The following is a 144,179-nucleotide window of genomic DNA, read 5'->3' as shown; positions in this document are numbered from 1 at the left end:
ATAAATAAACATTACCTGAGAATGGCCAAGATAACATTGTCATTAACCTCTTTTAAAGGATTGGAGAGGATTGAAACCTCCTCTCTACCAAAGCTTAAATACTGAGGTTCTCGTTTCAAAACGATCTTAACTTGAAATGAGCTCTCCATTTTATCTAATGCAGCTAAATTTGATTTTTCAATCAAATTTAGAGGTGGTTGCATTGTTGAAGTAGAAGGGAGTGCCTCCGTATTGACTTCATCCATTTCTTCTCCCTCTATTGCCTGTAAACAAATATGAGAGATTAGATTCATTATCTTTAAATTTAAATCTTATTTAAAAAATTATATTTAGTTGAGAAATAGAGAGTTCATACCGCTAAGTATTGTCGTAGTGGCCTTTTTTCATAACCCTGCGAGCCATAATTATCAAAGAGGGCATCATCATATTTGTCTTCATCCACCAACCTCTCTGTGAATGGGTCATGTAAGTCCATCTTTTTATCATCAACAACTGGGACATTATGATCTTCAAGGTAATCATCCATGTCATCGGTGTCCTTGTGGTCTATCTCTTTTTCATAGCCTGTGGTTAGATCTGCTTGAAGCTGGAAATAGGCCATGAAATGCTTATTTTCAATAATATTGGTGGAGTTGCCTTTTCTTAGGAGATCCTCAAATAAATATCCCATCCTGCACAAGGTGACCTCCCAACCTGCCGGCAGCAAATTCTCCATCATGGTAAGCAAGAGACTCCCACTTTTTGCAGGACTTCCATAGTTGTTTTTTTGATAATGTATGGGCCTGGGAATATCTTGCTCTTCTAGCATCAATCTCAAATTATTTGAATTCCCTCTTATGTTCTTTTGTAAAGAGTGATCAGGGTTGGGACTCCGCATACACAGAAAGAATGATTCAAGAGTTTGAATCGCTATGCCACATTCTCTCTTGCCTCTCTTTGCTGCATAAACACCACTATAGATCTTCAAATCTGATGAATATGCTCGCTCTAGAGTAACCTGCATGGCTTCTTTGTCTTTTTTATCAACAAATATGACAATGTTACAAATCGCCATTTTGCTAATGATGGTATATACTATTCTATCAATGAAGTTATGGATATCATCGCTAGAAACTTCATTGATAAAGAATAGTTGTGGCTTATCCCATGCTGACTCATTCTTAAAGAAGTCATCTTCTGAGACTCCCCTGAAGTTGACAAGCTTTCCAGACTTTGCCGTAACCTCTACATTGAATTGAAAGCTTTGGTGCATATTTGTCGGCATTCTTATCTCGCTGATTAATCTTTCCACATATGCAACCACCTGTTGTGGGATCTCTTTTCTCATATAAGAGGTTACTATTTCCGACCCATCTTCATCCTTTTTAATCCACCTGTTTGCCCATAGCTTTACCTTGGGTGTTGACAAAGAAGCTATATGCTTCACCACATTATAGTCAATGTTACAATGAGTAAGTGGAATTTGTTTCTCTGACAGCAAATACTTGATGGCACTATGCACTGCATCACGCCTCACCTATACATTGATGCATTCTTCCATGCAGTGGTCTTTGTCTTTTTTTCCAAAAAACCATTCTTTCTTTAAAATTTTTTGTGCTGCCATGGATGCATACTTATCAGGTAAGTACTTTACAGGCCTCCACATCCTTGCCGTCAACTCCTTCTTATCCATTACCTTTGACTTGCCGGAGATAAACAAAGGAGCTTCATAGGTCAGCTGTCCACGCTCACAAGCAATGCACGTTTCAAGCATCTCATTGAACACTTCAACAGGACGAAATATGATAGAAGTATAGTCGGCATATCTGTCCCTCACCACCTTGAGGCTTGTCATACTTTCTTCCCGCTCTTGGGTTCCCCTAGGCACAACTGCACTCAAAGAAGTATAAAAGTTTGTGAGTGTGTCGGCGTCTGCTTTTGTGACCTTTCGCTTCAAATCAGGATTTGGGGAACCAAACGTTGTCCATATCACCCTTGCCTTCTGTAAGACCTCTGATGTTGAGGATATCTTACGCTTTCCATGGACATAATGATTAAGTCTTTCGGACTCAATCAAATACTTAATCTCATGCTTGAATATACAGATCGTTGCAGGATAATAATGGAATGAGCTTATCTTTACAAATTGTTCTGGAGTGAGTCTTTTGCCCTCCTTTGCTTCCCTTGCGATCTGATTACAAGCATAAGCCCAATGTTGACCATCAATGGGCTGGAATCTGCAATGAAGGAGAAATTCCTTCTTGACTTCCTTTAGCATATTCTCTCCTTGTGCCTCTTCGCCTTGTTCATGTGGAATATTTTTTAGAGTGTTTTTAAAGAATTGACTGAAGATCTCCTCGAAATGTGTAGGCCCTGTAAATGTTATTTGATCCAGAAAACTATTTTTGGTTGGACAAAACATTATTGGGCGCAAGACCACATTACTTGCCACAGGTTTCTTACCATCTCTCAAAGCCTCGTATATTTGCATTGCATAGGATATATCAAGGCTTCGGCTATTAGTGAACAGAGCTGCAGCTTCCACATCTTTGGCATTCACAAACCACGTCCTTTGACCCCAGATATATCCCACATCATCATCTGTAACTGCTTCATTAAGACGCAGATTAAGATTTTTAATTGATGTGAGTTCATCTTGATCATCTTCAGCCTCGGATTCTGAGTCTTCTTCATCTTTCTCTTTTTTTGACCGTTTTTCATCCACATTATCTTTCTCTACAGTGGGACGATGTCTTTTCTTACTGCTTGGAACCGTGGCTCTTGCAGTACTAGCCTTTTGCATTTCACGTCGTGGTTTGCTAGCAAGAGCTTCTAGCATAACTGCAGTGGATCGACCTTGATCTTCTTCAATTTTTGCTAATTCCCGTGCACTCAAGGCTTGTTTTTCATCATCCTTAGTTACATTCACCATTTCTGGCTCTAGAAGTTTGCGCTCATGTTCTACAGGTTTGTGACAGTGTGCCTGTTCTTCTTGTCCCTGCATTGAAGTCTGAGCTTTTTGATCTCCTTCATGTGATGATTCTTGCATATGGAGAGCATATTCTGCATCCTGAAAGTATTCAAACATTATCTTTGCATGCATCCTTTTTGCCACCACACTAGGAAATTGCTCCCAAGTATATGAAAGAGTCTCCAATGCCCTTTGCAGCTCTGGAAACTTTGATGGTTGAGGAGGAGGCATCACAAAGGTCTTTGCGTCTCTCCTTGACACAATAAAATGCATACCGCCAACTTCAGGATCTGAACTCTTTGTAAAAATATCCACAAAGGTGTCTTTTCGCTGAATTATTATGCCTACTACAAGACTTGAAGTCATATCTTTTTTGAAGAAAGTAGCATCCCATGGATCTTCAACACCATTGAACTCCCTTTTTGACATAAGTAGAAAGAGTCTCTTTTCCTTTTGATGAAGAAACCAAGCTCTTCTACCCATGTGATATCGAGTCCACCTACCAAAGCCATTGGGGCTATATTCCTTTCCTTTGAAATTCAAAGTGACATCAGAAACCCATTCTCTGATCTCAGAGTCATCTAGCATAGCCATCACATTAGCTGATTGCTCCATAATCCTACAAGAAAAGATAATGAAGAATTTAGATACATACAAGTAAAGTACAATATACAACCCTTGATACAATAAATGTGGAAAATAGCCCAAAAGGCTTTACAAGGCTTCATATGGCAATAAATGTGGGAAATAGCCTAAAAGGCTTTACAAGGCTTAAATATTTGTACAAATGTAAAAGAATTAGCCAATAAAGCTTTACAAGTAATATAAAATGTCGTCTAGTGATAAAGCTTCAATCTTCGTGAAGATTCATGTAATCTGTCCATCCATTGATATTTGAGCACTGATACCCAACTGGTGCAATCTATCCACTAAAAACTGTTCCAATGATATCCACTTATGCAGCCCACATGATATCCACTTATGCAGCCCACTGATACTTGTTAATTAGTGAATGGTCGGGATGGTCGGGTTTATTACAAGGCGCTTCATATGACAATAAATGTAAAAAATAGCATAAAAGGCTTTACAAGGATTTTTATGACAATAAATGAGCTTAAATATTTATACAAATGCAATAAAAATAACCAATAATCATCAAGCTCCAATATGTCCCATGACATGTAATCTATCCACTGATATATGGAATCTGTCCACTGATATCTGCTCATGCAATCTGTCCACTAATATCTGCTCATGCAATCTGCCCACTGATAAACTTCTTGGTAAATGGTAAAAGGTCTTATTTAATAGCATGTTATGAGTGTTAAACCGCATGTGAGCGAAGGGACTGACAACGATTAGGAACTAGTTAGAAAAATTTGAGCATGGCTTCGATTGGCAACTTGGAGAATTGTCTCTCCTCTAAGGCAATCTAATCTATGCTAAACTATGCTAAACCAACCGTCGAAGCGAAGAAAAGCAATAAATAATTTCTTTTTCTGTGTTCATTTTAATGTGCTGGGGTTTAAGAGGCTTAAATATGCAAAAGAAGGGGTTGTGATGTAGAGGCTAAACCTGCATGTGATATAAATAAAGAACAAGTATCTAAAGAAAAGTTAACATTTTTCAATTTAAAAGATGAATATATATAAAAACATTATCTCACCTTCAAAACAAACCATAAATTCACTCTTTTATAATTTTTTAAAAGTATAATATAAAAGATGTAAATATATAAAACTCTCTTTACTTTCTCTCTCTCTCTCTCTCTCTCTCTCTCTCTACTCCTAAATCTCTTTGTAGCCATAGTCAAGACACCTCATTCTCTCTCTTAATCTCTCTCTCTCTCTCTATAACTCTTAAGTATTTTTCATTCCTCTCTCTCTCTCTCTCCCTCTCTCTCCCTCCCTCAAGGAGCCACGGTCCCCAAGAGACCCGCTTCTCTCTCTTAATCTCTCTCCCTCTCTCTCCTCTCTCTTTCTTTCCCTCCCTACTCTTCTCTCTCATTTAAAAATATAATATAAAAGATGTAAATATATAAAACTCTCTTTACTTTCTCTCTCTCTCTCTCTCCTCCTAAATCTCCTTGTAGCCATAGTCAAGACACCTCATTCTCTCTCTTAATCTCTCTCTCTCTCTCTTTGACAACTCTTAAGTATTTTTCTCTCTATCCTCATCCCACTTATTCTCTCTCTCCCTCTCCCTCCCTCTAGCACAGAAGTTTCATTCCTCTCTCTCTCTCTCTCTCTCTCTCTCTCTCTCTCTCTCCCTCTCTCTCCCTCTCTCTCTCTCCCTCTCTCTCCCTAAGTCTCCCTCTTCTCTTCTCTCTCTCTCTCTCTTTTCCTCTCTCCTCTCGCCACGTTTCATTCCCATAAACATATCTCTCTCTCTCTCCCTCTCTCTCTCCCTCTCTCTCCCTCTCTCTCTTTCTCTCTCCCTCTCTCTCCCTACTCTCTCCCTCCCTCAAGTAGCCACGGCCCCCAAGAGACCCGCTTCTCTCTCTTAATCTCTCTCCCCCTCTCTCCTCTCTCTTTACCCGCTTCTCTCTCTTAATCTCTCTCCGCCTCTCTCCTCTCTCTTTCTTTCCCTCCCTACTCTTCTCTCTCATTTAAGGAGCCCCTCTTCTCTGTATGAATCTCTCTCTCTCTCTCCCTCTCTCCCTCTCCTCTCTCATTTAAGGAGCCCCTCTTCTCTCTCTTAATTTCTCTCTTTCCCTCCCTCCCTATTCTCCCATTTCTCAAATTTACAAACTCAAATATAAATAAAAAACTAATTAAAATAGAACTCAAAAACTCAAATAAGAAACTAATTTAAAAAGAATTGTAATGCCTTCTAAAAGACCACCCTCCTCAAAAACTTTAAGAATAAACTAATTGAAAAAGAATTATAAGTAAAGAAAAAGAATTACAATACGAATTTTAAGAAATAGAACTCAAAAACCTTAATTGAAAAGAATTGTAAGTAAAGAAATAGAATTACAAGACGAATAAAAAAGAATGCAAGTACCTGGAAAAAGTGAAAAAAGTAAGGCTCGGCTTATCCTCTCTCTTCCGCTCTTGGTTGCTTCAATGAAATGAGGAGAGAGTTAAAACTAGTCCACTCCTACGCATAAATTTGAATTTTCAAAAAAGAGAGGGAAATTTGAATTCAAATTTGTGTTTAACATTCTTCTTATACTTTCTTCTCATACGTTCCTTTTGAATTCAAATTTATGTTCAACATTCTTCTTGATACTTTCTTCAACATTCTTCTCGATTGTCCTTTTCATGTAAGTCCTTTTCATTCTTCTCGTAAGTCCTTTTCATTCTTCTCGATTGTCCTTTTCATGTAAGTCCTTTTCATTCTTCTCGTAAGTCAAATCTTATTTTTCGTTCTTGCTCGTGATAGTAAGTCAAATCCTCATCTCCCATCTCTCTCCTCTCCTCTCCCTCTCTCTCTCTCCTCTCTCTCCTCTCCTTCCCTCCATCCATCCCTCGACCCAATCCTCTCCTCCAACCTCCTTCCCTCCCCTCCCTCCGCCGCCAAAACTCCTCCCTTGACCCCTCCCTTCCCCTCGCCCCCCCTCCTTCCCCAAAATCCCCCTCCCCCCTCCCTCCTCCCCTCCCGCTACCCTTCCCCCTCTCCTGTCGCCTAACCTCTTCCTCCCCTACCCCTTTTTCCCCCTACCCCCTTTTAACCTTCCCCCCTTTTTCCCACCCCCCTTGGCGACCCCCCCAACCCTTCCACCCTCTTCCCCACTCTCCCTTTGGCCCCCTCTCAACCCTCCCTCCCTCCTTGGCGACACCCCCCTCCTCTTCACCCTCCCCCCCCTCTTCACCCAGCCCCCCCTTCGCAACCCACCCATGCCCCCTCCCTCCTCTCACCCAGCCCCGCCCCTCTTCACCCTCCCCCCCCCCTTCTCAACCCACCCATCCCCCCCCCCCTTCACCCTCCCTGGCTGGCGGCCGCGGCCGCCAGCCCCCCCCCTCCTCTCACCCATCCCCCCCCCCCTCTTCACCCTCCCCCCCCCTTCGCAACCCACCCATCCCCCCCTTCACCCTCCCTGGCTGGCGGCCGCGGCCGCCAGCCCCCCCCCCTCCTCTCACCCAGCCCCCCCCCCTCTTCACCGTCCCCCCCCCCTTTCGCAACCCACCCTCCCCCCTCCCCTTCACCCTCCCTGGCTGGCGGCCGCGGCCGCCAGCCCCCCCCCCTCTCCTCTCACCCAGCCCCCCCCTCTTCACCCTCCCCCCCCCTTCGCAACCCCCTCTCCTCTCTCCCTGGGCTGGCGGCCGCGGCCGCCAGCCCCCCCCCCCTCCTCTCACCCAGCCCCCCCTCTGCATCCTCCCCCCCCCCTTCGCAACCCACCCTCCCCCCTCCCCTTCACCCTCCTTGGCTGGCGGCCGCGGCCGCCAGCCCCCCCGCCCCCCCTCTCACCCAGCCCCCCCTCTTCATCCTCCCCCCCCCCTTCGCAACCCACCCTCCCCCCTCCCCCCTCCCTTTCACCCTCCTTGGCTGGCGGCCGTGGCCGCCAGCCCCCCCCCCTCTCCTCTCACCCAGCCCCCCCCCCCCTTCGCAACCCATCCCCCTCCCTGGGCTAGCGGCTGCGGCCGCCAACCCCCCCTCTTCACCCTCCCCCCCTCCCCCTCTCAGCCACTCCCCCCCTCCCCCCCCTCCTCTTCACCCTCCCCCCCCCCTTCGCAACCCACCCTCCCCCCTCCCCTTCACCGTCCCTGGCTGGCGGCCGCGGCCGCCAGCCCCCCCCCTCTCCTCTTCACCCTCCCCCCCCCCCTTCGCAACCCCCTCTCCTCTCTCCCTGGGCTGGCGGCTGCGGCCGCCAGCCCCCCCCCCCTCTTCACCCTCCCCCCCCCCTCTCAGCCGCTCCCCCCCTCCCCCCTCTCAGCCGCTCCCGGGCTGGCGGCCGTGGCCGCCAGCCCCCCCTCTTCACCCTCCCTCCCCTCCCCCTCTCAGCCGCGCCCCCCTCCCTCCCCCTCTCACCCCCCCTTCGCAACCCCCTCTCCTCTCTCCCTGGGCTGGCGGCCGCGACCGCCAGCCCCCCCCCCTCTCCTCTTCACCCTCCCCCCCCCCCTTTCGCAACCCCCTCTCCTCTCTCCCTGGGCTGGCGGCCGCGGCCGCCAGCCCCCCCCCCCTCCTCTTCACCCTCCCCCCCCCCCTTCGCAACCCACCCTCCCCCCTCCCCTTCACCCTCCCTGGCTGGCGGCCGCGGCCGCTAGCCCCCCCCCCCTCTCCTCTCACCCAGCTCCCCCCCTTCACCCTCCGCCCCCGCCCCTTCGCAACCCCTCCCCCTCCCTGGGCTGGCGGCCGCGGCCGCCAGCCCCCCCTCTTCACCCTCCCTCCCTCCCCCTCTCAACCGCTCCCCCCCCTCAGCCGCTCAGCCGCGCCCCCCTCTCTCGCCCTCTCAGCCGCTCCCCCCTCCTCTCAGCCGCCCTCCCCACCCCCCTCTCAGCCGCCAGCCCCCCTCCCACCCGCTTCCCTCCCACCCGCCGCGCCAGCCTCCCCTCCCACCCCCTTCCCTCCCACCCACCTCCCTCTTCGCCCCTTCTTCCCCTCCCTTCCTCCTCCCTCCCCTCGCACCCTCTTCCTCCCCTTCCTTCCTCCTCCCTCCCCCCCTTCCCCTCCCCTGAACCTCTCTCTCTCTAGTTTCTCTCTCTTCAAATTTTAAAAAAGAAACTAGAAAAAAAAGTTTACAAGTACCTGGAAACAATTTGTAAGTTTGCTCTTTCTTGATTTCTTGCTCTTCCTTCCTTGCTCTCTTGATCGTCCTTGCTCTCTTGCTTGAATGAAATGAGGGGAGAATGAATGAATGAAGGAAGACTTTATATAAGAAAAATTAGGTTTTCCTCCTCCTCTCCTATTGGCTTTCCATTTCTCCCCTCTCTCCTATTGGCTTTTCATTTATCTCCTCTCCCATTGGCTCCCATTACTCCCCCTCTCCTATTGAACCCCCATCCCTCATCCATTAGCCCTCCTCCCATCCATCCATTTCTTCTTCCTCCCCATTGCCACCACTCCCATCCCACATTTCCACCACGTCCCATACTCCTCCCATTTTCCAAAATCCCATATTTCCCCATCTCACCCTCCTCTTTTTTATCCCCTATTAACTTCCTCACTCATTTCACTCCCTTATTAGCCTACTCCCCTATTACCTTCCCCTCTCCCATTCCATTCTTCCCTCCCCACTCTCACTTCCACTTCCCATTACTCACTTGCCATTTAAAAACTATTAATATATTATTATACTATTTTTTATACTTATTATCATACACCCTTATTACTTCCCTATCCTATTCCACTCCTCCCTCCTCATTCCCACTTCCACTTCCCATTACTCACTTGCTATACACATTTGCAAACTATTAATATATTATTACATGATTTTTTATACTATTTGTAAACTTACATATGGGCAAAGTCATACAACAACTGTGCTTTTATTCAAGGGCATATTTATCCTCATCAACAAGCTTATTTACTCAAGGTATGAAGTGCATAATTTGTGCACTAGGTGTTTACTTTGTGCCAAAATTGTTTGCCACACACACACACATATACATATACCGAGAATTTTCTAATATTATCGCATCTACATTTCTCCAATGGGCACAAAACTTTGTACACTCCTCAACCTAGGTCTTATTGACTTGCATACAAAGTGGTGCACCCATCTCATAAGTACTTGTTTGGATAACACACCTCCTATGTATTTTATGACGATTGTGCATAACACTAGCAACAAAATGGTGTATCATGTGAGACAGACTATGCAAAGCATATCCAATGGACACAAGACTTTACACGTTCCTCAACCTAGGCAGTATTGACTTGTGTGCAAAGTGGCATCCCCATCCGATAAGTACTTGTTTGAAAAATACACCTACGATCGTGTTTTTTGACGATTGTGCATGACACTAAGGCAACAATGGTGTTTTATGCTTGATCGACAATGCAAAGCATATCCGATGGGCACAATACTTTGCACACACCTTCAACTAGGTAGAATCGACTTACATGCAAAGTGGCATGCCCATCCCATAAGTGCTTGATCCTATAACATACCTAGAAACGTGTTTTTTGATGGATGTGCATGACACTAGAGTAAAAATAGTATTTAATGCTCGATCGACCATGCAAAGGATATCCGATGGGCACAAAACTTTTCGTACGCCTCAACCTAGGTGGTATTGAAATGTTCTCAATGAGGCACACCCATCCGATAAGTACTTGGTCAGATAACACCTAATGGCGTGTTTTTTTGCGAATGTGCATGTCATTAGGAAAAAAATGATGTATAATGCGTGATCGACCATGTAAATCATATCCGATGGTGACAATACTTTGCACGCACCTCAACGTAGTGAAAACGAACTTGCGTGCAAAGTGGAGGCCCCATCTGATAAGTATTTATTTGAATAACACACCTATGGCCGTGTTTTTATATGGTTGTGCATGACACTAAGGCAAAAACAGTGTGTTATGCTTGATCGACAATGCAAAGCATATCCGATGGGCACGATACTTTGCACACACCTTCAACTAGGTGGAATTGACTTACATGCAAAGTGTCACGCCCATCGCATAAGTGCTTGATCAGATAACACACCTAGCAGCGTGTTTTTTTACGGATGTGCATGGCACTAAGGCAAAAATGAAATTTAATGCTCGATCGACCATGCAAAGCATATCCGATGGGCACGATACTTTGCACACACCTTCAAATAAGTGTAATTGACTTACATGCAAAGTGGCATTCCCATCGCATAAGTGCTTGATCGGATAACACACCTAGCAGCGTGTTTTTTTACGGATGTGCATGGCACTAAGGCAAAAATTGTATTTAATGCTCGATCGACCATGCAAAGCATATCCGATGGGCATAATACTTTACCTATACCTCAACTTAGGTTGTATTAAAATGTTGTCAAAGAGGCACACCCATCCGATAAGTACTTGATCAGATAACATACCTAAGGGCGTGTTTTTTTGCGAATGTGCATACCACTAGGGAAAAAACGGTGTATAATGCGTGATCGACCATGTAAATCATATCCGATGGTGACAATACTTTGCACGCACCTCAACGTAGTTAAAACGGACTTGCGTGCAAAGTGGAGGCCCCATCTGATAAGTATTTATTTGAATAACACACCTATGGCCGTGTTTTTAACTAGGTGGAATTAACTTACACACCTTCAACTAGGTGGAATTAACTTACATGCAAAGTGGCACGCCCATCGCATAAGTGCTTGATCAGATAACACACCTAGCAGCGTGTTTTTTTACGGATGTGCATGGCTCTAAGGCAAAAATGGTATTTAATGCTCGATCAACCATGCAAAGCATATCCGATGGGCACAATACTTTGCACACACCTTTAACTAGGTGGAATTGAATTACATGCAAAGTGGCACGCCCATCCCATAAGTGCTTGATTGGATAACATACCTATCAGCGTGTTTTTTTACGGATGTGCATGAAACTAGAGCAAAAATAGTATTTAATGGTCGATCGACCATGCAAAGCATATCCGATGGGCACAATACTTTGCACACACCTTCAACTAGGTGGAATTGACTTACATGAAAAGTGGCACGCTCATCGCATAAGTGCTTGATCAGATAACACACGTAGAAGTGTGTTTTTTACGGATGTGCATGGCACTAAGGCAAAAATGGTACATGCAAAGTGGCATTCCCATCGCATAAGTGCTTGATTGGATAACACACCTAGCAGCGTGTTTTTTTACGGATGTGCATGGCACTAAGGCAAAAATGGTATTTAATGCTCGATCGACCATGCAAAGCATATCCAATGGGTATAATACTTTTCCTATACCTCAACTTAGGTCGTATTAAAATGTTGTCAAAGAGGCACACCCATCCGATAAGTACTTGGTCAGATAACATACCTAAGGGCGTGTTTTTTTGCGGATGTGCATACCACTAGGGAAAAAACGGTGTATAATGCGTGATCAACCATGCAAATCATATCCGATGGTGACAATACTTTGCACACACCTCAACCTAGTGGAAACGGACTTGCGTGCAAACTGGAGCCCCCATCCGATAAGTACTAGTTTGAATAATACACCTAGGACCGTGTTTTTTCATGGTTGTGCATGACACCAAGGCAAAAACGGTATTTTATGCTTGATCGACAATGCAAAGCATATCCGATGGGCACAATACTTTGCACACACCTTCAACTAGGTAGAATCAACTTACATGCAAAGTGGCACGCCCATCCCATAAGTGCTTGATTGGATAACATACCTAGCAGCGTGTTTTTTGACGGAAGTGCATGACACTAGAGTAAAAATAGTATTTAATACTCGATTGACCATGCAAAGGATATGTGATGGGCACAATACTTTGCACACACTTTCAAATAGGTGGAATTGACTTACATGCAAAGTGGCATTCCCATCGCATAAGTGCTTGATCGGATAACACACCTACGAGCGTGTTTTTTTACGGATGTGCATGGCACTAAGGCAAAAATGGTATTTACTACTCGATCGACCATGCAAAGCATATCCGATGGGCATAATACTTTTCTCATACCTCAACCTAGATAGTATTAAAATGTTGTCAAAGAGGCACACCCATCCGATAAGTACTTGGTCAGATAACATACCTAAGGGCGTGTTTTTTTGCGGATGTGCATACCACTAGGAAAAAAACGGTGTATAATGCGTGATCAACCATGCAAATCATATCCGATGGTGACAATACTTTGCACACACCTCAACCTAGTGGAAACAGACTTGCGTGCAAATTGGAGCCCTTATCCGATAAGTACTAGTTTGAATAATACACCTAGGACCGTGGTTTTTCATGGTTGTGCATGACACCAAGGCAAAAACGGTGTTTTATGCTTGATCGACAATGCAAAGCATATCCGATGGGCACAATACTTTGCACACACCTTCAACTAGGTGGAATCGACTTACATGCAAAGTGGCACGCCCATCCCATAAGTTCTTGATCGGATAACATACCTAGAAGCGTGTTTTGTGACGGATGTGCATGTGACACTAGAGCAAAAATAGTATTTAAATCTCGATCGACCATGCAAAGCATATCCGATGGGCACAAAACTTTTCGTACGCCTCAACCTAGGTGGTATTGAAATGTTCGCAATGAGGTACACCCATCCGATAAGTAATTGGTCAGATAACACACCTAGCAGCGTGTTTTTTTACGGATGTGCATGGCACTAAGGCAAAAATGGTATTTAATGCTCGATCCACCATGCAAAGCATATCCGATGGGCACGATACTTTGCACACACCTTCAACTAGGTGGAATAGACTTATATGCAAAGCGGCACGCGCATCCCATAAGTGCTTGATTGGATTACATACCTAGCAACGTGTTTTTTGACGGATGTGCATGACACTAGAGCAAAAATAGTATTTAATGCTCGATCGACCATGCAAAGCATATCCGATGGGCACAAAACTTTTCTTACGCCTTAACCTAGGTGGTATTGAAATGTTCTCAATGAGGCACACCCATTCGATAAGTACTTGGTCAGATAACACACCTAATGGCGTGTTTTTTTGCGGATGTGCATATCATTAGGAAAAAAATGGTGTATAATGCATGATCGACCATGCAAATCATATCCGATGGTGACAATACTTTGCACGCACCTCAATGTAGTTAAAACGGACTTGCGTGCAAAGTGGAGCCCCCATCTGATAAGTACTTATTTGAATAACACACCTATGGCCGTGTTTTTATATGGTTGTGCATGACACTAAGGCAAAAACGGTGTGTTATGCTTGATCGACAATGCAAAGCATACCCGATGAACACAATACTTTGCACACACCTTCAACTAGGTGTAATTGACTTACATGCAAAGTGGCACGCCCATCGCATAAGTGCTTGATCAGATAACACACCTGGTAGCGTGTTTTTTTATGGATGTGCATGGCACTAAGGCAAAAATGGTATTTAATGCTCGATCGACCATGCAAAGCATATCCGATGGGCATGATACTTTGCACACACCTTCAAACTTGTGGAATAGACTTACATGCAAAGTGGCACGCCCATCCCATAAGTGCTTGATCGGATAACATACCTAGCAGCGTGTTTTTTGACGGATGTGCATGACACTAGAGTAAAAAAAGTATTTAATGCTCGATCGACCATGCAAATGATATCCGATGGGCACAAAACTTTTTGTATGCCTCAACCTAGGTGGTATTGAAATGTTCTCAATGAGGCACACCCATCCGATAAGTACTTGGTCAAATAACACACCTAATGGCGTGTTTTTTTACGGATGTGCATATCATTAGGAAAAAAATGGTGTATAATGCGTGATCGACCATGCAAATCATATCCGATGGTGACAATATGTTGCATGCACCTCAATGTAGTTGAAACAAACTTGCGTGCAAAGTGGATCCCCCATCTGATAAGTGCTTATTTGAATATCACACCTATGGCCGTATTTTTATATGGTTGTGCATGACACTAAGGCAGAAATAGTGTGTTATGCTTGATCGACAATACAAAGCATATCCGATGAACACAATACTTTGCACACACCTTCAACTAGGTGTAATTGACTTACATGCAAAGTGGCACGCCCATCGCATAAGTGCTTGATCAATAACACACCTAGCAGCGTGTTTTTTTACGGATGTGCATGGCACTAAGGCAAAAATGGTATTTAATGCTCGATCAACCATGCAAAGCATATCGGATGGGCACGATACTCTGCACACATCTTCAACTAGGTGTAATTGACTCACATGCAAAGTGGCATTCCCATCGCATAAGTTCTTGATCGGATAACACACCTAGCAGCGTGTTTTTTTACGGATGTGCATGGCACTAAGGCAAAAATGGTATTTAATGCTCGATCGACCATGCAAAGCATATCCGATGGGCATAATACTTTTCTTATACCTCAACCTAGGTGGTATTAAAATGTTGTCAAAGAGGTACACCCATCCGATAAGTACTTGGTCAGATAACATACCTAAGGGCGTGTTTTTTTGCGGATGTGCATACCACTAGGGAAAAAACGGTGTATAATGCGTGATCGACCATGCAAATCATATCCGATGGTGACAATACTTTGCACACACCTCAACCTAGTTGAAACAGACTTGCGTGCAAACTGGAGCCCCCATCCGATAAGTACTAGTCTGAATAACACATCTAGGACTGCGCTTTTTGACAAATGTGCATGACACTAAGACAAAAACGGTGTTTTATGCTTGATCGACAATGCAAAGCATATCCGATGGGCACAATACTTTGCACACACCTTCAACTAGGTAGAATCAACTTACATGCAAAGTGGCATGCCCATCCCATAAGTGCTTGATCATATAACATACCTAGCAACGTGTTTTTTGACGGATGTGCATGACACTAGAGTAAAAATAGTATTTGATGCTCGATTGACCATGCAAAGGATATCGAATGGGCACAAAACTTTTTTTATGCCTCAACCTAGGTGGTATTGAAATGTTCTCAATGAGGCACACCCATCCGATAAGTACTTGGTCAGATAACACACCTAATGGCGTGTTTTTGTGCGAATGTGCATATCATTAGGGAAAAAATGGTGTATAATGCGTGATCGACCATGCAAATCATATCCGATGGTGACAATACTTTGCACGCACCTCAAGTTACGTAGTTAAAACGGACTTGCGTGCAAAGTGGAGCCCCCATCTTATAAGTACTTATTTGAATAACACACCTATGGCCGTGTTTTTATATGGTTGTGCATGACAGTAAGGCAGAAATAGTGTGTTATGCTTGATCGACAATGCAAAGCATATTGGATGGGCACAATACTTTGCACACACCTTCAACTAGGTGGAATTGACTTACATGCAAAGTGGCATTCCCATCGCATAAGTACTTGATCGGATAACACACCTAGCAGCGTGTTTTTTTTATGGATGTGCATGACAGGAGCAAAAATAGTATTTAATGCTCGATGGACCATGCAAAGCATATCCAATGGGCACAACACTTTTTGTACACCTCAACTAGGTGGAATTGACTTACATGCAAAGTGGCACCCGCATCCCATTAGTGCTTGATTGGATAACGTACCTAGTAGGCTCATGTTTTTTTACGGATGTGCATGACACTAGAGCAAAAATAGTATTTAATGCTTGATTGACCATGCAAAGGATAACTTGGCATGTCCATCTGATGAGTACTTGATCGGATAACTTCTCCCACTAATAAATTAAGTACTAATTAAAAATTATAATAAATAAGTACATTATTAAAAAGAGACTAATATTTATGTAATTGTTGCCACTGCAGCTTGCTTGCGAAGGACTCTCACAAAGGAGATGGCTATAGATTTTGTTCCAGGGATGGATGTGATTTTATGTAGCAAAAGAGAAGTAGTTGCATTTGCTACAATCCATGATAGTGATCCCAATTCACTTTGCCACTTTCGAAGACTTGGCGAAGATAAGGTAGCAGTTACTGTATCAAAGATTCTTAGCGCACATGTTGAGCTAAAGTATAAATGTGGAGATATGGAAACACTTGGAGATGTTATGCCCTACAATACATCCAACAAATCATTTATAGCATGGGACAAAGATGAGACTTATGCAACAGACATTATCAAGAATACAAAGTGCACCACCTTGGATTTTACTATAGGGGACATTTTACAAATGAGATCATTTGCAAATAAGATTGTAGCAGAAGGTGAAGTATTGGGATTTGAACAAGTGGAGCAATGGTCATTTGCGCAGATGAGGATTCTAAAAGTCACTGATGATGGTATGGTTGATAACATAACATCCTTATGTGATCCCTACTATGAGGTAGGCAAGAATATGAGATGGAGCATGCAATTTTTAAACATGAGAAAGAGGCACGTGGTTTTCAATGATAAAGACAACGCATACTACAATATCAAAGGACCTAAAAAGCGTGCCCATGTGCCAGGCTCTATCACTTCAAATGTGGATGATTTCAATATACTCAATTATAGAAGTGACATCTTATCTGGAGTGGATGAGTTCATTGGTTCCAAGAAACAAAATGATTTTAGAAGCGAAGCCTTATCTGGGGTGGATGAATTCTTGCACAGTGAGAAGGGCAAAGGTTTCAATAGCGATGTCTTGTCAAGTGTGGATGAGTTCATGCATATTAACAAACCTGGTGTCAATCAAGGTTGTGGATTTGTGAAAGCCATGCAAGATGTCCCAATGAGTGATGTTCTCTCAGGAGTGGAAGAGTTTCAAGGTTCTCAATACTCTCGTAGAATATTGAATTCATTGAATGGTCCTAAGAGTATGTTAAAAATGAGGATGAGATCAACAGAGGATTATTCAGTATTTAACTTTGATTGTGATATGAACAAGGATGCAACGACCAATCATGGATGCTTGGTTACAAACAAATGTGAGGAGAAGAAGTGCATAAATACAGATAACAATGTGCACGAGGAACGAAAACGGTCATACATATGCATGAAGAGAAAGAGAATCCAGGCAGATCCACAAAAGCAACCAAAGAGGAAGAGAGTAATGAAGGAGGAGAACATGTTAAATGCATTGGGATATCTATATTGCAAGCGAAGATGTATGCGCTTCATTGATCTTACAGACATCAGGGAATGTAGAGGACACGTGTGGCAAAGAAGGGGAAGCGAAAGAAATGAATACCTTCTCACAAGTCTCTCTTGCTTTCTTCAGAATGGCAATAAAAGGCTAAGTTCAAGACAAAAGGTAAAACCTCTCGTAAATGGAAAAAGGATTTGCAATAAGGCATATCGCAATATTACTGGATTATCCCATGGTACATATTGGGATTTAGTCACCAAGGCAAAGTGCGGCAACAAATTTAGCATTCACGGTAATAGAGGAAGGTCCAAATCAAGAATCTCAACTGTCAAGGCAGCAGCAATTTTACAAGACTTCATACATGAAAATGCTTTGCCTCAACCCCATATATCTACCAAACTCCCTAACGGTGACGCGATCACTGAAATGCACCTTCCAATGGGCCCTACAAAGCTCGAAGTATTTGACTCTATTGCAGAAAAGCAAAGGCAAAGAGGGGATGCTGTAGCTTCTTCTCATACTTTGTATACTCTTTGGAAGAAGAACTTTGGATATGTTAAAATCCCAAGGAGGCAAAAAATGTCAAAGTGCAATGTCTGTGATGATTTAAAGCGAGCGATTGAGAGTGCAACATGTCCAAATCAAAGGGAATTATACAAAAAAAACCGAAAATCTCATCATGACCTTATTCGACATTCCAGACAAAAATATGCATTTTGGAAGGAGCAAGCTATTTCGCATCCTGATGACTACATGTGCCTTATTGTAGATGGCATGGATCAGAATACAACAACATTGCCTCGTTTTGTTGCCACTCCACCTAAATTACAAGGAAAGCACTTTCTAAAGACACATCTATGTGGAGTGTTAGTGCATGGAATTAAGTTCTTTGCAGATATATGGATTGATTCCTTGCATCTACATGATAGCAATCAAGTTGTAACATCTATTATGAAGGCAATTCGCAATGTACATGCAGAAAAAGGTCGCCTGCCACCGACTTTGAGAATACAAGCTGATAATTGCTGGCGAGAAAATAAGAATGTACTTATGTTTGCCTTCTGCTCCATGCTAGTTGCTCATCGAATCTTCAATGAGGTCGAATGTGGATTTTTGTATGTTGGGCATACACATGAGGATATCGATCAGGTTTTTAGCACAGTCTCAAGGGAGCTTAAATGCAAGGATGTGGAGACAATAGATGACTTGGTAAGAAGATGTGGCAGGCAAGTTGGTGGTCGTAAGGAAAGTACAGTATGTGAGAGGCTCGAAAGAATGTATGATTGGAAGAGCTTCATTCTACCTTTCATACAAACGGGTGGTGATGCATTGACAGGTCATACCAATCCACACTACTTTCGTTTTTTTTTTAAATATGAAAAACCCGTAATGCAATGGCAACAGTATTCTCATGATACAAAATGGGAACCTGAAGAACCTTACAGTCTCTTAACTTCAATTCCCAGCAAGGAAAGGTATCCAACATGGGCTCCTATACAAGAATTTAATGAGAGGTCTAATTGTGAAATAGATGGATTAAAAGCATTTATTACATACAAAGAGGAAATGCTCCAGAGATATCCTGATTCGAAGCCTACTTGGAGAGAACACACTACCACTGTAATTAATAAGACACGAAATTTAATAAAGGACCTTGAGAGAATGCGAGGCTCAAAGGATGTCAAGGAAGAATGCAATATGTTTTGGCCAAATGTTCATAACGATTTGCGCCCAGCTCCAGTCTTTGAAAATGATTTTGTATCATTACTCCCACGTCCATATTGTGGACCGAAGAAGAGAGAGTTTATGCCACAAGTAGATATAGAGGTTGATTGTTTTGTTGTGGTTCGGCCATCGGATGATGAATATGAGAATGTGAAGTTTTGGGTTGCAAAAGTAGTTGATGTGCAAAGAGATGACCAAGGGAGAGCTACAGCATTTACAGCGGTATGGTATGAGCCAAAGGGCAGGAAGGAGAATATGGATAACAACACATTATATACTAATTGTATAATGAAGGAGTGGGTCCCAAATGATGAAGCAGTCTCTCAAGTTTCGACGGAGACAATCATAGTGTCTTGGCATTCAAGGGCAAAGAAATCAAAGAAGCACATGGGATATGAGGTAGAAGGAAAAATAAAAATACCACAGCAAACTATTTTGCATATACACGAATTTTTAAGGATGCTCGCCATGGAGGAAGTAGAAGGAGATAGCGCAAATGAAGAATGTCCATGATTAAAGCTTTGTATTGAAGTCCATTGATTCAGAAGGATTTTATTTGGGTACTAGGCAAGGAGCCAATCCAAGACAATTATAATCAGAGTCATCACCTCGTATGTCAAATGAGAGTCAAAATATGCACTGGATGTCACCCAAGGGTCAAGGCTTGCCAAGACAATAGGGAGTTAATGCAGATGGCACCTGGCAAGGGACTATCACATTGAGCAATAAGACAATGGGGAGTCAATGCACCCAAGGGGCAAGGCTTGGCAAGATAACTTGTGTGAGTTAATGCAGATGGCACCTGTATTTTGCACTGGATGTCACCCAAGGGTCAAGGCTTGGCAAGACAACAGGGAGTTAATGCAGATGGCACCTGGCAAGGGACTATCGCATTGAGCAATAAGACAATGGGGAGTCAATGCACCCAAGGGGCAAGGCTTGGCAAGACAAGCCTAGGTCAAATTATGCAGATGGAAACTGGCAAGGGACTGTCATGACATTGAGCAATAAGACAATGGGGTGTCAAATTATGCAGATGGTACGAATTGAGGCTCTTTAAGAGCAACAATTTAAATTGTAAACATATGTTCAATCTATATCATTTTGGATATAAAGACTCTAGCTAAGAGCAACGTCTCTCAATGTAATCATATACATAAAGCTATAATTGCTATTATCCCTCTTTGGATCAATACAAAACTTGGGTCTTATGGCATCATGTCTTCTTTCTATTTATTAAAAGTTTTGTTAAATTTTGTGCATATTGCCGAGTGACAATGTTATTTTCATGAAATATTTAAGTCTCCTTTCATGGATTTATAAATTTATCACGTCAACGAAAAATGTCAAGGAAAAATATTAAAAATAATTAAATTAACAAATAACTTAGATATAGCTAGAATTTCTAATATAGGATTATTTCAAATTCTTGCATGTTGGTGCAAAAGTATAGATTGAAAAAACAATATTTTTATGTGAATATGATAGAGCCACAAAGTGAACTTTTGATTTGGGAAGGAAAAACGTCAAGGAAAAATATTAAAAATAATTAAATTAACAAATAACTTAGATATAGCTAGAATTTCTAATATAGGATTATTTCAAATTCTTGCATGTTGGTGCAAAAGTATAGATTGGAAAAACAATATTTTTATGTGAATATGACAGTGCCACAAAGTGAACTTTTGATTTGGGAAGAAACTTTTTAGAAAGTAAAATTTTGATTTGGAAAGGATATTTTCATAAAGTAAAGTTTTCATTTGGGAAGGATTTTTGGGCTTCGTCCAAAAACAACACAAAAAGTCCAAAATTAATGAAATAGGTGTTCTTTGCTATTGGAGCATAAGTCTAATCATAATCTTGACCATATTGCTATGCAAATCCTTTTGCAACTAGTCTGGCTTTGTATCTTTGAATACTTCCATCTGGATTATACTTCACTTTATATACCCATTTGTTTACTATGGCCTTCTTTCTTAGTGGAAGGTCGCATAATTCCCAAGGATTATTCTTGTACAAAGCATCCATTTATTCATTCCTAGAAGTTTGCCATTCTGGCTTGTCTACATCTTTGAAGTACACTGGCTCTTCGGTAGCCATGATGGTAGTCATAAGAGCATAGTTGGTGGTTTCAACCTGAATTGCTTTGCCTTTCTGAGCATATGTCAATCTAGCTAGAGGTCTGCTCTTCCTGGTAGACTGTCTGAGCTGTTGTGGCTCTGCTTGGGGTGTTTTTGGCAATTCTTTCTCTTCTTCATCAACCATTTTTATAGATGAATGTGAAATCGGTGTGTCTATCTCTTGTGTGTTTGATGTTTTCCATTCTTATTCCTCATCAAAGATTACATCTCTAGAGATAATGACCTTGCGATTGATGGGATCATACACCCTGTATGCTTTGCTTTCTTTACTGTAGCCAACCATGATGCATTTGCATGACTTCGCATCCAAAATCCTAAGATGATCATCATGTATGTGGGCATATGCTATGCAACCAAATATGCGGAGATGCCCAATGTGTGGCTTGTGTCCTATGAATGTTTCATAAGGTGTCATACCCTGTATCGGTTCAGTAGGAAGCTGATTAAGCAAGTAGTTTACAGTGGCTATTGCTTCTACACAATACTGATTCAGAAGATGCTTCTCACTAAGCATTTCTCTAGCACTCTCTACCAAAGTACCATTCTTCCTTTCAACTCTTGTATTCTGTTGAGGAGTATCTGCACAAGTGAATTGTCTTTGAATGCCGTGACTTCTGCAAAAGTTCATGAATGCTCAAGACATGTATTCACCTCCTCTATCTGATCTCATAACTTTGATCTTTCTAATGGGATATCTCAAGGTGTATGCCTCAGGCACACCTTAGGTTCTATGTGTATGTGCTAGAGGCACAGTTAGGTGCCCATAAGCACTATTAGGTGGTGGTAGATGCCACATAGGATGATTGAGAGATTCTAGGAGCTGATTGAGGAGATGATTGAGGAGATGATTGTGGAGCTTGGTGGCTCATGTAGAGGTGTCTACATATGGACCTCACCTTTCTTCATTCCATAAGCAAGCAAGCATTCTCATTTCATGTTCAGCTTCATGCTTTCCTTTCACTTCTTCAACATGGTATTAGAGCACTATAATCCTCCTTGAGCCCATTTATGCCATGTCATCTTCTTCATCTTCTTCTTCTTCTTCACTTTCCTCTCCATTTTGCCCCTTTTTGCCCAACCACTTGGAGGGCTGAGTTCTCTACCTACAAGCAACCATTCCCAGGGTCCTTCTGGCTAGAGAGACCCTTCATATGGGTGACCTTCCACGTCAGAGGAATTAGACAATGGTGCCCACAAAACCGCGCAACAGCCGCCTTCTTCCTGATGCTATTTCGTGCAATACGACTTGCTAGAGCACCCATTCCAAAATTCCTCTGAGCCACGCTTGCACAACAGCATGAGCTAGCCCCTGTCTAGATTTGAAGTAAAATGGTCCACTAGGGAGGGAGAAACATACAAAAAACCAATCGACATTCAAGCTACTGCCTATGGCGACGTGATGCGGCATTTCGCCTCTCTTCTTCAGTGGCTCTTCTCTGGTATACCAGCTTTATTTCTACCTAGAAAGCCCTCTTTTCTTTGCTTTGAAGAGTGAGATACAAGCCCTCCAAGATCAGGCCTTTGTTTTGGACTGTTTTGACAATTTTGTGAGTTTGGTGCTACATTAGATGCTATTTGGCATTTCTGATGTTTTAAAGTGTTGAATAGCATCAGTACAATTGTGGCTACAACTTTCCTTTAGGTTGCTATACCTGGATTTGCTTGGAATACTTTCATTTAGCCACCTCTATGAAGCATGCAAGTTGAAGTATCATTTCCATTATGATTTTTATGGAATTTGGTTACAAGTCTTTGCTACACTAAATGCTTGTACTTTGAAGCTTTTCAACTCTTTCTAGCCTTGTAAGAGAGTAGACACTGCCCATTTTGGGTTAGACCCTCTTATGGCTACCTTCTTGAATATTGATAAGTTCAATGGTAAAGGCTTTCACACATGGCAGATGAAAGTTAAGTTTGCATTGATGAGGGAAAACCTCTGGGGGCTTGTCAAACCTGCTTCAACTTCTTCCTCAATAGCCTCTAATGCTGGAGAATCCTTAGCTCCTACATGCCCGACACGAGATCTTGCTAGAGAGGAGAAAGCCTATGGCATTATTGCTCTTGGCTTAGGAGATGACTATATTCATCACATTTCTGATTTGGAGTCTCCTTATGAAGCTTGGCAGAAGCTTGATATTATTTTTGGTGCTAGCTCTCACATCTCAAAATTGTCACTTAAGATTGCTTTCTTTGAGTTGAAGATGGCTAGTGGCACTCCCTTGGCTGCCTATGTCAATCACATGTGGAGTCTCATGACTCAACTTGCTTCTATCAACTCTCCAATCACTACAGATGATGCAATGGCAGTATTGCTCAAAAGTATGCCTGAAGATTATGATCATGTTGTTACCACTTTGAAAAATCTTCCTAATCCTATTCTTGAAGGTCTTATTACTGCTCTTCAAAAGATACTACAGGGGTGGTAGAGGATGAGCAGGAACCAAGAGAGGAGGACAGATAGGATGCTACCAGGGAAGTGGATGAAAAATTCCATGACATTATTGAGGATATCGATTTAGAGGAAGAAAGAGAGTTAAGTGATAGGCTTGATATAGAAGCCGTTAGGAGAGAAAACTCCAAAGTGGTTGGAGGTCTCCAATAGTTATCTAATTTAGAGGAGAATCCTGACTTCATTCCTACTCTAATCCTCCCCACATATCATGTTGGTGACAATAAATATGTTTTGATTAGAGATATTCAAATGGTGATTCAAATAAGGGAGGATTAGTGCCTCGCAATCATAGCAAAAAACCTTGAGGAATATGAAGAGTTTGTGGAGCCACTATTGGACTCAAACTTGAAGGATTTTGAGTTCCTCTATGGTGCAAACACATTAGCCTTCATGTATAGAGATGCAGCTCATTATGAAGGGACCATACCCAGCGAAAGTGAATTTTAATAAATTCAAAAGAGACTAAAAATTACATGCATGGAAAAGGAACCGGTTACCTCTACCATCCAGCCAAGAAATATGCAAGAGAGCAACACATCAATTAACTTATGGACATATTATTTACTTGTTAATGATGAGAATCAAAAGGTATGTTTGTTCATAATGATGTATATTTAGCATTCTATATTTTCTTAAGGTTTTCTTGGATGTGCATAGTTTCCGAGCAAAAACCTACGAGCAGAAAAGTCCAAGCGATAATTTTTGACACCAACCATGCTTGTATATTTCTCAAAGGAATTAAATTCTTTCTTAATTTATCATTTATAGAACCATATACTTACTTATTTTTCATTGTAACCCTCATTTTAGAGAACATCATCTATATATGAACAAATAGTGAACACTTTAGAAACTCCTGTAAATACCTCCCTACCATACTCTCTTTTGAGGATTTTGGTAATTCAATCAATTTAAAAGAGTTTCCCTAATCTTTAGCAATCCCATATTTGAAGCTCTCATGTAATAATGTATACCATATTCCTTGGATGAGTAGGAAAAAGATATTGGAAACCTCATACTTGAAGCCATCATAATCAATCATAAATTAATCTCTAATACATTGTCAAATATGGGAAGGCAAGGTAGGGATTTTAAAAATATTCCCAATTCTCTAAACCTAAGTACTTTTAAGGAAATGTGGTCTCTATTGAACTCCTTCCTACCATAATATGAATTAGGGAGAAGTTATAACTCTCATATACATCTTGAAAATTTTAATTTTTCTCTTTTATAACTATAAAAAGTATAATTTTAAGCCTACCATTGCATAGATCATGAAATTTTGAACATTTTTCCTTTTTACAGCTCCTCAATCTGAGCTAAGTAGTAGCAAAAGTTATGACCTCTTTTACGTAGGCTCTCCAAGGGTATTTTGCCGGCGGAATAGGGTTGGGACAAGCTCTTCAAACCATATTCCTCTGGCAAAATACACTTAGAGGGTCTATTAAAAAGGTACTATTTATTTTTCTTAGGTCATCCTCAGGAACTGTAAAGAGGATATTTGCTCAAAATTTCATGATCCAAGCAATGGTGAAAGCAAAACAAAGGATTTTTGAAAGTCATAAAATAAGTCACCACTTGGACATTATATATGCATATTATATAAAGGTATATTTATATCTATATCTATTTATCAATGTTTCATATTTACTTACATATTCCTTGAAATAATTTGGAATTTTTTCTCCCCAAAAATGACTTGAGCCTATATATTTTGACCCCTTCCACCTTTTGTCCGCTCGTCGCTCGAGGGTTTTTGCTCGGAAAATGGAAACCCCCAGGTTTTCTTGTAGGTCATCGTGTTTCTTATGGATAAGGTTCTTTTGCAGCTTGTTGTGTATAAGGATGACTTTTTGGGGTGTGCTTTTGGCAAACGCCAAGGGGGGATGGAAAAAGATGCATCCCTAAGAGTGTACATTAAACACTTTAAATTTCCACAGGTTGTAATATTCCACAAGAAGTACTCAAAGGGCAATGCAAAATTCCCCGTGTTTGCAATAAAAACACTATCTAGGTATCTTGGGGGGTATCCCGTACGATGAAATGTAGATAAGATAATTCTTTAGAGAAGTAGTTTGCTATTATAACTTTTGGCCAAGGTCGTGGCCTATACGCTTTTAGAAGCAAATATTACTTAGCATACACAATGTACAACTTGATGTGCATGATTCCCAAAATGCTAAGTGATTATGGAAAAAGGGAGTCTTTGACATTCAAATAACCGACAACTTCTCCAACACCAAATTTGTGGGATGTTGGAGGGCCTCCAAAAGTTGTAGAGCCTTCTTCAAAAAGTCCAAGGCTATGCATGTGATGCGTGACTTTTGTATTGGTGTCGAAAATATGTATTGGATGATGTATTGCATTTTTTAATAAAATTGTGATATGTTCTAGCAAAATTATGAATCTAAAAAAATAAGATCAATAAACTTTTGCTAGTATTTTACCTTACATATAAAGTATAACTATGATAAAACATCCTTGATGTGATGTTCCTGAGGATTAGTATTTTGTTTCATGTAGATTCTTTTGACATCACCCCATGTATTTGTGATTCTTTCTGTAACTTCCATGTATGGAATTCATTGCTCGCACATTATCTTTGCATATCTTTGCTAGAGTTCCAACATAGTAATAGATAAGACTACTTGCCTCAACCAAAAGATGAAGCGACACCATTGAGAGGTGTACATGTCAGGTCGTATGAAAGTAGATGGACATGTTAGGATATATGAAAGTAGAATAAGAAGGACGAGCTCAATGAACTCTCTCCCTTTTTAAGTGTAGCGCAGACACAACTAAGAGCCCATTATGAAATCTAGCCACGAACCTCTGTAGACTGATCCACCCACTACAAATCTATGGCATACCCAAAAAATTTCAGAATGTTCATGTTCTATCTGAGAATACTTTTAGATAAGGGTGAAAGCACTTTTGCCTTGGAGAACTGCAAGTTAGCGCAAAGAGCTAAAGACATGTAGCCACATCTAGGTGTAAAGCATAGGAGGTGGGAAGAGAATATGAGATCTTTGCATGGTGTGTTCCCTTCATCCTCCAATGTAAAACCTATCGTTTCCACAACACTAGTGAGAAACATGTTTTATATGAGCCTAGAATTCCGGGAAAAAAGGAAGATGGCATTGTTGGAATGATAGGTGCAGCTGAGATTAGGTTGGGACATTTGAAGTCGATGCTTGATGAGGAACACCAAGTTCTTGAGGTTGCTAGCCTGGACTTGTATACTTTCAGCCTACTGGAATAAGCTACATAGGTCATGCATGCTATGTGTTATGTACGTTATCCCAGCTCTATAGCACTCAATATGCTCTTCTAAGCATATTGTATTAGCTTTTATAGCTCATACTGTGTGCTATGTACATTATCTCTGCTATATAGCAAGCAATCTATTCTTCCAAGCATATTGAATGAGCTATATAGCTCATGCTATGTGCTATGTACATTATCCCATGATATATAGCATGTAATTTATTCTTCCAAACATAATGTAAGAGCTATACAGCTCATACTGTGTGATATGTACATTATCTATACTATATAGCACTCAAATCTATTCTTTCAAGCCTACTGAATGAACTATATAGCTCATGTCTTGTACTTTATCTTTGCTATATAGTACTTAATCTAATATTTCAAGCATGCTAAATGAGCTATATAGCTCATGCTATGTGCTATGCACATTATCCCATGCTATATCGCACTCCATCTATTCTTCCAAACATAATGTAAGAGCTATATGGCTCATACTATGTGCTATGTACATTATCTATGCTGTATAGCACTGAATCTATTCTTTCAAGCCTACTGAATGAGCTATAGCTCATGTGCTATACATTATCTATGCAATATAGTACTTAATCTAATATTTCAAGCATGTTGAATGAACTATATAGATCATGCTATGTGCTATGTACATTATCTCTGCTATATAGCATTGAATCTATTCTTTTAAGCCTATTGAATGAGCCATATAGCTCATGCTATGTGCTATACATTATCTATGCTATAGTACTCAATCTAATATTTCAAACATATTGAATGAGCTATAAAGCTCATACTCTGTGCTATATAGCAAAAAATTTGTTCTATATAGCATGTTATAAGCTATCCACTATATATGTGTAACACAATCAGTGGTACATAATACATACCATGTGCTTTTTGTATGATACATGGCTGACTATTTTTCTCTATGAGACACCTAAGTACCATCGCACAAGGTTCGTTAAAATACATATGTTTGGAGGTTTTGGAAAATTCTAATCTTTTGTATATATTTGGAGGTTTTAGTTTTAGAAATAGAGAGGATGATTGGAGGCACAGGCCCACATGGATTTTTGCTCACAGGGTAATTAGTGATTAGAGGTGATTAGGCTTCATGATCTACTTCAACGTACAAGCTTAGGGTGTTTGATCCCCAAATACCCCAAGGCCAAAGACTGAAGACAACGTGCACATTTCAAGTCTATGTCAACGGAAATAGCCAAGGAGTATAGCTCAAAAAACTCAGGGACCAAATATCCCGAGACCAAAGCATCCAGGCAACGTGCACAAGTTGTATGTTCTAGCTGCAAGTTGCTGTTAAGTGTCTCGCAAGAGTTAAGCCTCGCCACTCCAGGTTTTGAGCCTCGTTCATGGGCTTTGAACCCCAAATGACTTAAGGCATGAGGGCGCTCAAGGAGTTTGAGCCCCAAATCCCTTAAGCCTTGGAGGTGTGAGGCTAACACAAGCGCTATTTCTGCTAGTAGGGAGAGATGGAAAGAATAGCAGTATTCCTTGGCACCGTATGGGACCAAGAGCCTTGGGTTTTAAAGAGAAGGAGAGTGCTAAAAGGAAAAGGGTTGGCCCTCCCTTCAAAAGGTGACTTGTATAAAAGGCCAAAGTGTTAACTTCTCTTCTCTTCGAAGAGAGTGTTTTGGGTGTTCTCTTGTTTCCATTGTACTGCCCTTGTGTTCGCCACTCCATCCCCCTTCACTCTCCTCTTCCCTCCCTTCTCCCCTCTCTTCTCCCCTCTCTTCTCCTCTCTCCCACTTTCCTCTTTCTTGCATGGAAACACATTCCAATAGTCCGAAGACCGCTGGAGTGACACTTGTAGATGAGTTGTGCCTTGCATTGCTCTCACAAGGAGTAGCTTGGAGTGGAGGCTCCATCAGCATCTCTTCAGCATCCCCATGAAACATGAGTCACCGCCGAGACCCACACAGTTTTGGTGACGTTGCCGCGGATGAAAGGTATGCTTTTGCATTGCACTTGTCTTCCTTCATTATCTACCCATTGCACAAGGCTTCAAGCTTGACTTGGAGCTTTGTTAGTAGAGTTGTAGGAGAGGAGAGAGGGAGGAAGTGAGAGTTGTGGATGGAAAAGTAGAAAAGTTGTCACTTTTGTTGGAAAGTCATTTTGGAGCATTTGAAGTTTGTTTTTGATGCTTTTTAGTGTTTTGAGTTGATAGGAGCTTAGTTTGTGAGATTGCTGAGTGTGTGAGGCCCAAACACACTAAAAAACCACAAAGATGATGATTCTTGCTGAATTTTGAAGAAGTTTTGTGTTCTAAAACTCACCCTTCATGAAATTTTACATTTTGGCTTGCAAAAAGTGCTTTTGGAGGCTAAAGTAGATGGATCTTACTCCAGAACAAATAATATGCTGCCAAACATCTCGAAATCTATTTCAAAATAGAAAATTATACATAGTAAGAGTGTAGAGACTGCTCTTTTACTATTGCACTATTCTTGTAAGAAAGCCTCTATGAGCTCACTTTTCGGGCCAAAAGTGCAGTCTAGGACAACAACGATGAGAGCATTGTGTGTGTAGAGTAGCGGAAAAGCTTTGCTTGTAATATCTTGAGCTTGGAAGATGGTATGACGAATATTAAAAGTTGAGGATAGAAAAAACCCTCTCTAGAAAAGATCCAATCATACTTGCAAAATCAGGATCGAGAGAGAGAGAGAGAGAGATACTAAAAGCCTACACTTTTTGAGGCCCCCCCACTTTATGTAGAGACCCAAAAGGTCCCCCCACTTTGTGTAGAGACCCAAAAGGTCCCCCCACTTTCTGTAGAGACCCAAAGGTCCCCCCACTTTGTGTAGAGACCCAAAAGGTCCCCCCCCACAAGTGGAGGGACTCTTGTCCAAAAGGTCTCCTACAAAATAGGTCCCACCATGGAGGTACCTTCGGATTGTGTGGAGACCAACATGTATAAATATCTCTAATGGAATGAAGCTCCCACTCTTTGGGGTTCAATGTTCAAGCTCACTATTGTGTTCATGTGATTGATCTCCATTGCAGCCATGCTCCCTTACACTATCACGTTCTAGCATGCCCTTACCCTTGCACTCCCTCATCCTCCTCCTTCCTCCTCCTCCATCCCTCCTCCTCCCTTCTTCCTCCCTCCTCCTAGTCCTCCTTCCTCCTCCTTCCTTCGTCCCTCCTTCTCCTCCTTCCTCCCTCTTCCTCCACCCTCCTCCCTATTCCACCACCCTCCTCCTCCATGGATGCATAAACATGGTCTAGATACATGGATTTATCTTTAGTAGTAAAATCCATTAAAGACCTATACTTGATACATCTCATAGGATGAATAAGTACACAAAGAAATACAAAGATTGAGAAATTTTGCAAGTTGGTAATTGCTCAATGTTGAGATAATGACATCACATGACAACAACTCCTTGTTGGTCTCCTCATCAGACACAATATTCCTACCTAAATACAAGATACCTGCTTGAATATATTGATCTCTTAATTGAACACAAGCTCCCTACCTAAAGTGGAAAACAAGCATCAATATGGTTAAAGTGAACACATAGCTCACATACTCAACACACACAATGATGAGGAGTAGGGAAGACAAAATGTACACTCTTCTCTATTCTTCCTTCCTAGGGGGGGAGATCAAAGGAAAATATGGAGGCTCAAAGCACACCAAATAAGACATGAGAGGGAGACCAAAATAGGCACAGTCAATCAACTCTATTCCAATGTCATATCAAGCTTACAAATGGGAGGCTTCATTTATAGATAGCCTTAGGATCAACTTTACACATGATCATGCCACTTGTCTTCCTTATCTCACCTCATGCTTATATCTCCATAGCTCATCCTTATCTCCTAGACCTTTCTCACCTCTCTAGACTCTGGTTCACATGCTCTTGTAGGAACCAGGATTTGAAAATACGTTTATCTCTAGAAAATACATTAAGAAACATTTATCTCCACAAAAGAGCTACACTTTTAATCTTTATTTTAGCACCAATTGTCTTAAATTAAATATAACCTAAGTAAAAAGGGTCTTGACTAAAACTATTGCTCACTAACTAATAGTAACTGATAGTAAGAATAATCAAAAGTCATGCGCATGTAATTGAATGCCAACACACATCCCAATCAAGACAATTAAGCCAATTACCTCCATCATACTTGTAGAATCACTGAATTAGTGATGGAACATCATTATTAAAAGTGTTTACATCCTAATTAAGTCAATTAAGCTACGCATCTTAGTAATTCATCAGCCCCATGGCCATCGTGCAAGCTTGGTGGTTGTAGTTAAATGCCAAAATTAAACATGCAAGCTAACTTCATCCACTATGGTGGGAAGAATTAAAGATGCACCATCATCCACTTTGGCCATCTTTCCTCTCCTTGAAAGCCTTGTAGCCTACTCCTTTCTTGCTTACTCTTTGCACTCCTACTTACTCCTTGCAATTCTTGCCCCTTGTAAGCCTTCTCCTGTGACAACTTTTGTTCTTTGTATTGATCATGGAAGTCATAAGGCATAATTTGAGATCCAATACCCTTGTTTGACTCTCATCAAAATATGTGTCTGAAAGCAACCAATACATTTTAGTGAACATGGATATGTGAGTGGACATGATACATAAACCTAAGATAAAACATAAATTATTATAATGTAATGTTTATCTTACTAATTGATGTCCACAAAAATACTTGTAGATCCTATTGGATGGTATACTAATGCAACAATCATAACCCACAAACCTTAATTTGTAAGCTCCTCCATAAATGCCGCATATGACTATTGAACTTGTACTTGCCTCCAACTGCTCTGTGATTTGGATACAATGCATTTTTACTAATTCTAGCCTTCTTCTTGCTGATTTTGACTCTTCTTCTAAATCATCTTGCAGATTCTATGTTGTCGTTCAAGTTTTTTGAATTGTTCACTAAACCTTTCTCAAGTAACTCATTAATGGTGCTAAAGGCATGCACAACATTCTCAAGTTTGCTATGGACTTAATTGGTAGTATGTGTAGTTGAGTCACTCTTCTTTTTGGACTTTTGAATCACTTAGGAGCAACGTCAACAATCTTGCTTTCACCTCTCCCACCTTACTCTTCCAATCAATATCATAGCTTGCTACTTCATAGTCAATCTCTTGCGCTACATAATACTCATGTCCATTGACTTCACCGCATTTTCCTTTCGCATAGGTTTTTATGGAATTCCTATATCCATTGTACTAACTGCCATCCCTCAAATTTGTGGGCAAATTCATCCCAATCCACCTCCATTCCATGCGTGGATGCATCATAGGCTCGGGCTAAAATAGTGCCCACCTCATTGTTTATGATTTTTTGGGATTGGTAGATCATGTTTTATATGAGTATGAAGTCAACAAATAGTACTTTATTGATGCCTTGGAGGTGATAGCCATGATGGCTAACCTTTCATTAGTGCCCCACGTATCAAGCATCTACTCCTCCATCTCATGATACAACTCAAATCTAGCTTTAAGGAAAAAATTCAGCCATGCTTGATCCTCAGAATTGAAAGGGGTTTTTGGGCATGTTCCTCTTCCTTTTTCTTTGTTATATATTAATTCATGGAAGGTGATCTTAGATTTTGCTTTGGATTTCTTCATATAAATTTCAGCCTCTATTTGCAAATAGTAGAAATAGAAGTTTGAATGTGCCACCTATAAGCCTTGAGAATTTTAGAACCCATATCAAGTTTATCTTCAAAAGAAAAGATTTGGATTTTAAAGTATTTAAAAGATGTCTTTTGTGTGTTCATGAGATTCTATACATGTATTAATTTGACTTTTAATTAAAGTAGACTATTAGTATAGGGAGTACTATATTCTTGCTAGTCCCAAGAGGTTCAATATCTAAACCCCCCCTCTATATCACATGCATTCAATAGTATGGGTTTTAAGTACCCCTTATGTATGCATATCTCTATAACTCCACAAGAAAATAAAACCCCTTAAGTTAGTGAACCCCTTGGGCCATAGTTTATACACTGTAGTGTCCTTTCACCAGCATGGTCATCTCGGGGGGTTAATTCCCTTCGCAATATCATTATTGAAATCCTCAATGGGATGCAGAGGTGATACATGAGAAGGCACCCTATGCCTCTTTTGGTGACCAGTGGGTTCTCTTCACTCCTCCATGGCAACATACACACTATGTAGAGGGTGATTGAAGGTGAGGATGATGGAAAATTCAAGAAATCAATGGAAGTTATTAGGCACAATGGGAGAAAAAGGTATGTTGTATCTAATGGAGGAAAGACGGTTATGAAAAATTGCAATAGCGAAAAGCTCAAAAAATGACTTTTTCTTTGAAAACACTTAACAAGCTCTCAAAACCACTTCGCAAAGCCAAAGTGACTTTTCCAAAGGTTCCTCCAAGGTCTCTACACACTCTGATGCAAGTAAAGTCACCCACAAAGCTTCCCACAGAGCTTCTCCTTCCTCCCACAGAGCTATTGAGCTTCCAGGCATTCACACACGCTCAGCTAGATCACTCGGGCTCTGATACCAGTTGAGAGTGCTCTCAACAGAAGCAAGAACGGAAGAGGGAGAGGGAGAAACAGAGAGCCACACAAGTTTTGGTGGGTGCAGAACACCCTAATCTTCTTTTTCATTCATTTATATATGTGTTTGAGTATTGTACATAACCGGGGTAAAGGCACAGTGACCTTTAACCCCCCAAATATATTCCTAGGTAAAGCGATAACAAGCTGGGGAAAACGAGGGGAAAACAGGCATTACCTATCTACCCAAACGTAACTATGATGTTCTAACACCTAGTTTGTTTGGATGATGGTAGGTAAGTGGACCCCGACCTCGAAACCTGGACTGCTGCCTGAAGATTCGACATTTTTTTTCAGTATTATGTTTGTCAAACTCAATATTATTAAAATTTATTAATTTGATCAAAATTTTTGCAAACTCTAGTTGAAATTTTCAACTTAGATGTCTCAAACATTTTTTCCTTATATATTTTTCTCAAACATTTTGTCTCAACTTAGATGTCTCAAACATTTTTTCCTTATATATTTTTCTTTTTTAACTTTTTATCCAACGGATGGAATTAATTGTATGGCTCTATTATTGATGGGACTTTTTAATCTAAAAACACACACACACACACCTCTTTCCACCTCACACCACTCCCTCTCAAGCCCCTCCCTAAGCACCTAAGGCCACCCGCCTAAGCAATGGCCATCCCATAGCACTCGCCTGCGATGGTGGCATGCCAGCGGATGACCCGCCTAAGGTGGCAACTGCCCATGGCACGACGGCAGTGCCCGCCGCCCCTAGTGTTGAACAAAGTTTCTAGTTGAATCTAGTTGATAATGTGACTACAAAATATTTAAGCAAGTACATAGGGACTACACTACTATAGTTGAATGCAATTGAGTTCATAATGACTATAGAAGCTTTAAGCAAGTACGTAATGACAATACTACTTTAGTTGAGAACAATTGGTTTCATAATGACTATATAATTTTTAAGAAAGTACATAGAGACCACACTTTATACATAGAAACTACCTTTTTGTTCTTTAAGAAAGTACATAGAGACTACACTTTAAGAAAGTGTATAGATACTATACTCTATACATAGAAAATACCTTTTTATTCTATTTGTCTCATTCTAGCTTTTTACTTATCAAGCATGTCATCATCTTCTAAATGCATCAAATACATGCCATTTGTGCCTATAAGATGATGGTTTCCTTTGTGCATGAAGTAGAAGGGGGGTTTCATTCTAAGTTGTCCCTATGCACACACTAGTTGAAGTTGAAATGCTTCTCAGCCCCCTATGCACACTAGATGGAGTTGAAATGAATAGATTTATTACTCTAGAAATACCCACACTGGACTCTAGTTCATAATGTGTAGATTTGTTGAAATGCTTAGACTTCGTGTAGAAGTACTCATTGACACTAAATTCTATTTCATAATATGGAAGAAAGGTATGGAAATTCTATTGATATGAATGATTGAAATAAATAAGTTATAACTAAATGGAAAGATTATTATTTACAATTGACATAGGACATTTCAAAAGTATTTCTCATTAAGTTCTAGTCACAAGGGCTTGCAGAGATGATACAAGTCACAATTAGCACTAGATGGCAGATATTGTTTACTCTCCTACCTTACTTGCCTTTGGAAAATGTTCTACACTCGGATAACAATAGATCACACTACATCATTAAAATCACATAGATCACTCATGGATCATTCAAATTGATTGCTAAATAGATGCAAATGTCTCATTAATAGACAAAACCAATGATTTTTGCTATAATGTAATATCTTCCAATACAAAGTAACAATGCCTATGCGCTCTGGAGATTACAAAGAATTGCTCATATGTATACATTGGAATGGTAATGCCAGTGCAATAGATTGTGAGAATGCCAATGTTCATCTACCACTTGTACGACTTTCCACATTGGGTTACCTCTCTATATGTTGATTATGTGGACTTAAGTGTTGGTGTTCAATAGCAATCCACTCAATAAATAGACCTTACCATTAATAATTAGATGTGCTTGCTTGGAGCTACACCTATTTGTATCACTAGTGTTCGGTACTTAAATTTGACTTGAGCCTTTAAACCCTAAATAGAACTCTAAATTATTGTTTCAACATATAGTTAGATTCGGGACCATTGGTACTCATGATTTTTGGATCTAGTGTTGACTTCTAGTAACACTTTTGGCACATCCTAGATTAAATGAATGCACATGAGCTAGAACCCATACCTTGGTAAGCAGAACATACACAATCACTGGTTTGGACACTGAGAACAAGAGCTATTGGATCACAAGATCAATTCAGATGGATTTTCATTTTCTTAAAACTAGGAGTGGCACTAGGTATTTGGATCTCATTCTTTGTATTCTTGCCATAAAGTCGATTAACCAATTTCTAGGAAAAGATCAATGACTCAATTCGTGACTCACTCTTCAAAGATTCACTATTAATAATCTAGTAATAAGAGGAATAATATGTGTATGGTTCCATAACCATAATTTTACCCCTAGTAAGGGTTAAAGCTACCCTTACATATGAAAATATTGACCATAGGGCAAGCTTACTATAATGCAAATGGCATCAAGCATCTTGAATGCATTGAGTTGCTAGTAGGAGGATCCTATGCAAACTAGTATGGGCATCTATATGGGAAATTGGGTAAGTGCCGTAATGGGTACTTGACGATATAAATCTTCTATGCTCTAAACAAATATAGACAATGAGAAGAGTAATATATAATCTTAGCATCATATTGTATAAGTAAGGCATGATCCATGTTACCAGATGTAAAGCCATATCCTAGGAAAAGCTAGATAATGGCCATACCCCTAGTAAGGGCAAGGATTTGTTATTAAAGTGATATATACTCATGAAGTCTATTAGTCCAAAGCATAGAAAAATACTAGAAGGAAAAGCATTATTTAATGTTGCATTGAACATGTGCCAAGGCTTTGGGAGACACCAGTAGACTAATCTGCCAATGTACCACATATGGGAAAAGGGAAAGATTTATAATTCATTCAATTACATGTGAATGGACAATCAAGGGAAAGTCAAAGGAAAACCTTTAGTTTATGAGGTGAAAACTAGATCCTTTGATTGGGGAAAAGTAGGCTGAATTCACCTTGTTTGATTGGATGATAGCTAAGTCCATCTGATTCAATTCGGTGGGAACTGAGTCTATCTACTTTGGTTGGATGGGAACTAAGTCCATTTATTTTGGTTACATGAACTATGTTCATTTAGTTTGGTTACATTGGAACTAAGTCCACATGATTTGGCTACATGGAAAACCATAATTGCTAAATCTATGTACTTAAGTCTCAACAACCAAGAGCCAAACCATGACATTTTCCTCCAAAACCATGGGAGGTAGTGGTTTTGACTGCAGAATTGTGGTGTACCAACTTGTGTGCTAATTAGATAAGATGAAATAAATATTTAGCCAAATTGGTGTACTAATTGATGAATCATCCAACTAAATAAGTACAAATATTACTTAGCATGTAATTGGATAATGTTAACTACTAAATAGGATGTGACCACATCAGTTTTCAATTATCCAAAACTATGATTTTACAAAACCATGTTCCCAAACTGTGGAACCAAAACCATATGCCATGAGCTTATCAATTCCCAATTGGTGGGATAACTAAACAACTAACTTAGTTAGTTTCCAACCAAAAGTCACATGTGTGTGTGTGTGTGTGTTATTAACTAGAAAAGAAATCTAGGCATGAGGCTAGACACTAAACGTGGCGATGCTCGAGGGACATGGGGGATAGGGCATGTGAGGGGAGAATCGTTAACATGGGTGGGAAAAAGGGATTAACAGGGGTGGGAATGAAGAGGGAGACTATGGCACAAGGGGGAAGGGAGAGGGGGAAGAGGAGCATGTACATGATGGGAGGTGGAATGTAGAGATGGAGACATCAAAGGAAGAGAGTCATGCTTTATTTAAAAGGAAGGATGGGGGAAATCAAAATACTAGCATGGTGGCTATACAAGATTGAGAGTGTCACATCAAGGAATAGCCCCCTCCTTTTATAGCCAAGAGAGGGGGTCTCTCAAAATAAATGCATCCTCCCACATGCATGGTGTGTGTGGAGGAATCTCCCATGTGGGCTAGGTGGGTACGCACTCTCAATTGTGTGCGACAACCCTTTGCCTCATTTTTCCACATAAATCAAACCCCATATCCCAAGTCTACGATACTCCCTTGGTCCCTTCTCAATTTTATAATACGTTCAAACATATAGGAGGACAAGTGGAGGGTTGGCAACTTTCCCCATTATTTAACTTGCATTCTTGGACTATCTACACCCCCCCCACATGGGCCTATCCTACATGGAGGGAATAATCCAATATAATATTTATCTCCACCTATTTTATATTACTTTTTCCATGGTCCTTGGGCCATGTCTCACTAAATGCAAGCATGGGATTGCCTAGGTGGAGGGGTGGCACATGGAGGAACCATGCCACCTCAACATTTTATAATATTACTACCATGGATTATGTACACCACACCGATGGGTCCTCTTATGTGGAGGGTGGCACATGGTCATGCCCTGCCACCTTAACCCTGGGCCCTATGCACACCATATTTTATTATACTATTGCCACACATACAAGCACACACACATATTTATGCCTTTTACTTTGGTCAAATTTATCCATAACAATTCCCCCCCTAGGTAGGAATGCGTAGCATTTCCATGTTTGGGACCATCATGCACAAAGAAGAGCTTCAGATAACACTTGTTGATCACCTTCTTGCCATATGGCTCATGCAGCTCTTGAACTTGTACAGACCCATTGCTACATTCCTTGATGACTTTGTATGGACCAATCCACAGTGGAAGGAACTTTTTATCCATTTGGTGGTCCAATCTGTTATCAAAGCATAGCACAACATCTCCCTCAACAAAGTGTCTTTCCCATCCCTTGCAAATCTTAGCATCCAAGCGGGCCTTTTGTTGATTCTTTTGGATCTCTGTTTGATGTAGTGCAAGGTGTCCGGTCTCATCTAACTTCTCAAGTTGTACCAACCTGGCCTCTACATATTCATCTTCTGTCATCCTCTGTTCTTGTGCCAATCTCAAGGCCGGAATCTCTATTTCTAGCGGTAAAACTACCTCAGCATTGTACACCAACTCAAAAGGAGTGTGACCTATAGACATTTTATGGGTGATGTTGTAAGCCCACACGGCTTTAGTGACCTTCTGATCCCACTAGCTCTTGTACCCTGTGGCCATTTTTCCCATGGATTTACATAGGAGGCCATTGGTCCGCTCCTTTTGTCCCATGGATGCTGGATAATAGATGCTAGAAGTGCGATGATCAATACCCATACAATCCATGAGAAACTCCACTGCTTCATTTAAGAATCGACTCCCATGGTCAGACACTATTTTCATGGGTGTCCCAAACCTTGTGCAGATACGTTCAAATATGAAATTTGAAACTGCCTTACCATTTGCAGCAGGGAGGGCGATAGCTTCAGCCCACTTAGTGACATATTGAATGGCTACCAAAAGATGCTTCTTTTTGCGGGCAGTCATGGGCAAGGGCCCGACAAATTCTATTCCCCACTTTTGAAATGGATGGATGGACATCATTGGATGATGTTGCCTAGGATGCAAATCCTTCCTACCAAAGAATTGGCATGGTTCACAGGTTTTGAAATACATAGTGACATCCTTGAATAAGGTCGGCCAATAGTACCAAGCATGTAAAATCTTCTTAGCTGTATAGTCATCAGCATAGTGACCTCCACAAAATCCATCATGGTAATGCTTCAATACCTTAGGTACTTCATCTGCATTAATGGCCCATCTCAGTACCCCATCCATGCTGCCTTGATGGTACAACACCCCATCAAAGAGAGTGTAGCGCCTACTATCTTTGTGAATCTTCTTTCTCTCATAGCTAGTACTTTTTGGAGGAAAGGAGAAAGCGGTCAGAAACCTATAGATACCACCATACCATGGATCCCCAACTTTTGTGGCCGCTACAAGGTTTACATCAAGCCACTCCTCTAAATCAATCAAAGCATTCTTCAAGTTGGAACAACCCCCTTTAACAATTTTGAAAGAAAAATCATATTCTTGTAGAATTGCCAACCATTTGGCCAACCGTGGGATTTGGTGATTGAAGAACCTGCTTTGCAAGGCCATTGCTAGAGATTATATGAAGGACTTTCCAGCCACATAATGCTTAAATTTCTCAATGTAGAACACCAAAGACAAGGCATGCTTGTTAGCCTTAGAGTAGAGTCGTTCAGTTTCGAGCAAATGTCAAGAAGCAAATCGAACGGGGTACATGAACCAATCCTCCCCTTGCTGGAGAAGAATACTCGCTAGAGTGTGCTCACCAAACCTAGGATTGATATAGAAAGTCATTGACCAATCACGATTGCGTAGAATGGGTTCTGAAGCTAGAGCAGGGTTGAGAATTTCCCAACCCTCAATATTGCTTTCATTTGTACACTGTATATGGTGTGTAGAGAGAGAGAGAGAGAAGTGAGGGATAGATAGAGAAATGAGAGAGGGAGAACTGACAGCCAGAGAAGTGAGGAACTGAGAGAGAGAGAGAGAGAGAGAGAGAGAGAGAGAGAAAACTGACACACACACACACACACAGAGGGAGGGAGAGAGAGAGAGAGAACTGACAGGTAGACAAATAGACAGAGAACTGACCTCCAGACAAATAGACAGAGAGAGAGAGATAGACAGACAGGGATAGATGCAAATCATCTTATTCCATGAAACCGCAAAACAAGTAGCAGGATAGAATTGTTGGGTGGGGATGCTAAGGAAGGAAGCATTGCAGCTTCAGCCTAACATCCACAAGTGCCGAAGTATTTGTCATTTGGCCCAAGCATGTTGACCTTGATATATCAATAATGCTATACTGATTGCAGAGTTTACTCCATGCTATCCATCAATAGTTGCATTAGAGGATAGAGGGGATAGAAGTACATAAAACTTGATAAAGAATTGTGCTCTATTCATGCCTGCACTGTGTTCTGTCATGCCTTTCATGAGAGAGAGAGAGAGAGAGAGAGGACTTAGGACTTATGTTTTATGATCTCGGGTGCAGTTTAGCATAAATTACAATGGCAACGACGAAGGCTACTGCCAAGAAGACGGACAGGGGTCCCCCAATAGCAAAATTGGCAACATCTAGAGGACAGGATTTGTAAGAAAACAATACAATGTGTGTGCTCAACAGATAACAGGATCTGTATGCAAGAGAGAAAAGCAGATAGTATGGAGAATCAAAAATTTGATTACTATAGAACTGATACAATAGATGGCGCTGTGTCCCAACCGTGCGCTCCTATGAAAGAAGCTTCGATGGCGAGCTGGAAACAGAAGAGGACGGAGGCTGAATGCTAAGGAATCAGGGTTGCTATAGCCAGTGATGAAATGGGCTTCACAGGCTTGCTCTTATATAGCCACCAGTCGTAGTCGGTTAGGCTCAATTGGGTGACCGATCCAGTCTGCCCAAAACAACCGACTCGGTCCCGAAATAGACCACTGACCACACGATAGAATCGTGGCCCAAAGCCATCCGGGATCATCTGGGGCTCCAAACGAGCCCCGCAACCCGAGAGTGGGCTGCCTCGAGAAATGCTCCATCTACCCTCAGTGCAGTCAGTCATGGGATTCCTTCCCGCACTTGCATGTAGCCTAGTTGGAAGTGTGCCAACTCTGTCCAGCCATCAGGCCACACATGGCCCCCATCTGGTGTCCAAACTAGGACCTATTGGATAACCGAGCTACTCAAATGCCTTCTCCTCATATGGAGGGATTACAAGTAGAGTTCGCTGGTTCTTGCATAGTTACATGAGAGTGGAGCATTGATATCTAACACATCCAAGAAAAGGAAAGCCAATGCATCTTCTCCAACAAGAAAAAAAGAGAAGATTTAAACAGAAGGTCAATACTTTAATGGAGATAAGAAGGGCCCAAATATACATGGGACTGTGTATTCCCAAGGCTCCTTTTCAAAGGCTTGCTAGGGAAGTTTGTGATGATATGAACTTTGTGGGCCTTGGATACTGGTGGCAAAGAACAACTATCTGGGCATTGCAGGTGGCTGCTGAGGACTTTTGCATAGAGTTTTTTCAGGATACATTTCTTCTTACAACCCACAGCCATAGGGTGACAATCATGGCAAAAGATATCACCACTTTAAAGATGGTGAGATGGAGATACGACAAACTCCTAAAGGCTACAGATATGACAGACATGAAGATGAGAGACATTTTGTTTATACTACCTACTCAAATGCCAAAACAAGATGAGGTGGCTATAGAGGAAGTCACTCAAGTGACTCAAGGAATAAAGACGAGTAAAATCAGATTTTGAGGAGGTGCAAAGGATGAAATATAAGGACACCAAGTGTCTTCGTACCTCGTCCACACTAATCTAGATACTACAAAGCTAGAGCTACATGTTCTCAAGCATCTACATACACTGGGACCTGTAGTAAGGATAATTTTTGCAGATGCATAGTCAATCAAAGAGTTTATCCTAATAGAAGATTGTCTCAAAGCAATCATAGACAGAGTAGGACAAGCTAACGATACAATTATCCTTGTAGGACTCAGGTAGGTTTTTATTTTTATATATCGATTTAGACAACCACTTATTTTGAATACTATTCTGAATTCCTATGTTGATTTGTAGCTTACTCAAAAAAAAGTTACATGAGGAGATTCAAGGTATGGTTCATATTGTGGACCCAGCTATCTTCTTCAAATTGAGGGATTCCAAGGAGCCGATGGACCAGCTTGCGAAGTGGTTCACATTTTGCAATTTTGAATCTGTGACCCTAATTATCATCCCTTACCATTCAGAGTAAGTGATTAGTAAGTACATTGCATAAGGAGCTAGATTGTTATTTTCAATCCACAAATGCTTTACCGCATTTGTCAAATGAATTCGACATTGGACTTAAGCTATAATACATCTGCCATCAAAAGGATGCTTCTACTTCAATTTAGTTACACATTCTCATCCAGTCTATCTGTAAGTGAATTTGCAATGCATAAAATAAGTATAGCAATTTTTTAAAATAAGAAATTATGTATTTTGTAGAAAGTTGTTCACACTCACATATGCAACTTGCAGTGGTATGAAGAGACTATCTTTTGCAATCAATTTTTGCAAAAAAAAATCATCTAAGTTGGGAGCAATTGAACCACTGCACTTGGACGTAAGACATAAAATCCTTTGCCCTCTCAGTACTTTGTTAAAATTAATTAGAATAATTTTATGCTTACAAGTGACTAGATGTTTCACAGACACCACAATAGTACGATGCCCACTCTTGTGGATGGAGGGTCCTTATAAACACCAAGTACATTTTGGAGGCTTATTTGGTCAGGAGATACAATGGGTCCCGTAAGTACCATTATTGATGCATTAAAAATTTATACATAACATAAATATAACACAGAACTTGAAATTAAAGTTTTGTTTGCGTTTCTGCAAATGACAGAACAAAGCTATGATGATCAATTTGTGTTAAACTTCAGAGCTAGGATGATTGTAGATCTCCTTCAATACGCATCCTCGTTACCTCACTTGACTCATGAATACGGATGTATCTATTACAAACTTTGAATGACAAATTGTTACAATATGAAAGAAACTGATTCTCCATTGCTTTTTGTAAATAATAAAAAATATAGTTACAAAGCTGATTATGGCTGTAACTTTAGAGCCAAAACTATAGTAGAAATTCTCTGATTCCAATAATATGAGCCTAAAAAGGTTCAACTACTAGAGTGAAGGCGAGATCAGAACATGGAAGAGAAGGTGTACGAGGAAAAGGCACAACAGAAGCTCCTTGGTCAACCTTCTTTATAGGATCATCCACTATCGCCTAAACGGCATTGATTGTCTGCGAGTCATAGCATCCACCATTGCCTCAACGGCACTGATTGTCTGAGAATCATTAGTTTGTTTGAAAATATAATGTATAATGTTTATCCATTGCCTCACAATTGTATACTATGAAAATAATCATTTTGTACCTATAATCATGAATTTTGAATTATCTTAATAATTCCATTTAGGATATCTCTACACAAAATTCTCTTTTCCCTTTGCTCCAATATCTGTCAACATGTAGTATAAATCAATGATTCGTTCAAGAATAAATAAAAACATTGAGTCATATTCAACTCTTTATTTACCTTCTTGTTATTCAGAATGAATGAGAATCTTTATGCTGCAACACTACCCTCTGTCTCCACTTGAATGTCCTGGCGTAATTGAGCGAGTGTGCAGCATTATCTGAGTGATATAATTCCCAATAAATTGTCATTCTCGTTAATGGTGATATCCATTGCTTCATTCTCAAGGCCAAAAGAGTTCAAATCTTGATCCATTGGAACCAATTGGTTCCCAATCATTCTACTGCATTTATAGTAAAATGTTAATATGAAAATTTGAGTGGCAATCATATACTTAAGTTTAATGGAGTTGTGCACAACCTCACAGTATACTTGGTTGGATGTTATCATGTCCCAACCATAATACAAGAAGTCAAGAAATTTTTCAGCACCATTTGCATTATAAGTGAGCATCATCTTGCAAATCTTGATAGAAAATTTATTGAATAGATCTACAAAGACTGCTATTGGCATGCAAATAGTTATTTTGTTGATTCTACTAGCAATTCCTGGCCATAAGGATCGTTGTACTTCTGAAAACAACCTAGCTCTATATGACTTTGTTATAGCACCATGAGGAATTGGCCAATCAATGGTATTCCATGTTGGAAGAGCTAGTTTCTTCAACACACCATGGGTGTTGGCTTTATCCCCAATAGTTGGTAAAAATGATCATAGAAAAAGACTCTTGATTGAGCTAACTGTGTTGTTGATCTACCTTGTCATTGCAACTCTCCTATGGACCCATGTAACACATCCATGAATCCTAAAATGCATTCAGTAGGCTGCCACTGCTCATAAGATGGACATATATCTGAAAATAAAAATAGACATTGAGGTTTAAGAAATTCTTTGATTATGAAATAAAAATTTTCAATGAAGTCACTTACAATTTGGCCTATGTTATGGAAGATAAGTTGGATAATTCTCTAGCAACACAAGCTCTCTATGCATGTACACAGGTTGAATTGATATTTCCTTTATTGATTACACAGGTTGAACCGATATTTCCTTTATAAAACCTTTCACCCTACCCTTCCAAGATGCCAAAAAGAGATTACTTGAATGTGGCTTCTGTTGGAAAACTGAAAGGAAAGCATGGACTGAACACAAACTGAGAATTCTTGCTTATAGAATGAAGAAAGGTGAGGTCCTTAAGTAGGCACCTCTTACATGATCATTGACATCACTGATGACCTCTGAGCTCCACAATCATCTCCTCAATCTGCTCCTAGATTCTCTCAATCATCCTATGTGGCTTCTACCACCACCTAACAGTGCTTATGGGCACCTAACTGTGCCTCTAGCACACACACATAGAAACCAAGGTGTGCCTGGGGCATACACCTTGAGATATCCCATCATACCCCCCCTCAAGGGAATGCCTCAGGCTATGTCAAGGATACATCTAGTCTCATAGTTTCTCATGCCATCTCATGGTGGTCAAGGATAAATCTATGGCTAGGTTCTCATGCTAGCAAGGGGTTCCCAAGGGTGAGAAGTAAACAAAAGGGATATAAAAGACCTTCCAATGGTTATCTCCCCTGCATGTACATGCACACAATGTCTGCAGGAGGTACCATGGAGCAAAAAACACATACACATGGCCTACATCATATGGTGACCAGAGGTGTTTACAGAACACACAATAGTTTATTTCATTCATTTTGGAGGACAATCCAAGCTAAGTACCTTGACTCAACAAAAAGAGAGATCTGGAGCATACATGGAGATGATTCAAAAAGCATAATCTTCATAGGATGCCTCATCTTGTGGAGGCACATCAACTGAAAGTAGATTGGCATTTTCTGACTTTGAAGTTGCTTCCTTTTTGACTCTACAAAACTTTTCATGATGATTGTTTTTGCCACAATGTTTGCATGGATTGATCTTGAAGCAGTCTTTTGAGAGGTGATTAGTCTTCCCACAATGATTGCAAGGTGAAAACTTGCCCTTCTAGATTTTTATGGCATAGGCTGTGTCATTTCCTTTCCGGAGTTCCATGTGCCTTTCTTCTTGAAGAGCAGAGACAAGACCTTCAAGATTAGGATTAGGAAGATTTTTCAAAGTGGTAACAACATGATCATAATTTTCAGGCATACTCTTGAGCAACACTGCCATTGCATCATCTGTAGTGATAGGAGAGTTGATGGAAGCAAGTTGAGTCATGAGACTCCGCATGTAATTGACATGGGCAGCCAAAGGAGTGCCACTAACCATCTTCAATTCAAAGAAAGCAATCTTAAGTGACAATTTTGAGATGTGAGAGCTAGCACCAAAAATAATGTCAAGCTTCTGCCAAGCTTCTGAAGGAGACTCTAAGTCAGCGATGTGATGAATATAGTCATCTCCTAAGGCAAGAGCAATGATGCCATATGCTTTCTCCTCTCTAGCAGGATCTCTTGCCGGGCGTGTCAGAGCTGAGGATTCTCCAGCATTGGAGGCTGTTGAAGAAGAAGTTGAAGCCGGTTTGACAAGCCCCCAGAGGTTTTCCCTCATCAATGCAAACTTAACCTTCATCTGCCATGTGTGAAAGCCCTTACCATTGAACTTGTCCATATTCAATATGGTAGCCAAGAGAGGGTCTAGAATGGGTAGTGTCTACTCTCTTACAGGTGAAATATGAGCAATAAAAAATAATCCTTCAAAGAGTAACAACTTGAATACTTTGACTTGGATTTCTCTATGTGACTTAAGTAAATGTCAAAGCATAAGGCAATTAGTCAGAGCAACATTTATGCAAGATGTCTAAGCAAAAAATGACCAAGTAGATGCTAGAAAATGAGCATAGCAGACTGAAAATAAATCTTGGTCAAACTACCAGTCAAACTTTGACTGTCCAAAGTCAAACTTAGACTTGCATAGTCAAGCTTTCATGGCCAAAGAGGCAGCTCAAAAATCTGCTTCAATTTGTCATGTAGAGGTCAAAATTCAGAGGGGTTTTGCACTGGAGAGGAAGGTAAATATGTAGAGCTTCTCCCTCAGAAAGGAATCGCGCAGAAGATAGCCACGTCATCCAGAATTGTAGAAGAACCGTGGATTGGTTTTTTGATGAAAACTACCCGAATGCTACTCCAAATGAACTCAGACTTGATGAGCAGCAAGGTCGTGATGTCGCCCAACTCCCTCTGGAAGGAATTAGACAATGTAGCTCTCCACAGTGAGAACCACGAAGAAGGTCGTCGTAGATTCCTGAGACAATGCCGCCCCAAAAATGGCGAGATAGAGCGTATGGCTTGTTCTACATATTTGCCCTACCCCTGGGAAGACTCTCCTGAAAGATGAGATGCTGAGAATGCAAGTTTGAAGAGAACTCTCACTTCCAAAATCAACTTTGGAAGGGAAGGTGGAAGATGGAGGTGAGGAAGAAGATGATGATGTGGCACCTAACTAGGGCTTAAGGAGGATCATAGGGCTCTGTACCATGTTGGAAAACTGAAAGGAAAGCATGGAGTAAACACAAACTGAGAATTCTTGCTTATAGAATGAAGAAAGGTGAGGTCCTTAAGTAGGCACCTCTTACATGATCACTGACATCACTGATGACCTCTGAGCTCCACAATCATCTCCTCAATCTGCTCCTAGATTCTCTCAATCATCCTATGTGGCTTCTACCACCACCTAACAGTGCTTATGGGCACCTAACTGTGCCTCTAGCACACACACATAGAAACCAAGGTGTGCCTGGGGCATACACCTTGAGATATCCCATCAGCTTCTTCCTTCTATTTGGTTGCATGAGCACCCAACTTCCTTTTGATATAGTCAGTCTTTGCCAGGGGCCATCCATTGGCAACATCGATGGAAGATATAGAGGAAGGAGGTTGACGAGTGAGGGAGGTCACGTCTATAGCTTTGTCCTCGACAGTCTGATCAACACGACGTTTGGCACAAGAAGGGTTCTGATTATCGATGCATACCATTGAGACTAGTATCCAAACTTTTACTCAAACTTTTGAAACTCAATGGACATATCAAAGAGCACGCATTATACTCTAGTCTTGCATAAGCACGATCTTCTTATTCAAAACTTAAGAATATTATCAACGATAGAGATTGATAAAGCAATGACATCGTTCTCGTACCTTGCACTTCAATATTATGATCAACAAAGCTTCTTGAAAAACTAAGACCAGTCATTGTGTTGTCGTCCCCATGAAAAACTTTCAAAAGTTACATTCCATTTTGCAACATCTTTATATATACACTCTTGTTCACCAAAAACTGAAAAAATATTATCCAATTTAACACTTTTACATCTTAAATCTCAAAAAGAGAGATTGAAAAACAAAGAGCTTGCTATTGTACCTTGCTCCTTGATATTTTGATTAACAAAGCTTCTCAAAGTGCGAGAACCTGTCAATGGTTTGCCATACCCATGAAAAACTTACAAAAGTTATATTCTAGTATGCACCATTTTGATAAACACACAATTTTGTGCAAGCATAGATTAGATTCAAAGAGAGAGATTGACAAAGAAAATAGCTCGCTCTTGTACCTTGGTCTTAGAGGTACTTCAAGTTCTAATTTGCCATCGCCACCCAAAACTCGTGGAAAGAAACCTAATCTACAGGTTGAAGGAATGTATACGAGGAGGAAACAGAGAGAGAGAGAGGGGGGGGGAGAGAGGGGGGGGAGAGAGAGAGAGAGAGAGAGAGAGAGAGAGAGAGAGAGAGAGAGAGAGAGAGAGAGAGAGAGAGAGAGAGTGGGAAGAGTAATTTGGGAGGGGAGAGTAGTTTGGGGGGAAAGCACATTTCAGTTAATGATGTATTTTGAATGAGACATTGTCAGGTAGTAGAATCCTGTCAGTAGCTCGACCAAAATTTTTTTAATAAATAGTTGTACATGAATAAAATATTCTTTCTTGCTCTAACAATCTAGATACAATTCAAAATTTTTATAATTTTCCCTCGTTAGATTGGCTCTATGGCCATTGGTTGAGAGCTATTTTTCATTTTGGCCAAAAGGCCCCAAAATGAGCTCCCTTTTTTCCTAATGGTAAGGGCTATAGGCCCTTAGGTTAGAGTAGGAAGAGGAGCGGACGGTGAGGGGGGGGGTAAGGAGAGGAGAGAGAGAGAGAGAGAGAGAAGAGGGGGGGAGGAGAGAGAAGAGAGAGAAAAGAGGGAAGGGGGGGGAGGAGAGAGAGAGAGAGAGAGAGAGAGAGAGGGGGGGGGGGGGGGGAGTAGTGGAGGGGGGGGGTGGAGGGGGTGGAGAGGGTGGAGGGGGTGGAGGGGGGGGTGGAGGAGTGGTGGAGGGGGGTGGTGGTGAGGGTGGGGGGGTGGAGGGGGAGGGGGAGGGATGGAAGGGGGGTGGGGTGGAGGGGGAGTGGTGGAGGGGGGGTGGGGGAGTGGTGGAGAGGGTGGTGGAGGGGGGTGGGCATGGAGGGGGAGAGGGAGGGGAAAACTTGATGGACGGACAACTTTGACGAAAATACAAAGGGAGGAAGAGATGGTCACCTTAATGCTCTCCAAGTCTTTCTCAATGTAATGGGATTGTTGAGGACAAATGGACGGTGGGTGGATGGCTAGGTTATAGTTGTGAGAAGGGCTCAAAATAACTCACCATGTGAGGATGGGAGTGTTGAGATATCAATCTCCACTCGTGTTGTGGATTTATTTCACCGACTTGAAGCCCTAACTGACATTATTTTTTTGATTCGAGGCCATTTCGGGGCCTATTTTAGTCGCATAAGTTTTCCATAGGCACTCAAAAAAGTGCCCTGTTTTTGCTGTGTGACCACTGTTCCACAGGTCGGTGAAAAGTTGCTGCAGAAATTGCATCGTATGCCTGTGCGCAGAGATATTAGGAGTGACAAAATCATTCTTATTGCCTGTTGATGCATAATCGTCACTAGCAAGTGACTGTGTGGTCAAATACCACTTTCGTCAGTTTTGCATATTTGCCCTTGTGAGGCAAAAGTTGTGTTTTTTGCAGTGACAGAATATTTTGCAGTGTTCTGTAATGGCGTTTGATGCTCTTTCACAGATTATCACTGAAAAGCTTGACAAGAACAACTTCCAAGCATGGAAGTTTAGAATGACAAATTTCCTTAACGCAAAAGGCTATTGGGAGTTCATTTCTGGAGCTGAACAAGAACCAGTTATTCCTAATGTTCCCAATCAACAGGAGTTGTAGGCATTTAAAGGCTGGCATGAGAGAGCTAGAAAAGTTATGTACTGGTTGTCTATCAATATTTCAGATTCTATGATTGTGCATATTCAGGATGCAAGCACGCCGAAGGAGGCATGGGATACTTTGACAAAAATGTATAGCACAAATATGCAAGCCAGGAAAATGCAGCTCAAGCAGGAGTTGCATAATGTGCAGAGAGAAAATATGAGCATCAATGACTACCACATGAAGGTGAAGAAGATTGCAGATGCACTTGCTTCCATTGGGTCACCAGTGGAAGATGATGATTTAGTTTCTGTGACCTTGAATGGTCTAGGAAAGGATTATGCACAGTTCCGGACATCCATTGCTGTCCGTGAAAAAATTTTTGATTTTGAGGAGTTGATTGCTCTTCTAATTTTTGAAGAGCAGAGAAATGGTGGTGCATCTTCTTCAGGAGGAACTTCAAAAGAAAGTGTCTTCTACTCAAATGCTGGAAGAGGTAGAGGCAGAGGTAGAGCAGGCCGATCTAGAGGTTGTGGCAGAAATCATAATATGCAGCAAATTCAAGAAAACCAGTCTTATGGAGGAGGATGTGGTAACTTTAGAGGCAGGGGGAGCAGAAGAGGTCATGGTGGATGGCAAAGAGCCCAAATGCAAACAACAATGTTGCATGCTAATACTGTGGTAAAATGGGTCATATGGTTAAAGACTGCTATAAAAAGCAGAATGACATCATGACTGGAAAATTGCAGCAAGGCAATTATGCATCCTCTAGTAGACAGGGTGATGATAGAAATGAGCATTTGTTTATGATGTAGCACATGACCAATTCTGTGACAAGTGCAGAAGAAAGCAATGATGTGTGGTATGTTGACTCACGTGCATCAAACCACATGACAAGTCATGCAGAATGGATGCAGGATGCAAGGAAAATGGAAAGACCAGGATTTGTGGAGACTAGTGATGATACTGCACATCCTATTGTGTAGATTGGTAAAATTCCTTTGTCTATGTAAGATGGGAAAAAGAAATACCTGTCTGATGTATTTCATGTCCCGAATATCACCAAGAACCTGGTTTCTATTGGTCAAATGGTTGAGCAAGGCTTGCAGGCCAGATTTAATCCTCATGGATGCTTTGTTGAGGATATGAAAAATACAGGTCGCTTGATAGCAAAAGGGTAGAAGAAGGGCAGGATGTTTATGTTGGATGCAGAGATGCCTGAATTGAGTGCAGCAATGTTTGCACATGGGACCGGTGTAGTTGCAGATATTGATATCTAGCATAAACGCATTGGTCATGTTAATATACAGCGACTTAAATTAATGCAGGCCCAAACTATTGTTGCAGGATTGCCTAAGTTCAAGGTTGCAGAAATGCATAAGGTATGTGAAGCCTGTCAATTTGGAAAACAGGCAAGGAAACCATTTCCTAGACATGTTCAAGAGAGTAAGAGGCCATTGGAATTAATCCACTCTGATGTGTGGACTACTAAAGCTGCATCTATTGGAGGATGTCATTATTTTGTCACTTTTATTGATAACTACAGCAGAAAAGTTTGGGTGTATTTTATGAAAAAGAAAAGTGAAGTGTTTGGGCATTTCAAAGCCTTTAAAGCTATGGTTGAGAAAGAAACAGCCTGCAAATAAAATTCCTAAGGTCAGAGCGGGAGAGTACCTCTCAAATGAGTTTGCAAGGTTCCTACAATAGCATGGCATAAAGCAACAATATTCATGCAGTCATACCCCACAGCAAAATGGACTTGCAGAAAGGAAAAACAGGCATATTGGAGAGGTATCTCGTGCCATGCTCAACGAAAAAGACCTACTAGATTATTATTGGGCTGAAGCAGTTGCTACAGCAGTCTACATAATGAACAGGACTCCCACTGTAGCAATACATGGCATGACGCCAGAGGAGAGGTATACTGGTAGGAAACCACATATTTATCATTTAAAAGTTTTTGGTTGCATTGCCTATGTTCATGTGCCAGATGAGTTGAGATCCAAGTTGGATCCAAAAGCTGAGAAGTGCATCTTTATTGGTTATTCTCTGTAGCAGAAAGGGTATAGATGCTATAACCCTTCTACTTGTATGTTTACAGTAAGCAGAGATGTTATTTTTTATGAGATGTGCAGCTGGTATAAACTAGTAAATGTGATTGATGATGTAGATGCACAAAATGGTAATGCTGCATAGAATTCACAGAGCAGCAATCACAAAATATTAGTGGACCTGTAGTGTCCTCTAGTAGTGGTTCACATACTTCGCCATGGACAGGCAGATTGAGATCAGGAGGATCTCTTCAAAGCAATGCAGATAGTGGTATGCAAGTATCACAAAAAGGAAAAGAGAAAGTAGATCAGCCCATGTTTGATGTGAATGCAGGTCACTCTTATGTGGATGGTGAATCCAGTGGCTTAGAACAGAGCCTTGATGATGAGTTGGGTATTCCTTCTGTTGTTACACCTGGAGTAAGGAAGACAAGGGGTGTTTTGAAAGCACCTGGTAGTGAGCCTATTTTGTGCAGGTCTACCAAAGTTAAGTATTCTGTGGATAGGCTGAAATATGATGGATTCATAGCCATTCACTATGCCTATATGGTCAAAGTGATACATGAACCAGAACCCACTTCTTTTGAGCAAGCCATGGGAAAAGAAAAATGGGAGAAAGCCATGGATGAAGAAATGGATGCCTTGGAAGGAAATGCTACATGGGAATTGGTGCCTTTGCCTAAATACAAGAATGCAATTGGCTGCAAGTGGGTTTATAAGGTGAAGCACAATGCAGATGGTTCTGTGAACAGATACAAGGCAAGATTAGTTGTCAAGGGGTATGCACAGACATATGGCATTAATTATGAAGAAACATTTAGTCCAGTTGCAAGGATGGCAACCGTAAGAGCAGCAATTCTATGGCTGCATCAAAGGGATGGTCTTTACATCAGATGGATGTAAAGAATGCCTTCTTGCATGGTGATTTGCAAGAAGATGTCTATATGGAACAGCCACTAGGTTATGTTCATGCTGTTCATTGTTTGCAGGTTGAAGAAAGCCTTGTATGGCTTGAAGCCAAGCACCCAAAGCATGGTCTGACAAGATAGGACAGTATCTTGTCACTATTGGCGTTCAGATTTCCACAGCAGATTTCTCACTTTATGTGAGAAAAACAGAGAAACGCATTATGCTGCTTGTCATTTATGTTGATGATTTGATCATCACAGGTGATAGTGATGAAGATATCCTTCATGTGAAAATGCTATTGAAGCAGAAGTTTGAGATGAAGGATTTGGGAGAGCTGCATTACTTCTTGGGCATTGAGGTGATTAGATCCACAAGTGGGATATGGCTCTTGCAGAGGCAGTATGGATTGGACATGCTGTCCAAATATGGGATGATAGGCTATAAGCCTATTTCAGTTCCTTTGGAGCAGAATGTGAAGTTGAGCGCAGATGCAGGTGAGCTTCTGGAAGACCCTACTATCTATAGATGCATAGTAGGAAGTTTGATTTATATGACTATTACCAGGCCAGATTTGAGCTTTGCTGTTGGGTTGGTAAGTCATTTTATGCAGGCTCCAAGGAAACCGCATTTGGATGTGGCTAGACGCATACTGAGGTATGTGAAGTCCACATTGTAGTATGGACTATTTTATGAGACTGGGGTTTAGGTACAATTGCATGGATACACTGATGCTGATTGGGCTGGTAGTATTTCTGATAGACGATCTACTAGTGGATATGTGTTCTCTTTTGGGAGTGCTGCAGTCACTTGGAGCAGCAAGAAATAGCCTACAGTTGCCTTGTCGAGCACAGAGGCTGAGTACAGGGGTGCAACAATGGCTGCATGTGAGGTAGCTTGGTTGTGTAAGCTACTTTATGATATGCATCAATCTACAGATGGGCCAGTTATCATTTATTATGACAACATGAGCAGTATACACTTGGAAAATAACCCAGTCTATCATGCTAGAACAAAGCACATTGAGGTGCATTATCACTATGTGCGGGAGAAGGTTTTAGTAGGTTTTATTGATCTACTTTATGTTAGCACAGAGGATCAGGTAGCTGACATATTCACGAAGGCATTGGGCGCAGAGAAGCTGTGCAAGTTTAGAGACCTGCTTGGTGTGCAGGAATTGGGATTGAGCTCGAGGGGGAGTGTTGAGATATCGAGCTCCACTCGTGATATGCCAAGGTCACCGTTGTGCATTTATGTCACCGACTTGTTAGCTGTAGATGCGGTTGGTACACCGCCCATGAATAATAGTTGGATGACAACTATCTTTATGTACTCTAGTAAGTGGCTCAGCTAGTTGGTTTGAGACCCACTTAAAGGGTTCACCTATTCCTTTTGTACTTAGAGAGAGTTCTTTTGGCTTTCACAACTCAGAAGAGGAAAATTGTTTTCAGCCTCCACCTTTGTGTGTATTCCCCCATTGTGTATGTGAGAAAGCTGCAAGTGAGACTCCTTACTTCTCTCCCACTCTCTTCACAGGGAGTAGGGTGGTGGTCGATGGAGAGGGAGGAGTGTCTTGCCTAGGGATTGAGAATGGGGAACAAGATGGAGGCTAGATGTGAAAGAAGAAGAATGAGGGGCTGGAGTGGGTTTTTATAGGAATGAGTGTAGGGTTAGGGTGAAACCCTAAACTCTTCCCAAGCCATAACTTTTCATGATTAGCTCGGATTGCTCTTCTGTAAAAAGGTGAAATTATCAAAAGTGCAAGCTCTACACATTTGTGTCCATTACCTAGCCTGATTTTTTTTTCAAGTGGCTTGTTTTTAAGAAATAAAGAAAATTTCTTAAGGTAGTAACCCAAGGTTGATTGATGCTTGGGGTTGATATGTTTGGCTAGAGTTGGAAAAAAAAAATACTCTCTTTGCCCTTGAGTGTTACGTTCGTGAAAATTCATAGTAGTTCACATGCTTGCGTATGTTTACTCATGTTCTCAGTATGCAAGGTTCCAAGGCTTTTTGTCACCTACATATATATCGGTGTTGTCGTTTGTAGTATAAGCTCAGTATAAGTGTAGCTTAGGACCTGGAGTCATATTCCGATGAGAGACATAGGCTTAAGTGTGGTAAGCAAACATAGTGCATGGATGTGTGAAAGGAACATGCATCATCATGGTTGGGCAAATGAAGGATTTCGCCTTCATTGAGGGTTGAAGGGTTTAGGAGGAGTTTAAGGGTTAGGGGGAGGTTCAGAGTTTAGAGAAGGTTCCAAGGTTCAAAGAAAAGTTTCAGAGTTTAGAAGAGGTTCAAGGGTTAGAAGGAGGATCCAAGGTTCAGCGTAGAGTACATGGTGGAGAACTCGTCTCCTTCATAGATCATGGAGGTAAAGCATTGAGGAACTAAGGGTTTAGGGGGAGCATAGGAGTCGGAGAGGAAGAAGATGTAAGAGCATGGGGAGAGAGAGAAGAAGGGAGGAGGAGGGAGGAGGAGGAGGAGGAGGAGGAGGAGGAGAAGGGAGGAGGATAAGGGAGGAGGAGAGGGAGAGGATGGGTTGCAAGGTTGGAGGAGAGGGGAGGAGGAGTTGCAAAGTTAGGACATGCTTTTGGATGTGGAGTGCAAGGAAGCATGGACACTTAAGACAATTGCTTGGAATACCAAAGTAGAACTCAACATAATGACCCAAAGAGTGTGGGCTTCATTCCATTATGGGATATTTATAAAAGTTGGAGAGCTTCTCTCTCTGCATGTAGGAATTGTAAGACATTCTCTCTCTACATGTAGGACTTGCATATAGAAGTTGCATGTAGGAGTTGCATGTAGAACTCACATGTAGAACATACATGTAGGAATCGCATGTAGGACTTGCATGTAGGAGTTGCAAGTAGAACTTGCATGTTTTCCAAGTTGTACAATGGGAGTAAAGCAAAATCGTATCGAGCATTGAATTCCTCAAACCGGATGTAGACCACTCTGTTGATAATGCCTTGGTAAATTTCATAGATAAAAGAGTGCCAGTTAGTTGTTTAGTGATAGTAGAAGAGATGCATCGTATGTCGCCACATGAAAGTCTTAATGTTGTGGGCACTATTAGCTTGAAAAGAAATCAAGACAAGTGGCTAGACACTAAGCATGGCGACGCTCAAGGGCCATAGAGGAAATGAGAACGTGAGGGCAAAACGTTATCATGGGAGGGGAAAAGGGATTAGAAGGGGAGGGAATGAAGAGGGAGACTATGGCACAAGGGGAAAGGGAGAGGGGGAAGAGAAGCATGTACATGATTGGAGGAGGAATGTAAAGATGGAGACATCAAGGAAAGAGGACCATGCTTTATTTGAAAGGAAGAGAAGGGGGAAGTCAAAGTACTAGCTAGGTGGCTTTACAAGAATGAGCGTGTCCCATCAAGGAATAGCCCCCTCCTTTCATAGCCAAGAGAGGGCGTCTCTCCCAATAAATGCATCCTCCCACATGCATGGTGTGTGTGGAAAAGTCTCTCATGTGGGCTAGGCGGTTACGCACTCTCAATTGTGTGCGACAATCCTTTGCCTCATTTTTCCACATAAATCAAGTCCCATATCTCAAGTCTATCATACTCCCTTGGTCTCTCCCCAATTTTATAATACGTTCAAACCTCTAGGCGGACAAGGGAGGGTTGGCACAAGGAATCTTGCCACCTCATCCTACTTTCCCCATTATTTAACTTGCATTCTTGGACCTTCCATACCTCCCCCACATGGGCCTATCCTATATGGAGGGAATAACCCAATATAATATCCATCTCCACCTATTTTATATTACTTCTCCCATGGACTTTGGGCCATATCTCACTAAATGCAGCCTAGGTGGAGGGGTGGCACATGGAGGAGCCATGCCACCTTACATTTTATAATATTACTACCATGGATTATGTACATCACACCTTATGGGTCCTCTTACGTGGAAGGGTGGCACATGGTCATGCCCTGCCACCTCAACCCTGGGCCCTATGCACACCATATTTTATTATACAATTGCCACGCATACAAACACACACTCATATTTATGCCTTTTTCCTTAGACAAATTTATCCATAACAGTTCCCCCCCCCAGGCAGGGAATGCACAGCATTTCCATGCCTGGGTCCATCACGCACATAGAAGGGCTTGAGGTAACACTTGTTGATCACCTTCTTGCCATATGGTTCATGTAGCTCTTGAACTTGTACAGACCCATTGCTACGTTCCTTGATGACTTTGTATGGACCGGTCCATAGTGGCAGAAACTTCTTATCCATTTGGTGGTCCAATCTGTTATCAAAGCTCTGTTATCAAAGCATAGCACAACATCCCCCTCAGCAAAGCGTCTTTCCCATCCCTTACGAATCTTAGCATCCAAGCGGGCCTTTTGTCAATTCTTTTGGATCTCTGTTTGGTGTAGTGCAAGCCGTCGGGTTTCATCTAACTTCTCAAGTTGTACCAATCTGGCCTCTACATGTTCATCTTCTGTCATCCTCTATTCTTGTGCCAATCTCAAAGCCGGAATCTCTATCTCTAGTGGTAAAACTGCCTCAGTTCCATACACCAACTCAAAAGGAGTGTGACCTATAGACGTTTTATGAGTGATGTTGTAAGCCCACATGGCTTCAGTGACCTTCTCATCCCACTGGCTCCTGTTCCCTACGGCCATTTTCCCCATGGTTTTACAAAGGAGGCCATTGGTCCGCTCCGTTTGACCCATGGATGCTGGATAATAGATGCTAGAAGTGCGATGATCAATACCCATGCGATCCATGAGTAACTCCACTGCTTCATTTAAGAATGGACTCCCATGGTCAGACTATTTCCATGGGTGTCCCAAACCTTGTGCAGATACGTTCAAATATGAAATTTGAAACTGCCTTACCATTTGCAGTAGGGAGGGCGATAGCTTCTGCCCACTTAGTGACATACTGAGTGGCTACCAAAAGATACTTCTTTTTGCGGGCAGTCATGGGCAAGGGCCCAACAAAATCTATTCCCCACTTCTGAAACGGATGGATGGACATCACTGGGTGATGTTGCCCAGGATGCAAATCCTTCCTACCAAAGAATTGGCATGGTTCACAGGTTTTGCAATACAAAGTGGCATCCTTGAACAAGGTCGGCCAATAGTATCCAGCATGTAAAATCTTCTTAGCTGTATAGTGACCAGCATAGTGGCCTCCACAAAATCCATCATGATAATGCTTTAATACCTTAGGTACTTCATCTGCATCAATGGCTCATCTTAGTAACCCATCCATGCCTTGACGGTACAACACCCCATCAAAGAGGGTGTAGCACCTACTATCTCTGCGGATCTTCTTTCTCTCATAGCTAGTACTTTCTGGAGGAAAGGAGAAAGCAGTCAGAAACCTGTAGATACCACCATACCATGGATCCCCAACTTCTATGGCCGCTACAAGGGTTATATCAAGGCACTCCTCTAAATCAATCAAAGCATTCTTCAAGTTGGAACAACCCCCTTTTACAATTTTGAAAGAAAAATCATATTCTTGTAAAACTGCCAACCATTTGGCCAACCGGCCCATGGGATTTGGTGATTGAAGAACCTGCTTTGCAAGACTAGTGCTAGTGAGTATAATGAAGGACTTTCCAGCTACATAATGTCTAAATTTCTCAATGCAGAACACCAAAGACAACGCATGCTTGTCAGCCTTTGAATAGCGTCGCTCAGTGTCGAGAAATTGTTGAGAAGCAAATCGAACGGGATACATGAACCGATCCTCCCCTTGCTGGAGAAGAATACCTGCCAGAGTGTGCTCACCAAACCCAGGATTGATATAGAAAGTCTTTGACCAATCTGGATTGCGTAGAATGGGTTCTGAAGCCAGAGCATTCTTGATTTGTGCAAACCCATGATCACAATTTTCATCCCAAGAGAAATCAACCCCATCTTTTAATAGCATAGTCATGGGTCGTGTCAAAGCAGCATATTGATCAATGAAGCAGCGATAGTATCCTACTAGATTGACAAATGAGCGTACCTGACGTTTGGTTGTTGGTGGGGAGAGCTTGAGGATGGCTTCTACCTTCTCGGGGTCAGGCTTGATGCCCTCAGATGAGACAATATGTCCCAGTAACCTCCCTTGAGTGGCTCCAATGGTGCATTTCTCAGTTTTGAGACTACCATTCGCATCATTGACCCTTTGGAAGGCCAACCTAACCTTCATGACGTGCTCCTTACGTGACGAGAATACGTGACGAGAATATACAAAAATCATCTAAAAACACCTCCAAGAAATCCCCCAAATAAGGAGCACACACCATCTGCATAAATCTTTGAAAGGTAGCAGGAGCATTGGTGAGGCCAAATGGCATTACTTTGAATGCAAATGTCCCCCAGGGTGTGGCAAATGTGGTTTTAAGCACATCCTCTTCGGCAATTCTGATTTGATAAAACCCGAAGTATAACCATCACAGAAAGTATACATCTCATGACCACTTACCTTCTCAAGAATGAGGTCTTGAAAGGGGAGAGGATGATGGTCCCTCTTGGTGGCTGCATTGAGTTTCTTATAGTCGTCGATGCAGACCTGCCACTTGTTGTTTTTCTTTGGAGTGACTACCACTGGTGAAACCCATTCAGTATTGTGAACTGGAACAATAAACCGAGCTTCTACAAGTTTCTGCAACTCTGAGCGCAAAGCATCGGTCTATAGGGGCCCTAATTTCCGATACTTATGAGCCACAGGCTTCGCATTAGGCTTCAGCTCTATCTTGTGTTCTATGGCAGTCACATGGCAAAGGTGGCAGTAGCTAGTTGCGAAAAGGTCAGGGAAATATTTGAACATTTCTAGGAACTCATCTTTCTCACTTGGAGTGAGGTCTGGGGAAAGCATAGATTCAAGCTGTTGAGGACTAGCGGTTACCTTTTCTGCAGGTGGCGGGGTTGGAGACACCCCCATCATGTAAACTTCCTCCTCTGAGAACTCCTCCCCCCCGTCTGATTCTTCCATTGATTCAGACATTGATTCAGACACTGAGGATGAGAGAGTATCACTGTCTTGCTCCTCTTCTTCTTCTGGTTCCGTGGCACCTGGTTGCACTGGGATCTTCTCCTTAGAAGCACCAAAAGACATGTGTCCTATCTTCCAATAGCTGACTGCATCACTCTTTCTCAACCATGGTCTCCCGAGTATGGCTGGGTAACTCCTGCCTATATCTTTGATGTCCACTACATAGAAATTGACGGTGGTGGTCAACCCATTGACAGTGATGGGCAAATCCTTAATGACTCCTAGGGTGGCGAGTCGTCGACCATCTGCTACCTTGATTCGAGTGGAGGAACGCCTTGTGCATTTCAAATTCGATTTCTTCTTGATTCAGGGCACCATGATATTACATGCAGCTCCCCCATCAACACACACATTTTTGACATGGCAATTATCTATGATGACATCTACTGTATGTGGGTGCCGATCAATTTCTTCAGAGATAGAAGATACCTCTCGTACCTTTCCCTTTTTCTTGCTCCTCCTTGTTGAGAGCCCTTGCTGTAGCTCACGTCTCACCTTAGGGCTTAATGCTATTAGTTGAGGGAGTGTGATGCTCAAAGACCGATGAGCAAGGTCCTGAACGACCGAATAGTCCTCTTGTCTTGAGCCGATGGGAAAATCCGAGGGCGAGCATTTACTCCTGTGGGATCTTTTAGTCTTCTCTGTTGGTGGGTCTACCATCTCAGCATATGAGGGCTCTGAGAAGGATTCTTCAACCCGTCCACAAATCATGGGAATGTCAGCCATGCTTGGAAGATGGAAAAGAGAGAGGCAAGACGAGGCTTATCTCTGGACAAACAATAGAAAGAGGAAGCTTGAACTGAAAATCGGGTGAAGATACATTGCACACATAGGCAGGGTAGGGTGTGACTGGTGTATTGAGAAATACTACACGGGAAGAATCTTCAGCATAGAATAGCACATAGACAATCTTAAAAGGACCAACCCTCATGATATCACATCCATCTTTACAAGCGAGGGTTAGAGACACGGCGCTGCATGAGGTTGTTCATCAAGGCAAACAAGAATGCCATGACAAATGTCAACAGTTGGAGAGCTTGCACATCACATTCAGCTTCTTCCAGTTCTTGTAGTCGCCATGCTATTTCTTCAAGGGGTGTGCGGTCTGGCATCCTTCTTTTGAGCAATGTCCTTGAGGACCTTTTTGATGATCTTCCAAAGTTGGTAAACTTGTATCAAATATGCCCAACACTTAGTTTCATGATGACCACAACCTTTGCATTCCTTACAAATGATCACCCTCCTTCGTGGCTTGCGGCATTGTTGGGGTGGTGCTTCCACTCGCGTCATGCGTGATTGAAGTACAAGCTTCACGTGCCAAGAAATCAGCAACTAGATTTCGAGCTCGAGGGATATGATGCTGAATTTTTACCTCTTCAAATTGGTTGCAAAGTTCCAATGCTTGTTGATGTCATGGAACCAAGCCTTTGCTCCACACCTTCCACCTTCCACTAACTTGTTCACACACTAGTTGAGAATCTCCTTGCACTTCAAGTTGCTTGACGTGATGTTCTTGTGCCTTTTGTAGCCCGAAAATGAGCGCCGAGTACTCAGCTTGATTGCAAGTACTTGCAGGTGTAGACTTGCTATAACAATACTCCTCACCACCCGGTGAAGTGAGCTTCACACCCATGCCAGCAACCTTGGTCGAAGGTTTGTAAGCTCCATCAAATTGAAGGATCCAAGATGTCATCACACCAAGACTCAAATTCAAACATCCCAAGTTTCTCGATAGTCCAAGATAGGTAGAAGGAGAGGGTGGGGAGAATTCAACACTTGAGCCAAACGTTCAGCACCAAATAAACTTGCAATCCTTTGTTGATAGTTTATCTTCAGACCAAAAAGAATTACAACTTGAAGCTTGAAATGAGGCACAAAAGGTTGATTAGGTACAAATGGATTCCTTGGTCGAAACATTACCAACCATAGCCGAGGCCTAGAAACCTTTGTAGTGAGATTGAGAATAAACCATTCAAGACGAGCTTATCCACAGGAATTAACAAGCAGATGCACCCTTCGATGAAGGACACCCTTTTAATTACCTCTGAAGCAGCAAGTAGCTCGATCACCGCATAATGAGTAGAATTAAAATCAAAGTTCTCCCAGCATATCAATAGTTCTTCACCTTGAATCAACCATAGTGTATCATCCCACCCGTCGTCTCCTTGAACGATGCACTGGCCAATCAGCCGTTGAAGGTTGACATGAAGATCAAGAAAGAGATCTCGCCAATTGGTAGCCGTAATGAGTGGAGGACCAAGCACCAAACCCTTAAACTCGTCGAGAAGTGACATAAATATCCACCCTCCTCATGTGGCGTGCGTCCATGAAGTGGAGTTGGAAAAGTTCCGAATCGGCGATCTAGTAGGAAATGTGAATAGAGCACATGAAATGAAGTACTTTTGCTTTTTACAGCAAGAGTAAACTCCCCACGGTTAGAGAGTTACAGTTCCCAAGATTTCAATATATAAGCAAAAATCATTACATTTTCATCACTTCCAACTTGTTGGCCCAATGATAAGTCTCCCTTTTGTGAAGGGGGAGATCTTGGGTTCAAATCCTACTCTTTAATAAAAGTCTTTAATAAAAGGAGAGGAGAGGAGAGGAGAAGGAGAAGAGAAAGAGAAGGACAAGAAGAAGAAGAGAAGAGAGAGGGAGGGCGCGGGATCTGCTATTACAGTTTTGCAGAAACTCAGAAAAACTGTCTGCGACCAGAAGACGCAGGAGCCCAGAAAACCATCGCGATCTGTCTGCGATGCGTGCGGGTGTGCACAGTGGATGCGCAAATGCACGCGCAGGAGCACAAATGTTGCAGTTCTGCAGATGCGACCGGTACAAGCAGAAGATTTGCCAGCCAGAATACATGTTACAGGAACCACAAGCAAAAACAGGCCGACTAGAAGCACAGAAGCAGGGAGGTTTTGTAGCCGTAGAGACAGGGAAGGCATGCAGTTTGGAGGCACAAAAGTAGAGAACTGCACATATAAGAGGCCGCAGAGCCGCACCCAGATGTAGGAGTAACACGTTTTACACCACTAGCCGTGGACATTTTGATCCCAGCAGCCACACCATTTCTATTAGCCGGAAAAGAAATCAGGACAAGTGGCTAGACACTAAGCATGGCGACGCTCAAGGGCCATAGAGGAAAGGAGAACGTGAGGGCGAAACGTTATCATGGGAGGGGAAAAGGGATTAGAAGGGGAGGGAATGAAGAGGGAGACTATGGCACAAGGGGAAAGGGAGAGGGGGAAGAGAAGCATGTACATGATTGGAGGAGGAATGTAAAGATGGAGACATCAAGGAAAGAGGACCATGCTTTATTTAAAAGGAAGAGAAGGGGGAAATCAAAGTACTAGCTAGGTGGCTTTACAAGAATGAGCATGTCCCATCAAGGAATAGCCCCCTCCTTTTATAGCCAAGAGAGGGGGTCTCTCCCAATAAATGCATCCTCCCACATGCATGGTGTGTGTGGAAAAGTCTCTCATGTGGGCTAGGCAGTTACGCACTCTCAATTGTGTGCGACAACCCTTTGCCTCATTTTTTCACATAAATCAAGCCCCATAACTCAAGTCTATCATACTCCCTTGGTCTCTCCCCAATTTTATAATACGTTCAAACCTCTAGGAGGACAAGTGGAGGGTTGGCACAAGGAATCGTGCCACCTCATCCTACTTTCCCCATTATTTAACTTGCATTCTTGGGCCTTCCATACCTCCCCCACATGGGCCTATCCTATATGGAGGGAATAACCCAATATAATATCCATGTCCACCTATTTTATATTACTTCTCCCATGGACTTTGGGCCATATCTCACTAAATGCAGCCTAGGTGGAGGGGTGGCACATGGAGGAGCCATGCCACCTTACATTTTATAATGTTACTACCATGGATTATGTACATCACACCTTATGGGTCCTCTTACGTGGAAGGGTGGCACATGGTCATGCCCTGCCACCTCAACCCTGGGCCCTATGCACACCATATTTTATTATACTATTGCCACACATACAAACACACACTCATATTTATGCCTTTTTCCTTAGACAAATTTATCCATAACAGCACCTTAATGTAGAATCATCATGCTAAAGAAAGGGGTAGCAATTGATCTGACACATTTGGCTACATTGGTTTAGCGACTCCAATTATCATCTTCATTTATATTATTAGTTCTCTACTGCTCTCACATCTTCATCATTATCTACAACAACTTCAAACTTTTCATCATCCTCCCAACTCTCTCTATTTCCATTGTGCTAGCTTATTCTCTGTGCTACCTAGCCTTTCCTTCTGTCACCTTCTTCTTCACTCTATTCCTACATCATATTTGTGATCATGGAGGAGAGGAGAGAATGTGCTGATCATTAGAGGCAACAAAGAAGAACTTCTTGTGTGTCACATCCACATCCTATTGAGAACTTTGACAAAGACATCCTCACAGGGATCTCATAGGCCAACCATCTATTAAAATTTGCAAGTCTGCCACGGAAAGAGATGGCAGAAGAAATCCTAGTCTCCTAGAATGAGGAGGACCTTGGAGAAAAAGTATGACCTCATTTTTCCTAGTGTTAGGCAAAGGTGATGCTAGTTTTGCAGCATATGAAGGCTGCTTCTCCAATTTTTTCACTCATTGTTTAAAAAATGGCATTCTGCTAGGGACCCCCCTTTCTTGCAATGCTCACAACAAACAAACGGTGCAGATTTTGCCTTTAGTGTATGGAAGAAAAATGTAGCTTATCTTCTGAACAATAAAATTTCTGTTTACTTCAAAACGATCTGAGCAAACCTCGAAAAGTTATGGTTGGTTCTTTGTCTGTGGAAAAACCAGTCTAGAGCAGCAGCTAGCTAAGGCAGAATGACAATCACAGAGGGAGCTCCTAGGGTCCCTTTTGAGTGATATCAGCTTGAGAAAAGCTCTCAGATGATTCCTAATCCCCTAGGCTGGGCCATGGAGCTCAGAGCCCAAAGCTCAGCCCAACCAAGAGTAGGAGAAAAGGATAAGAAACGGGCTGAAGGAAGGGGGCTGAAGAAATAGAAAAGCAAACATGTTTCGCCTATGGATGAGATTGTTAGCCATGGTGTAAAGGGAACTTGACTTGGTTATATCTTGTCTTTGAGACATAATTCAAAAAACATTTTTTGCTTTAAAAAAAAGAATGAGGAGGACCACAGCCTCATCATCGATGACACTCATGTTCAGATCAGCTCAGAATTGCTAAAGAAGACCTTCAAGCTCAAGCCACACTCCAACCTTGGAAATCTTGCTGATACCACGTGATGCAATGTCTATTTTGAGAACAATAGCTATTCCTATTCAAAGGGCTAACAATTCGTTTTGCAAGTGCCAGTTATCACCCACTATGAAGTTTCAAGTTTGAAGTATAAGTTAGGAATCACAATAAAGTGTGAAGTACTACTTAGCATGCACAAGAGAGTTGTAAGCACTATTTGTCACTTTGAATAGAGTTGTAAGTTCTTGTCAATGTGCACAATATAAATATAAGTGCTGGTTAGTACTAATAGTGGAGTTATAAAATTGCTACTTAGCACTCACGATATAATTAAATTTGGTACTTAGCACTCACTATAGATTTGAAAGTGCTAGTTTGGACTTGTATTGGAGCGCATTAGTGCTACTTAATACCTACCCAATAGGAATGCAAGTGCTAGTTGGCACTCACAACAAAGTTTTAAGTGCTATTTAGTACTCAGAGTGGTCCTTCAAAGGCTATATAGTAGTAAAAATAGACTTGTAATTGGTAGTTAGCACTCTCAATCAAGAAAGCAGCTACTAGTAGTCAACAATAATATTAGTCTTACTAGCACCCACTATGAAGTCCTAAGTGCAAGTTAACACTCACAATAGATTGTGAAGAACTATTTTGAACCCACAATAGGGTTGTAAGCATGATTTAACACTTTGAATATAGAGCTGTAAGTTCTACTCCATACTCACAATATAATCCTAATCGCTAGATGGAATTGCAACTACTACCTACTAGCACTCAAAGTAGAATTGAAACCATTACTTCGCACTCACTATTGAATCAAAGTGCTTGTTTGAGCTCACAGTGGTGTTGGAAGTGTATTTATCACTCACATTGGAGCTTTCAATGCTGCTTAACCACATTAAGAACTATCTTATAAGTGCTATACGTAGCCTCTCAACATCAAAAGCAATTGGTAGTCAAGAATATTATTTCTAGTGCTAATTATCACCATTTTGAAATCACAAGTGCTACCCAGAACTCACAGTAGGAACTCACAATCAAGTTTCAAGTGCTATTTAGTACTTACAATAGCCAAGGAAGTAACTAGTAGTAAGCAATAATAGTGGTGTTGCTAGTGTTGCTAGTGCTAGTATCACCAATTATGAAATCTCAACTACAACTTAGCACTCACAATAGAATAGTAAGTACTGTTTAGCTCCCACAACATAGTTGTAAGAACTATTTAGCACTCTAAAATATGAAAAGAGAACTATAAGTGCTAGTCAATACTCATGGTATTATTGCTAGCTAGCACTCATAGTGGAGTCACAACTACTACTTAGCACTCACAATAGAATTGACAGTGGGAGTTGGAAGATCCTTATCTCCCTCCATACTATCAACAATGAAACTGCCTTCAAGGCAATCATCATGTAGATGCACAAAGTGCTTGATGAAACTATTTATTCCAATCCTCTTTTGACAAATTTTCTTCTTGTTGGGGGACACGTGTGTCTCAATTTCCCAAAAGGAGTACAAAATATCCTTCTCTTCCCAAGTAATTGGGCTAGTAAAATGCTACTTCCAACAAGTAGATAATGAGAATAACCCATTGACATCATCAAGCCCGACATATATTTTGGATCTTGCCACGTACAAGGTGCACCTTCGAACTTTGAATGCAACACTAACAGCACAAGATGAAGATGGGCCTAATTTTATCAATATGGACAATGTGCTCCTCCATAGAAACAATTCCTCCTTAGATTTTGGTTGCTTGAAAGAGGTCAACGTGTTGCAAACACTTGCCACCATGAGAGCCACTTGAACTTCTACCTCCTCTCATGCTGCTTTCTCTTGGAGCCCCAAAATTAGTGAATGTTGAATGAATTTATTAAAAATTGTTTTCTTGGAATCCCTTCCCATGCCTGCTATCCTCTCACTGAAGAGCCTAACCATTTTAGTACAAATCCTCCATTTTATCTGTTCATTTAGCATCAACCCATCGCATGTTTTGCCTAGTACCTCTATAGTCTTTTTCATGCCCATTACTCTTTCTTCTTTGTTGCTTCACACTGCATAATGATGGCACGAGAGTCTGGATACATAGGCCCTATATTTGTATACTATTCTCCATGAGCAATAACAACTATGAAAAAATGAAAGAAAGTGCAAAGTTGGAAACTAAAGGAAGAGAGATAAAATAGTGAACTCGGCTACATAGATTTTGCAAATCAAAACAAATGAATGCTTTAAACAATCTACATAAAATACAACTAAGAGGGAATAATTTTGGCCAATATCATATTTTCTTAAAGTTGTAAAAATGTAAGATTAGGTAGGTTGCCAAATTTTGGTGGTAGTTGAGATGGTTTCGTGAAGAACTATCTTATGAATTACTTGGGAGAGAAAAGACAAAATGATAATAATTACTTTGGGTGTATGGACATGAAGTCTTTGCATTGAGAAGATTTAAGATGGTGGAGACAAAGGTACACACAGACACATATACACACATACACACACACACACACACACACTTTCCTCCATTTTTTTTGCCACTTGCTCATTAGAGCTCCCCTCGACAACCCCCCTTAATTTCCCTAATTTCTTCTCCCTCAAACTCCCTTATTCTCCCCTTAATTTCTCCCTAATTTCCCCCCTTTTTTAATTTTCCCTAATATTTTTTCTTTTTTTTAAATTTTAAATCATTACCTTTTTCGCTTAATCCCCCTTTATTTTTCCTTATTATTTCTTGTTTTCCTTAATTGTTTCTTATTCCTTTATTTTTTATTTTCCGTACACACACACACACACACTTCCTACACCTTTCTCTCTTTTGGTTAGACCCTGGTCCCTTCTCTCTCTCTCTCTCTCTCTCTCTCTCTCTCTCTCTCTCCCTCTCTTATTCCTAGTTCTCTTATATATTCCTTAATTTCTCTTTAATTTTTCTATTTTCTTATATTTTCCCTACTTCTCTTTGCTTTCCCTAATTTTTCTTTTTTCTTTTTCCTTTTTCTAAATCTCCTTTTTTTCTTAATAATTAAACCTATTGATTCAAATTTTAAACCCTCAATTTTTTCTTTTCTTTCTTTCTTTTTCCATTTCCTTTATTTTTTCTTGTTATCCTTTATTGATAGCTTTGGTTGCAAGTACTTGCTAGTGTAGACTTGCTATAACAATACACCTCACCCTTGGTGAAGTGAGCTTCACACCCACACCAGCAGCCTTGGTCGAAGGTTTGTATGCGCTGTCAAATTGGAGGAGCCAAGATGTCATCACACCAAGACTAAAATCTGGACATCCCAAGTTTCTCGGTAGTCCAAGATAGGTAGAAGGAGAGGGTGGGAGAATTCAATACTTGAGCAAGACGTTCAGCACCAAATAAACTTGCAATCCTTTGTTGATAGTTTATCTTTAGACCAAAAAGAATGACAACTTGAAGCTCAAAATGAGGCACAAAAGGTTGATTAGGTATAAATGGATTCCTTGGTCGAAACATTACCAACCATAGCCGATCCCTAGAAACGTTTGTAGTGAGATTGAGAATAAACCATTCAAGACGAGCTTATCCACAGGAATTAATAAGCAAATGCACCAAATCTCCCCCCAAGCTTGGGGAGCATGACAAAGTGAGGATCCTATTCTCCTAGTCACTAAGACAACATCCTAATACAACACTAATCTACGGAGGATGCAACCTAAGTGCAAGCATAATGAAGAGAGTGCTCATGACATGTATCTCAAGTCAATTAGGTTCCAAGATAGATTAACTTGGACTCATAAAGAGAATCTTGAGATAGTGCAAAGTGCTTGATTGATATTACTTCAAATGAACCTCCCTTTTATAGGTGAGGGTACTTACATCCATTTTGCTTGCTCACATGTGGGATATCTCCTCCATGCCATGTGGCAGCTTACCCTTTGCTCATACCTTTGCTCTACAAGTGCTCATGGCACCACAACTCTCAACACCTCCCCTTGGTGCCATAATCCTTTGGCTACTACAAGGTGGTCAGATGTGAGTTACAAATCCATCACCTCCCCTTAGTGCATACATTGCTACTTAAGGTGGTCAAGTGTGGCTTTTACATGTCAATACCTCCCCTGGGTGCTTTCATAGCTACTCTCAGGTGGTCAGGTTTGATTACAAAACATAGGCAAGGTTGGCAAGGTTTTTGCTTTTCAATACATTCCATTGATGTCACCTTTTGGCTCATGGCTTGATGATGACTCCACGTAGTTGACTTGTTGATTCTTCAATCTGCAATCTTCTTCCTTGTGTCCGAGCTTCTTGCAATGGTGACACTTTGGTTTGTTCTTCAATCTGCAGTCACTTTGATAGTGACCCATCCTTCCGCAATGGTAGCATTTCACTGATGTTTTTGAATAGTGCTTGTTCTTCATTATAGCTGTTGTGTGTTGATGTCGATGTTGATGTCGATGCTTTCAACTCTCTTTCTTTTTCGAGAAGAGAGGATACACATTCTTCAAACTTTGGATCTGGCAAATTCTTCAAAGTGGTTGTCAATGCACTATACTCTGCAGGCATGCTTTTAAGAAGAATTGCAAGTGCATCTTTCTCTCCTACTTTTGCATTTATGCCCTCTAGTTGAGTCATAATGCTTTTGATTTTGTTGACAAATTGTGCCATGGATTCATTGAAGCCCATGTGCATACCATAGAATTCAATCTTAAGATGGATTTCTTGGTTTTTGGCTTTTGCACCAAACACTGTGTTCAACTCATCCCATGCATCCTTGGCATGATCCTTAGAGTCTATATGATGAATTATGTTTGGACCCAAGTGCAATCCAATGAGTGATAGTGCTGCTTCATCTTTTTCCTTCCAAACATCATTTTGTGCAGTGGGTATATCTTCTTTTACAATCTTCCAAAGCTTTTGGTGCATCAGAAGATATCTCATTTGTGTAGACCATGTGTGAAATCCATCCCCGGTGAACTTCTCAACAGTTGGAGTGCGGATTGCCATTGCAAAGGTCTTACCAGTTTGATGATACTTTCAAATCTGGCAGTGTCTAATTGCATACAGAAAATCTGAGTTGACAGGTGCGTAGAGCTCAAAAAGACGATCACTTTTCCTTTTTGGAGCGTGTGCAAATTCTTCCTGGATTGCAAGTTATGGCTTGTTGAAGCTTTTGTGAAGAAGAGGGCCTTTGATGATGTGGCACAGGGATTCACATGCTGAATTCCATACTGTGCTTAGCAAGGGACTCTGTGCTTAGGTGGCACTTGGTGATGTGGCACTTTTAACTAACCCCAGTTTAGTTAACCCACAGTTACTCAAACTGTACCAAGGTTCAACTAACCCAGACAGTTAACTTAACCACAGTTTAAATTTATCTGCCACGTGGCATTTTGTGGTGAGACCTTGGAGAAGGATGAAAGAAGAGCTTTGAGCCTTCTGCGACGATGGCGACGACGGCCGACGGAGGAGCTTCGGCTGCTGGGAGGTTTGTCGCGGGCATCGCAATGGGGAGAAGATGGGCTTGGAGGATCTGCGTATTCAGTCGCTAGTGAAAGGGGGGATGTAGGAGCGCTTGGGCGCTGTTGGAGCAGCTCGGCCGTGGGTGTTGCAGGGTCGTGGTTGTAGGTAGTGCGTTGGCCACTGGCTGCAGGGAGCTTCTGGAGGTGAGATTTGCTGGTCAGCCGATGGCATAGCTTGCAGCGTGCTTAGTTGGAGAGCTACGTAGAAGCTGGTGCTGGTGAGAAGCTTGCATGTAGCACAGGATTGATGAATGCTTTGGAGCACGGGGCTGTGAGGGAATGCTCGTCTCGATGGCTCGTAAGCGGCTGTGGTGGAAGCTTGGAGCGACGTTTCTTGAAGGCAGATAGAAAGAGGCCGCGCTGCTGGCAGAAGCGTTTGTTGCAAGGCATATGAAGCTTTGGGCATTCGTTTAGTCGTTGTAGGTGCTAGAGGTTATGGCTATGGTTGTGTAGCAGTAGATCATGAGGAACGATCATTATCTCTTTCTCTCACGAATGACGGAAATATCTCATAGCAATGAATGGAAATCTTCAACTCTCATGGACGGAATTCTTTCAACGGGAGAATGAAAGAATGAACACTAAAAGAGAACACTCCACTCAATCTACAACTAATCTAGGAGAACTAGACCTAAGCTCTGATACCATGACAAAGTGAGGATCCTATTCTCCTAGTCACTAAGACAACATCCTAATACAACACTAATCTACGGAGGATGCAACCTAAGTGCAAGCATAATGAAGAGAGTGCTCATGACATGTATCTCAAGTCAATTAGGTTCCAAGATAGATTAACTTGGACTCATAAAGAGAATCTTGAGATAGTGCAAAGTGCTTGATTGATATTACTTCAAATGAACCTCCCTTTTATAGGTGAGGGTACTTACATCCATTTTGCTTGCTCACATGTGGGATATCTCCTCCATGCCATGTGGCAGCTTACCCTTTGCTCATACCTTTGCTCTACAAGTGCTCATGGCACCACAACTCTCAACAGAGCATCCCACCCTTCGAAGAAGGACACCCTTTTAATTACCTCCGAAGCAGCAAGTAGCTCAATCACCGCACAATGAGTAGAATTGAAATCAAAGTCCTCCCAGCGTATCACTAGTTCTTCACCTTGAATCATCCACGGTGTATCATCCCACCCGTCGTCTCCTTGAGCAATGCATTGTACGATCAGTTGTTGAAGATTGACATGAAGATCAAGAAAAAGATCTCACCCATTGGTAGCCGTAAAGCGCGGAGGACCAGGCACCAAATCCTTAAACTCGTTGAGAAGTGACATAAATATCCACCCTCCTCATGTGGCGTGCGTCCGTGAAGTGAACTTGAAAAAGTTTAGAATCTGCAATCTAGTAGGAGATATGAGTAGAGCACATGAAGTGAAGTACTTTTGCTTTTTACAGCATGTGAAAACTCCCCACGGTTAGAGAGTTACAGTTCATGGGATTTCAATATATAAACAATATCAGTACATTTTCATCACTTCTTATCTGCTGGCCCAATGATAAGTCTCCCTTTTGTGAAGGGGGAGGTCTTGGGTTCAAATCCCACTCTTTAATAAAAAGAGAGGAGAGGAGAGGAGAAGAGAAAGAGAAAGACATAAAAACTGTCTGCGACCAGAAGACGCAGGAGCCCAGAAAATCATCACGATCTGTCTGTAATGTGCGCGGGCAGAGGGAGCATGGATGTTACAGTTCTGCAGATGTGACCGATACGAGCAGAAGATTTGCCAGCCAGAATACACATAGGAACCGTGACCAGAAGGCAGGCAGATTGGAAGCGTAGAAGCAGGGAGGTTTTGCAGCCGTAGAGACAGGGAAGGCACACAGTTTGGAGGTGCAAAAGTAGAGAACTACGCACAGAAGAGGCCGCAAAGCCGCACCCAGTCGTAGGAGTAACAAATTTTACACCACTAGCCGTGAAGATTTTGATCCTAGCAGCCACACCATTTTTGTTAGCCGGGAAAGAAATCAAGACAAGAGGCTAGAGGATAGGTATGGCGATGCTCGAGGGCCATAGAGGAATAGGGAACGTGAGGGGAGGAGCATTAACATGGGTGGGGAAAAGGGATTAAGTGGGGAGGGAAAGAAGAGGGAGACTATGGCACAAGGGGAGAGGGAGAGGGGAAAGAGGAGTATGTACATGGGTGGAGGAGGAATGTAGAGATGGAGACATCAAGGGAAGAGGGTCATGCTTTATTTGAAAGGAAGGGAAGGGGAAATCAAAGTACTAGCTAGGTGGCTTTACAAGCATGAGCGTGTCCCATCAAGGAATAGCCCCCTCATTTTATAGCCAAGAGAGAGGGTCTCTCCCAATAAATGCATCCTCCCACATGCATGGTGTGTGGAAGAGTCTTCCATGTGGGCTAGGCGGTTACACACTCTCAATTGTGTGCGATAACGCTTGGCCACATTTTTCCACATATATCAACTCACATATCCCAAGTCTATGATACTCCCTTGGTCTCTTCCCAATTTTATAATACATTCAAACATCTAGGAGGACAAGTGGAGGGTTGGCACAAGGAATCTTGCCACCTCATCCTACTTTCCCCATTATCTTCTGTGATAGCAAGAGTTGCATTGCCATAGCCAACAATCCTGTCTTTCATGCTCGCATGAAACACATTGAAAATCATTATCATTATGTACGGGATTGTATTTCTGATGGCTTCATTGATCTCATCTATTGTCCCCATCCGAGGACAATGTGGCAGAGATCTTCACCAAAGCTCTGTCAACAGATCTTTTCTTACGACATCGACATGGCTTGGGGATTAGAGACATTCTCACAATGTCAAGGGGGGTTGTGAAGTGATTCACAATGACATTGTTTTCATGTACTCCCATAGGTTGTATATCCATCTAGATGAATTTGTCCAACCATGGTACTTTAGGTACTGCAGGGTACACCTGAGACATTTCCAGGGTACTTTCAGCCATATCTTTGAGGGGGGATTTGTAAGACATTACAAAGATATGGTGTTGTAGGCATAAAGTCAATCCCATGGTTGACTAGTAGCACTTGGGTACTATATATACCAAGTACTTGTATTGTTTCATTTGAACATTTCTATTGGAGCTTTCTTGTGTGTGCACTTTTGCTCACTTGTGTTCACAACCTCTATCTCCACTTTGTTCCTACACTTGTCACGTAGGTGGTGCCCGCCCACCCTGCCTCTTGCTCGTGGCGGTGCCCAACGATAAACCTCCCTCCACGCCCGTGGCACCCTCTCCTACTCCAACCTCCTCCCCCCACACTCACCCTCCAACCTCCTCACCCCACACCACCCCTCCCACCCCCTCCACTCATCCCTCCCCCCCTCACCTCTCGCCCCACCCCTCTTAGTGGTCAGCCCCCCTCTATAATTTTTTTTTTTTAAAGAAGAGAGGAAAGTAACCCTAACCCTAATCCAATAACTAACCATGATTAAGTTAGGTTAAGGTAGGTTAGTTAGGTTAGGTTAGTTAGGGTCATTAGGTTAGTTTCACTATAGCTAGTAGCTAGGTTAAGTTAATCGCAAGTAGGTTACATTAATGCAGGTGTTAGGTTGAGTTAACTCAAGTTAGTTGAAGTAACTAGATAGTTAGACTAATTGGATAGTTCAAGCAGTTAGATTAACCGAACAATTTTTGCCATCTACTTAGTTAGATCACTAAACCTACTTTAGTTTCTTTAAGTCTAGGACCCATTCACACCTAGACTTAAAGTCTAAGAACCCCTCAAAAACCTAATTTTCACCATAACTTTAACCCATCGTAACTCACTCATTTAGTACCCAAATTGAACCCAGTTTTAAACTAGGATTTCACACACAAAAACCATTACAAACCATTTCAGCATCCCTAGCACTCATTAATTTGCAACCCCGTGTGGGCTCCTTTTCTCACTAATTCACTCATAGCTTTCACCCGTGACCTCCGATTGACAATCTGTCTACATCGGCACATTCCCACACTCAAGGGGGACAATCCTAGGCATAGTTATAGCATCACGTCCCCTAATACATAGACACATCTCTAACCCCCCTAACACACATACATCAACAACTAGACTTGAGGAGGACTTACCCAATCAACCTCTCGACAATCCTGCATGCAAATATGCTCCGGTGGCCGTCTCCAACCACCCTCTACCCCAAATTCCCCCTTGTGATCCATCCAATCCATTTGACTCCTCCGAATCATAACATGGTAGATTGCCGTCGTGCAATGATGGTGACATTGACCTGGAAGCAGATGGGGACATGCCCAACACTACATTGCCGATCACATGTCTCGTGTCAAGTTGGGAGAAGAAGCCACTGGAGTAGAAGATGACTTGCCAAATGCCACACTACTTCAAATAGATGTTGTTCCATATTGGTGTGTAGATATCATTGGATACTTAATGACAGGTAGAAACCCATCAGAATTGCGACCAGTTGAAGTCAGAAAACTCATAATCAAATTTGCACCCTATCAACTCATAGTCGGCCAACTCTATAAAATGGGAAAAGATCACATCCTATGTAGATGCATCATGCCACATGAAATCCCACTCATCATCTGTGAAGCACATGAAGGCATTGCAAGAGAAACAACATCAAGAAAAATCCTCTTAGCAGGATATTGGTGGCCAACCGTTTGGGAAAATGCTTACAACTATGCCAAAAGATGTGATGTATGTCAAAGAACCATCAAACCCCAACACAAGGATTTCAACCCCCTAACAACAGTTACCACTCAACAACCATTTGAAAAATGGGGGATTGACTTCATGGGACCCATACATCTAGCCGCAAAGGGAACACAAGTACGCTAAATCATTGTGGCCATAGACTACTTCACAAACAAAGTAGTAAGAAATAATCTACAAGGGTAGAGTATGTGTCTTGGATAATAATGACATTAGGCACCAATTCTTTTCAAGTGTCATGATAGTCTGAGTGCTAGAAACCCGTGAATTCAAAAGATGTATGCATTTCTTAAGAGGCAATTCTTTTGGCTTGGAATAGATAAGGGCATCCAAGATTATGTATTGAAATGCCAAAGATGCCAAGTCAATGAGGCTGAATGCCTTAAGGTAGGAGGTCTCCTACATCCATTGGAGATTCCATCTAGCAAGTGGGAAAGTATTACTCATGAAAAATAAGACTTGGGACTTGGTTTCTTTGCCACATGGAAAGAAAGCATTGCCATGTAAATGGGCCTACACGATGAAGGTCACAAGTAATGATGTGCCTAATTACAACGCCTGTTTGGTTGCTAAAGGATTCAAGCAAGACAAGGGTGTGGAGATCTTCTCTTTGGTTATGAAGATGACCACACTTAGATGCGTACTTGGACTTGTGGTAGCAGAGGATATGGACTTATGCAGATGGATATCAAGACAGCTTTCTTGCATGGGAATCTACATGAGGAAATTTACATGGTAGAGCCGGAAGGCTTTGAATAAAAGGGCAAAGAACATTTGGTTTACAAGCTGAAAAAGAGTCTCTATGGCCTTAAGCAAGTGCCTAGAGAATGATATCAAAAGTTTGATGATTTCATTTGATCCCAAGGTTTCAGAAGAAGTGAGATTGATCACTGCCTTTACACTAAAAGGGCTAACGAGATAATAGCCTGATAATCCTGGAACTTTATGTGGATGATTTGCTATTGGCTAGCAAGAATGATTATGAGCTGGGTGCATTGAAGGCCAAGTTGCATGAGGCCTTTGACATGAAGGATTTGGGACTTGTAGGTCATATTCTTGGTATGGGCATCACACATGACCGGAGTAGGAAAGTCCTTTGGTTTTCACAGAAGGAGTATGTTACAAAAGTATTGCAATGATTTAATATGGAGGGGGGGAAGGTAGTAAGTGATCCATTGCCTCCATTTGTGAAACTGAGTCAGGCAAATAGTCCCAAATTAGATGAGGACATGTCCATGATGGCCAAGGTTCCTTATGCATCAGCGGTTGGGAGTCAAGATTATGTATGCTATGATAGCTACTAGACCGAACGTTGCATTTGCAATGGGAGTAGTTAGCCGGTATATGGCTAATCTAGGAAAGAGGCATTCGGAGGTAGTTAAGTGCATCATGAGGTACATGAAGGGTACCAAGGAGATGTGCATCTGCTTTGGCAAAGGAGAGATGTGTGTACTTCGATACACAGATTTAGACTATGCAAGGCATGTGGATAGCAGGAGATCCACTTCTGGTTATGTGTTCATCTTTGTAGGTGGTGTAGTATCGTGGATGTATCACGCACAAAAGTGCATTGCTTTGTCTACCACATAGAGGCCGAGTATGTTGCAGCCACAGAGGGTTGCAAGGAGGCTATATGTCTTGATGGTCTAGTGGGAGATTTGGGGATTCATATAGGTGTATTGACATTGCATAGTGATTCCATGAGTGCTATTCAGCAAGCATGGAATCCGATCTTTTAGGCAAAGACAAAACACATTGAAGTCGGGTACCATTTCATCAAGGAGGTACTTGAGGACAAGTGCATGGAGCTTGTCAAGGTTCATACAAATTATAACCTTGCACATATGCTAATGAAGAGTCTACCTGCTCAACGGTTTGAGTATTGTCATGTATTAATGGGCATTGGACATTGGTTGTTCTCCCTTAAAGGAGCATTGGCCTTTAAGTGGGAGGTTTTGGGAGTTAAAGGCCAATGTACCTTAACCCTAGTTATGTACAATACTCAAATGCACACACACACACACATATATGGATGACATAGAAGATTAGGGTGTTCTGCACCCACCAAACAAGTGTCCACTCTCTCTTGTGTGCTCTCTTCCTCTCACCATTTTTTGTTTCACTTAGGTTCTCATAAAGGTGACGTAGTTCTACTCTACAATGCGCAAGTCCACAAGGGCAAACTAGAATAGCTAGGTCAAGGACCTTATAGAGTCAAAAAGATGAATCCCATCGGAGCTGTGCTATTGGAAACATTGGATGGAGTCCAATTCAACATAATAATGAACGGGAGCCAACTGAACCACTACTACATCAACACGCAAGCCATCCCTGACAATAATGAAGATTTGGGAGCCCCAAGTGTTCCATAGTATTAGACTGTATCATGAACACTTACTTGCATATGTACATCAAGTTTGCACCACATATAGGTAGCATCAATCGATTTCAACCTAGCGCTCAGAGGTGATGGCTGAGTCCTAGCTGCCCTATGAAATCCCAGCAAAAAAAATAAAAATCATATAGCTAGTCCCTACCTAGTTATTAGGTCACATGCACTCACACACTTTTGCTTAGACACATAGCAGATTGCATCAATAATTGTGCTGCACACTTCCATTCCACACTCTCAAAGCATGTGCTAAAATCACATCTCTCACACTATACACAAAACACTGTCATACCTGCATACCAACTAATCTAATGATCAATGGTACACCCTATCAAAATGGATGCAGGTTTAGAAACATTGCCTCCGCTAAAGAGGATTCGAAGAAATAGCGAACAGCCTCAGCCACCACGAGAACCCATTCAGAGTTTGTAGCCATTTACCTCCTCTTAACCAAGGCAACCACAGGCATTTGTGGTTCAAAGTGATAGCTCCAATGAGTATTCTATGCATGACATGGATATAGAAGAGGTACAAATGCTACCCCAGTCATCACCACCGGCCTACATGACCATTGACGAGGCCCAGTCCTTGGAGCTTGTGTGGCCACCTCCATCAACTTATGCATTTGCCAATGAAGCAAAATCTTTCTTAGAGAAAAAGGGCATTGGAAATTTTTTTGAGCACCTACAATCCTTGGAGGGCAGTCCTACAATAACCACATACATCAGAAAATTTCTCCATTCTTACCACTCCATCGATGCACAGATTGGCAAGTATGGCACCATCACTGTAAATTAGAGTCAACTAAATATTATACTTGGTAGTACAATGATTCAAAGGGCCTTATCACTCCCAACTCAAGGTGCAAAATACCCCACAAGTCCTGCCGATGCCAAATTTCTTGAAATATAGCCTCTCCTCGCTCGCCAAGGGCACAATTTCCATAGGGAGATGATATTACTTTGCACAATCATCAACCCTCGACTCAAGGAAGCAACAACATTCCTATCAACAATCTTGGGGGTCAAGTGCAGCAAGAATCGATACCTCCCACTCCGCACATTTATTTTGCATAGTAGGCAGCTAATAAAGCAAGACTAGAGATCCAACATTTGGTCATATTCTTCACAAAGAAACTCGATGGTTTATCTGGCCAAAAATGCAATATTCCTCACTTATTGGCCATAATAATCAATAAGGAGATACAAGAAAAATAAATGACTCTACCCCAATTGCTAAAACCTATTGAGGATCTGAATATCCCCGTATCACCAGTGTGGGATCCATCACCACCTTCTCCTACTATCACATTGGCAAATGCAGATACCTCGAAAGAAATGCCTATTATGAAGGTAGGAAATGAGGAATTGCGCCACAAGGTGCTACATCTTGGCACACAGTTGCAACCAATATATATCCATCTCAACAGTAGCAATAAGAGCCTGAGGCTACATTGGCACCAGCACTAATCGTCAACATCATGCCAGTCAATGAGCCACTAGGAGATCTAGTGCCAAATGCCAAATCAACAATACGACTACTCTACCCAAGTGGCTAACTTACCATTGGAGCCAACTACTACAGAATCATCAGGATGGCTACATGGGCACCAATTTTATCAACAATTTAACCAATCCTCATCATTGTCTACCTCCATCATCAAGCCAACCAAATGCTTCAAATGTTAGAACTATTCACTAGCCTGTCCAAGGAGGAGCATGCCTGAGAAATGAAAAAACAAACTGTAGCAGACATCCAAGACCAATTCCATGAAATCACCACAGAGGCCACGGCACTCCAGGCCCAAATAGATGAGAAAGAGGTTGAAGAAGTGCTCATGAACCAAGCTCTCCAAGCTCAAGAGAAGGCAGTGCGAGATGTGACTTCCAACCTCCACCAAAGCCAAATGAATGCCAAATACTAAAGGACCAACTTGCAACCACTATAAAGGCAAGCACTGAGCAAGCACAAGTCTTGGACCAATGGTCCAATACCAATGAAATCATTCCTCAACAAGCACAAGTCACCTTGCAAATGAAAGCTCTTAAGGATGCATATACATCCATCTGCCATAAGTATAATGAAAACATGGATGAGATGCAATCCCAAAAGATAGCCATATCAAAGCTTGAACTCCAATTGCTAGTGCAAAGCAATGAGGCAATGGAAGACACCACAAATGAAGTCCCACTACAGCGCACGACGGTGGTGTACTAAGAGCTTGTGGCTGCTCTACAAGAAAAATATCATCTCAGAGCATGAGTGCTTATCCAATGGAAACAACTCCAACTCAAGCTCATATCTTCTCGTCCAAACATCAAATGGGAACGTTCCATAGGGGCAAAAACTTTGCACGAAATTTTCTAAGACTTGTTCAAAGATGAAAAAAATATATTATGCCTATCCACACATCCTAGGATAACCGCACTCAGGATGGATGCTTTCATCCCATATGTATGCCTCATGGGTAGTCCTCCCCTCAAGACATCACTATTATCTACAATGCATGACATAACCAACATCCCACCCTTGCAACTGATGATCCCATCTCACTAACAAAAAGAAGTGTAGGAGGATGACATGGCCTATCTCACATCTAACTTGCCATATCTAACGACTATTGATGCCAATCTTATACCCTCACTAAGTACCCTTGCTGCTGCTACCACTCTCTTAACCTTCCCTGATGAGCTCCAGCCAAATATCTACTCCCTTCATGCCTCTCACCACTTTCAACTCACCCAACAATCGCAAACTTACCGGCCCCTCACACCTAACTTCTTCCCTTCCCTTACTAATCGTCCCCTCATTATCTCTTTGCTCATGCCTCTCACCACTTTCAACTCATCCAACAGTTGCAAACCTACCAGCCCCTCACACCTAACTTCTTCCCTTCCCTTGCTAATCCTACCCCCAAGGATTACCAAGCTGCTCAAACCATTTGCCCAGTTCTTCCCTCCCTCCCCTCCGATTCCCCTCCCACACCTAATACTCTTCCATATTACTCCCCCATGTTCCCAAATTCTCTCCATGCCCCGCCATCACCTTCGACACTACTTGTGCTGCCATCAGTAGAAATGGACCCAATATTTAATTTTGAATATCAAGCTCCAGATAATCTGAGTTGCACTCCCATGCCAAATTCTAATGATGGGTATGATTTTGATGTAATAACAATTTCCAGTAACCCCATCAAGGATTTCTGGAACAAATATTCTGATATGAAAACTCAAGGTGGATGGACCCTGAACAACTTCCGTATTGGCATTCGTCAGCACCAAATTGTTGAAGCTTGAATCTGTAAGTTGGATCCCCAGCCTAATTGGCACCACCCCAAGCTCTTTGATGTAATCTTCTTGAAATAATATCTTCGTGCACCTCCATGTCTCAAAACCCATCCCAAGTTTTATGAAGTTCCACGATGGCACAGATGGGAGGCCAACATACACACTTTGGGTGAGGATTGCACCATTAATTGGCTAATGATCGAGCCATATCTGGTGTAGAATGCAACATCCAAGGCACGCTCATCCGAGCACTTCAACAGCATGAGACAATAATGCAAGGAAACATTGAACACATCCTTCGACAAAATGCTATCTTTTGCAAAACCTTGGAGGTCCCCAACCACATCAAATGTAAGAAAATAATACAACGTCTATGCTCAACAGATAACAGGATCTCGTACGCAAGAGAGAAAAACAGATAGTATGGAGAATCAAAATTTTGATTACTATAGAACTGATGCAATAGATGGCGCTGCCTCCCAACCGTGCGCTCCTATGAAAGAAGCTTCAATGGCAAGCTAGAAACAGTAGAGGACGGAGGTTGGATGCTAAGGAATCAGGGTTGTTGTAGCAAGTAATGAAATGGGCTTCATGGGCTTGCTCCTATATAGCCGCTAGTCATAGTTGGTTGGACCCAATTGGGTGACCGACCCAGTCCGCCCAAAAAGGTCGACTGGGGGTCGGTCTCGAAATAGGCCACCGACCACACAATAGAACCGTGGCGTAAAATAGAGCAACTAACCTATGGTTGCCGTTCGGCCCACAACCATCTGGGATCATCTGGGACTCCAAACGGGCCCCGCAACCCGAGAGTGGGCTGCCCCAGGAAATGCTCTGTCTACCCTCAGTGCGGTCAGTCATGGGACACCTTCCCGCACTTGCATGTAGCCTACTTGGCAGTGTACCAACTCTATCTGAAGCCGTCCAGCCATCAAGCCACACATGGCCCCCATCTGGTGTCCAAACCAAGACCTACCGGATAACCGAGCTACTCAAATGCCTTCTCCTCATATGGGGGGCTTACAAGTAGAGTTAGCTAGTTCCCGCGTAGTTATATGAGAGTGGAGCATTGATATCTAACATCAAATGCCATTTTCCTACTCTCAATTTCAATCCCAATGGATAGATCGATGCTCAAACTACAAGAAGACTCTATCAAAGAGCCATCTTCTTTGAAGCACACCACATATCTCTATTCGAACAAATGGTGGATACAGGCTTCCTGGAAACATAGCAAAAGTTGTATGGTGCAAGGGCATTACAGTAGGATCGATTGGCATGCCACAAGTTCCACATCCATTGGGTTACGTGCTATCCCAACTCCGTGATCACAATAAGCCATAATTTGAGTATGGGTAATAAAATGGATCTGGGAATATGTTGACTCTATGACAACATGGATTTAAGTAGCATAGAATGTGTGTGTAGAGTAGTGGCAAAGCTCGGCTTGTACTTGCATAAGGCTAGGAATAATCCCTCTTAGGAATCCAACATGCAAGTCCTACATGCAACATCCAACTTCTATACCCCATAATGGAATGAAGCCCACACTCTTTGGGGCATTGTGTTGAGTTCTACTTTGATGTTCCATGAATTGTCTCCAAGTATCCATGCTCCCTTGCACTCCACGTCCAAAAGCATGTCCTTACCTTGCCTCCTACTCCCCTCTCCTCCAACCTTGCCTCCTTCTCTCCCTCTCCTCCGACAGTGCACCTCCTCCTCTCCCTCTCCTCCCCCCTTCTCCTCTCTCTCCCCCACCCCCATGCTCTTACACCTTCTTCCTCTCCCCCTCATATGCTCCCCCTAAACCCTTACTCTCTTAGTCTAGTTCCTCAACCCTTGACCTCCATGATCTATGAGGAAGATGAGTTCTCCACCATGTACTCTAATATGAACCTTGGATTCTCCTTCTAACCCTGAAAGCCCTTCTAAACCTTGAAACCCATTCTGAACCCTAAGCCTCCCTCTAACCCTTAAACTCTTTCTAAACCTTTCAACCCCCAATGAAGGCAAAAGCCTTCATTACCCCAACCATGATGATGCACGTTCCTTTCATACAAGCATGTGCGATGTTTGCTTCCCACACTTAAGCAACCTAAGTCTCCCACCGAAATATGGTCCGAGGCCCTAAACTACACTTATACTACAAACGACGACACCGATATATCTATAGGTGACAAAAAGCCTCTGAACCCTACATACCCTAAACACCCTACTCTTCCTGCGGAAGCCATGGTGGGAAAGAGCCAACAATTACATAAAGTGTACTATTCATAATTTGACACACATTGTATACTAGGGTTTTTGTATAGGAAAATTAGAGTGGATACTAGAGATGGTTGAAGCAAGAATCTAGGAAGGGAGAGTGCAAAAGGGGGGGGATACTCAAACAGTCTCATCCTCTATAGATTAACCTTGTAGGTGGTACTATCCACTTGTATTGACAAATTCTAATGAACACAATTTTTGTATCAATAATTTGAATCTTCAGTGGCTTTCCTTCATGTGTTGATTGTTAAAGTTTAATTTTTAATGTGAATGAATTTACACGTGCGTGCATTGTCGGCTCATTTTCTTTTTTCAACATAGCTAATTTGATTATATAAATGGAATAGGAATTTAGATTTAACACTAGCATACTTAGGTCATTTTCCTTGGAAAGTCTTGGAAGCCAATTAAACTCATCGATCAATAGGTGTCAACAAGACTATGAATCCTAGTTTTTTGGGTCTTGGCATCATGAAGTGTCGAGGCTAGGTGAGTACTGAGCTTGGCTCTCTTTATTTCTCCTTAGGCCCTCACCTACATTGAAGAGGCATTTCTCCCTTTTGGTTGTTCAATTTGAATTAGAAGACTAGAGTGAGATGGAAACTTTTCCAACTCTAGGTGTGTAACAATAGAAGTTTCACACTTGCTATTGTGGACATCTTGTGCCACATAGTAGTTGGAATTTAAAAACTCTCAAAGAATTTCACATGATATTTCAAGGCTTTGACCAAAGGATTCATGGTCCAAAAAAGATGGGAAGAGTCACGCGAAGCTAGACCTCAAACCCAATGTAAAGCATGATGTGAACGGTGGAAGTGTCGACCCAAGATTTTCTAGAGATTTGATTTTGGATAGACTTTGATTGGTACATATTTGGAGATATGATATTAGCACATGTGACTTCTAGAGATTCAATCCATTGGAAACCTTTGAGAAGGGCTATCAAAGTGAGACTATGTCAACCACAACCAATCTATACAGTTGAACACCCATATTTAAACCTCACATAGGCTTGTTAAGAAAATTGAAGAGTTAGGAGGATAGGAAAGGGAAAAAGCATGAGGTGGGCAATAAATTGCTAAATCCAACCTCATCATAACCATCATCCCTCTTATGATTTCTCTTGTACTTTGGCACATTTGGAGTAGGGACTAACTAAAAGTGTGGAAGGTCATTCCTACAAAGTTCAAGAAATGGTCCAACACAGCATTGGTCGAATTATGCTTGAGGCATCCCTAGTTACCAGACTCTTCATTTGATGATTGAAGAATCAAGATCCATGTGATTATGTGAATATGTTATCACTGGCAAATTGTCCCTTTGTACAAACATTGTGTGAATTACATGCGTGAATATCTATTACATGAAATGCTACACATGATGATAGGAAAACCTTCCTAGTTGAAAAAACAAGAATCGATATATTGTCCTCAATAGTTTTGCAAACATTGCATTTATGTGTAATTTTACTACTAGTAAATAGGCCATTGTTGCCAATAGATCAGTACTACCATTGGCAAGCTGAAAGATGGTGGAAGACTAAACTTCTACTAGTATCATTATTACTAGTGGTATGACATTTAGTACCATTCATAACATTACCTTTGCCACCAATAATGGCACCTTATCATCAACACAATAAATCTAATACTACCGATAAATGATGAGTTCCTACCATTCTACCTACATAAGAATCTCATTGGGCCATTTTTTCCTGGTTTTGTACTTGACATGTAATTCTCCTCTCTTCTCCTATGCACCGCCCAGGGCCAAGCAAAGGGAGTGGTTGATGGTTTTTTCACTCACAAGGCACAGGTCTAGATGGGACTACTCTTGAAGTCAGGTTTCTGGACTCTGTCAAAGGGGGAGTTTGTCTCTTCTTTTTTGCATGCATTTTGTATCATGCAGTATACGTTCTACACCACAAGTTATATTAACACATGGATTGTGTACCATTTTGTATCATGCACTATATGTTATACACCACAAGCTAACACGTGGATTGTGCATATGTAGATAGTGTACACGGTTTGAAAACTTTTGTATGGCCTTTATTGTGAGTTGGAAGGTTACATCTCTAAGCACAAGTGTGCTGAGTTAACAAAGGTGCTTAGAGAGTAGTTGCTAGTACATAAATAGCAAGCACAACAGCAGGAGAGAGAGAGAGAGAGAGAGAGAGAGAGAGAGAGAAGGGGGGGGCACAATAGAGAGAATAGATAGGTTGCATAATTTGAAGAGCAAGGTTCTAGAGGACATAGAGAGGTTGCTAAAAGCAGGTACCCAAACCCATGGGCTTGTCAGCATTTTGAAATGGGAGTCTAATGCATTGCTTTGGATTGAATCCATAATTGACAATGTCTACACATAGCTTAGGAAATCATGTGCTACAAGATTGACATTTTCTGTGCATCATAGATAGAACGATGGGATGGAATATGGCCTTTGCATAAAGCTGAAGTCTTATGATCTAAAGTTTCTCATGATTGTGAGTTTGGAGAAAAAGTCAGATTAATATTTGGATGGTAGAGGATAAAGCAAAGCAAGATGAGGAAGGAGGCATAATAGTCTTGAAAGGGAGGGTGTGGGTGTAGGGAGGTGACATGCAAAAGCTGACAAAATATGAAGAGGGGAGAGGAGAAGAGTGGAGATGAGGAGAGAGGGCACAGCTAGAGAGCACACCACAAATGACTAGCTGTACACTAGATTTAGTTGAAAAAATAGAATATATACAAACCCTTTTAGGGTTAGGGTTAGGGGATCTAACCCTTTCCTTTATAGCACTCTATAAGGTTAGTGCTATGCACATATGATCACGTGATGGTGCTATGCACACATGATCACATGATGTTGAGCGTGAACTCTCAACACCTTCCCTCAAGATCAACATCATGAAGTAGGCCTTCCCTCAAGATGATGATTCTGGGGAATCGAAGAAGGACTGAGCATTACATTCCATCACACCCCTTTAATGGAAATGTCCTTCCTCTGCATCAAACCAAGAGCTAGTCAGTGTTTCTCGAATAGCTCTTTACATAGTGGTTTGGTAAAGATGTCTGCAACATTTTCTTTGCTATCACAATGCTGCAGTGTGATGTCACCAAGTAACACTCTTTCTCTGATGAAGTGCTCTTTGACATCAATGTGCTTTGTCCTGGAGTGATATACTGGATTTTTGGCCAATGCTTGAGCCGATTGATTATCACAGTATATTGTTGTTGGCTTTGACTCATCAAAGTAATCTGTTTCTGACAATAGTCTTCTGAGCCATATAGCCTCACATGCACCTGTAGTGAGTGCCCTATATTCTGCTTCAGTCGAAGACAAAGAAACAGTTGGTTGTTTGTTTGACAACCATGATATAGCACCTTGACCAAGGAAAAATGCATATCCCTGTGTCGATCTCCTGGTCTCATGATCTCCAGCATAGTCACTGTCACAATATCCATGCAACCGTGGATGACTTCCTCTGTATTCTATCCCAAACTGTCTTGTACCTCTTATGTATCTCAAGACTCTTTTGGCTACATTCCAATGAGACTGTTTTGGATTTGCCATAAACTGTGCTAGTGAGCTTACTGCATAACAAATATCTGGCCGTGTGATTGTCAGATATATAAGAGATCCAATGAGCTGCCTATAGTATCTGTCATTGACTGTAGGCTTTTTTGAATCTTTAGTAAGTTTCAAACTCTGTTCCATGGGAGTGGCTGCAATCTTGCAATCTGCCATATGAAACTTCTTCAGGAGATTGTCAACATACTTGAGCTGACTCATGAATGTGCTATCCGAATCTCTCTAGAACTCAATTCCAAGACAATAGTGCATCTCAGTCCAAGATCTTTCATGTCGAACTCTGCAGATAAGTCTTGTTTCAATTTTCTAATGAAGCCATCCTTGCTTCCTGTCACAATCAGATCATCTACGTACAAAAGTGCAATAGTAATGTATTCCCCTTGAACTTTGTAGTAGAGAGTATGATCTACATTGGATTTCATGTATCCCAGATCAGCAAAATATTTGTCGATTCTGCTATACCAACTTCTGGGTGCTTGTTTTAAGCCGTAGAGACTTTTCTTGAGATGGCAAACCTTATTCTCCTTTCTTGGTTCAACATAACGTGCTAGTTGTTGCATGTAGACTTCCTCGTCTAGATAACCATTGAGAAATGCATTCTTGACATTGAGCTGATACACATTCCATTTGCTGAGTGTCGCTAGTGATATCAAGAACCGTATGGAATCCATCTTTGCTACTGGAGCATAAGTCTCATCATAGTCTTGACCACATTGTTGTGCAAATCCTTTTGCAACTAATCTGGCTTTGTATCTCTGAATGCTGCCATCTAGATTGTACTTCACTTTGTATACCCATTTGTTTGCTATGGCCTTCTTTCCTGGTGGAAGGTCGCATAATTCCCAAGTATTATTCTTATACAAAGCATCCATTTCTTCATTCATAGCAGTTTGCCATTCTGGCTTGTCTACTGCATCTTCGAAGTACACTGGCTCTTCTGTAGCCATGATGGTAGTCATAAGAGCATAGTTGGTGGTTTCCACCTAAATTGCTTTGCCTTTCTGAGCATATGTCAATCTGGTTGGTGGTCTGCTTTCCCTAGTAGACCGTCTGAGCTGCAATGGCTCTGCTTGGGTTGTTGCTAGCAATTCTTGCTCTTCTTCATCAACCTGTTCTGTAGATGACTGTGAATTCGATGCTTCTATCTCCTGTGTAGGTGAGGTTTTCCATTCTGATTCCTCATCAAAGATTACATCTCTGGAGATAATGACTTTGCGGTTGATGGGATCATACAATTTGTATGCTTTGCTTTCTTCACTATAACCAACCATGATGCATTTGCGTGACTTCGCATCCAATTTCCTGTGATGATCATCATGTATGTGGGCATATGCTATGTAACCAAATATGCGGAGATTCCCAATGCGTGGCTTGTGTCCACCAGTGAATGCTTCATAAGGAGTCATACCTTGTATCGGTTTGGTAGGAAGCTGATTAAGCAAATAGTTTGCTATAGCTATTGCTTCTTGTCTTCAAATGCCGTGATCCCAATTGCCATATTCTGATTCCTGAGATCTAACAAGTACTTGAAGCTGACGTGACCATATCTTTTGTGCCATTTTGCAGATAGTGGCATCTGTTGCATTTGAGCTGACATGGCATGCTTATCTGGTACTATAGCTAGTATTCTGTATAAGCATCCTTCCTTGACACCTTTTGCTACTAGCTGACATCTTTTGGATTTGTCTCTGATAGTGCATTCATCATCGTCAAAGATGACTTTGTAATTGTGTTCCGTCATTTGACCTGCTGACAAAAGGTTCTTGCTGAGCTTCGGAACATAGAGCACATCTTTGACTAATCCTTTTGTACCAGTGAAATTGTTCATAGGGATAACACCTGTCCCTTGAACTGGATTTGGTGTATTGTCTGCTGTGTAGATGACATTCTTCTGTCCTTCTAATGGCTTCATTTCTGTGAACCATTCTTGATGATTTGTCATATGAGATGATGCACCACTGTCGATGTACCAAGGATCCTGTTCCACTTGGTCGACTTGATAGCTGAAATCCTCTTTGGGATTAAAATCAGTGTCTAGGTACACGTCTAGGTACACTGTATCAGTCTGATGCAATTCCTCGCTTGCAAGAAACATATGTCCATGTTCATTTGCAAAATGATTGTGACTAGAATGTCCACCACAATGATTTCCTCTGCCTCGAGAAACCCCTCGATTACTGTTGGATTTACCGCCTTGGTCGTACTGCTTCTTGTGGCAATCTCTTTCATAGTGTCCAAACTTGTGACAGTAGTTGCACTAGATGTTTGACACATTGGTGGATGCTTCCCTTATCCTTGAAATCTTCCTCGGTTGGAATGATTTCCTCTTTGCTGATTTTGATGTTGCTGAGGATGATGCTGATGCTGATGTTGATTCTGAGTTTGATTTTGTTGCTGATGATGATGACCACTTTTCTGGTATGATTTACCTCTGCCTTTGCCTTTGCCTCTGCTTCTGTCTGAAGCTGTGAATGCCTGATCATTAGAATGACCTTTACATGCTTGAATGGCCTGAGTCCTGAGTTCTTCACCAAGTAGAACTGATTGAAGTTCTTCCAGTGTTGGAATTTGCCGTTGGATGGCACTACTCTGGACTAGATTCTCATATCCCTCTCCTAGTCCATTCAGGATTACTTGAACCATTTCTGTGGGGTTCATAGTCTCTCCTGCTGCTGCAAGTTGATTGTTGTAGTCTTTGATGCGGAGTACATAAGCATGACCGGTTTCACTTCTGTTGCGGAAACTCTGGTTGATCTGATTTCTCAAGCTGAGAATCTTGGATGTGTTCTTGGACTCGTAGAGAGCTGCGAACATATCCCATGCTTCTTTTGATGTCTTGACTGTGTTGAGCTGTCCTAGCATGACATCTTGCACATTCTGCTTGATCAGGTGATAGGCATACTTGTCTTTCTTATCCCATTCTGCTTGAGCTCGGGCAATGGCAGGATCTGCTACTGGTGCGAAAACTGTTTGTGTAGATGTAGATCCCGATGTAGATTCCGTTGCTGGTGCTATGACAACAGATGGAGTAGAGCTACTGGTGGCTGGATTGTCCAATGGTCTAGGTGTAGACCCATTGACATACTCCCATTTGTCCTGAAGCACAAGAATGGTCTCCATTTGGTATTTCCATGTACCGTAATTGGAGTTGTCTAACTTAGTAGATGCCTCCAGATTGAGGTTGCTAGTCAACATGGTGTAAGAAATGTACTCAAAAGTGTCGTGAAGATCTTTGTATGAATCAACTACAACTACACTGAATATGAACTCTGAATATGAACTGCAATATATAAGATCTGATCTGTATAATTACAAGGCTTGTGGCAATGATGCCGGGAATAGCCAAGGGGCTTTACAAGGCTGAAATGATGTGGACGATGCCGTGAGATAGCCGAATAGGCTTTACAATGGTGGCATGTGTGTGTGAAATCAAATGCTATCTGCCCACTGAATCAATCTGCAATGCCTCTGAACTCTGAAGTCTGCTCACTAAACTGATGAACGTAAGGTTTCAAGTAATGTTATGATGTGAAACCGTATGTGAGCGTATGGACTGTAGACTCCGAGTAGGTACTAGTCGAGAATTTCGGGCATGGCTTAGATTGGCAACTTGGGGAAATTCAAAGCGTCCCCTCTATGGCGATCTAGTCTACTCTGATCTAGATCTAAACCAACCATCGATCGATGAAAGAACAGCAAATAATTCCTTTTCTTTTGTTCTTTTTAAGTGCTGGGTCAGATGCGTCGATGTAGAGGTAAATGTGCATGAAGGAAGTGGTTTTGCCGGCGAGGCTCAAATGTGAGTGTAAATTGCACCGAAATGTGCACGTGATGTGACGAGCGCGTAGAGCACAAAAAAATGAGCGCTTTCCTTTTTAGAGCGCCCTCAAATTCTTCCTGGATCAAGAGATATGACTTGATCTAGGTGGAGGGGCAAAAGGAGTGCAAATGGTGCTCAATGACGATGTGTCACTGTGAGTCACATGCAGTGATGATGTGGCACTGTGTTGAGATATGGTGCCATGAGCACATAGATTAAAGGGCAAAGGTATGTGATAAGGAATGTATTAAAGTAGCCACCCTAAGATGTGGACTACATGCTGTGAAGATGTGGATCAAAAATATCCACAAGGAGAGATGTGGATGAGAGGATCCCACATGGTTTGACTATTCTAAAGGCTCTCTCTATATAAGAAGCCTATCATGTATTGTTGAATATATACATTGTAAGAGATATAGATTTGCTATCTCCCTCTCATGTCTTATTTAGTGTGCTTTGAACCTCCTTAGTTCTTCCGCTAATCTTGTGTGCACTAGGCTAGTACGATCCGCACTTTGTCTAATCCGTGGTCGGGTGGAACACTATGCGGAGAAGCCCTCGAGGATTGAGGTTACACATTAGTATCAGAGCACAGCGAAGTATCAGCCTTGATTGAACACACCGAAGTCACTTGCAGCTTGTTGTAAAGAGGAAGGGGTGCGCTTTCATGATATGCACGCAATAGCACAACAGTTTGGGGTCGCACGCATAGAGATTTCCTCGTCATCTCCACCGTCTCTGTGATTGGAACGGCATCTCTTGGGAGAGTCCTCTGCAAACAACGCGTTGCATTCACAATTTCCAATGCATCTTCCATCTAAAGAGCACTTCTTGGAAGAGATTTGGCCAAAGCCATGCCCGCCGAGACTGCATTCTCACAGACGGACCCTTGTTTTCCTCCTTCCCTGCAATTCGAATCGTCTTTCTACTACTACTCTGCTCGTCTACGGGGCCGTGCGAGCGTTGATTTTGCTACTACTCAGAGGAATAATCAAAAGTTGCAGTCGCTCATAAGCTGGACATGACAGAAGAATATAGAGGGAAAGAGCAGTGATACAGAAGGAGCCTATGAGGCGGAATGCTTTGACGGATAGACGATCTGTAGCAAATCCACAAGAGGAGCATGGCTGGGAGATAATGAGCTTAGAGGAGGCACTCACTTCCTTGGAACGGATGCTAATATAACTAGCATGATGATGAGCGGGAAAGACGAATAGAAGGACACAAGTGATTCCTTTCGACCTGCGCAACTAGAGACAGAGAAAAAAAAGGAGGCCACTGCCACATCATCCTAAGGTTTAAAAACCTTTATTTAAAATTTTTATAAAAAAAAGCCACGTAGTCTAAGGTTTTCAAAACCTTAGCAAAGGTCATCTCACTTTCCTTCTTTTATACCCCTCTCTAAAGTCTTAAGCCCCCCTCTCTTTTCAAAGTCTTTTCACCCTCTTCTTCTTCCAAAACTCCTTAGCCTCGCCAAATTGAAAGAAGAAGAAGGTGTCGAGAAGTTCAAAGTTCTAAATTGAGGGAAACGGAGGAAGCGAGATTGAAGGATTATGAATAAAGTGACACGACTTTCAAGACGAATCCAACGCCTCGAACAAATACCAGGCCCAGTGGGCATCATATTTTTCTATCTGATATAAAGTGCTTTGCTTAACATTTTCTAGAAAATATACATTTTTAAAACTCTAGAAAGGAATGGTATGATTAGGGAGGCCGAGGAAAGGGCTAGAAAGGGAAAAGCAATAGTTAGAGAGGAAATACATGAGGGGGTACAAACTGAAACTCAAGAGGATAATGTAGAAATGGAGGATATTGATTATGGTGATTATGGAATTCCGTATGCGGAATTCACTAAACTTGAAACTCGAATGCAAAATATAGAAACACAGTTAGGGGTTATCAGTGAAACATTAAAAACCCTAGCTGAAGCTATAACTAAGATAGCCGATTCTCAATCGGTATCTATTACTGAAAAATCACCGATTCCTCCTAATCAAGTGGAGAGGTCTACCTCTCGACTTAGAGAAACCTCGAACATCCTTAAGGACTTAAAACCGCCAATTTTCAATGGGGAAGAAAAGGAGCGTAATAAAGATGCGATTAATACGTTCTTGCAAAAATGGCAAGACTTTCATCGACTCAGGAATACACCTCCTGAAAATCAAGTCGTGGAAGCAAGTCTTTCCCTTGGAAATAAAGCCTATAAATGGTGGATGAGCCTCAGGGAGAGTGATAAAATTCCTAGATATTGGACTGAGTTTGAACAGGCCTTCCTAAAAGAGTTTTTACCGGAAAATGAATTAGAAAGAGCATGGGAGGCTTGGGACAATTGCACTATGGGTAAAAACACTCTAGTCCAGTACATAGCAAATTATAGGGAGGTAGTCCTTAAGTTGAAGGGAATTGATGAATTTCAAAAGATAAGGGGTTTCGTGAGAGGTCTCAAAGACACTTATAAGGTTGAGGTGAAAAGAAATTCTCCAAAAACCTTTGAGGAAGCCATTAAGTATGCCCAAATATATGATGATACGACGGGGAAATTCAAAATTGGAACTTCGGAGCAAACAGGTTTTGTTCCAAAGTTCAATAAATTTTCCAATTTGAAAAGGAAGGGACACTTTAAGAAGGAGGTTCCTCAAGCACCACCTAAGAAACCTCAAACACAAAATTATCCTCTCTTGAAAAAAGAGGATTATGAAAGGGCCAAGCAAGAAAATCTTTGCTTCAAATGTCTGGGCAAAGACCATGCTGCTTGGAACTATCCTAAAAATAAACCAGCGGGAGCTAAAGCCCCAAATAGACCCCCACCAAAACAAGTGCATGCGGTGCAAGCGTTACCGCTTAATGGTACTGAAAAGTACATTGAGGTAGAGGTCTATCATGAGGATAGCACCCACATGTGCTGTCTATCATCGGCAATGTGGCAGCCCACCTTTGGTCCTCATGATTTAATGAGGATGCATGGAAAAATTAAGGGGCAAAGAGTAAGAGTGATGGTCGATGATAGTGCAACACATAATTTCTTAAACTACTCATTAGTTAAGAAATTAAAATTGCCTAAGAGTCCCAGTGCCCATAAATATGTGGTCTCTTTGGCGAAGGGCAGTGATAAAAAAGTTTGGGACACCATGATATATGGTGTAGAGATGGATATTCAAGGCTATCAGGATGCCTTGGATTTCCAAATCATGCATCTCGACCGAACAGATGTAGTGCTTGGTCGAGAATGGCTGTATAGTCTTGGGCATAGCTTACAGAGGAGTTATCTTAATAACTCCATAATGTTTGAAAAAGAGGGTAGAGTCTTTCAGATTCAAGGAGAACATGATGTGCCTAACTCTCCTCTTATTTGTTCGATGGAATTGGAACGACTACTACACCAAGAACAATGTGAGGTATATCTTTGTGAACTTAATTTTATTGGTGATTTTATGTCTTTTGCATCGGAAAGAAGTAATGTTGTTTTTGATAATGTTAAAAAGTATAAATCTTCTTTCAATGATTTAATGTTTGAATTTGAAGATGTTTTTCCACTTGACTTACCTGATGGTTTACCTCCTGAGAGAGAAGTAGACCATAAAATAGATTTAATTCCTGGATCTACCCCTGTTTGTAAACCCCCATATAGGCTTAGTCAAACGGAGGAACGTGAGGTCGAAAGACAGTTAACAGAATATCTTAGGAAGGGCCAAATCCAAACAAGTAGTTCACCTTGGTCTACACCAACTTTACTGGTAAAGAAAAAGGATGGTACTATGCGTTTATGCATAGATTACCGAGCACTAAATAAAATCACCATAAAAAATAAGTATCCTATGCCTCGCATTGATGAGCTCTTTGATCAATTGCAAGGGGCAAAATACTTTACTAAAATTGATTTAAGATCAGGATATCATCAAGTACGAATTAGGGAAGAAGATGTCCCTAAGACATCATTTCGTACTAGGTATGGGCATTATCAATTTAAAGTAATGCCATTTGGATTAACAAATGCTCCAGCAACTTCCATGACACTTATGAATAGTGTCTTAAGGCCATATCTAGGAAAATTTGCTGTAGTATTTCTAGACGATATCCTTATTTATAGTAAAACCAGAAAAAAACATTTGGAACATTTGCAAAAAGTGTTCCAATTGCTTAGAGATAATTCACTCTTTGCAAAAGAATCCAAATGTGAATTCTTTGCAAAAGAAGTGAAATACTTGGGACATATAATATCCCAAGAAGGGGTTTGTATGGACCCTGACAAAGTAAGGGCCATATTAGAATGGCCATATCCTACAAATCTAGAAGAATTACAGATATTCTTAGGTTTATCGGGATTCTATAGGAGATTCATCCAAGACTATGCTAAGATTGTTGTTCCGATGACGGACCAGCTTAAGGGGAAGGGAAGCACCTTCGTATGGGATGAACCTCAAAAGAGAAGTTTTGAAAAATTAAAGGTAGCTATAGCGGCAGCTCCTGTCTTAAAAGTAGTGGATCCCAATGAACCATTCGTGGTTGAGACAGATGCTAGTGATTTTGCTATTGGGGCAGTACTTATACAAAAAGGTCGACCACTAGCTTTTGAAAGCAAAAAGCTAGATCGTGCCCAACGGAATTACTCGGCATATGAAAAAGAATTATATGCTATAGTCTATGCTTTAAAGAAGTGGAGGCACTATTTATATGGTGCAAAATTTGAGATCATTTTTGATCAAGAAAGCATTAAATGGATGTGTAATCAGCCAAAGCTTAAAGGTAGAAAAGCTAGATGGGCTGAGTTAATGCAAGAGTTTGATATACAATTGACATATAGGAAAGGGAAGTTTAATGTGGTAGCAGACTCTCTTAACCGAATGCCAATTGTTAATGAATTGAGTTTTACTCAATTTCAGAATGATTTCCTAGAGTCCTTAAAAGGGAAATGTGAATTTGATCCTCACTTCTCTGAAATATGGAAAGCAATTAATAACAGGGATCCAACTAATCGAGAGGCTTTCACTGAGGAGTCGCATGGAAATGGCGACACACCACAGGTTGGTGATAAAGGACTCAAGTGGAGAAAATATACTATTGAAGATGGCTACCTACTCTACAAGGGCAGAGTATGTGTCCCGGATGATAATGACATTAGGCGCCAAATCCTTTTTGAATGTCATGATAGTCCGAGTGCTGGACACCCGGGAATTCAGAAGACATATGTACTTCTAAAAAGACAATTCTTTTGGCCTGGAATATAGGTAAGGACGTCCAAGATTATGTATTGAAGTGCCAAAAATGCCAGGTCAATAAGGCTGAACGCCTTAAGGTAGGAGGTCTCCTACACCCATTGGAGATTCCATCTAGCAAATGGGAAAGCATCTCCATGGATTTCATTGTGGGACTACCTAGGACACAAAGGGGGCACAACTCTGTGTGGGTAATTGTGGATCGGTTGACCAAGATGACTCATTTTATTCCTATCAATGAAGATGTTAAAACTCCAGAATTAGCTAGGCTATTTGTGGAGCATATCTATAGACTGTATGGGCTACCCGCCGGTATTGTTAGTGACCGGGATAGCAAATTTAACAGCCATTTTTTGAGGGTTGTGTTTAAGAGGTTGGAAACTTCATTGAATATGAGCACCGCGGATCATCCACAGAGTGATGGTCAAACTGAAAGGGTCAATCAAATCATTGAGGATATGCTTCGAGCATATGTAAATAAATGGCAAACTAATTGGGAACAGTATTTGCCCATATTAGAATTTGCATATAACAGTGCCAAACATTCAGCTACAGGTTTTAGTCCATTCATGATGATGTATGGATTTCAACCTAGAGCCCCAATGACAGTGGGACTTGAAAAAGAGAAGGTTCAAGCGGCCAAAGACTTTCTTGAGGATATGAATCAAATGCTTAAGTTAGCTAAAGATAGCATAAGAAGAGCTCAAGATAGAGCACAAAGTTATGCAAACCCCCACTGTAGAAAGTTGGAGTTTGAAGTAAATGAGAAAGTCTACCTTAAGGTACCTGAATCTTCAGAATCTCTAAAAACAGGTAAATGTCCAAAGTTATCTCCTAGGTATTGTGGACCATTCACAATACTTAAGAGGATTGGAGAACTTGCTTACAAATTAGCCTTACCTAAGGGATGTAGAGTACATCCAGTTTTTCATGTTAGTAGGCTAAAAAGAAAATTAGGAGATGATGATAATCTCATTGGAAATAAAGTCCTAGTTGAACTTATTGAACCTGCATCTTTACCACATGAACCAGAAAGAATTTTAGATACACAAGAAAAAAGAACGCGACATACTATATGGAAAGAATATCTGGTTAAGTGGAAAGATAGATCTGAAGAGAGTTCAACATGGGAAAAGGTAAGTAGTCTCCAAAGGAGGTTTCCCAATTTTGTTTTCGAGGACGTAAACAATTCTTAAGGGGGAGGGAATGTTACGTCAACTGTAATACCGTGACATCGGTGTAACGGGGAAACCATGAGGGCTTGACAATACTTACCTATGTGGCTAATAGTGTCTAGGGGGAAATCCTAGGCCTAGGTAATTAATGGAAGGGTGCATTAGTTGAACCTAAAGAGGGGTTTAATGGTAAGGTCCACTTGGACACATGGCACCATGAGGGATGGCCACTTGGGTGGTATTGGGCTAGGAGGGAGGATTCTAGAGGGAGCCAAAAAAAGAAAGAAGGTTGAGGAGGCTCCACGAGAAAGGAATCCGTGGTCGGGTGGAACACTATGCGGAGAAGCCCTCGAGGATTGAGGTTACACAACAGCATCAATGTCCATCGGCCACCCTCTCCAGAGCCGACCTCTACCAGCAACGACTAGCTTCAATAAGAAGAGAGTGCCGAAACTGTTGGGTTGCCTTCTATGCTCTTTGTAGCTCTACTTAGCTCCTCTGCCATCTACGTGCATCAACGGCGCTCCCCACAGTGCTCACCGACAGCCAGCGCCTTCAAGCATCGAGCTCCTAGGTCAGCCACGAGCTCATTGAGTGCTTTCGTCTATGCCATAGCTCGACGAGCAGTGCCAACCTTGCTACGTGCTCTCTAGCCTTCCCGGTCGAATCCGTCGCTTCGATGCCATCTTCGCTGCAGCTGTGACACCTCCGCTTCTCATCTTTCTCCAAGGTTCCCTTAGAGTGACACGTGGCAGATAATAACTAACCAGGGTTAGTTAGAAACACCCTTGGTTGAGATGGTGATCACACTAGGGTTAGTTCACCTTTGGTCAAATGGGTAAGTATGGTTAGGGTAGGATAAGTTAAGTGCCACCCAAGCACAGTCCCTTTGTAAGCACAATTTGAATTCTGCATGTGAATGCCTGTGCCACATCATCAAGACCCCCTCTTCTTCACAAAAGCTTCGACAAGCCATAACTTCCAATCCAGGAAGAATTTGGACATGCTCCAAAAAAGGAAAAGTGATCGTCTTTTCGACCTCTACGCATCTATCAAGTCAGAATCATATGCAATTAGACACTGCCAATATTGAAAGAAATCAATTGGTAAGACCTTTGCAACAAATGGAAAAGCGACACATGAATGCAAACATCGCTGTCATAAGCATGCCGAAAGCACAAGTACATGAGATGACCATAGCACGAAGCATGGCATCCACACATACAGCATTAAGGCACATGAAAGAACAAAGCATCATGCATCAAGCTACATCGAGTAAAGATGCGAATGCCATCAACAACATGTATTGAGAAGAAACATCCTTGCCACCTTGAGCCCACACATTTGTAAATCAAACCTGACCACCTGAGAGTAGCTTGAAAGCACCCATGGGAGGTATTGACATGTAAACCACACTTGACCACCTTAAGTAGCAATGCATGCACTAAGGGGAGGTGATGGAATGTAACTCACATCTGACCACCTTGCAGTAGCCAAAGGATCATGGCACCAAGGGGAGGTGTTGAGATATGGTGCCATGAGCACATAGATTAAAGGGCAAAGGTGAGGGAAGAACCTAACTATGTGCTTGAAGGAAAACACTCCTCTGTGAGACTTCTTTGACATGCAAACTTATACTGATCTTGCACGCTCACCGAAACACCTCCCACGAGATCTTCTAACACTGCTCTGATACCACTGTTAGGTTTAGAGCTTTGCAGCATGCAATCATGACTTCAATTGATACACAAATGAAAACAATCACCTTCTATTAAGTTCTAGATTTGAATAGACTCTTGGACTATAGCGCATGCCTACTGGCCTTGTTCCTATGTTTACAAACTGAAAGAGAGATGGACCATCAACTATGACTGCAAAGACCTCTACTGCATTATGCGCAACTACTACACAATGTACTACAGAGACGACCAACAAAAACCGACTCTCTTGGAGGAAGGACTCTATTGCCATCATCATAGATATAGAAGTCGCCATCACCGCGCTTCTACAATTTTCCTTGTCAGATGATTGCGCCATCACTTGCCAAGTGTCTGCTCATGCATAGACTGACCAATCACTTCCTTCTCGTGCATGGACCAATTGTTGCCAATGATCCATGTAGAACTTACCTCCACATGCACTCAAATCACGTGCCCGTGCTAACCCAAATGTTTAGCATTACCTATGAGTCTTATTGCCAACACACACACACACAAACATAAAAATACATAAATAAATAAATATACATAGATCTATATATATATATATATATATATATATATATTATAGATTTTATATATATATATATATATATATATATATATATATATGCATATATATACATATGTATATGTATATATATGCATATATATACATATGTATATGTATATATGCATATATATACATATACATATATATATATATATATGTATATGTATATATATATATATGCATATATCTATATATATATATGTATATATATATATATATATGTATATATATGTGTGTATATATATATATATGTATGTAGATATATGTATGTATATATGTATGTATGTATATGTATGTATATATGTATGTATGTATATATGTATATATGTATATATATATATATATATATATATATATATATATATATATATATGTATGTATGTATGTATGTATGTATGTATGTATGTATGTATGTATGTATGTATGTATGTATATATATGTATCTATCTATATATATATATATATATATATATTATCTCTCTCTCTCTCTCATCTTTCGCTCTCTCTCTCTCTCTCTCTCTCTCTCTCTCTCTCTCTCTCTCTCTCTCTCGTCTCTCTACTCCCTCCCTCCCTCCCTCCCTCCCTCCCTCTCTCTCTCTCTCTCTCTCTCTCTCTCTCTCTCTCTCTCTCTCTCTCTCTCTCTCTCTCTCTCTCTCTGTCTCACACACACATCTCTCGCTCTCTCTCTTTGTCCACTCTCTCTATCTCTCTCTCTTTGTCTTTTGTGTGTGTGCGGGCGTGCGTGCGTGCATGTGTGTATGTATGTATGTATGTATGTATATATATATATATATATAGGCCTGTGTGTGTGTGTGGACATTGGCTCAAGAAATAGCAAAACATATGACCAAATAGGGCTCTTAGGAGGCCGGATATCGTGGCCTCCTGAGAGCCCTATTTGGTCATTATTTTTTCTCTACTTTGGCTTTCCATGCAAGGAAAAAGGGCATGTTTTTTGCACACCTAGATCTAGGGCACTTATAGAGGCCCCACTCTTAAAGGGGTGCCAAGGTAGGTAGACATGCTTGTCTAAACTCTCCTAATAGTATATCTATTATTTACTACGCTATTATTAGCACAACTGTGTCAATAGCATCTATAATTATTAGCACATTTCATAATAACACATTTATGTTGTTAGCAGGTATGTTATTAGCACACCTAGAAATTAAGAACACCTATTATTAGCACGTTTGATTATTAGCATGTTGTTATTAGCACATTTATTGTTCACACATCTCTAGTTATTAGTAGGTTTTGTGTAGTTAGTAGGTATGTTATTAGCACAACTATAATTTATCACACCTATTATTAGCATATCTATAATTTAGCATAAATATTATTAGCATATTCATGTTATTATCATATTTGTTCTTAGAACATCTCTTGTTGTTAGCACATCTATAATTTAGCACACCTATTATTAATTAGCATATATATAATTTAGCACAACTATTATTAGCACATTTTTTGAATTAAAATATTGTTATTATCACATCTCTTGTTAGCACATCTTTTATTGGTACCCCATAAGGGCCCATTTGTTATTAGCAATCTGTGTTATTAGCCTATGTAATAATTAACATATATACATTATTAGCACCTTTGTAATTTAGCACACCTATTCGTGTTATTAGCATATTATTATTAGCACATTATTATTAGCACATATGTCTTATATGTAATAATTAGCATACCTTTATTAGCGGGTATGTTATTAGAACATTTGTAATTTAGTACACCTATTATTAGCACATGTGTGATTTTAGCACATCGATTGTCAGGACGTATGCTAATTAACATAGATGTTATTAGCACATCTATGTTATTAACACATGTGATAATTAGAACATTGATGTTATTAGCATATTAGCATATCTCTTTGTTAATATATTATTGTATGGTTAAAGCCACATGACAATTGTCGATACAATATTGTATGGTTAAACCCGCATAACAATTTCTTTTTCCACATACCTAGACACCACAATACTGTATAATAAAATCCTATTGTGGAAATGATCATGTCTAGGTATGTAATGCTGACCTCTAGCTGTGCCCTATTAGTATATGAAAGACCATGTGTATGGACTTATAGGATATTAAGAGGTATACACGGCACAATCATTTCACATAAAATTGTTATGTGGCTTTAACATCTTGAGTGCACATACAAATATTAATATAGTATTGTATGGTTAAAGCACATAACAATCCTCATTGTGGTGGCTAATTAACCTTTTGTCTCTTTTTAACACTTTTCTTATAAACATGATGGCTTCCGTGATCCTGCACTTGTGGATGTAATCTCTTGCCATGGCCTAAAGACCATAACCGTAATCATGAACGTAAATTGACTCACTATGAATGTAATCTCAAGCCCTTACAGTGTAGATGGTAATCTCAAGCAATGTGGGTGTAATCTTAAGCCCTCATAGTGGTGATTATAATATCAACCACGATAAGAAGCACTGCATCAACATCAAGTGATCATAATCGCATGGAATGAGGCCTTTGAAAAAGTAGATAGCTGTAATTTCCTCCTAACACAGATGCATATTACATGTGTTCTCACGTCAGAGAGAGACACAGAGAGAGTTAAAGATACATAGATAGATAGATAGATAGAGAGAGAGAGAGAGAGAGAGAGTGGAACAAACTACCTTAATAAGATCCAATAGGCACCGATGCATGCGTTCTATGAATCCACATGCATGAAGGAACAACAAATAGAGAAGAAATGATGGGACATGTAGCAAAAACCTCATACTTCATAGGAGGAATCGATGATCACTTACCTTGGGAAGTACATTTAGATGATGGCCAACTGGACGCGTGTGTCCCACAAACCTCTCATCTGGGTGCGCTAGGGCAATGGAGCATGCACCCTCAACGAATTTCAAAAAAGTTGAAAGCCAACTGATGCCAAACGGATGTACAGGGGAGGAGTGTGCATTTGAGTTGAGGTGATGAGTTAAGGATCCACGTTGGATTCTTGACTCACACATTCACAAGTGCCTAGTCAACATGAATGCATTGCATGGCATGGCAAAACCTCATGGCAATGCATGAATTGCATGGCCTCATGCCAAAAATGTGTCTGCCTACCACTGGTGAATGGGACATGGGCCCATGTCCTCCAAGGAACATTGGTCAACCGCCTGCAAATTTGTTTCCTTAGGGGGAGGGCGTCGATCGTGTGGACATAAACAAGAGGCACGCAATGCCGAGAGCACTTCCCTTAAATTGCTAGATTGTAGCCCAATGTGGAGCTCGCTCATGATCTATTTAACACATGAGTACCTTGACCCGCGTCTACAACGGGTTGGTAGCCTCCCACCCTCTCTCTCGCTCAAGATCTCTCTCTCTCTCTCTCTTTCTCTCAATTCACATGTTCTTTATCTATGTCTGAAAGTAACAAAAAATCCAATGGAGTGTCTCTCTCTGTGCCTCTTTATATATATATATATATATATAAACACGATTATTAAAATTTTAATGGTGCCTTTTCTGAGAAAACACTTTTACACCATCTCTTTCTCTCTGCCTATGTGTGTGTGGGGGGGGGGACATGCACGAGTGCGCGTGCGCATGTGTGTGTGTGTGTGTGCATGTCTCCCTTGTGAAGATTGTGGGAGAGAGGGAAGGAGTCTCACTTGCGGCTTTCTCACATGCACAATGGGGGAATACACACAAAGGTGGAGGCTGAAAACAGTTTTCCTCTTCTTAGTTGTGAAAGCCAAAAGAACTCTAGTACAAAGAAATAGAAGAACCCTATATGTGGGTCTCAAAACCAAACTCAACTAACTAAGGTGGCATACTAACTGAGCCACGAACTAGTGTAAATAAGGATAGCTGTCATCCTCGTGGGCGGTGTACCAACCGCATCTCCAGCTAACAAGTCGGTGACATAAGTACACAACGGTCACCCTGGCATATCTCGAGTGGAGCTCGATATCTCAACACTCCCCCTCGAGCTCAATCCCAAATCCTGCACACCAAGCAGGTCTCTGAATTTGCGCAGCTTCTCTGCGCCCAATGCTTTCGTGAATATGTCAGCTACCTGATCCTCTGTGCTAACATAAACTAGATCAATAAGACCTAGTAAAACCTTCTCCCGCACATAGTGATAATGCACCTCAATGTGCTTTGTTCTGGCATGAAAGACTGGGTTCTTTGCCAAATGTATACTACTCATGTTGTCACAATAAATGACAACCGGCCCATCTGATGCATATCATAGAGTAGCTTATGCAACCAAGCTACCTCACATGCAGCCATTGCTGCACCCCTGTACTCAGCCTCTGTGCTCGACAAGGCAACTGTAGGCTGTTTCTTGCTGCTCCAAGTGACTGCAGCACTCCCAAAAGAGAACACATATCCACTGGTAGATCGTCTATCAGAAATACTACCAGCCCAATCAGCATCAGTGTATCCATGCAACTGTATCCGAACCCCAGCCTCATAAAATAGTCCATACTGCAATGTGGACTTCACATACCTGAGTATGCGTCTAGCCGCATCCAAATGCGGTTTCCTTGGAGCCTGCATAAACTGACTTACCAACCCAACAGCATAGCTCAAATCTGGCCTGGTAATAGTCATGTAAATCAAACTTCCTACTATGCGTCTGTACATAGTAGGGTCTTCCAGAAGCTCACCTGCATCTGTGCTCAGCTTCACATTCTGCTCCAAAGGAACTGAAATAGGCTTACAGCCTGTCATCCCATATTTGGACAGCATGTCCAATCCATACTGCCTCTGCAAGAGCTGTATCCCACTTGGTGATCTAATCACCTCAATGCCCAAGAAATAACGCAGCTCTCCCAAATCCTTCATCTCAAACTTCTGCCTCAATAGCATTTTCACATGAAGGATATCTTCATCACTATCATCTGTGATGATCAAATCATCAACATAAATGACCAGCAGCATAATCCCTTTCTCTGTTTTTCTCACATAGAGTGAGAAATCGGTCTTGGAAATCTGAAAGCCAATAGTGACAAGATACTGTCCTATCTTGTCAGACCATGCTCTAGGTGCTTGCTTCAAGCCATACAAGGCTTTCTTCAACCTGCAAACAAACTCAGGATGAGTAGCATGAACATAACCTGCTGGCTGCTCCATAAAGACCTCTTCTTGCAAATCACCATGCAAGAAGGCATTTTTTACATCCATCTGATGTAAAGACCATCCCTTTGATGCAGCCATAGCAATGGCTGCTCTTACGGTTGCCATCCTTGCAACCGGGCTGAAAGTTTCTTCATAATCAATGCCATATGTCTGTGCATACCCCTTGACAACTAATCTTGCCTTGTATCTATTCACAGAACCATCTGCATTGTGCTTGATCTTATAAACCCACTTACAACCAATTGCATTCTTGCCTTTAGGCAAAGGCACCAATTCCCATGTAGCATTAGCATCCAAGGCATCCATTTCTTCATCCATGGCTTTCTCCCATTTTTCATTTCCCATGGCTTGCTCAAAAGAAGTGGGTTCTGGTTCTTGTATCGCTTTGACCATATAGGCATAGTGAATGGCTGTAAATCCATCATATTTCAGCCTATCCACAGGATACCTAACCCTGATAGACCTGCGCAAAATAGGCTCACTTCCAGGTGCTCTCAAAACATCCCTGGTCTTCCTTACTCCAGGTGTAACAACAGAAGGAATACCCAACTCATCATCAATGCTCTGTTCTGAGCCACTGGATTCACCATCCACACAAGAGTGACTTGCATTCACATCATACATGGGCTGATCTACCTTCTCTTTCCCTTTTCGTGATACCTGCGTACCACTCTCTGCATTGCTTTGAGGGGATTCTCCTGATCTCAATCTGCCTATCCATGGCAAAGTATGTGAACCACTGGTAGAGGACACTCCAGGTCCACTGATATTTTGTGATTGCTGCTGTGCATTCTGTGCAGCATTACCATTTTGTGCATCTACATCAATCATCACATTTACTGGTTTATACCAGCTGCTCATCTCATCAAAAACAACATCTCTGCTCACTGTGAACTTACGTGTAGAAGGGTTATAGCATCTATACCCTTTCTGCTGCAGAGAATAACCAATAAAGACGCACTTCTCAGCTTTTGGATCCAACTTGGACCTCAGCTCATCTGGCACATGGACATAGGCAATGCAACCAAAAATCTTCAAATGAGAAATATTTGGTTTCCTACCAGTATACATCTCCTCTGGCGTCATGCCATGTATTGCTGCAGTGGGAGTCCTGTTCATTATATAGACTGCTGTAGCAACTGCTTCAGCCCAATAATAATCTGGTAGATCTTTTTCATTTAGCATAGCCCGAGATACCTCTCCAATATGCCTGTTTTTTCTTTCTGCAATTCCATTTTGCTGTGGGGTATGACTGCATGAATATTGCTGCTTTATACCATGCTCCTACAAGAACCTTGCAAATTCATTTGAGAGGTACTCTCCCCCTCCATCTGACCTTAGGCATTTTATTTGCAGGCCTGTTTCTTTTTCAACCATAGCTTTGAAAGCTTTGAAGTGCCCAAACACTTCACTTTTCTTTTTCATAAAATACACCCACAGTTTTCTGCTGAAGTCATCAATAAATGTGACAAAATAGTGACAGCCTCCAATAGATGCAGCTTTTGTAGTCCACACATCAGAGTGGATTAATTCCAATGGCTTTTTACTCTCTTGAACATGCCTAGGAAAAGGTTTCCTTGCCTGTTTCCCAAATTGACAGGCTTCACAAATCTTGTGCATTTCTGCAACCTTGAACTGCAACAATATTTTGGGCTTGCATTGATTTAAGTCGCTGTATATTAACATGACCAATGCGTTTGTGCCAGATATCAATATCTGCAACTACACCGGTCCCATGTGCAAACATTGCTGCACTCAATTCAGGCATGTCTGCATCCAACGTAAACATCCTGCCCTTTTTCTTTCCTTTTGCTATCAAGCGACCATTATTTTTCATATCCTCAACAAAGCATCCATGAGAATTAAATCTGACATGCAAGCCCTGCTCAACCATCTGACCAATAGAAACCAGGTTCTTGGTGATGTTCGGGACATGAAATACATCAGACAAGTATTTCTTTTTCCCATCCTGCATAGACAAAGGAATTTTTCCAATCTGCACAATAGGATGTGCAGTATCATCACCAGTCTCCACAAATCTTGGCTTTTCCATTTTCCTTGCATCTTGCATCCATTCTGCATGACCTGTCATGTGGTTTGACGCACCTGAGTCAACATACCACACATCATTTTGTTCTTCTACACTTGTCATAGAATTGGTCATATGCTGCACCATAAATAGGTGCTCATTTCTATCATCACCCTGCCTGCTAGAAGATGCATAATTGCCTTGCTGCAATTTTCCATTCATAATGTCATTCTGCTTTTTGTAGCAGTCCTTAGCCATATGACCCATTTTGCCACAATAGTAGCATTCAACATTGCTGTTTACATTTTGGCTTCTCTGCCATCCACCACGGCCTCTTTGGCTCCCCCTGCCTCTAGAGTTACCACGTCCTCCTGCATAGGACTGGTTTTCTTGCGTTTGCTGCATATTCGCATTTCTACCACGGCCTGCAGAGATCGGCCTCCTCTACCTCTGCCTCTACCTCTGCCAGCATTTGAGTAGAAGACAGTTTCTTTTGAAGTTCCTGCTAAAGAAGATGCACCCCCATTTCTCTGCTCTTCAGAAATTAGAAGAGCAATCAGTTCCTCAAAATCAGGAAATTTTTCACGGACGGAAATGGATGTCCGGAACTATGCATAATCATTTCCTAGACCATTCAAGGTCACAGAAACCAAATCATCATCATCCACTGGCGACCCAATGGAAGCAAGTGCATCTGCAATTTTCTTCACTTTCATGTGGTAGTCATTTATGCTCAAATTTTCCCTCTGCACATTGTGCAACTCCTGCTTGAGTTGCATTTTCATGGCTTGCGTATTTGTGCTAACATTTTTGCCAAAGTATCGCATGCCTCCTTTGGCGTATTTGCATCCTGAATATGCACAATCATGGAGTCCGAAATACTCATAGACAGCCAGTACATAACTTTCCTGGCTCTCTCATGCCATCCTTTGAATGCCTGCATTTCCTGTTGACTGGGAACATTAGGAAGAACGGGTTCTTCTTCATTTCCTGTAATGAATTCCCAATAGCCTTTTCCCATCAAGAAATTCGTCATTCTAAACTTCCATGCCTGGAAGTTGTTCTTGTCAAGCTTTTCAGTGACAATCTGTGAAAGAGAATCAGATGCCATTACAGAACACTGCAAAATATTCTGTCACTGCAAAGAAACACAGCTTTTGCCTCACACGGGCAGATCTGCAAGACTGACGAAAGTGGTATTTCACCACACAGTCACTTCCTAGTGACGATTTTGCATCAATAGGCAATAGGCATGAATTTGCAACTCCTAATATCTCTGCACACAGGCATACGATGCAATTTCTGCGGCACCTTTCCACCGCGACTAGCCATGCAGTGGTCGCACAGCAAAAAACGGGGCCTTTTTCTGAGTGCCTGCGAAGAACTTCCGCCTTCAAAACGGGCCCCGAAACGGCCTCAAATCAGAAAAATAAAGTCACTAAGGGCTTTGCCCACTCCCGCAGCATATACTGCGCTCTCACCACACCGCGAAGGGTGCCTCAATCTGAAACAGTGCATTCCTGCACTTCTGGCTGTGCTACCTGCAGAGATTTGCTCCCAAACTCGAAATAGGAAAGCAACACTGGTCCTCTTACCAGGACACCACGAACTTGGCTTGCTTTCTTGAGCTCTTTACCACGAACAAGGCTCTGATACCATGTGAAGATTGTGGGAGAGAGGGAAGGAGTCTCACTTGCGGCTTTCTCACATGCACAATGGGGGAATACACACAAAGGTGGAGGCTAAAAACAGTTTTCCTCTTCTTAGTTGTGAAAGCCAAAAGAACTCTAGTACAAAGAAATAGAAGAACCCTATATGTGGGTCTCAAAACCAAACTCAACTAACTAAGGTGGCACACGAACTGAGCCACGAACTAGTGTAGATAAGGATAGCTGTCATCCAGCTATTATTCGTGGGTGGTGTACCAACCGCATCTCCAGCTAACAAGTCGGTGACATAAGTACACAACGGTCACCCTGGCATATCTCGAGTGGAGCTCGATATCTCAACATCCCTCTCCATTGTATATGTATAAGAACACAATTAATATACTTTGAACTACTTTAAAAATACTTTTATACCAATGCACCTCTCTCTCTCTCTCTCTCTCTCTCTCTCTCTCTCTCTCTCTCTCTCTCTCTCTCTCTCTCACTCACTCCATATGGACGTAACACAATGATAGAAATTTCATTGTTGAAATCGTTGAACAAAACATGAAAATTGAAAGTACAAAAATTTTGCAATGCTTTCACTTTGATTGGGTCAGGCCGAATACCTTCGATGGAAATAATGAATCCTAAATACTGAAAAATGTTTTGGGTACTTTGGTGGCATCCTGCGAGAGCTAGAAGAGTTGGTTGATCAAACAATGCATCTCGGGGATGTTCGTGATATCCCCATTTCCTTGGGAAACGTATCCAAGAAGTACCTTTGCTAAACCCGCTTCTACCCAAAACTGATGAATTCATGGTCAATGACAGCAAGCTTGCATCAATTTCATATCAAAGAATCAATTTGGTTGCATAGACCTCCATAAATCAACCTATTAGACAAACATTGAAGCCATGAACTATAGCCATCTGCGTATTGTTAAACACACAAAAACCACCAAGAGCTACCAAAACAAAATCAAGCAGTTGTTGGTGTTCCAATGCACGTCTACAATGTTTTCACCCAAGCCAATTTAGAGGACAAAGCATCCCATACCTCGGCTTATTTGCCATGTAGAAATGTTCATCACCAATCTCAAAAATAGACAAAATCGTCCTTATGAAAAACATATCGACCTCTATAGTCGATGCTTTGATCAGTGCTTCCTCGCTCTTCCTCTACCAAACATAGCTTGTGCAAGTGACCTGAGTCACCCTTAAGATTAGTGGCCTCACTGTGCAATCTCTTTTCTTCATCATACCTTTGAGGCATGGAACCACTCATACTCTTGCTCCTGGAGACGTAGTTCATTCAAAAAGTTCTAGAACACTTGATGACATCTCATGCACACGAATCCTCCCATCCATTGGCTTGTCAATCGATCCATGGGCCTCTTGCAACCTACAACTGCATGAAGTTCTGTGTAAGCCTCGTTGGCGACTCAGGAGAAAAGATCCAAGAGCTCCAAATCCAGCTCCTCCGACAGTTCCAATACAACAACTTCAAGCCGAGGAAGTGGATTCACAATTCGAGTATGAAGCTGAGTACCCAGTATACTATGTGGAAGGAGTAGAAGGTTTAATACCGGTCTATGCGAATCAAGTTCGGACCAACAAATATTGAGCGCCAATCAAGTGCTATGGTTGTGGAGAGAATCACCGGATCGTGGAGTGCCCTCATTGTGGTAGCCTCGCTACTCTTCCGTCGTACATCTTCCACATACTTGGAGGGTTGTGGAGCCTAGCTGTTAGCATGTTAATAAAATAGAATGAACACGAAGTACGAAGGATCTTTTTACTGCTTTCTAAAGGTATTCTTCTCTCTCAAATCATTTTACTAGCATCCAAAAAGCTAATCACTGGCTGTTTTCTAAAGAGTAATTTTTGCGTGTAGGCTCTATGAGGAAAAATCTAATCACCTCAAAGTAATTTGCTGCTTCTTTTTTGGCTATCAGTTCGAGATTACCTTGTCCTTGCATGCATTGTAGGCGAAGGGTTTGTCATCAGCGTCCTTGCGCCACTTGCATATGTATGCAGAGGCAGAGATTGTGGCATTGGCCATGCATGTATGGATTGTCCCATGAAAAATAAGGTCCCACAACGAGGCTAAGCTTGACATCCCAATTGGCATTATTGGGGTGGACCATCAAAGTCTAGGGCCAGCAAGCATATTATCACAACCTGTGAATGTAATTACCCGACAGCAACAAAAAGAGGCCACCAAGGGCCCTAATATTCCAATTCAATCAAGATGACCTCTTCAAAAGAAAGCACAAGTGCCTCTACCTCCGCCAAGCAATGAGCATCCAAGCTCATCCACATCAGCTCTCGAGACTCAAATAAAAGAAGCTCCATACCCTCATGTAGAAGTGGAGAAGGCTCGATTTCAGGCAATTCAACAATGAAAATGGAGCAAGCTCAATTTGAGGTTGAGAAGCAGCACAAGATCCAATCTTGGCCCACCGAGTATTGACATTGTACTTGAACCTCTATTCCAGCAACAAAATCCACAACATAATGTGCCGCCATGCCAACTTGAAGGTGCCGCACCCTCTAGAGTTTCAAAAGATAGATTGAAGTAGCAAATCCACCTCCACCTATGGAAGACATAGAAGATATCCTTGTGTAGATTGGTGAGAGAGATGACATACTCAACATCACTGTGCCTTTGATCCATAAAGAATATGATGAAGTCCAAGCCATAGTGGATGGTGGAGCAGGTGTGAATGACCTATCCAAGGAGCTCTATGAAGAATGGGGTCTCCCACCAATGCAAAAGGCTAATTTCAACATACGCCTTGCAGATGATTCACATGCAAAGCCCTTGGGAATAGTGAATGGAGTGTCAACAAAAGTCATAGGAGTCCACTTTTCTCTTCAATTCACAATCTTGGATCTCCCCAAGAAATCCTATCAAATCTTGTTGGGACATCCTTGGTTGCGTGAAGCATCAGTCCTCCATGATTGGGGAACTGATAGATTGACAATCCAAAATCGCAATAAGAGTCAATGTGGGGACAGGAGCAATAAAACCAATTGTGCCGAGAGCGTTGGATGAAACCTCTTTAACGACGATCTCAAGCAAATCAGCCCCCCTGCAATAGCATGCCATAGCGGACGATACACAAAGCAATGTCAATAATTGGATCCAAGCATTGGCGACCATTGACAACTACCATTCACTAGATCCCATCTTCTCGCAAATTGATGCTAAGGTCATGCAGGTAAATCCTCCACTCACACATGAAGAACTAATTGATCCAGAGGTGCCATTCTTTATGGTTGACCTTGACTAGAATGGTGAATCTGAACAAGTTATCCATGATAATAAGGACTCAGATTTTCCTTGGGACCTTGAAACAGAGGCTGAAAATGCTCAATTTGAAGATCATGTCTTTGATAATGACTTAGCTATTCTCCATGCCCTAATGGCAATCGAACTTCCCAAAGTTGAAACTCTAAAGTTGAATAATAGCAGAAGATCTCGCAAGAAAGTTGAAGGAGGATATTGCCGCAAAGCCAAGGCCGCACACTTCAATGAGTTCAAATGCGTCCAAACTAGGATCGTCGAGTTGTATCTTACCAAGACAGCTCCCCCAAAATCTGATCCACCTCCTCTTGAATGGTCCCATGATGGAGTTGAAGGAGTATGCACAGCAAACGAGGGAATACTTTGCCAATGGAGAAGTTACCCCTCAGTTCCCAACATAAGAAGATTCGAAAGTATAAGCCACATGTGTGGATGAAGCTTGATAATGAGACTTCAGAAAAAGAAAGTCCACAAGAGCCTCAAGAATTGGTTAAAGATACTATGCCACCCAATACCCATAGCACATGTCAAGCTAGTTCAACACCATCAGAGGCTGATCTTTGAGAGGTGCCAAAGTACTTTACGAACTACACAAGTGGTAGTGCCCCATAGCAATTCCACTAGTAAGAGACCAATACTTCAAGAACTACATAAGTGATAGTGTCCCCATAGCAATGCCAAGACCAGTAAGAGAATCTAATGTGCAAGAAACCAATAATATTGGAGAGACTCCAATCTATGAGGGACCGGCCAAAACTCGCACAATAAACCTCACCCTTGTAGGGGAGGAAGATAAATTAGTATTCATTGGAAAACAGCTTACACAAGAAGATAAAAAAAGCTCAAAGCACTCCTAATGGAATACTGAGACTGCCTAGCATGGTCATACAAGGAAATGAAGGGAATTTCACCTGTAGTGGCAGTACACACAATACCTATTAGGGAAGGTGCCCACCCTAAGATATGTGGACCTTATTGAACAAATCCAAAATATGGCACCATGGTCTATGACAGACTGGAAAAACTCCTAGATGTCAGATTCATCTATGAGATAGAGCACACTGATTCGGTTTCGCCCATCGTCATCATGCCTAAACGCAACAAGAAGCTAAGAATATGCGTTAACTTAAAGAATGTGAATGCCGCCACAATCAGGGATCACTATCCCCTACCCTTAATAGAAATAATGTTGGAAAAGGTGGCAGGATCTGAGATATACAGCTTCTTGGATGGCTTCAGTGGCTATAACCAAGTGTAAATTTCTCCTGTTGACCAATCAAAAATAGCATTTTCTACAAAATGGGTATATTTGTCTATAGAGTCATGACATTCGTCCTTTGTAATACCCCGGCCATATTCCAGAGAGTCATGTTCACAACTTTCAAGTCATTTTTGAATAAGTTTCTATAGGTGTTCTTGGATGATTTGTGCATCCACTCTAACAAAAAAGACCACTTCAAATGTCTTGAAGCAGTTTTAATCAAATGCAGGGAGTATGGCATCTCCCTAAATCCAACAAAATGCCAGTTCATGGTCACCTATGGAGTTGTTTTGGGACACATCATTTCTTAACATGGGATTGCAACTAACCTGGACAAAATCAAAATCATCGTGGGATTTCCTCCTCCTACAAATTCCAAAGGTGTACAGGTCTTTATGGGACATGTCGGCTATTATAGAAGATTTATCTTGTGGTATGCCATGATAGCCAAACCACTTTCCAAATTATTAGTGGAATTCTTATGGTGGACAGAAGAGTGCAACCAATCCTTTGAGCTTTTAAAGTGGCGCGTAATCACAACACCCATATATCTCCCAATTGGGATATTGATTTTCATGTTCATACTGATTGCTCCAAGTATACAATTGAAAGTGTGTTTTGCCAACCTGGTGAACATAAGAAAGACTACCCATTCTACTTTGCCAGTCGACAACTTAATGATGTGGGGATCAACTATACCACCATAGAAAGAGAAGCCCTAGCAATGGTGTATAGTGTTAAGAAATTTTGATACTATATATTGGCAGATGATTTTGTCTCCTACACCAACCATCAAGCATTGATTTATCTTGTGAACTGTCTGTGTATAACAGGAAGAATAACTAGATGGCTCCTCTTGCTTCAAGAATTCAACTTCAAAAAAGTGGTCTGCAAAGGTGCCCAACACTACAGTGCCGATCACATGTCCCGTGTCAAATCGGGAGAAGAAGCCACTGGAGTAGAAGATGACTTGCCAGATGCCACACTATTTCAGATAGATGCTCTTCCAGATTGGTGTGTAGATATAATTGGGTACTTAATGGCAGGAAGACCAACCCCTGAAATGAAAGCAGTGGATGCCATAAAACTAATTTTAAAAGTTGCACCCTATCAACTCATTGCAGGATAACTATACAAGATGGGCAAGGACCAGGTTTTAAGAAGATGTGCCTCATGAGATCATGTCAATCCTTCTTTACAACCAATGTGTGCAACGCCTTCTACTCTTTGATACAATATGAATTGCTTTTGCAAGTTCTGATGCCTTTTCTTTTTTAGACTTTAGAGTCCTACCTAATAAACATTTGAAAAACCAATCAAACATCTCATGCAATGCCTCCCCATGGCTTGAGTTCATAAACTATGCTGACCTGGCATGATAGTGTATAGTGTGACTTCTCCATCCCTTGTGTATTCCTAATGGATAGAGGCCCCCATTTCTATACAAACCATGGTCCATGTGCATAGATAATGACATGCTAAACATCATTTTAGTAACAAAACTTTTAATAAAGAAAGTACTAAAGATTGTGATGGTGACAGGATTACTCGCTAATGCATAATATGCAACTATCCCCATGCTTCCACCATTAATTGCATAAACTCTTTCAAGGCCATCCTAAACCTGTCATAATACATCTCATCGATTCGACCCTGGCAAGGCAAATTTTATCAATGCATTGAGACTTGGCCACACTTTTGCTCTCAAAGTCAGTATTTGAGGATGTGAAGCTTTGTTGGTCATGCATTTACACAAGGTAGGGTACTTTGATACAATGTATGTTTTTATTTCTCAGTATTATTGTGATTGGATTAAAACGTCATTGCCTTTGCTTCATCCATGGATGCTTTAGCAGGATAATTTTGTGTTGCCCAAGACATTTTCTTGTCCACCTTAAGTTTCACATGTCCTCCATGGAATCCCATCTTTGAAAGAAACTCCTCAGCTCCTACAATTGAACGTGCAAATTCTTCTTGTGGAATCATATTCCAAGCATAAACAAGATGAAAATATAATAGCATATAAAGTATGCAAGGCTCCACACATAAAGTACATGTGTGTACTCTCTCTAATCGGATGGACAACATAAGATCCCACTTTGTATCCTTCTTGTTGCAATTGGGGACTAGATTTTGGTTATAAGAGAGAATGCAATCTCCCATTGTAATCCTACCTTTTGCTTAATTGAGAACAAATGCAACATAGGGATGTGAAATTCGCACTTTCTCCTATAACATGTCCATACAAGCACTTGAGAGGAGTAGGCATGGAAGAGGAGGAGAAGGTGTGTAGGAGGAGGATGAGAAGGTGTGGAGGAGGATCACATCCTATAGGCGTGACCCTATAGGCGTGAAGGAGGAGGGAGGGAGGGGCAGGGAGGAGGGTGGAGGGAGGAGTGGAGTGTAGTCAAGCCATCTGTAGGATACTTGGAGATATAGCCAATGTCTAAACATGCTCAAAACGTGTGACAAAGATATGTGGCCATGCAAGAGGAACATTTACACTGAGGTAGGGTAGAGTGGTGGGTAGCCCCTAACAGCAAAGAGCACAAGGACCTAGCCTCACTAGAAGAGAGGCAACATCCAAGTATTATGTCAAGAACTAGAGAGAACTAGTGCTTGTATTTCAACCAAGTTAAGCCAAGGAGCCAAAACAAGCAGGGCTCTCATGATTGTTGTGTGGTGAAGGCTCCAATCATTCCTCTATGGAGAGCCAAGATTTAGACTACTTTTAGAGTTGAGCTATGAGCATAGCCATCAACCAATTGAATTGGTGTCAAGCCCTAAGGTGACATATTGTTCAATCAATGACCTGAGCTATGAGCATGGCCGTCAACCAATTGAATTGATGTCAAGCCTTGAGGTGACATATATGTCCAATCAAGAACATCACACCACAAAAGATGAGCCATGAGTGACACAACTATCAAGGGACAGTTGAGTGCCAGACTAAGTTCTTGAAAACATCTCTAAACTTAGACTGTAACACACAACTCTCAAAGGGGAGATGAGTGCCAGAATAAGCATCTATGAAAACATCACGGGGTTTCACCAACTAACCCTATGCACAGAGAAGCTTGGTTGAACTGTGTCGTCTGGAGTGCTAGACTAAGGCGTGGATTGCGCTTGGAAGGAGCCGATGAAGGAGACATTGTAGGTGACAGCGTTAGCATAGAGGCTGAGTAGGCTTTGCTGGAGGTCCGTCGGGAGTCACGGCTGTTGTCACGTGGTGGCTGTGAGCCTTAGAGGCTTTGGTCGTTGCTCGTGTTGGAGGTCACGGTGGGAGGCTGGAGCCCGAACGTTGCTTAGGGATTGTTGTAGGAGTTGATGGCTCGACGAAGAGGCTTGGAGGGCTGTTTGAAGTGTGGATTTTTGTTGTTGATGCCGTGTCGGATCCTGTGGATGAATTTTGAAACCGATCAAGGGGAATTTGCATAGCTTACAACGAGTTGATTGAATAATTGTCACAGAATCACAGCTTCCTCTTCCCTACCAACAAAATATCGCGCGGTATGTGTTCGCGTCACTCGAGTGCTTTCGTGTAGAAAGCCGCCAAGGCGTCAAAACCATCTGTCGCAAGTGATACCATGCACTCTGAAGGTAGTAGTGACACCTCCAGAGAGATGGGAGAGACTCAGCACGCTAGAAGCCTCAGTTTTTCTCGAGACACCGAGAAGCTTGCGATGAAAGTAAGGAGTTTGGAGGCTTTACTAGGGGAGACCTTCGCGACGGTCTCCTCCCTGAAAGAGGCATACCTTCACTTGCAGTCTGCGCAATCACCCTACCATCCGGACAAGTTGTATGTTGTCGATAAGGCGGTGGCCCTTGAACTGAAAAGGCTTTCGGAGCTCAAGCTCAATTACCAGTGGAAGAAAGCGGGGGACAAGGTGGGGTGCGCCAGCTTTGTGGATGGACACATATGTAGGAGTTCGCCATTGGATTCGAACGAGTTGAAGGCGGCGCGGAGCAGTGAGGGCGACCCCGTGAGGATTCTGAAGCTGGAGCTGCGGAAGAAAGACGCGCAGATAGAAAATTTGAAGGACACTGTGCAGAGGCTGGTGGCGAAAAATGAGAAGATGGAGAGGAGGCTCAGGAAATTGGAGAGGAGCACTATGACGAGGGAGGCAAAGGGTAGAGAGTTGCAGAAATTCTCGTCTCTCTTTCTCTCAAAACCAGTAGAGCTTCAGACTCTCTCTCTCAAACAATAGGATCTCTCACACTATGAAGAACCACTCATTCTCACGGAAGAATGAACGGAATAGAGAATCAAATGAATCTCTCAATGAAACTCTCAAGAACAAATGACGGAAATTTCTTTCAATGGACGGATGAAGATCTCTCACCGGAAGTGGACTCTCACGGAGAACACTCAAGAGAACTCTCAATCTCACAATCTCTCTCACACTCTCAAGAATCGCAATGTCTCAGCAAAAGACAAGGGACCTCTGATACCATGACAAAATATGAAGAGGGGAGAGGAGAAGAGTGGAGATGAGGAGAGAGGGCACAGCTAGAGAGCACACCACAAATGACTAACTGTACACTAGATTTAGTTGAAAAAATAGAATATATACAAACCCTTTTAGGGTTAGGGTTAGGGGATCTAACCCTTTCCTTTATAGCACTCTATAAGGTTAGTGCTATGCACATATGATCACGTGATGGTGCTATGCACACATGATCACATGATGTTGAGCGTGAACTCTCAACACCTTCCCTCAAGATCAACATCATGAAGTAGGCCTTCCCTCAAAATGATGATTCTGGGGAATCGAAGAAGGACTGAGCATTACATTCCATCAAAGCCTACAAGCATGAGCTAGTCACATAAGAAATGTTACTTTTGTGACTTTTATCATACTAGAGAAAGAGATCTTCCTCAATGGAAATATTGAATTTGGAATATTTATATCTATTGAGTACATCTAATAGGTTGTCTTGGTCTATTACAACACATATGGTATGCTAGCAAACAATACAACACTAGAAGCATGAAGAGAGGTGGCCATGCAAATAGCATAACCTCTCCTCATCCAAGTTATTGCTGCTACCTAAGAGGAGCCCCTCTCAAGTCATCACACAGTACTTCAATGATGGTAGGAGCCTTTCTCAATTTATGAAGGGTCCTTCAAGCATTACGTTGATTTGCACTTGAAGGGAGGAGCCTAATTTATTTGATTTCCCTTGGTTCTCCTAAGGTATATTCTAGTGTAATTTGAAGCACCAGAATCTCAAACTTGATGGGCAGTATGCATTCAATGCCATGCACCATGAACTATGAAGTATAGCATATGCCTTTCTTATACATTAGGTTGAACACCCACATTGCTCATAATATCTTTTGGTCCCAATGCCAACAAGTTGCATTAACTATCTTTCGAAGAACCGCACTCAGGACCTTGTTGGTACTCTCAACATAGCCATTGGCCTTAAGATTGCATGGCATAACAAGTCCATGCACAATTGAGAGTCACTCAACAATTCCTCCAATCGATTCATTGATAAAATGTGTTCCACAATTAATGACTATTTCTTGGGTGCTCCAAATTGAGACACTATTTGATCGACGAAGAACTTTGCCACTGTAGTTGCATTGCTCTTTGTAGTGGCCACTACTTTTGACAATTTTGTAAAGCATTCAGTACCTACTAGGATGTACCTCTTCCTTGATGAAGAGGCTAGCGAAATTGGCCCCCACAAAATCTATACACATTTCTCAAAAAGGAGGGGCAATATAGGGGTAATTGGTCGACACACATCACATTCCTTGTCATGCTTATGACAATCTTTCACCAGGGCGGACCACCACATCTAGCCAAAAGGATTTTCTAGGGCGATCTTCACAACAAAATGTCCTCCCTGATTTGTGGAGTTCCTGCAAGTTCAGAGGGATTTTGTTTGATGTTACACAATGTCCTTTCAAGCCAAACATGTGAGAGAATGATTGAAAACCCATCTCTAGATCTTGCTCATTCATCCCTGGGCATAAAGGTTGCCACTAGACGTGGCCCTTTTGTAAAGACACACTAAATAAATACGTAATGGTATCGATCAAATATTATTTCACAACGGTCATCCATGAAAATTTTAAAATCATTGAACTTAGATTTCCATGGTTGCTGCAATCTTTGAGGAGGTTTTTCGATATTGTTTCCACTTGATTCCCTAAGATTTAGTTATTGGTGGTTGTAGTTGTTCTTCGTATGCCGCTTTTTCTAATGCCAACTTGTGGTTCTCTAACTGGCATTTTGTTGCTACTTTTATAAAAAAAAAGAAGCAAAACAACCAACTTGTATTGCAAAAAAGGAGGAGGAACTCCCAAACAAAAACCCATTACAAAACAAGGTGGTGATACCACTCTGGCCCTCCTCCGAACCTTTACCTTGATCACTCACCATCTACTATTGTTGCTCCTGCTACTCTTCTACTGCTTGCTGTGCAAGGCTAAGGGGGTAGGTACTAAGTACTTCCAATAAATAAAGTTGCTAAAACAAATTTAGTAAGATTTGGGTTAGTTCCTATTTGGGTCAAACAAATTTAGGAAGTTGCTATAACAAATTTAGGAAGATCTAGGTTAGTTCCTATTTGGGTCAAACATTCCTAACTACATGATTAACCTAAGACCTAACCCTAGTCCTGTTGAGAGTTCACGCTCAACATCATGTGATCATGTGTGCATAGCACCATCATGTGATCATATGTGCATAGCACTAACCTTATAGAGCCCTATAAAGGAAAGGGTTAGATCCCCTAACCCTAACCCTAAATGGGTTTGTATATATATTATATTTTTTCAACTAAATCTAATGTACAGTTAGTCATTTGTGGTGTGCTCTCTAGCTGTGCCCTCTCTCCTCATCTCCACTCTTCTCATCTCCCCTCTTCATAATTTGTCATGGTATCAGAGCTCCCTTGCCTTCCGCTGAGGCATTGCAATCCGTATGAGAGAGTGTGATTTATTGAGAGATTGAGAGCTTCTCGAGTGTTCTTGTGAGAGCACTTCCATAGAGAAAAGTTTTCGTTCATTGCATTGAGAGGATATTTCCATCATTCTTGAGACATTTTCATTCATTTATTGAGTGTTTATGATAGTTTCAAGCGAGAAAGAGAGAGAGATATCATTCTTGTAAGCGAGAGAGATTGTATCGAAGAATTCTTGTTCCCTCCATTCCTTGTACTCTAAGAGAGAGATATAGGGAGAGAGGCAAATAGAGTCCATTCCGTTTCCAAAGAGAGTGAGAGGCAAACCTCACATACAAGTTGGCTTCATTTGAGAGAAAGGGACTTCAGACTATAACATATTTCAGCTACCTTGGGCTCCATATCCTCAAGTGACTCTCGCAAGAGGAGAGGCCTCGGATTCTCGGTTAAAAGATCCAACTACTACGCGCTCGTCACATCACGCTCACATTTCGGTGCAAGTTACACACATTTTAGCCTTGCCGACAGAACCACTTCCTACACACACATCTGCCTCTACATCGACGCATCTGACCCAAAACTTAAAAAGAACAAAAGAAAAGGAATTATTTGTTGTTCTTTCATCTATCGACGGTTGGTATAGATCTAGATCAAAGTAGACTAGATCACCATAGAGGGGACGCTTTGAATTTCCCCAAGTTGCCAATCTAAGCCATGCCCGAAATTCTCGACTAATATCTACTCGGAGTCAGTCCATACGCTCACATATAGTTTCACATCATTACATTACCTGAAACTTGATGTTCATCAGTTCAGTGAGCAAACTTCAGAGTTCAGAGGCATTGGAGATTGTTCAGTGGGTAGATAGCATTTGATTTCACACACACATGCCACCATTGTAAAGCCTATACGGCTATTTCACGGCATTGTGCACATCATTTCAGCCTTGTAAAGCCTCTTGGCTATTCTCAGCATCATTGCCACAAGCCTTGTAATACAGATCATAATTTATATATTGTAGTTCTATCTTCACCAACGGTTCAGAGATTTTACTTGGCACAGTCAGTGTATTTGCAGTTGATTTATACAGAGATTTTCACGACACTTTGAGTACATTTCTTGCACCATGTCTACGACTAGCAACCTCAATCTAAAGGCATTTGCTAAGTTAGACAACTCCAATTATGATACATGGAAATACTGAATGGCGACCATTCTTGTACTTTAGGACAAATGGGAGTATGTCAACGGATCTACACCTAGACCATTGGATGATCCAACCACCAGTAGCTCTACTCCACCAGTTGTCACAACACCAACAGCGGGATCTACAATGGGATCTTCAGCTACACAAACAGCTTTTGCACCTGTAGCAAATCCTGCCATTGCTCGAGCTCAGGCAGAATGGGATAAGAAAGACAAGTACGCCTACCATCTGATCAAGCAGAATGTGCAAGATGTCATGCTAGGACAGCTCAACATAGTCAAGACATCCAAAGAAGCATGGGATATGTTTGCAGCTCTCTACAAGTCCAAGAACACATCCAAGATTCTCACACTGATACAAATTGTATGATCCCATCAACCACAAGGTCATTATCTCCAGAGATGTAATCTTTGATGAGTGAGGAATCAGAATGGAAAACCTCACCTACATAGGAGATAGATGCATCGACTTCATAGTCATCTACAGAACAGGTTGATGAAGAAGAGCAAGAATTGCCAGCAACACCTCAAGCAAAGCCACAGCAGCTCAAACGGTCTACTAGGGAGAGCAAACCTCCAGCCAGATTGACATATACTCAGAAAGGCAAAGCAATTCAGGTGAAAACCACCAACTATGCTCTTATGACTACCATCATGGCTACAGAAGAGCCAGTGTACTTTGAAGATGCAATAAGCAAACCAGAATGGCAAACTGCTATGAATGAAGAAACGGATGCTTGGTGGAAAGAAGGCCATAGCGAACAAATGGGTAAAGAATTTGCACAACAATATGGTCAAGATTATGATGAGACTTATGCTCCAGTAGCAAAGATGGATTCCATACGGTTCTTGATATCACTAGCGACACTCAGCAGATGGAATGTGTACTAGCTCAATGTCAAGAATGCATTTCTCTAGACGAGGAAGTCTATATGCAACAACCAGCAGGTTATGTTGCACGAGGAAAGGAGAATAAGGTTTGCCATCTCAAGAAGAGTCTCTACGGCTTAAAGCAAGCACCCAGAAGTTGGTATAGCAGAATTGACAAGTATTTTGCTGATCTGGGATACATGAAATCCAATACAGATCATACTCTCTACTATAAAGTTCAAGGGGAAGACATTACTATTGCACTTTTGTACGTAGATGATCTGATTGTGACAGGAAGCAAGGACAGCTTCATCAGAAAACTAAAACAAGACTTATCTGCAGAGTTCGACATGAAAGATCTTGGACTTATGCACGATTGTCTTGGAATTGAGTTCTGGAGAGATTCAGATAGCACATTCATGAGTCAGCTCAAGTATGTTGATAGTCTCTTGAAGAAGTTTCATATGGCAGATTGCAAGATTGCAGCCACTCCCATGGAACAGAGTTTGAAACTTACTAAAGATTCAGAAAAGCCTACAATCAATGACAGGTACTACATGCAGCTCATTGGATCTCTTATATATCTGACTATCACTCGACCAGATATTTATTATGTAGTAAGCTCTCTAGCACAATTTATAACAGTCTCACTAGAATGCAGCCAAAAGAGTCTTGAGATACATCAGAGGTACAAGACAATTTGGGATAGAATACAGAGGAAGTCGTCCACAGTTGCATGGATACTGTGACAGTGACTATGCCGGAGATCATGAGACCAGGAGATCAACACAGGGATATGCATTTTTCCTTGGTCAAGGTGCTATATCTGTTAAAAAGGACCCAACAGAGGGTACACATAGCGAAAGACTTATAGTAATGCCCAGGAGCTCACACAGTGTGGTGTGGGGTGTGGAATCACAAACTTCTTTACTTAATGTGCATCACATAGATGTGCAGACTCATCAATAGACAATGAACCAGCCAGATAGAGAAACCACCAAAATATATTTCCGTCCAAAACTATGGACACAATACAAAAGATATAGATCCAGAGTCCCACCAATGGTGTGGTCCTCTGATCTTACCACAAGGTCCTTCTCCTATCAGCCAGTTATCTCTAGACTCGAGCCCGCGTGCTCCACCTCGAGCTTATGTGGACTCTCCATCCTTTGACCTCAGCTCCTTGCTGCCCTAGAAGACAACCAAAGTCTCAGCCTCACACTTGAGCTAAGTCTGTAGCAACACTAGTACTCCTTTAGCTTCTGGATGTAGGCCCTAAGGGTGGTGCTCTGCTGCTCCTTTCTACTCTACTGGAAGCTGCACTGCTGAATGAATTATGCCCCTCCAAAGGGTCTTTATATAGGCATCTAGGGCCCCTTTCAGTAGCCGACTGGCCTGCCCTAACATGGCCCACCAGTCTACCATAGAACCGACCCCACAAGCCCCTATTTATTGGGCTATGGACACTTCTCTAGGGCTGTGTGTTCCCTGCCTTTAAGTGGGGGCCCATGCCCCCTTGCTTTGTGTGCCAGCCCCCTCCCACTCCCCTCTATGCATGGGGCTGTGGGTTGGCCTATGTGGTCGATCAGTTTCCTGGCCCTATATAAGGGCAAGGTGCTGCCCATTGCAGCCCCTCCCTTCCCTGCAACACTTGTGCTGCTGCCAGGCCTTCTTGCAGGCCCTTTAACCTGCTCATAGCCTTTCTCATCCTAGGCACTTTTGCTGCTCCAGATCTGCCCTCTTGTAGGCCCGCTCCAGTCTGCACTGTAATTCGTGCCATCTATTGCAGCCTTCTTCTCTTGTGAGGTGCTGCCCATGTGGCAGCCCCCCCTCTCTCTCTTTTTCTCTTGGGCACATCCTACCGTAGGTCTCCCTCCCCCATGCTCTCCTCATATGGGGGCTTATAGATGGGGAGGTGACCTTTGTTGGTAAACTGAAAGGAAAGCATGGAGTGAACACAAACTGAGAATTCTTGCTTATGGAATGAAGAAAGGTGAGGTCCTTAAGTAGGCACCTCTTACATGATCACTGACATCATTGATGACCTCTGAGCTCCACAATCATCTCCTCAATCTGCTCCTAGATTCTCTCAATCATCCTATGTGGCTTCTACCGCCACCTAACAGTGCTTATGGGCACCTAACTGTGCCTCTAGCACACACACATAGAAACCAAGGTGTGCCTGGGGCATACACCTTGAGATATCCCATCATACCCCCCCTCAAGGGAATGCCTCAGGCTATGTCAAGGATACATCTAGTCTCGTAGTTTCTCATGCTATCTCATGGTGGTCAAGGATAAATCTATGGCTAGGTTCTCATGCTAGGAGCATGCTAGCAAGGGGTTCCCAAGGGTGTGAAGTAAACAAAAGGGATACAAAAGACCTTCCAATGGTTATCTCCCCTGCATGTACATGCACACAATGCCTGCAGGAGGTACCATGGAGCAAAAAACACATACACATGGCCTACATCATATGGTGACCAGAGGTGTTTACAAAACACACAATAGTTTAGTTCATTCATTTTGGAGGACTATCCAGGCTGAGTACCTTGACTCAACATAAAAGAGAGATCTGGAGCATATATGGAGATGATTCAAAAAGCATAATCTTCATAGGATGCCTCATCTTGTGGAGGCACATCAACTGAAAGTAGATTGGCAGTCTCAGAAATGCTAAAGTAGCATCTAATGTAGCATCAAACTCATAACCTTGTCAAAACTGTCCAAAACATAGGCCTGAACTTGGAGGGCTTGTATCTCACTCTTTAAAGCAAATAAAAGAGGGCTTTCTGAAGCAAAAGAAAGCTCATATACTAGAGAAGATCCAGCATAGAGGTTGGGTGAAATGGCGTGCGATATTGCTCGGGGGAGTTGCTGCAAGTTGAACCTGTGTTTTGACGTTTTCTCCTTCGTTACTAAACCAAATGGGCTACAAAGTGACTCAAAATGTTTGTCTTGAGGTCGTTCATCTACTCCTAAGAGGGATCGAGCAATGGTGCAGCAGGCAGGGTGTATTTTGCAACAAAAAAATGACAAAAAAATGTGTTGTTTGGGGAATGGCGACCAGCAGAGATGTCTTTTCTTCAATTGCTTGCAGGTGGAAGTTTGCCCAAACGAGGGGTATCTCCAACAGGAAGGGCTTGGAGAATGGCGGAGAACTGAGGGAGAACAAGCTTTAGCAAGATTTGGGAAGAAAGGGAAGAAATGGTGAAGATGAAGAAGAAGAAGATGATGTGGCACAAGTGGGCTCAAGGAGGATCAAAGTGCTCAGATACCATGTTGGTAAACTGAAAGGAAAGCATGGAGTGAACACAAACTGAGAATTCTTGCTTACGGAATGAAGAAAGGTGAGGTCCTTAAGTACGCACCTCTTACATGATCACTGACATCACTGATGACCTCTGAGCTCCACAATCATCTCCTCAATCTGCTCCTAGATTCTCTCAATCATCCTATGTGGCTTCTACCACCAGCTAACAGTGCTTATGGGCACCTAACTGTGCCTCTAGCACACACACATAGAAACCAAGGTGTGCCTGGGGCATACACCTTGAGATATCCCATCAACCTTTCCAACACCCCCTCTCACTAACACATCTCGGCCCAATGCCAACACGTTGATGACGATGCTCCAGTAACTCCCTGGTCATAGTAGTCCTCTGGAACTTTTCGATGTCAAAATCTTTTCCTGGCTTTTCATCCAGTGGCTCCTGCTCCACCAAGTCTGGTTTCGCTTCCGCACACCATCCTGGTACAAAAGTTCATCTTTGGTAGCACCTCCTGGCACCACCTCCTTCAGTCACCTTCTCGCCTTCGAACTCGAGCAATCCAGCCGTCACAATCTTCCAGTTGTCCCCCTCATAATGAGTGAACAACCTGGAGTCTTCCAGGCACCATGCTTTGAGGGTCTGTTTTAACCCGTCCTTCCTTTGGCAAGGTCTGCAACCAATGAATATTTTTTTGTTTGCAAAAAAGAGACTTCTATTAAGTATTAAAGAAAATCGTTAGAGCAAGCTCCATACGGGAATACGGGATACACCATGCAATGCATGAAAAGCTCAAGAGCAAAAAAGAAAGGATTGGGGCTGATAGTGCCATCTCAATCCGGTAGCAACCTCCGAGAAAAAGGGAGAACCCCTCCAAACTCAAAGAAATACAGTCCTCCTAGAAGAGGCTGCCCGTGAAGGGCCCTGCATGCTAGCCCATATGGCTATCAAAGTGTGAACCATGTCACTCCAAATACCCGTGAACACCTGTGATGGGTGTATCTGGGTGTCATCCAAGGCCTTTGTGCATCTCGCTCTCCAAATGTGCCAAGAGGAAATGCTAGCCAAAATCTCCCAAGAGGTGTCCATTGAAACATGTGAAGCTCTGAAAGGAATATGTGGTACATCCTGAAGAGAGCAGGGCTCTATCACCTGTCGACGGATCGAGAGTGCCCAAGAAGAAGGCTCACCCTCATAAAACACTTAGGGCCCAGTAAGGGATAACCATGCGACCGAACCCCAAGTCACGAAGAAAGGGGAAGTATGAAAAATGCTGAGTATCCGAGCAACTCCTTTCCAAATAATTCTTGCTTGATTACAATCCCAAAGGCAATGTCGCACTGACTCCTCTACAGAATGACTGCGAGGGCAAGTGGGATCAGCCCCAAATCATGATCTCCACAAGTTCACTGCAATCCCTCCATGAATAGAAAGCCAAAAGAAAAGAGTGATCTTTCTATTTCTGAGGGAATTCCAGAGCCTCCTCCAGAAATTCCTACACAAATCTACGGTGATGAAGAAGCTATCTCAATGGGGGGCTCTGGAGGGAATACAACCTCTACTGCTTAAGTGAAATCTCCTAGCATTACCAACCGTGAAATGAAAGAAGGGAATCCCCCTCTCTCGGTGCCCATGATCTATCCACTCCCACTCTCCTGGGTGCCACTGCAAGCACCTGATAGGTGCACCTCCATATAACCACAACCTCCAGGATCCCAGGGCCAAGAGTAGAGGGTCGGGGTCTAAGTACCACTGCAAGCCCACTCAATGGTCCACAAAACCAGCAATCCTGACAGGCTGAAAGGCAACCTCTAGAAGAATATCATCCGTGGATCTAGAGAGTATACCTCCATCCCCAATGTCAAAGACTAGAGCATCTTTCCTAAGATCTCGAAGAGCGATCACCTGTAGAGGAATTGCTATCCTCGAAAAAGCTCCCATCCAAGTGGTAGAAGTAATAGGCATCTCAACTATCCATTCCACCGGGATGGCTACATCTATCTGCTAAATCCTGCGTGCTACCCCTCTGAGGTGACTCATGGACTGTAGCCTCTGATCCTCAGGTAGCCTAATAAAAGCCTTCCAAGTGCCTACTGTGTAGGCGGGGCCTCTCTCCCATCTAGACCACTACATATAATGGAAAGTTCCCAGTGGTCTGCCATGCTCATCAAGTATACTATCGTTCTAAATGATCGGCTACCTATCAATCTCTTCAAGGGTAGAGGGCCGAAGAGAGGCAGAAGTAAAAATCCAGCAAGGGCTGTCCACCCAATCATCTCCCAAGGTAGGTGTGCAAGCCTGAATGCGTCCAAAAAATAAATCCTTCCAAGGTTCCTGCCCAAGCATGAGTCCCCTCACCACCACCTTACAAAGCAATGCCCTGCACTGCAAGTCTGGGTCAATGATATTAAGGCCCCCTTCCCATGTAGGGAGAATAATGGTCTCCCAGGCCACCCTCACTGCAACATCTACCATGCCATCAAGTCCACTCCATAAAAAATTCCTAACTAGTCTAATTAGCTAAGTGATGCAATCCCTAGACCGCCGGCACCAGCAAGAACACACAAACCAGGCAGTGGCCAAGAGAACCTGGTTCACTACCACAACTCTAGAGGCAAGGTCGAGTTTGGCTAAGCTCCAAAAAAGGAGATTTTTTCTTATACTTTCTAGTACTGGGGCAAACTGCTGTGCTGGAGAGATGCCCAATCCTACCTGGCATCCCAAATATCTGACAGGAACACCCCTCTGAATCCAAGAAAAGACAATGTCAACTCCCCATCCTAGAGTGTCCTCATCACTAATCCAAAAGCCAAAGGATTTATGCCAGTTAATGCAGCTGAGCAAAAAATATCCAAGGCTGTCCGGAAAGAATCAAGTGACTGCGATGAGGCCTCAATAAAAATAGCAATGTCATCAGCCAACTCACAGTCAAGAAGCTTCTGCTCCTGTCTCAAGAGCAATCTCAACCCATAAAGCTCTCAGCCTGAGATCTAAGGAAGATACTCATAGCTTCTGCCACAAAAAAAAAGAGGAAAGGGGCTAAAGGGCATCCCTGACGAACTGATCTAGAAATCTGAAACCTGTCACCCCTTACCCCTCCAATCAAAACCTGCTGGCTGTGGGCTGATTTGTAAAGGGAGGCCACCCTTCTAATCCATGCATTTGAAAATCCAAATCGTAAAAGAATGCCCTCAAGAAAACCCCAATCTACTCTGTCATAGGTATTCCACGAGACTACGTCTTGAGCTGACAGCTTGTCAAATGCTTTCCGTGCTTTTGCAAGCAAGCCACATTTGGCATACATATCCACCAAAGTGTTGCCAATAAAAAGATATCTTTCAAGCCCCTTTCTAGCAATCTCAGCATGTATTTCTCGGCCCTTGACTATGGCTCCTATGCAACCACAAGCTTTCAAGCTGCAAACAAATGTGACAACATCTGGAGCGAGACCCTACAGTTGCATCTGTATGAAACAGTTCAGGGCTTCCTCACCATGTCCATGATCGGCATATCCTGCAATTAGTGCAGTCCATGAGACCTCGTTTGGGACTTGCAACTTGTCAAATGCTTCTTGTGCTTTTGCAAGCGAGCCAGATTTGTTGGCATACATACAAAAAGATCCCTTTCTAGCCCCTTTCTCTAGCAATCGCTGCGTGTATCTCTCCGCCTCTTTTTGCATCTTTCAATCTAGCACAAGCCTTCAATAAGGGCACAAAGGTATACTTGCTAGGATGTACAGAATCCTCTTGCATTTTTTGGTAAAGGTCCAGGGCATGTTGTGACTCCCCACCTTCAATATAACCCATGATCAGAGACATCCAAGAATATACATTGCGATCAATCAACGTGTTAAAAACCTGCTGAGCATCGCACATGCTTCCAACTTCGACTAACATGGGGACGAGGTAGTTCCCAAGGGAACTATGATCTTCCAGCCCCCTTCTGCACATGTAGGCATACAAGCATTTGGCATTCGCTAGATTTTTTTTTGTTCTGCACTTCTGCAAGATGCACGTAAGGTTTTGAGCTGAAGGCAGCTGGGGCATCTGTTCCATAGTCGTGAGCGCCTCCTCTAAGCTGAGCATTTCCCAGCCGCTCTTCTCTCTCTGTCCTTGTGCTTTAGATACCTTCATCTGTGTTCTAGACCTGAAGTTGGCCTTGCCACACCACTCCTCTAAGCGACAATCTTGGGCCTGACCATGGGATGCTTTGACATTTAGCATACCTTTAACCCAACGTAATTGAACGGTCCATTGCGACTCCTTGGTAATCTTATGCTTGAAATTTGGAGAGCTTGGGTTTGTCTAATGTTAAGATCCACAACGGACTCGTCAGGCTAACCAATCAACACCCTTAGTTGTGCAAATCGTTCGGTTCACATTCGTGACACAATTAAGTCATTTAGTTCAGACTCGTGATTTTTGGAATTGGGTGTCGTCGGCCCTTATTCGGTTCTATAACATGTAATTACCCATGTAAAGACTCTCAGTCTCACGCTGCATAGTTTCATTATGGTTGTGTCACGAGATGTACGCCTGGGTATATGTTCATCGTTAAGACTTCAGGCAACTCTGAAAGAGGAGACGGAGAAATCTGTCACAGGGGAGGAGATCCTGGCGAGCCGGAATCATCCTCCATTCTGGCAATACGAGCACGGGAATTTTTTGCCTTTGACTAGAGTAGAAGAGTAGAGGCAAACAAGTGAGTACAAGTACTCGTGAGCACTGCCTTCAATTGGTTCTGTCAAAGGATGAATGAATGATTAATTTGCCACACCTTTGATGGAAGCCCGTGTATAGGAAAGTTAGAATGATTTGCAAAGAGAGAGAGAGAGGTTGTTTGCAAATTTTCTTAAAATTCCTCACAGTTTGAGATTTATAAATGAAGCCTTAAATTTTATTAAACTCAATAGATGATGAGACCCAGTCTCTAGTTCGTCATAGACATCTTAGTCAGTATGGATGCTCGTTTAGTAGCTCCACTACCACAACTCATTGTATCAGGTTTTTCATAGTTCATAGACCCATCGGTCTTCCGAAGACTTCAATAAACTTTCATTCTTTCTTTCTCCTCTATCTTTTATATATATATATATATATATGTTGGAATACTGAAAAGAAAGAGTAGAGTGGACACAAACTCAGAATACTTGCTTATAGAATGAAGAAGAAAGAGGTCCTTAAGTAGGCACCTCATACAAGGTCACTGACATCACTGATGACCTCAAAGCTCCACAATCATCTCCTCAATCTGCTCCTAGATTCACTCAATCATCCTATGTGGCTTTTCCACCACCTAACTGTGCTTGTGGGCACCTAACTGTGCCTCTAGCACTCACACATAGAAACATAAGGTGTGCCTGAGGCATACACCTTGAGATATCCCAACAAACCCCCCCTCAAGGAAATGCCTCAGGCTATGTCAAGGATACATCTAGTCTCATAGTTTCTCATGCCATCTCATGGTGGTCAAGGATAAATCTATGGCTAGGTTCTCATGCTAGCAAGGGTTCCCTTGGGTGTAAGGTAAACAGAAAGGGATACAAACAGACCTTCCAATGGTTATCTCTCGTACATGTACATGCACACAATGTCTGTAGGAGGTACCATGGAACAAAACATACACATGGCCTACATCATAAGGTGACCAGAGGTGTTTACAAAACACACAAAAACACAATAGTTTATTTCATTCATTTTGGAGGACTATCCAGGCTGAGTACCTTGACATAAAAGAGAGATCTGGAGCATACATAGAGATGATTTAAAATGCATAATCTTCATGGGATGCCTCATCTTGTGGAGGCAAAATATCCATGTCAAGGCAAGGTCTTACCACATGGGCAGTGTCTAGTGCCTTATAAGATGGTGCTATGATAGAACAAGTGGATCTGAAAGTCATATCCTTCATGAGAACAATTATCTTGTCATCTCCATAGTTGTGTAGAGAAGCATATCTTAGGTGTCTGACCTTCATCTTTTTCTTGTACTTGGAGTCAAATAAAAATGCCATGAGAGGGTAGATCTCTGTAGTTGCTTCCTTTTTGGCAACCATTGTTTTGGCAATCTTCAACAAGGAAGTCAGGTTGGCATTTTCATCCTTTGTAGCATAACAAGACATTGCTTTATGTTTTGGCTTTTCACATATTTTGCATAAGCAAGCCATGAGAGGCTCTAACCCAAGTATTGGGTAGTGTCTTCTCTCTTACAGGGCTTAGAATAACAACTGAAATGCTTCAAAATATAAGCATTTAATGTAGCAAATAGTAGTGACTAGATTTCAAACAATGATGCTTCCTTTTACATGCTTCATAGAAGTGAGTGAAATAAGCACTTTCCAATCAAAACCAGGTCTAGCAAGTCAAAACAAAACTGAATCCACACTTGTACTGAAGTTATTGAAAGCTTCAAAAAACCAGAAATGCTAGAGTAGCATTTTATGTAGCATCATCTTCAAAAACTTGTCCAAAACTGTCAAAACTGAAAAGCTGAACTTGGAGGGCTTGTAGCTCACTCTTCAAAGCAAGGAAAAGAGGGCTTTCTGAAGCAAAAGAAAGCTCATATACCAGAGAAGGTCCAGCACAGAGGTTGGACGAAATGGTGCGCACTTTTGCCCGGGAGAGTTGCTACAGTCTGAAACTGAGTTTTGATGATTTCTCCCTCGTTACTCAACCAAATGACTTGAAAAATGGCTCAAAATCTTCGTCTTGAGGTCGCCCATCTACTCCTAAGAGGGCTCAGGCAATGGCGGAGTATGCAGGGAGTATTGAGCAACAGAAGAAATTCGCTGTTTGGAGAATGGCAGCCACCACAGACGTTTTTTCTTCAATTTCTTGCAGGTGGAAGTTCGCCCATACTAGAGGAGTTTCCAGCTCAGAGGGTTTGGGCAATGGCTGTTTGTAGATGGAGAACCAAGCTCTCAAAGATTTTGGGAAGAAAGAGGAAAATGGAGAAGAAGAAGATGAAGAAGAAGATGATGATGTGGCAGAAATGGGCTCAAGGGGGATCAAAGGGCTCTGATACCATGTTGGAATACTGAAAAGAAAGAGTAGAGTGGACACAAACTCAGAATACTTGCTTATAGAATGAAGAAGAAAGAGGTCCTTAAGTAGGCACCTCATACAAGGTCACTGACATCACTGATGACCTCAAAGCTCCACAATCATCTCCTCAATCTGCTCCTAGATTCACTCAATCATCCTATGTGGCTTTTCCACCACCTAACTGTGCTTGTGGGCACCTAACTGTGCCTCTAGCACTCACACATAGAAACATAAGGTGTGCCTGAGGCATACACCTTGAGATATCCCAACAATATACACATAAAATATATATATCTACATATACATAAATAAGTATATATTTTTAGGTTTAGAGCTTTGCAGCATGCAATCATGAACTCAATTGATACGCAAATGAAAACAATCATAAGTTCTAGAATTGAATAGACTCTTGGACTACAGCACATGCCTATTGGCCTTGTTTGTGTGTTTACAACTGAAAGAGAGACGGACCATTGACTATGACTACAAAGGCGTCTACTGCATTATGCGCAGCTGCTACACAATGTACTATAGAGACGACCAACAAAAACCGACTCTCATCAAGCTGTAGAAGCTTGGAAGGGACAAAAGGAAGGACTCTATTGCCATCATCGTAGATATAGAAGTCGCCATCACTGCGCTTCTACAATTCTCCTCGTCAGATGACTGCATCATCACTTGCCAAGTGTCCCCTCATGCATAGACTGACCAATCACTGCCTTCTCGTGCATGGACCAATTGTTGCCAACGATCCACGTAGAACTTACCTCCACATGCACTCAAACCATGTGCCCATGCTAACCCAAATGTTTAGGATCACCTATGAGCCTTACTACCAACATTCCCCCCCAAAAGATGAATGGGGATGCGCAACAAAATATGACAACTGTGGCAACCACTACATCACCTATGAGCCTTACTGCCAACATTCCCCCCCAGAAGATGAATGGGGATGAGCAACAAAATATCACAATTGTGGCAACCACTACATGAACTATGTATTTGAAGATTTCCCCACGAAGAACCAAAATCTGCAAACCAAACATCTAGGCTTATTTGAATAGACTAAATTATGAACTACTCACTAAGTGCCAAGGTCATGTCAATTATTGTGTGTTTACGAAAAACCTCCATAGTGTAATTTTCTGTTCAAAAGCTAAAAAGCCCCCAATCCTGATCATCAAAAATTGTTTCAACCGAACCTATGAACTCTTCTTTGGATGTAGATCCCTTGACTACACATGCCTTATCCTTTGAATTGTCCTACAGAAGCTCATCTTTTTGTTTTTTGTAACAATACCTCTCAATATGCCCTTCATGACCACAATAGTAACACACACGACCATCTGAACGTATTTTACCTGGTGATCACTTGTTTTCTTTTGTTGTGTATGCAGTGTTTGCAAATGATTACAACAGATCATCACCATATCATGCGACATGATCTTAGACACTTAGTCTGGCACTCAACTGTCCCTTGATAGTTGTGTGTTGTAGCCTAAGTTAGATATCATGCGATGTGCTCTTAGACACTTAGCCTGGCACTCAACTGTCCCTTGATAGTTGTGTATTGCAATCTAAGTTAGATATCATGCGATGTGCTCTTAGACACTTAGTTTGGCACTCAACTGTCCCTTGGTAGTTGTGTGTTGCAGTTGAAGCCTAGTGTTAGATGGTGAAGTCCATGATTAGGTTATACCTAAGGCTCTTTCCCACGGCTTCCACAAGAAGAGTAGGGTATGCAGGGTTCCGAGGCTTTGTGTCACCTACAGATCATAATTGTTGCAACGGAGAAAATAATTGTCCCCATCCGCTTCTAGGTCAAGGTCACCATCATCATGACACGATCTGTCATGTTGTGAATTGGAGGAGTCAAATGGATTGGATCAATTACAAGGGGGAAATTCGAGCTCCTCAAGGTAATCCCCCTATCTCCCTCCACCCCACCATCTCCCTTCCTCCCACCATCTCTCTATCTCTCTCTACACCCCCATCTCCCTCCACTCCACTATCTCTCTACCTCCCTCTACACCACTACCACTCTCCATCCCACCATGTCTCTCACCCCCACCAACTCGTTCCACCCTCCACCACTTCCCTCTCAAACCCCCCTCCCCCCCATCCCTCTACACCCCCACCTCCACCCCCCCACCACCCCCTCCAATCTCTTACCCCCTCCCCCCCCTCCAAACCCCCCCCCCCCCCCTCCCACCCTGCACCCCCCCCCCTTCCATCCACCCCCCCCCAACCACCCTCTACCCTGTCCCACTCCACCACCACCTTCTCGACCCCCCTGCCCCCCCACCAAACCAACCCCCCCCCACCACCACCCTCGAACCCCTACCATGTCTCTCTTTCTCTCTCTCTCTCTCTCTCTCTCTCTCTCTCTCTCTCTCACACACACACACACACACAAAATAAATAAATAAATTTGATTAGTAAATGTATCTCACACACACAGACACTTATTTCTTTACACACACACACATACACACACATGAATACTTCCCTAACTATGAATTATTCTTTCATGTACCCCCTTGAAATCTTCTTTACACTTTCTTTTTAACCACCCCACATACCAAGCCCACTAATTGTCCCATACCTCCTCTAATCCCTTCTTAACCCATGCACTCATTCACTGTTTACTCCACTTATGACTTTAACTTCACTTGTGGCTAAATTGTTTTTTATTATTATCTAAGAATCCATATGGTTGTCTATATTGAGAGTGCTCTCAATGGAAGTAAGAACGGAAGAGGGAGAGAGAGAAATAGAGTGCCAAACAAGTTTTGGTGGGTGCAGAACACCCTAATCTTCTTTTTCATTCATTTATATATGTGTTTGAGTATTGTACATAACCGGGGTAAAGGCATAGTGACCTTTAATCCCCACAAACTCCCACTTAAAGGACAATGTGCCTTTAAGGGAGAACAACTAGTGAGCATACTATCCAATGCCCATCAATACACGACAATACTCAAACCGCTGACTAGGTAGACTCTTCGTCAGCATATCTGCAGGGTTATCGTCTGTATAAACCTTGACAAGCTCTATGCGCTTGTCCTCAAGTACCTCCCTGATGAAATGGTACCTGAACTCAATGTGTTTTGTCTTTGCATGAAAGACCGGATTCCGTGCTAGCTGAATAGCACTCATGGAATCACTATGCAATGTCGGTACACCTGTATGAATCCCCAAATCTCCCACTAGCCGATCAAGCCATATAGCCTCATGCAACCCTCTGTGGCTGCAACATACTCAGCCTCTGTGGTAGACAAAGCAACACACTTCTGTGCACGAGACATCCACGACACTGCACCACCTGCAAAGGTGAACACATAACCAGAAGTGGATCTCCTACTATCCACATGCCCTGCATAGTTTGAATCTATGTACCCAAGTACATGCATGTCTCCTTTACCAAAGCAGATGCACATCTCCTTGGTACCCTTCATGTACCTCATGATGCACTTAACTGCCTCCCAATGCCTCTTTCCTGGATGTCTAGTCTGGTAGCTATCATAGCGTACATAAGACTCTCAACCGCTGATGCATAACGAACCTTGGCCATCATGGCCCTCTCCTCATCTGATTTGGGACTATCTGTATGACTCAGTTTCACATATGGAGGCAATGGAGTACTCACTGCCTTCCCCCCCTCCATATTGAAACGCTGTAATACTTTTGTAACGTACTCCTTCTGTGAAAGCCAAAGGAGTTTCCTACTCCGATCACACGTGATGCGCATACCAAGAATATGACTTGTAAGTCCCAAATCCTTCATATCAAAGGCCTCATGCAACTTGGCCTTTAATGCATCTAGCTCATAGGTATTCTTGCTAGCCAATAGCATATCATCCACATATAGTGCCATGATTATCAAGCTATTATCCTTAGCCCTTTTAGTGTAGAGGCAGTGATAAATTTCACTCCTAAAACCCTGGGACCGAATGAAAGCATCAAACTTCTGATACCATTCTCCAGGTGCTTGCTTAAGACCATAGAGACTCTTCTTTAGCTTGCAAACTAAATGCTCTTTGCCCTTTTCTTCAAAGCCTTCCGGTTGCACCATGTAAATTTCCTCATGCAAATCGCCATGCAAGAAAGCTGTCTTGACATCCATCTGCATAAGCTTCATATCCTCTGATGCCACTAGTCCAAGAATGCATCTAAGTGTGGTCATCTTCACAACCGAAGAGAATATCTCATTAAAGTCCACACCCTTCTCTTGCTTGAATCCTTTAGCGACCAAACGGGCCTTGTACCTAGGCACATCATCACCTGTGACCTTCATCTTGTAGACCCATTTACATGGCAATGCTTTCTTTCCATGTGGCAAAGAAACCAAGTCCCAAGTCTTATTCTTCATAAGTGAACTCATCTCTGATTGCATAGCATACTCCCACTTGCGTTGATCCTCGCGCATCATAGCCTCTCTGTAGCAAGAAGGCTCCCCGCAATCAGTAAGCATCACATAGTCTACCCCTGGAACAAACCTATCAGGCGGTCTAGACACTCAAGATGATCTTCTCAAGGGCATTTCAGCTTGCTGTCCCACCTACATATCAGCCACATTTGGCTCATCATTTCCACCAATAGATGATCCATCATCTATGCTTGATTGTATACCTGTGGGAGTACTTGGTGGTACCATTTCTTGCACATTTGGTGCATGGATAGCTTGTTGTCTATCAACATATGCAGGTGGATTCACATCCTGGAAAGTGATTCTCCTCATTTCCACATCCCTCATGGGTGCCTTATGCATCTTCTTCTCATTGAAGACCATCATGGCTGCGCATGATCTTTGCTTTTGGATCCCAGAGATGATAGTGTAGAATCCCGTAGGATAGAATAGATGCATCTTGCAAGAGGTGTGAGAGCACAATGAAAGAAGGATGATAGATCTCTATCTTGATTGTGAGAGAGAAGACTCTCTCTTATAGAAAGGGGGAGAAGGTAATACCTTCCCTACATAGTGGCAATCAGCCCCTACATCAGTGGGAATCAATCCCTACATCAGTGGGATTGTCTTTGTCTTACATCATCACTTAGGTCACACACTAGACACATCATAGCACTTGATGTGCCTTTACAACACACACAAACACACATGTGACTCCCCTAGATGCACACATGCACCATAGAGCAAGCCCTTGATCATACTTACCCCAACAAACCATAGGATAGAATAGATGCATCTTGCAAGAGGTGTGAGAGCACAATGAAAGAAGGATGGTAGATCTCTATCTTGATTGTGAGAGAGAAGACTCTCTCTTATAGAAAGGGGGAGAAGGTAATACCTTCCCTACATAGTGGCAATCAGCCCCTACATCAGTGGGAATCAATCCCTACATCAATGGGATTGTTGTCTTTGTCTTACATCATCACTTAGGTCACACACTAGACACATCATAGCACTTGATGTGCCTTTACAACACACACAAACATACATGTGACTCCCCTAGATGCACACATACACCATAGAGCAAGCCCTTGATCATACTTACCCCAACAAACCCCCCCTCAAGGGCTTGCCTCTTGCAGTGTCAAGGATACATCTAGTCTCATAGTTTCTCATGCCATCTCATGGTGGTCAAGGATTAATCTATGGCTAGGATCTCATGCTAGCAAGGGTTGTCAAGGGTGTGAGGTTCACAGAAATGGGATAGAAAAAAAACACATATCACATGGTCTACATCATATGGTGACCAGAATTGATTTACATATTCTTTTTGGAGTACTACTCCATGCAGAGAACCTCAAAATTTTGACCAAGTGATGATAAACAAAAAAGACAAAGTGCCTAAAAAGCATAGTCTTCATCATGTGGAGACTCATCAAATGAAAGTAGATTGGCAGTTTTTGACTTTGTAGCTTCTTCCTTTTTGGCTTTACAGTACTTTTCATGGTGATTGTTTTTGCCACAATGTTTGCATGGATTGATCTTGAAGCAATCTTTTGAGAGGTGATTTGTCTTCTGACAATGTTTGCAAGGTGAAAACTTGCCCCTTTGAATTTTTATGGCATAGGCTATGTCATTGCCTCTCTCGTAGGTTGTGTCATTGCCTCTCTGGAGTTCCATGTGCCTTTCTTCTTCTTGAAGAGCAGTAATAAGACCTTCAAGATTAGGATTAGGAAGATTTTTCAAAGTGGTAACAACATGATCATAATCTTCAGGCATACTTTTGAGCAATACTGCCATTGCATCATCTATAGTGATTGGAGAGTTGATAGAAGCAAGTTGAGTCATGAGACTCTGCATATAATTGACATGGGCAGCCAAGGGAGTGCCACTAGCCATCTTCAATTCAAAGAAAGCAATCTTAAGTGACAATTTTGAGATGTGAGAACTAGCACCAAAAATAATGTCAAGCTTCTGCCAAGCTTCAGAAGGAGACTCTAAATCAGAGATGTGATGAATATAGTCATCTCCTAAGGCAAGAGCAATGATGCCATAGGCTTTCTCCTCTCTAGCAGGATCTCTTGCCGGGCGTGTCGGAGCTAAGGATTCTCCAGCATTAGAGGCTATTGAAGAAGAAGTTAAAGTAGGTTTGACAAGCCCCCAGAGGTTTTCCCTCATCAATGCAAACTTTGACCTTCATCTGCCATGCCTCTTCAAGAATACCACCATCCAAACTCTTACTAGGTGATCTATTGATCACATGCACTGCAGTCTTCATTGCCTCAGCCCAAAAACCACCAGAAAGACTTGCATTGGAAAGCATGCATTGCAACCTTTCTTGAATGGTACGATTCATCTTTTCTGCAACTGGATTTTGCTCTGGAGTACGAGGGGATGTGAGCTCCCTCTTAATCCCACGTGTATCGCAAAAATGTTGAAAGTCATGAGAGAGATACTCTCCACCATTGTCAGTCCGTAGGCATTTAAGCGTTCTACCTGACTGATTCTCAACCAAGGCCAGCCATTTCTGAAATACCTGGAACACATCACTCTTCCGAGCTATAGCATAAGCCCACACTTTCCTAGTTGCATCATCAATGAATGTCACATAGTATTCAGCCCTGCCTATGGGCTGATTTAGTCTGCTTCCCATAGAGATAGTGCTCACAAAATTCAAAATCAGAGAAACTCAAATGCGGTACATAACCCAAACAGCATTCCATTCTGGCTCATGTGCCCCAACTTGCAATGCTACAAAGAAGTGCTTGGCTGCTCGGTCATTGCAACAACATGATCAAATACCCCTAATACATGTAAGGGATACAAAGTCCCACACTTGGCACCCCTGGCCAAAAGCATAGAGCCCTTTTGAATTTTCCAACTCTGAAAGCCAAAAGTGGTGTGAAAACTAGCATCATCTAGCTGACCCACTGAAATAAGACTCTTGGTCAACTTAGGCACATGTCTCACATGTTTCAAAACAAATACAGACCCATTTGCAAAAGAAAACTTTATGTCACCTACTCCCACTATGTCACATGCATAGTCATTTCCAAGATGCGCACAACCTGTCTTTCCACTGTCATAAGTGGAGAACCATTCCCTATGGGGAGTAACATGGAATGAAGCACCAGAATCCAAAATCCAATCCTGGGAATATGCATCATCTGAAGTGGTAAGCAACTCTGCAGATAAACTAGACATGAAGAGAATGTCATTATCACTATCATGTGTGATTGCATTGATCTCCTCGATCTTCACTTTTCCTTTGTCCTCCCTTGGACTCTCTTCCTTTTGATTTGCACCCCAATTTGCATTCTTTTTCTTATCCTTTTGCTCTCTTTTCAGCTTGTAGCAATCCTTTTTCATATGCGCCTTCTTGCCACAGTGGTAACACTCAATGTTCCATGCCCTGGATTTGCTACGAGACTTCCCTCTTTCTTGGGACTTCCCCTTGAGCTGTGATCTGCCCCTTTGCACATTTAAGGCTGCATCCTGCTTGTTGCCGTCCATAGACTTTCGTCTAATCTCCTCGGCCAACAAGCTACCCACAACATCATTAAATTTCAGTACTCCACCAGGTGCAAAGTTATTGACAGCTGTACGGAAGGTATCCCATGAGGATGGCAATGAACATAAGAGAAATATTGCCTTAGTCTCTGCATTAAAATTCATCTTCTGAGCCTGAAGCTGGCTGAAAATAATATTGAATTCATTCAAGTGAGAAGCAATGGAGACCCCTTCCTTCATCTGCAGCTCAAACAACCTCTTCATGAGGTAAACTTTATTAGAGGCAGTTTCCTTCTCATAAGTGGCACATAGTTTCTTCCACAAATCTTTCGTAGTCTGCTCATTTACTACTATGAAATAAACTGACTCTGCAAGATGAAGTCTAATAGTAGACTTTGCTAATGCATCCAACTCATTCCAATCATTCTCAGACATATTTGTAGGCTTAGCTTCAATCCCTGCCAAGGGTTTAATCTGCTTCTTTTGAATAAGCACGTCCCTTATCTATTCTTTCCACAAAGAAAAGTTTGTCCTGTCAAACTTTTTAATGTTGAAAAACTCCTTTTCAGACATGGAAGAGGATGCCATGATGCAAATAAAGCAAAATCCCAAATGCTAGTGCCTGTAAGAGAGAATCACACCAAATACTAGGTGCACCCAAATGTGTATGCCACAATAGAGTGAAATGTCACCAAAACTCAATACTCAAAGCTTAAAGCATCAAAAGATGCAGCTGACTCATGTGCATGTACTATGCATCCATATGAGCAAATCTGGCCCAAAAGAAAATGCCAACTGCAATGGCAATCCAAAATGCCAATAGGTGCTAAATGGCTCAAGCATAAACACCGTCCATGGGCATATGCATCAATAATATCTCATCCAAGAGAGTATAACACTATCAGTGCATCACCTACAATGTGTCAAAGCTGTCCCTCAGCATAAAATAGCATCCATGTGCAAAGCGTCCATAAAAATAGCATCCCACAAGGCAATCTAGGCCTATCAGCACATCCAATAAGGATCGCAATGCATCCAAATGGCCTATAAATCATCCAATGCAACCCAATGCACACCATGAATGAGCGCACATGGCTCAAACTACAACCAGAGTGATCTGCATAAGGTATGCTCAAGAAATCATGGTCCCACGGAAAAGACCGCTACTGAAAATAGAACCTGAGATGCCTCAAAACATGGGTGCCATTGCATAATCGGACTTAGCAAGAAAATCTGCAAATATCTCTCTTCTGTCGGAACTCCAAAATCCCAACCGATGAGTGAGAAATGGGAGTCAACACTTATCCACTGCCATGTGGCATAAATCTAAGGTTTCAAAACCTTAGAATGAAAAATGCATAACAGAGAGACGAAATCGAATACATAGAGATCTATAACTCTGAAAATACTCCACCGAATTGCACAAGAACTGACAGGTAGGGGTTTTTGGGCATCCAAAACACAATGGGACAGACGGTTTTGGAAACCGTGGTCTCAATCACTGGGTCCAACACACGGACTGAAAAACGTTTTTGGAAACAGAACTATTTGTAAACTCCACCGGAGTGCGAATGATGAGCAACATAGAAGTTTTAAGACCTCGTGAGTCCACCGGAACTGACAGATCTGCAAATGCTTGCTCCAAACTTGAGTTCCAACACCCGGGCAGAAAAACGTAGGAACTGACACAGTGAGTCAGAAATCCAATGAAATGATCCCAGATTCAAGAATGAAGGTGTTTCCAAGCTCCTGAAGTGAAGTGGACACCAAAAGCAAGCAATAGTTACCTTTACAAGTCAATACGGAGTATGATGAAGACAATGGAAACCCAAAACTAAGTGTCGCCAAATAGGATCTAAAATTGGACATCCCGTCACTTGAATGGCTAAATGATAAAGTGGAGTATCCCTTTCTTGGATATGATCATCTTGAATTTGTTAAATTACACGGCGCAGCGGAATAGAAAGCGGAATAGAAACTGAACAAAGAATAGAGAGTACACAAAAAACTGAAGACGAACAAAATTTTCCTTCAATACTGATGTAGTACAGATGATAACTCTGTCCACCCGTGCGCTCCCACAATGGAGCTTAGATGGTGATCTAGACAGATACTAGGTGAAGAGCTACTAGCCGGAAGATCTCTACCGGAAGATCTGATCTGATGAGAACTGATCTGATACAATGGACTGGGGAGGCCGCCTCTTTATAGCTATGAGGGCGGTAGTCAGATCAACGTAGTTGGTGGAGTCAACCAATCGACCTAGTTAGCGGAGTCGACTAGTCAACCTAGTCGGTGGAATCGACTAGTCATCCATGGAATATTTAGGGAATATTCCGTATACCATCGCCTCGGGGGCTCTCACCCTCGAACCCCCACCAAGGGGGCCAGCGGCCCCCCTGGGACCCCCCCTGGGACCTCCTAGCTACCGGCTAGCCCCTAGGCCCCAGCAAGAATAAGGGGCTCCCACACAATCACCTTTCTACCATCAACGATCTCATTGATAGACCTCATCTAACATGCAAGTCAGGATCCCAAGTCACCATCCAGTGTCTCGGGCTCACACATGGCTTCTCCTCATATGGGGGCCTTACAAATTGAGCACCTTGGACCATTAGTGGTTACCAGGAGGGTGGGGCATTGAGCATATCTAACAGAATTAATGCTCCCATAATGTTCAAAAGGGCCACATGTGGGCATGCAGTGTACCCCTTCCATTATCACTAAATAGCTAAGTGGAACTCGTGTTGGATAAAATTCACCAAGGCATTATCAATCGAGTAACTTGCATCCAAGTTCAGCATGACCAAGGAACCCGCTGCTTGGTAGGCTTCACTTTACTCTCATTATACAACTCTGGGAATACATTCCCTTGTAGATCTTTGAGTTGTATTGTCCCATTGGCAAAAACTTTAGCTAGCCACCAATAGGGACTATTCCAACCAAGTTTAGCATTTATTTTAGGGGGTCCTAGCTTGGCATTATACGATAGCAGCATACCCTTTTTCAAATTCTTAGGCACAATATGCCTTTCATGCCATGCCTTTCTCGTGCATTGTATCACCTGCTGTGAATAGGTTGCTCAAAGGCATAATTCATCCGGGTGGCTTAGTTACTTCCATGAGGAAGGAGGTTGGTAATCAGAAGAGAGACGTCAAACTGCATGCTTGCAAACTATAGCAGGCATTTATCATCAGGTTGAGCACGTTCTTGTTGTGGGAGCGGATGGTGTGACTTGCTTGCGATATCAAGCATCTTGACATGGTCATAGCGGCTTCTGAGCATACTAGGTAGATGGTGTTGATTGCTTGTTGAAGTTTGAGTCCCCTTATTGACAAGTGAAGATAGTTGACTGTATCAAGCACTCTATGCTAGTCGTAGCAAGTCTCTTTTGCTTATACATATGATCAAAGGCGGTTCTACTAAGTGGAGTTGCGAGGGAAGATTGAGTGTTTACTAGAAGGTTCTGGTAGCTTTGGAATTCTGTTACAGCTTCCATAGAGGCCTTGTCAGAGAAGAAAACCCAAAACTGTATGCGCAGGATTGAGGAGCACGTTGGTGAAGTATTTTTCTAATCATGGGCTACACGTGATATGAAATCTTCAGATATAAAGACCTCAGCATCACTAGCTTCGTTGGCTGCATGTAGAGCGTGCACATCAGGTTGGCATAGCTAAGTCTGTGATGAGCATAGATACATGGCCGAGGAAAGGATGTGAAGCTTTGTGCATGAAGGCTGCCATCATGGGGTCTTATTGAGAGGAATATCAATAGCTATAGACAAAGGAGAAGGCAAGCACAATTTAGAAGCCATAGCTATGGTAAGTCGCAGCGGGAGAGAAGCCAAATAGAAACCATAGCAAGAGCTCGATGATAGTCACAACTACGTGCTGTTATCAAACCGTCAATACGATGATTAGTTAGTGCAGAGCAAGAAGATGAAGACCAGCTGTGTTGATCATGGCAAAGAGTTGCATTATGGTGTACACGAGTAGTTTGTGCAAGAAGAACCAAGGAGCTTGTCTAAATAGGCCAGGATTCACAGCTTGCTTGTTGCAATCAAAGAGCAAATTCCTTTGATAGGCTTGGTGAGTGTTAGTTAGTTCCTGGTTACTCAAGGCTTCCTAAGGTGGACTTCTTCTAGGGAGATTGGTGGCTACTTCCAAGGTTCCTTCCAAATCTTCTTGGCATCCAGTCAGTCATATTGGTAGCAAAGTT

Source organism: Dipteris shenzhenensis, chromosome 4, assembly GCF_047967505.1.
Source record: "Dipteris shenzhenensis isolate YYH24624 ecotype China chromosome 4, Dip_SZ_1.0, whole genome shotgun sequence".
NCBI classification, from domain to species: domain Eukaryota; kingdom Viridiplantae; phylum Streptophyta; class Polypodiopsida; order Gleicheniales; family Dipteridaceae; genus Dipteris; species Dipteris shenzhenensis.
The sequence above is the reverse complement of the archived record's forward strand: the minus strand, read 5'-3'. Positions refer to the sequence as shown.